Source organism: Oenanthe melanoleuca, chromosome 5 (assembly GCF_029582105.1).
Source record: "Oenanthe melanoleuca isolate GR-GAL-2019-014 chromosome 5, OMel1.0, whole genome shotgun sequence".
Taxonomy (NCBI): domain Eukaryota; kingdom Metazoa; phylum Chordata; class Aves; order Passeriformes; family Muscicapidae; genus Oenanthe; species Oenanthe melanoleuca.
The window spans coordinates 39,955,909-40,083,615 of NC_079339.1; the positions used below are offsets into that span (position 1 = coordinate 39,955,909).

General features: G+C 44.2%; 1 protein-coding gene across 7 annotated transcripts; it reads left to right on the top strand.

Annotated features, from left to right (window-relative positions):
• Positions 1-1,000: 1,000 nt before the first annotated feature.
• ADCK1 (aarF domain containing kinase 1) lies at positions 1,001-73,269 on the top strand. Of its 7 annotated transcripts, none has more exons than XM_056493629.1 (11): positions 1,001-1,094; positions 3,926-4,063; positions 8,376-8,459; positions 28,914-29,117; positions 49,826-49,984; positions 53,697-53,855; positions 57,020-57,136; positions 66,471-66,620; positions 66,851-67,048; positions 70,688-70,881; positions 72,280-73,269. In XM_056493629.1, exons 2-11 carry the CDS (start codon positions 3,938-3,940, stop codon positions 72,449-72,451), a joined length of 1,563 nt encoding a protein of 520 aa, XP_056349604.1. In that variant the 5' UTR covers positions 1,001-1,094; positions 3,926-3,937; the 3' UTR covers positions 72,452-73,269. The 7 variants fall into 7 exon arrangements, with proteins under 7 accessions (XP_056349604.1, XP_056349603.1, XP_056349609.1 ...); XM_056493628.1 differs by having other exon boundaries at positions 1,011-1,094; positions 3,923-4,063; XM_056493630.1 differs by lacking the exon at positions 1,001-1,094 and adding an exon at positions 2,689-2,806.
• Positions 73,270-127,707: the final 54,438 nt, after the last annotated feature.

Consider the following 127,707-nt stretch of genomic DNA (forward strand, 5'->3'; position numbering starts at 1 on the left):
ATATTTAACACACCATTGTCCCACAGCCAGGGAGAAGGTGGTTAAATTACCTTTATAACACTTTTTCACAGGGTTTTGGATGAAAAACCTATTCAGCCAGAAAAAGAGATGCCTAAGTGATCAGACCCAGCCAGCATGGATTTTGGAGGGGCAGGCCTAGCCCGACCAACCTGATTTCCTTTTAGGACTAGGGGACCTGCTTGGTATATGAGGGGAGGGCTCTGGATATTGTCTGCCTGGACTAGGGAAGGCTCTGGAGCACAAGCCCTGTGAGGAGTAGCTGAAGGAGCTGGGCTTGTTTAGCCTGGAGAGGAGGAGGCTCAGGGGAGACCTTATTACTCTCTAGAACTACCTGAAAGGAGGCTGTAGCCAGGTGAGGGTTGGCACCTTCTCCCAGGCAACCAGCAATAGCAGGTTTTTTTTAGCAAAGCTTAGCAAAGAGGACACAAGCTGCGGAAGGGGAGGTTTAGGCTGGACATTAGGAAGAAGTTCTTCACTGAAAGGGTGATTAAACATTGGAATGGGTTGCCTGGGGAGGTGGTGGTGCCACTGTCCCTGGAGGTGTTCAAGAAAAACTGTATGTGGCACTTAGTGCCATGGCCTAATTGACAAGGTAGGGTTAGGTCATAGATTGGACTCAATCTTATTTTCCAACCGACCTGATTCTGTGAAATAGAATGTGAAATTTAATTTAAATGTTAATTTTTTTTTTTAAGAGAGCAGAAGATGGGTTTTCTGGGAGCACCAGTGACAAAGGGGGATTGCATTACCCGGTAGTTACCGAACGGGAGGAGGTTGCAATCCTGCAATCCGGGGTGCAGACTGCGCCCTTCCCCGCAGCAAGGGCTGACGGCCCAGCGCAGCCCAGGAGCCGTCGAAGCGCAGCGCCGTCCCCTGGGCTCCCCCCGCTAGTCCCCCGTGGTCTCGCCCACGGGCCGCCCCTTGAAGTCCCACCGCGCCCCCGCCCCTCCGAGCGGCCGCGCCCGCAGACTACGTTTCCCGGCGTGCCGCGCGGGCCGGGGCCGTACCGTGTGCGAGGCGGAGGGGGGAGCGGCGTGGGGCGCGCGCGAGTTGAAGTGCCGCTGAGGCGGTCGGTAAGTGCCGCTCCGAACGCCGGCGGAGCGTCCCGGCGCTCCCGCCCTCAGGCCCCGCGGCCGCCTTGGCCCTGCGGGGACTCCGCGCCCCAGCGGCGAATGCCGCCCGCAGCTGCGGCCCCGGCGGCGGGGACCCGGTTGTCGCAGGGCTCGGCGAGGCCGGGGCTGTTCGTGGAGGCGGGAGCGGCGCGGGGCGCGGACGCTGCTCCGGGAGAGCCGGCCCGGCCTGAAGGAGAGCCAAGAGCGGCGGCGCCTGCCCCTCTGTCCTTCACGGACTGCTCTCGGGCGCGGCGCGGACGCGGGCTCGGGGCCCGGAGCGGCCTGGCCGCGGCTTTGGGCGGCCCTGGGTCCCCGCTGTCCTCGCCGCCGCTCCCCGGGCCTGGGCAGTGGCCGTAGGGTCACCTTCGGGGCTCCGGCAGGGAGCCGGCCCGTCCCGGCTGCCCCTGGTGGGAACAGAAGCTAGCTGTAAACGCGAGGGACGCTTAGGTGCGCCAAATTGTGTGAAAGTCAAAGAAACCACCTCGCCTAGGTGAAAAAACAGCTGGAGGTGATCTGTCAACGCAGGGCTTAATAACGACATCCCAAGGCTTGTTTCACAGCTGACAGGGCCCTTAAGATATCCCTAGGGGTGTCGTAATGGCTCATTTGCATGGAAAAGGTTCCTCTATACCTTATGCAAAACTTTGAAATACAATTTACTTCAGAGAATTCTATTTCTGTACCTTGTATTGGAGGGGTTTTAATTATTCCCTTTTTATTGCTACAACATGTTAAGCATGAAAGCAGGAACTTTCTTGCTGAAGAATTCAGCTTCACTTCATGTTTATTTGCTTCCTAAAATTCCCATCTTCTGTTCGTGACGTACAGCTGGCGGGTATGGCAATAGATGTGATGTAACAAACTGCAGATTATAGCTTCAGGTAGGAATAAGATGCAAGAACAGATGGACCTGCATCCTGCTTTCAATAAAATGTTCTTTTAGTAATTGAGAAAGTGAAGGAAAAAATAATGAAAAAGAGAGACATCTTTTCCATTAAGAAAATGTCATTGCACCTTTCACTTTTTGAAATTTTACAGAAATGTACAAGAAGCACAAATGGTTTAATTAAAACACTTTGCAAAAAATGACTTTTGAAGATGACAGAGGATACAAGAGATCTCTGTACAAAAAAACATTGGTCCTGATGAAAGAAACCCCAAACTTTCTAGAATTCCAGTGAGGCAGGGGAAGCAGGGCAACTTTTGTATTTGTGAAGTGTGTGTACATTTGGCTGCAGTCAAGAGCCCAGGTTTATTTTCTGTCGAGTTTGACTGTAGGTTCAGAGGAGTCCTGGTCAGCCAGTACTCTTTCTGACAGGAGAAAGAACTGGGTTGCTGCAAGCAGCTCTGACAGGCACCGACAGAATGTGTCTCAGCTTTTCTGCCTCACAATTACCTAGGGTTTGTAAGGAAATAAAAGGAAATAATAAAGTTTAGCTAAGGTTCATGTACAAAGGTCTCTTGTGTTATATTAGCTTATTTTGCTGATTGTGTTCTTGTGAACTGTTTTTGAAAGACTTGACCTGTGTCACTGAATGTGTTTTTTGGTTACAAGGCTTCCAAGAGAAAAGGCACAAGCCAGACTGACCCTGCTAAAGCTTCACAATGAGAAGTAGGCAAGTTTCTCAGTCAAGCCTAGGAGTGGGAGGATTAGTAGACTCCATGTTGATGGGGTAAGAGCCTGCACTGTGTCAAGGGTGCTCTTGAGAGCTTGCAGAGAAGTGACAATACATTTTGATTTGTAGTAGAAGCAGAAGGAATGGTCAATCATACTTTTTGTCCAATACCAGCCATAGGGAAAGGAAAGAAAGAGGTATCTAATTAATTGATTTTTTTTTTTCATATCTGAGTCCTCAACGGTTACATAAAGAAATGGAAAATATATATATTAGCATGTAATGAGTTATATGCTTATGCTACTTTATATTCCATAAACAATGAATGTAGTGATCCGGAGTGCTTAGTGTGGGAAATGTGTTCATTCCCCACCCTTGTCTCACAGGAAAAAAGTGGCTGAGAAGTGTCTTACCCCAGGCCTGTATTGGGCCTGTGACAGAGCTAGGAATAGGCTGTAGATTCCTGCAGATGACTGTTCTGCTGGTAATTCCCTGTTTGGCACTTGAATGGGATAGTGATAATGAGAAAACAAATCTCACTTGGTCCCTCTGATTAGGTTCCTCATCCCCTGCAATCTCTGTGGTTGTCTGGCACCAACTGCTGGAGTGGCATGCAACCTTCTGGGATGGATTGCCTCTTCCTAGACCACTCATCATTGGTGTGGAACTTTCAGAACTAGCCTGGCAGAGTTTCTGACAAGCTTTGGGTGTTCTTGATGTTGCAGGAATTCTTAAAACATGTTTTTGTATATCTTCTGTTGTCCCCTTAAAATCTGCCTACACTGTGATATCTTCAAAAACTTGTGTTGAAGAAATGCCTGTTGATAGGATCAGAATTGACTTTTGTTGATCTCATGCTTTCTTCTCTCTGCACCTGTTGTGTCTCCTTGAAAAGCCTTTGGGATCCTGAAGTAATGTTTCATTGCACAGATGCAAGGCCTAGCAGTGAGTTACTTCTGGATTTGTGGCCTATAGACACTGTTGAGTTAGGAATAGCAATGAGCAACACTCTCAGTTGCTGGGTGATTGCTTGAGCTCTTGGCTGGGGGCAGTGCTAGCAATGTGTCATTAGGAAAGGAACAATTAAAACTTGGATTGTCAGGTCCTCTGGGGCTGTAGGCATCAGATCACTATGTATTCATCAGATGTTACAGTTGCTGTTTTGTGTCTCAGCAGGGTTCATCAGTCATGGCACTAAGGGCCTTGAAATTTGCCTCATTGACAGCAGCTGCTTCTGGCATCTATCTGTATGGAAACAAGTTCCTGGATCCTAATGATTTTGGAGTTGTTCGTGTGGGCCGAGCCATTGCCACAGTAAGTTCTACCCTAGCAATGTGCAGGAAGATTCCTAGATGGGTAAGGGAATTGGAGTCCACAAGAACTCGGAATTTTCTGCATTCCCTGTCTGCATTTTCATTTGGCAGCTGGCTTAGGAAATCAGAATGTCTGTGGGGAGCTCTTCAGGTTCTTTGTGCAGTGGGGAGAAAGGAGGTGAAAGCATGTAAGGAATACAGCTGTTGTTTGCACCTTTTGGAAAGAGAAAAATGGACATATTGAGCTGCAGAGAGCTGTCTTGGCTTGCCTGGATAGGGTGGGATCTTCAGAGCAAGGGCTCATTTTGGGCCCACATTTTCACCAGCCACCCTTCAAGGTCAGTTGCCCTGGTGCAGTGTCCTGCTGCATTTTAAAAGTGATTTAATTCAAACCCTCTTCTCTGCATGTGCCATTTTTACATTTTGTTATAAGTATCCTGGTTGCATTGATAAACAAGGGTAACCATTGCCCTATGACCCTTGGTATAAGATTTGGGGAGAGAAGAACTGGTGTTTTGAGGATCATTCTCAAAGCGAGAGTCAAGTGAGGATGGGTGGTTACATACATCTGAGATTGGAGTGGTTTCCAGATGTGTGAAATGAATGCTATATGTGCCTAGCATCACTGATACTTCTCAGAAAACTGGGAATGGAGACTGCTGCCTTCTCCTTGATGATGTTCATTGATGAATCCATGAACAGCCAGGAACATGGAGAGCAGAGACTCTGGAGGGGGTATCAGTCTCCTTGTACCTCACTTGCGTTATACATCTGTCACTTCAGGCCACAATCTCCATCATTTACAGACCCCCAGTGGTAAGCAGCTGTCTGTCTGCGTTTTCTGTGACTTTTAAGCACTTCGTTAATGAGCTTTACAAGGAGTCAGCTCCTGAGGGCAGATGCAATGAAAAACAAGCTCTGTGGGTTGGCTCAGGTGCCATGTGCGTGCAGCATCATAAACTGTTGTGAAAAATGAATGTTTATTTTGAAAGGGTGAAGGCAGAAATGCAAACTGTAATCTTTCCTTCTTACTTAACAAGTACTAAGCTTCCAGCTCTGTCCCTGACCATAAGGTAGTGCTGCCTGGTAGCAGGGAGAAGCTCTTTCCCTTTTAAAGCACAGGACACTGAGGCATGGAGAGGGAATGCAGCTTCTTATTGCTGGAGGAGAATCTGTTACTCAGGGTGTTTGGGTTCTCCAATGTGTTCTTGAGTTCTGTTTGCTTGACTAGTGTTTCTCAGTCTTTCTAAAGCCACTGTTTTTGTGGTAATCTACTATTTAAGACAAAAATAAGTGAGAAGTTCCAGTGATGAGCCTGTGCAGTTGGTGGGTGTTTTGAGTGATGGTGAGAGATTACTTTCCTGAAGAATAGGAAGTAGGGGAAAGGAAATATTCTTTGCTTTAGATAGTGGCAAATCACATGCCTGACTTTCATGTTCTCTGCCTTCAGGGAGGTCACAGGTCATTGGCTGTGAAGCGCTTCACTGGTCCTGCTCTTAAATGCATTAGAGGGTTCTGCACCCATAGCTGCAAGCAGTGACCCCAAAACCAAGTTACCAGTGCTCAGTCTTCTGTAGGTTGATGGCAGCATGTGTTTAAATCTGTGTGTATACTTTTAAAAAAGAATGTTCTGTCTCTTTCTGAGTTCTCTTTCCTCTGGTATGTATGACTGCATGTGTTTGAGTTGCTTCTGATAGAGTCTTTAGTCTTGCTGCACCAGAGACCTCTGCCTTCCCTGCTCATTGTTGGACAGTTGGAAATCAGCTTTCTTCTGAGCACAGACAGCCTAAATTGCTGTCATTCCTTAGTCATGGACCGGGTGAAGTCAAGAGAGCAGACGTGTTTACTTCTAAGAAGCTCAGCTTTGGGATTATTCTTTTTGCAAATGAAAGATAAATCTCTGTAGCAAGCAAACAAGTGATTTTTGGATATTGGATACTGGTGACATCTACATGGACCTAAAGTATCTGTTCTTCAATCCAGCCCTGCCCTGGCTTTTTACCTGGATGCTTGATTCTGTCATTGAACCATAGCCAGGCTAAAGCAGACTGATGAAGAAACTGCAATTCTTAAGAGCTAGTGAGTTCAGCAGCAGCAGACACAAAACGTTAAGACAAGTTACAGTGAGGCAAACAAAACAAAAGAGAAGCCTAGAGAAAAGAACACATAAGGATCAAGGAACCTGATGTACAACTATGAGACTCTGGACAGATTTCATCTGAGTTTGATTGGAGAGATTTGAGTCTAGTTGTATTTTAAGCATGTTGGTTCAGTAGTTCTTTGCAGACTCCATAAGAAACTTGATGAAGCTCACAAGCAGAACATTTCTTTTTAAGCCTCTGTTTAGGTAACTGACTGTGTATGGTAGACAACTATTCAGGGGGAGCATTGTGTCATGACTTGGTAAGATCTGAGGATAGATTTAGGAGCAGTGGAAGAGTGTACAGGGTTGAGAATTCATTGATACCAAATAGGGTATTTAACACTGGGCAGGATGCAAGCTCAGTTAAAGTAATCTGGCATTTGGAAAGGGAGGGATTGGTTGATTTTGTATATCTTTTTATAACTCTGAGCTTCAGTCTCACATTGTAACATGAATGACAGCACTAGTCTTGGATGAGAAAGAAGTCAGTGGTGTGGGCAGCATCACGCTGCAGAGCGTTTCTGTATTCTGGTAAAATTAGAAACCTGGCAGAGCTGTTGTGCATTTGCCCTATCCTTTGAGAGTATACCAGTTGTTTTGGTTATGTGGAAGGAACATTCTGTGCAGTAGCTAGACACTGGGAGGGATTTGGCAATGTCAGAGTTGCCTATCAGGATCATCATAATATTAATTTAGTGTTTAAGATTACAGTGTAATTAGCAACTGCTTAATTAATTCCCTCTTCCTCTGTAATACAGGCCAATCTGTTAGCTGCTTCTTTTTGAGTTGGAGGTGATAATTACCCTTGTGGACCAGAGATAAAATAAGAACCAACTCAAGCCTTCATGCAAGACTGATTCAAACCTCCCTCCACTTCAAAGTTGTTCTTTGAAGATGCTTTGAAAAATTTTTCTTCTGAGTGGTCTCAACTGTAGCTGTGCAGCTCCTGACTTCACCAGGGGCAAGAGAGCTTGAAAAGCCAGGAAAAAAAAATTGCTGTGTTCAGTTTACAATTTGGAAAACAGGAAACATTGAGAAACCTAAGCTCCACAAGGAGGGAGTGTGTCTGTTTGTTACTGATTCCCAGCTTGGTCCACTCTTGGATGCATTTCTGAGCTTCTGACTCTTTCCCTATTGTCAGTTCTGCTGGCTTTGTCTCAAAACAGGTTTGCTTCCCTTTCCTCCCCATCTTTCATGATACGTTGACTGTACTTTGTGCCCTTCCTGGGCATGTTTATGGTGAAAGGTGGGGTTAGTGTCCTGTGCCAGAATGGAATGCTACCCCTTCAATAGGGAGATTTGAGGAAAACTGACTTTCAGTGAGAGTTTTGCAAATGGTTTTTCATGGTAAGGATCTTGAAGTTCAAATGGCACATTAATGGACAGGCTTCTCTAGGTGTACATTCCCTTCTCTCCCTCCAAACACGACATATATGTTTCTCTCCCATTCACTGATGTTCTGACTGTGGGAAGAGAGGAGCTTTAGTGATAGGATTTATGAAATACCCTAGATCTGTTTTCAGAAATCATTAAGGCACTTAAGAATAAAATTCCAGTGTCTGTGGGAATGTCTAACTAACAGATTTGAGCTGGATCCCATATCCTGGTTTTGTAGTTGGGTATTCGACCCTTTGGCCTTATAGTCCTTTGTGCAGAAGAACATCCCCAAAAGTACTGCTGCTTGTGCTAATCTGAGTTTGTTTTTAGTCACTCTGTTTCCTGCTGAGCCTCTACCCAGAGCAAGCTGGTTAGGAGTTAGCAGTTTGGAACTGTCAAGTGTGGGATAACTGATGGGGCACAAACAGTCTGGATGGCCTCTGTTACTAGCAGCAGACCTTACTGTGGAAGCCCCAGATGGCTGACTGAAGGTGTGAGTCTGCTGTGCAAGGTGCTTTACAGAGGTTAGGAAAATGCTTCGAGCATCTCAAATAGAAGATGGTGTAGGAGTGTCAAGTGTTGCTTACATATAGCTACATATCATTGAGGCCCCTGCACTTCTTTTTATAAGTGTTCATTAAAATTAAAGTATTTTCATTTAATTTATTAATGAGTCTGTTGCTATACTGTGGAGCCCGAACTTTGAAGCCTTGGGTACATGCATGCTCTTAACAGAAGTCTTATTGTTTTGATAACTGCAGAGCTTGCTCAGCATTTCTGGTTTCATTTGCAGACAGCAGTTATCACCTTTGACTACCTCACCTCTCTTCGGAGTGTCCCATACGGATCAGAGGAGTATGAATTCCTCAAATCACAGGTGGGTAATAGCACTGAACTGCATTCCTTGGAAACTGCAAGGCACAGGTGTGTTGCTGTAATGCTGTCAGCTTAATAACTCAATATGCTTTCTACCAAATTGTTAACAACAATATTAGATAATAGGCCCATGTTAGATCAGCATCTTGCAGGACTAGCACTGGCCAGTGAAGAAGGTCCTTTGTCAAAATTAGCCATATGCATCCAGTGCTCACTTAAGTCCAGTAGAGACTCAAGTCCTTGGTGTATGCATTTGGGCTCTGCTGCCAGATCTCTGCTGCCCAGATTGGTTGTGTGATGGTCAGCTGCTGAAAGTGGCCTAGCAGTGCTTTCTGATTCTGCATATTGTTTGGTAATCACCATAACATGAAGGCTGACTGGTTTAAGTAACAGGAGTGTGTTGAAAAGAAGATAATGGAGATGAATCAGACTTGCATATCTCTGAGGAAATTGTGCAAAGAGGTATACATCTCATTGCAAAACACACTGTTGTGTTTTGATATCAGTAATTAACAATAATAACAAAAGCATTTCCAATGAGAAGGAAGACAAGCACCCCCACTGCTCCTCTCAAGTCTTGTGCTGCACCTTTTATTCCAGCTTATAGCCCTATAGTTTGTTGAGCTGTGAATGACACCCAGTTTTAGTTGAGTGCTTGTGATGTATATTAGCCAGGGTTTCTCTGCTATTCCAGTTCAAGGCTTCTTTGGAGTGGGAAATAGAGCTTGTGCCAAATTAGGCCAGTCTGCATAGTGTGTTTGAAGTAAGGTCTTTAGCCTCGTTTTTCTTCTTGGTCCAGGTAGGATTTAGGCCACTGATGTGGCTGGATATAATGCATGGAGTGGTGCTCTCCAGGGATTCTTAGGTTGGAGGGACTGACTATAAAGCTGGAAATAGCCTTGAGTAAGATAGAAATCGGTGACATTGGACTCCAGCATGCTTTAGTGTATCTCTGGCAGAAAACACACATCATCAGTATGGTCTTAGTGTATCTGGAAAGGTTTACAGAATGGCTTCCTTGGGCTTGTTCTCATCCTCTGCAGTCTAAAGATGCTAAGCTGTTCTAATGTAGCTCCCCATCCCCACCCATCCCCAGTGGGTGGTACTGATGCCCTGGCATAAACTGGGTATAGGTGTGTTGGGGTCTGGAGCTTCACTGTCCATCTGCCCAGGTCTCTGTCCTGAACCTTTGAAACCTGGTTTGCAGAAGGACTGCGTGTAGCTCACTTGAGCAACAGCCAAGTTGTGGAGTTATCAGTATTGTGGACAGCTTATAATTTGGCAGAATTTGCAGCAACTGTTGAAAATTCCTCACCTTTTGCCTTGTATCTCCATGGTTTCATTAACCTCTGTTATGCAGGTTTTGATGATCTGTCAATCCACACCCCAAGCAGCCAGAAAGGGCCTTGTTTCCTAGCATTGCACAGATTTGTGGCCACCATGCTTGGCAGCCAGGACTAGTCAACTCCTGCATGTGACAGAGCCAGTGGCAAGCACAGCATGCCAGCCTGGCCGGCACTAGCCTTCAGCTAGGGGCATGAGCAGGAGACAGGAACTTGGCAGAGTCATAGCATGAGTTGGTGAAACTCATTGACCAGTGGAGGCCGGTCCTGCTGTGATAGGTGTTATGGAGTGCCACCACTGAGCTTGGCAGGAACAGCACTTGTGGGTTCTTCAGCAACGTGCCTATAGAACCTGTGCTAGTGGAGCATCAGTTTGGCATGGGAGATGCTTTGGACCTGGGCAATTGCACACCAAACTGTTTATCTCAGTGCAGTTTTAAGTGGATGGCAACCAAATCTTTACCACCTCACAGCTCTTTTAACCTTTGTGGCAGCTGATTTTTTTGGTCTTGTACTACTTCAGAATGACTTGTAAGAAGTTACCTCACTTAAGATCAGTCACTGGATAGGGCCAAGAGGGTATGAATGCTCCACCCAAGTAAATGTTGTGTTTTAACAGTACTTATCCAGATGTTGCTTCTACTAGCTTCTGTCCTGGATAGATGTCTAGTAATCTTAGCCCTTCATTGTGCTCTCTTTGTTTCTGTCCTTCTAATGAGGCCAGCTTAACCTGCTCTATATATACCAAGAGTTTGTAATTTTCTTTTAAGCATGTGTATGAATTAGCTGCTGATTTCCAGATGCAGTTTTGGTGCTGTGCCTAGAAGAGAGACTCTGTGAGGCAGGATATATCTGTATGTGTGTGAGAGTGTGAGATCTGGTGACCATCGGACTGCCAAGAAGTCTGAATCCGATTTTTGTGCCTCTGTCTCCAGTGTTGGGGTACAGGTGCATATATGTCTGTGATGTACTTGCAGCTGGAAGTGGAAAAACACTTTTTCTGTGGATCATCTCCTCGTACTGAGCATACTGGTGATGCTACTCCAGTGCAAATAATGCTTAACTTGTTCTCCATGCATTCCCAGTGAGATATTAAACTGGGGTCTCTAAATTACTGTGGCCTTGCATGAAAGATGGGAAGGTTCGGTGGCAGCACCATTCCCTGAGCCTACTGGGGCCAAACAGGGACATAGTCATTAGGAACAATTAAATGCAAAGCAGATTAAGAAGGAAATGGCTTCCCCAGGGACTTTTAGCCAGGTTCCTGCTTAGCTCCAAGGAATTATCTTCAATTTTACTATGTATTTCTGTCCCTTGTGGACCACTTTGGATGCTAATACTCTAAGCCCCTCAGTTCCCAGCACTTTTTTTATGGCCAGCAGATGGGGAGTGTTTTACTGCTTTCCATGAGGTGGCAGGCAGTATATGGGAATTCACTGTGTGTCCTGAGGTTAGTTTGCCTCTCCCTGGATCTCCTGTCAACTAGGAGATACGAGAACCCACTTTACAGATGGCACACATTGCTGTCCCTCAGCAGCAGCAATTTTTAACTCCTGCCCCTGCCTGAGGCAGAGATGAGCCTGTTTATGTGCTAGGGCTTTTGTCCTTCCCAATGGTTGCTTCATTTCACAACTGATGGCCCAACCACATTGGAAACTCAATCTTTCTCCTAAGTTAGGGGTCCTTTCCTGGAATGTGGGCCCTTTTCCTGCATATGATGGTACTGCCAGTGTACTGATGTCAAAGGCAGTGGTAGCTATGGTTGGCTCCAAGACATCGTATGTCTGTAGGTCTAATATCAGGAGTGTTAGGGGAGGTATGACCTTTCTTCATTTCATGCCTGTTTCATTAAATTATTTTGGACATCTTTGCACATGTAAGCTTGGGCATTTATTTTAAGTTCTACTCCTGCTTGCACTGGGCCAGAGGAAGAAGGAGGGCAGCCTGCTCAGTGCCATTTCCTTACTTATTGTTTTCTCAACAAAACATTTTATTGTATAGAAGGCTTCCATGCATTCCTCTCCCTCAATGATTGTTGGCCCTTCAGAGTGTTTGTCTTCTCAGTACCAAGTCAGCCTACCATGTGACTTTTCCAGTGTTCTTCTCAGTGTAGCATCTGGATGTCTTGGCTGACACTTCCTTATTGCTGGCATCAATTTCTGTTGATCCTACTGTGTTGAGGTATGTTACAATATGCAGTTTGTTTAAAGGCTGTTATCAATGGAATTCTGAGTTGTCAATGTAGTAAGAGGGTTGCAATGGGTCAGTTGTCTTGCAGATTTTGGCACAAGTGGCTACAGTTGAAAATCTGAGCAGAACATCTTTTTGTTGTTTTCCTCTGTAAGACAAAAGGTTACTGCTGTGAGTTTTGGGTTTTTTTTGTAATGAAGAGGAGACAGCAAGGAGAAAAAGGATCTCTGGTCAAGGTATCTCAGAAGACAGTGGAAATCCATTCTTGAATTAACTTAGTTGGCTACAAAATTGCTTTGTCAGGGACAAGCCATTTGGGGAGGTTAATTAAATGTCCTCCTTTTGAGAGCAGAATGAGGATGTTCTCCTCATTCAAACTTATGGTTATTGGGCTGTCAGTACCTGGGCAAATATTTGGAAAGCGTAACCTTGTGCCATCATTATATAGAATGCGATTTCTTGCTCCTTGGAGGCTCTTCCTGGCTTTTCTATGTTTACTTCTCACAGTGAAGTGGGTATTTTCAAAATGAGCTTTGTCTCACAGTGAAGTTGCACAGTTGAAGGATCTTGGGAAAAAGAGGAATGAATGTACATGTGTGTGTGTTTTCAAAAATAATCTACAATTTCTGGGTAGTTCAGACCAATGAAATAGTCTGTGTCTTTGGCCTGCCCTTGTGATTCAGTAACACTATATGCCTTAAATATTAAGTGATGTCCTAAAATAGTTTCTTCCTGATGGAAGTGGACTGCATCTGCAGAGAGAAGTCGTCAGGAACTCTCCATGGCATTCCTTCAAAAAGGCAACTGTGAGTGGGGACTGTGGGCTGTTCACCACAGCCAGTCTGTGCTGTGGTGGATCTACTTGTGCTTCAGCCTCTGGTGAACTGAGGTGACAAACAAATGAACTTTCTTTTGAGATACGAAATAGCCATTAGGTGGCAGTGACTTTCTGTCACCAAACTAAATGGGAACCAGTAATAGAGAGGTGAAGAGCTTCAGAGCCCATCCACAGTCCCTGAGCTGATCATGTTTGGTTGCCCTATTATGTGCTCCCCAGGATATCTCTTCATCTAAAAGGCATGGTCAACACTAATGCAGTCTAAAAAAGCCACTACCAGGGCCAGCTGGTCGCTTGATGACTCTACATTTGAGCACTGCTGTCTACCAAACTTCCTGCCAACACATAAAGCATGAAAGCTTTACACTGAAAACATAACAAGCTGTAAAATAAATCTTGTAATTATAAGACACTTCCTTTTCCTCCTTGTGCTTTGAGTGGTGTCAGCTGAATGCTCTGGCCGTAGCATCTCTAAGTTTTAATTTTGTAGCATTAAAAAGGTCCATTTTTGTGGGATCTTTGGCTATGAAACTAGATGTTCTTCAGTCATCTGCAGTGATTTATTTGGAGAAATGGCCCATCTACTGTGACATTTTTGAAGGAGGAAGGAGAGAAGTGAGGGTAAGAAGGCAGTGCCTCATTTATTGCATTTCTTTTGCTGGCTGTGCATGCTTGTCCCTGAAGTGCTTTGCTCCAGGAGCATAAGTGTGGATTGTCACGCACTCAGCTTGCCTGAGCAGTCTCTCAGCTTCCCAGCAGGAGTGTCACAGTATGCCTGGGGAGCCTTTAGCTGTCTCTCCTCCAGGTGGGGCTGTCCCTTTTCATTTGAATCCCTGAGGACGTCATCACATTGCTTCCGTAGAGCTGCTGAAGAGGTACATAGTAACCAGAGTAGTATCTGAAGAACATCTCATCTGGTAGAGTGGGGAAACCATTGGTAAGGCCTGAGAGAATGCAGGCTTCAAGGAGTTTGCATCATAAGAAACAATATAAAAGGAACAAATAGAGAAATAATCAGGTTTTATTTAGTGTTTGGACTATGCCTTGGGTCCAAGTGTGAAATGAATGCTCAGCAGTGCAAAGTCAAGAGGTATGGCAAGAGATGGTATCTTCCCTGAAGAGCTCATGGTCGTGGTTGATTTGCCTAGGTTTTCACCCTGGATTTGAATGGTGCAAATAGACCCAAACATGGGATTTCTCAGAGGCTGAAGGTTTGTGTAAAGAGGGAAGGAGACAAAATCAGAAATTATTTAGGATGCCACTGTAAGTGACTTAACACTGATCCCATTGACATTGGATCATGCTCTGATTAGGGATGTTTTCTTAGTGAAGGGCTGTGTAGCTTTGGACCACTGACCAGTTTATAGGGTTCACAGAACACAGAAACAGAATATTCTGAGTTGGGAGGGACCCACACAGATAATTGAGTCCAACTTTTAAGGGAATGGCCCATATGGTTGTTGGAGGCCACGTGTAAAATCAGTAGACCTGACAGGTAGCTGGTGTTTAATCTGTTCTAAGAACAGGAAGAAGCTGGCTTGTGAGTAAAAATAATCTTATCTGAGGATAGGAAAAATAGATTCCTTAAAGTTTCATTTGGGGATAGAGACAAATAATTGCAATGTCAGAGTGGACTTCTGAAGTGTTGTTTTGTTTGCCCTTTGAGTCCTTAGCAAGACCTATACTGAGGATTCTGTTCCATTTTCTAAGGTTCTTGTAGTTAGGTTGCAGTGAAATACTATCTTGAAAGACTCCAAATTAGGAGTACAAATTAGATGTAAAACCAGGGGTGAAGAGAATAGGTGGCATGTAGAGGATATTTCAAGTATCAGTCCATATTGGAATTTCAGAGGAGGACTAAATATTGTAGATTTTCTCTGCTAAAGCAGTGACCTTATCACATTCTCCCCAAAGTGGATCTGATAAAAGAATGTGCTGGAGGCCAGCTCACAATTACCTTACCTGTCAAGCAAGTGTCTTCATTTAGCCAGTTAAATCGGTGGTGAGGGAATTGCTGTGGTGGGTGGTGTCTTGCAAACACTCCTCTGAACTTATTTGCAATGTGGGAGGCATCTTAGATGGTTCCAGGCAAATCCTTTTAAAATATGTGGGGGCTACATTGTTTGCATACTTGAGGGAAAGGTGTCTCTGAAAGGAACTTCCATGTTCTTCCATCTCATGTCCCAGGGCACAACTCCATCAGGCCTGAGGAAACCCTGTGGACAAGGAAAAAAGGAAACTATGTTATTCTTGAACTGGAGTATTTGATGATTTAGTTCTAGGAATAAACCAAAAAGTATTGTTCAGGTTTTAAAGCTACCCATTGCTTTATTTACTAGTGTTTAGGTGCCCTGCCTAGAAATGTGCATTTTTGTACATTTGGATAGGCTCATCTGTTTGCCTGTAGACATGTGCCAGTTTGTTCAGGTGGGAGTCCTTACAGTAAAGGAGTTATTTTTGAACAGAGTCAAAGGTTCAAAGATGGATTTGGAAGGGTTAATCCAAGATGATAATCACATTCACTGCTACATTAGTTAAGCCTACTTTTGGTCCTGTAGACCTGGCTTGGGGTGTCTTTATTTTCGTTGGGTTTTTTGTTTACTTGTATCTTTTTTGGCTTGAGAGTTCTATCTCAGTGGCTGCAAGTTCTGCTGATAGTGCACCATTCAGAGCAGCTTACTGCTCCTTCCTCTGCAGTAGCATAATTTTGGCAGCTCTGACACCAGTAACAACTTGTTTTTGTCTGTGTACTGAGCTGACATGACATGGAAGAGGGCCACAGCCAGCAGATAAACAAGGGTCGTCTTTGTAAGCCCTCCACTCTGTTCCGAGCTCCACTTTAACAAATAATTTGCATGTAAGCTTGTACATATATGAACCTGCCCAGTATTTCATGAAATGCCTTCTGCCAAGCTTGAATCCATTTACTATGTTGCTAGTTTTGTTGAATTTAGAGGTAAATTCACTGAAAAGGTCACTAGCAGAATTGCTTTTCAAAAAAACCTGTCTCTTAAAATATCTTTACTGCCTGTGCAGTCTTTGTTTGAAAATGTACTCATTTTGAGTTGCCTGTGAACTCTGTGCAGCCTGTTTGTTATTGTAGGGCTTTTCTGAACACAAGTTGTTTTTTACAGAACTGCTGAAGGGCAGCAGGCTTTGTTTATCCTAGAACTGTTGTGTGAAGAGAAGTAGGGAAGATAAGCTTTTCTCCCTCGGGCCCTTTCCTTTGCATTCGCAGTGAGGCAGCACAGCCGGGCATTTCTTGAGCTCAGCAGGAGCTGTTTCATCTCTGCAATGCCCTGGTGTCACCTGTTATGTCTCTCTACTTCCTCTCCAGGACAACATCCCTGCTTTTATTTCTTGCAGTAAGCTGATGTTTTGCTGTGTCAGTCTGAATTGGGAGTTATTTTGTGCCAATATGCAGAATGGTGATTCTTGACTGGGAAATGTTAAATTTGGCTGATGGCTCCTGAGTGATGGGATTTGAGAAACAGCAAGGCTGTTAGCTGGAACTGCACTTTCTTCACTCTGAGCTGATACTAGTTCAGGACTGTGTGCTTGAAGACAAGAGATGACTTCAATGTGATGCATGTGAGGGGCTCCCAAGAGCAATACCAGTTCTTGCTGCCCTGACTGGCAGGGTTGTATCCTCTGTAACGTTCCTTGACTTCCACTCTTCCCAAAGCAGACTAAATCTGTACCAGAAGCAAGGGTGATGTTTGATTCTTTTAAACTTATGTTTTGATTTTAGGGTAGCAAGTGTTTGGTGATGTGATTAAGTACTGAGTAGAATGCATGCCGAAGCAGCTTCATGCATGCATCTCTCCTGGTGTATCTCCATGTGAATGCATACATCTTCCTACACTGGCCCTACACAGCTAAGCACTCTGTTTACTTCTACTGCCATCCTGGACCAGGCCTGAATCAGCTTCCTGCCTGTTCCAGCTCTGCTCTTACCTCTGCCCACTGATGCCTCAGCCCTGGCTGCCACCTGCCTAGCCTCTGCCCTGCTGGCAGATTGGATATAGGCTTACCCCACCTGGCCTTGCATTCCTTGGTAACTCATGTAGGAAAGACTTGCCACAATCCTAATTTTCTGAGAACAGAGACCCAAGTGCTGGGAGGATACACTGCCGAACCCAGGCAGGACAGCTCTCCAGGCTTTGCACATTTGTGTCAATGGCAGCCAGACCAACAGGCTTCCCCTTCCCAGTCCCCCTCTGGGAGTAGGATTCCCAACTTTGGCAAAAATTAGTCCTCATCTGAGAAGATGAGCTCCACAGTGTGTGTGCCTTAGTTTCATTCCTGTAAATCTCACTCCGGAGACAGTCAGATGTCAAGTTCCACAATATGCTGAAAACCAGTGAGCTCACTGCCCGAGGAGCTCTTGTATTTACAAATAGGCTAGAAACCCACTGTATTTCCTATTAGTATGGATGAAGCAACTAATGCAGGCGTGAATTTTATTTGAAGGATACTAAATTTAAATAAAGAAACAATAAAGAGGTCAAGCTCTGTCCTTTTGCGTAATCTTAGAAATGGTGGGATGTATGTGTAGCTAATAAAAGAAAGTTCCTTTAAATAGTGTTCACTGCTTATAATTATTGGACATATAATATATATATTATAGTGAATTAAAGAAGCTATGTATTGGTAAGACTGTTTACCCACAGGACCCTCATCCCAGTGACAGATGCCCCTCCTTTCACCTGCATTGCTCAACAAATTTCTTCTCAAGAGGGGAAATGAATTCTCAAAAGCAACGTGCCTAGTAATTACCCGCACTGTAATTCTGATGTGCAGTGCTGTCACCCACCATCAGGTGGGAGTGGAAAAGGCACTGCATTTTGTTGATGGTTGAACATTTGTTTTCCTCATCATCTTGACACCAGAGGTAATTGCCATTCCTGAAATATTCTCTTGCTACCATTACAAAGCAAGATGGTTAGGGACAAACTAATTATGAAGAATCTCGTTATGACAGATTAATCGGCCAACAGAGGGGATTTCTTTTTTTTTCTTTCAGGCAACTGAGTAGTAAAATCTAACAGCTCCCATATAAGTACTAGAAACACATGCTTCTCTGTAAACCAACAGATTTTTTCTTAGAGATGGGAGATTTGAAAAACTAGGACCAGAGTACAGAATGGGTTTCCAAGCTTGCTTTTATTGAGCTTTCAGTTTCCCAGCATTATGTGCCAAAATGACTAGAGTGGAGACATTGCCATATGGAGGGGATGTCTTCATCGTTGGTGTTGGACCAATGTCTTCTGTCTCGGTCATGGTTGAGCAGCATCATGAAGGCTTGAAGTGAAGAATTCTGGACTTGTGAATTTTATGGAATTTAGAACAAGACATTAAGTCATTATCTGGACTGCTTTATTGCCACTAAGGGTTTTCTGTGTCAGGGAGGCCAAACTAATGTCCTGGTTGAGTTCCAACTCAACTGTTGCCAGCATGCTTGTGTCCCCCTGAAAGTTGCAGACTACTTGCTCCAAATTACTCTTAAGGTATACTCTCTGGGAGCTGTTGTGATGTGGCCCAAACATGTCTACTTTCCTGTAGTAGAGGGAATTGAGGCACTTTGCCTCTCTGTGTCTGAACCATTCTGTCAATGCTTGGAGGAGGAGGACTGACATTCCTGTATTTCTCACTGCTGTGAGTAATCTACTCAGGGTAACATGGCCTGACCTGGGCTCTCCTTTTGTTCATCTTGGTTTGGTGCTATGTCAGATATTTGTGTTTTGCTTCATTGAATTGCTATCTCATGTTATTTTAAAGCAGCACTCTCATAGTCAATATAGGTTCTCCCTTTTCCCTGTGTTCCTAGCAGCCATAAGGATTCAGTAGACCAAGTACTACCTTTACTGGCACCTACATAAGCGTGTTTTATCCAAATTCTGCTTCCACTGACGCCTGCAGAAACCTGTTGTTTTCAATGAGAAAGCACAGGAGTGGCTGCAAGAAAGGATTGGACCGTCTAATTGCAATTTAACTACTCTCTTGTGTATGAATCAGAAGACACACCAGCTCAGTCTCCCATACTGGTGACATTGATGGGATGCTAATAAACACCAGCTGCCTTTCTTGGTGCGGAGCTGTGTGGTATCAACTAGATGGAAAAGCTGGAGTTATTTATATATTTTTTTTCACTGAAGTCAGCAATTCTGATGGATACCCAGAAGGGAACAGATCTGCTGAGTAATAAAGGGACATTCCTTGTGTTTTTTTTTTCCTTTTTTAACATAGGCAGTTTTATGATCGTAGAACCGCACTTTGCCGTTGGTGATGACTTACTGGCTCTGCAGCCACTTTCTCTGTTGGATGTGGTACTTTGACAGTCACTGCAGTTTTTTGGAATTGACAGCGTAATCCGACGGTTGTTATCTTTCCTGACTTCCTCGTCAATCCAATTTAATCACTCGTAGGTATTTCATGTGTTACTGTCTCTTTCCTCTTCAGGCATCCTGTTCCTGTGGGAAGAGGTCTGTACTTTAAGGGTCAGAGCTTCTCAGATTAAAGAAGGGGGAAGGAATCTGCCTCTGTCAGTTTGGTAAGGGGCTGTATTCTCTTTAGAGACACTGCAGTAAAAATCTGGGGTCTTGTCACCAAGGTGAATGCTGGTGTGTGTCTGCATGGCTGTAAGAGAGGGAGCTGGCTTGCTCTGCTCCCCTGGCTATTGAAGTGACCTGCCAGGACAGAAGTTACATATGTACAAGGGGGAGAAGCTGCTGTTGCACGATTTAATCGGCTGACGTTGACTCAGATAGGTCCTGACTGGAGGTCAGCTGTGACGTGCAGCTGGTAGGGTGGGACTCGACTGTTGGGAAGAGAAGAATGCCAGCCCAGATTCTTCAGCGTTGACAAAGTGGATGTGATGATTTCTCCCCTCCAGCTGCAGCAGCTGCCTCTGTGCTTCCTACTTTCTGCTTACCCACAGTAGGAGAGCAGACTGTGAAGCTACCCTGTCTGGACCCTCAGCTGAACTAGATGAGACTTAGCTGAGCTTTCTCAATGGTGCTTGGGCCATCCATCCTCATAAAACTTACTTTTCAGTGTGCCTTTCAGTCTGTCTTCTGCATGTTGTAGCTTCCTGTGGAGTTCATGGCTTTTCCAGCTCTGTTTTATTGCAGGATGGAGTGTGGGAACTCAGGGAAGAGGCTGTCACATCTCCATTCCTGGAGATCTAGGATTCTTCACTTAGCTTTGAAAGTGTAGCTACATCTGTATGAGCTTCAGTGACAGCTAATTGCTACTGTGGCCTTGTTTAAGCTCTTCCCTCAACCTCTCCATGGCCCAAAACCAGCCCTCACTTCCCATGCTACTGCCTTTCCACAGTCTTCTTACGTGGAAATAGTTGTCTGGGGAGTGTTCTCCCTTCAGGTAATTTTTACTTCACGACATCATCTCTTTGCTGTTCTGTCAATAGCATGCGGTTTCTGCAGAGTGTGTTAGCAGCTCCTGTTTAGGGAACACTTCTGAGTGTTATACATCTTGGTTGATACTGTTGCTTACAACTGAAAACAGCAAATGAAACAGGACTTCCTAGGACTGATGGAAAGGTGTAAGAGCCCCCCCCCCCCCCAGCTAAACACAATGTTTAGTAGATAAGATGATGTCTTTACAGTACTCAGCTTGTTTTCATGGCATCCCATGTGGTTTGATCCCAGCTGAAGTGAATTAATTTTGTTAGCCAGATTTTGAGAGGTGCTGTGCCAAATTTATTATCATTTCACCTGCCTCCGTGGAGCTGCAGGCTCTGTGATCAATGGATTGAAACATGTCCCTCATTTCATTGTGGCTTCTGTGAATGTCTGTGCCTTCTGCAGACACGCTGTTGAATTACTTTCTATCCTCCTTGGGTTCTCTGCAGTGAAGCACAGCACAGATCTATTTGTGTATCAGCTATCAGGACAACAAGGCACTGAATGGACTTTTATGAACCTGCTGTCTTTACAAGTACTATATATTTGTATATACACGGTTCTGATTCTTCTGTCTTGGGCAAATGTGATCTCATCCTCATGTTTAAGTAATCATTCATGATAATGTACATTCCCCACAACAGAGCCTGTGTGAAGGACCTCTTGAACAGTCACAGGGTAAAACAACCTCAAGAGCAGAACCTTGTTCACCGGAGGTAAAGTCTGTGGGTGTAGGGAACTTATGTTGACTCTCAGATTCCTGCTACAGACACAGAAGTTCTACAGCCCAGTTATTTTAGCATGTTATTTTCCCTTTGTCTCTGCCCAGCCCTTCCCTGTGCTCCTTGTTTTCCTGGCTCAGGAGACTTACACAGAACAGTGCATTGTATCACAGAGGTGTCTAGAGGGGAAACAGCTGCTGTCTTCTGATTTTTATCCTGAACTGCCCCACAGATAACTAATTGCAGCTCAGTTGCTTCTATTAGCTATTTACCTAAAATTGAGCTGGCTAATGAAAATGTTTCTAATTAATACGAGGCAGATTAAAACTCATTACAGCAAGGTCGTCAGTAATGAGAGAGAATCAGAGCACAAATGACCGAAGCTTGGAGTAAAATGAAGATGGAACACAAGCAGGCGATTGGTGCTGGTTGTGCATGCACCAGCCAGCAAGGGCAGGGTTCAGCAAGGTGACTGCTGGTGCTTTGCCCTGCAGTTCAGAAACACTGCTTCCTACTCTCCAGAGCAGCTTGGGGAGACTTGAGGCTTGACTGGCCAAAGGGGTGGGCCTCAACCTAGTGTAAAAATATTTCCTGAACCAAGTGGCATCTCACACTTGTGGTTTGTTGCTGGGCCAGCCTTCACTCACCTATACAAACCAAATTGTGAATAGGGGTTTTAGCAGGAAGACTTGGGAGTATGTGTGGCACAGGTAGGATGTCAGCACTTGTATGTGCTTGTATGTGGAAATTCAGGGTCCTGATGGCTCTCTGAGTGTAAGCTTGCATATCTATTCAGCATGAAATGTGTTGGCCTAGGTTTGGAAGAGTCCGTTATGATCTCCAGGGAAGTTTTGCACAAATTATGAAATATGCTTGCTTTAATTTCAGCTACCTCTAGCACTGGTACAAGGCCACAGCACCCACACTAGATTTCAGCTATCTGTAGGCCCATCATCTGTATTCCAGTAGTACCGTGTTTACTGGCCATCCTGCTAGTTGTGTGACTCCTTGTTTCTGTGTTTATGAAACTGAGAAGTTGTCACTTTAGTCAGGAGGATCATCTCCATCCTTAATCCTTTCCAAACTATAAGCTCTCTTTCTTCCTTTCTGTCCCACCTGCAACCAACTGTTGTGCCAGAATTTCTGAAGGATCTTACTAAGTTATTCACAACTCACACAAATAATGAATTATTAGATAGTAAGGTACATTGCACCAGGACTTATTCCAATTCCAAAGGTGTGGTCTATCCATCATCAGCAGTATGATCAGTTATTATTGGTATAAAGAAGCATCTGAATGGCAAATATCTAGTGTGCCTAGGAATGAGCTTTTGTAAAAGGTAAGTAGGAAAGATAATACAAAAAGCAGGCAATAACAATTCCATTTAGAGTTGTGTGATGCTGCCAGTCAGTTAGATTACCAGGCTCCTAGTGTCAGTGAAGGCTGTAGTAGTTTATATTTACTGTATGCTTATTCAGATTAGTTGAAAGAGGTGATAACAGCCCCTTAGACATAACTACACTGTCACTGAAATGGGTTTTATGTTTTGTATTGCTGTTTTTAAAGCACCCAAGTACCCTATTCACATCACCAGTAGCTGTATCCTTCCTAAGCATCTTTACAGATCTTTTGGCGTGGCCACTGATTTCAGTTTCTCACTGTGTTAAATTGAGGTGAACATCTTTTAATTTTTCTCTGGTTTGTGCTGTTCTTGTAGTTATCTAAAGCTGTTTCTACCGTTTTACTAGTCCCATGCATATGGCCCTGTCATTATCGGGGGTGGAAGAGAAAAGGATTATGATCAGATTTCTTTCCTATATTCTCTGACTTATCTTTTCTCCCCACCTAACTGTGTTTTGGGGATACCCCACCGCAGAGGTGATGACATCCTCTTTTCCCTCTGTAGGGAGTCCAAACGGCAGCCTGGCTCTTCCAATCTTCTCCTACTGCAGGCATTTCTGGAAGAGTGCTCTTGTCCAGGATGGCTGACATCAAATATGCTTTGGATGCTTCCACCCACTGTGTGCCACAAGTTTCTTCCCAGCATCCCAAAGGCTTAATATGAAAGGCCATAAGCAGCAGTTCTTTTGTTCTGTGGAAAGAAAGCAAGAGTTCATCATCAATGTCACAAGTCCTTCGAATGGCAGGTAATTTAGTGAATATGTAGGACTCTTGGAAACAGGTTGACCTCAGCAGAAGGTTTAACTAGAATTTGGGAGCTGGGTACACCAAATAGGTTCTCTAGATGTTTTAATAATGCACCCTGTTTGCATTGTCTCATTGTGGCCAGACAGTAGGGTAATTTTTGTCTTGATGCTTTGAGCAATAGTGTTTAAAGCCCTTTAGACATTTTATTACCTATAATGTTCTTATGAGTCTGTAAAATGGAGAATAGCAGTCTTGAGTTTTGTAAAGAGCTTTGTAAAAGCACTTTTAGAGATGAAAAGCTTCATATAAAATCAGGTATGGTTGTTTTATCATAAATATCTAAAACCTTTCTGAATTCCATTAAGCTCTTGGCTTCTTTATCCTCTGACAGTGAGTGTCAGTGGTTAATTCTGTATTGTGCAAAATGGGATGTAAAAAAACCCAACTTAAAAATGGTTGTTTTGTGGAATGCCCTATTATTTGTGGGTTTTTGATAGTTGGAAATAGGTATGGGAGGTTTTTTTTTTTTGTTGTTGCATACAACTTTTCTCTCTTACGCACCAACTCTCTGTAATCTAAACAGTCTTCTAACATTTCAAATCTCTTTTTTAATAAACTCCTCTATATGACAGTCATATTTCCCCTGTCTTTCTCTGTCCTTTTTTTATTTATCTACCTCTTTTTTTTGTGATAGGGTGTCCAGAATCCAGGGTGGCGTTGTGCATTCAATTTCTACAATAGTGTTTTGATATTTTTAATATTTTCATTTTTTTAATTACAGTTAAACAGTTTTTTATTTTTATTTTCCTGACTCACTCTGTGCATTGAGCAGGCTGAGCCGTCCCCAAGAATGTGGTCCAAGTGTTGGATGGTTCCAGTAATGGAGAGCCCAGCAGTGTGTGCAGGGAGGACAGACTACATCTCCCAATATGTGTAACCTTGCAGCCATCTATGCTGCGGGTGAGATCTCCTGCTATATTGATTTTTCACCTGTTGTTGGCAGGACCTTGGCAGTGGTGAATAATATCTCTTACATCTCATGGAATTTTTGTCACTACGCTATTCTCTCCTTTGGCAGATCACTAGCAGGAAAATTAAACTTTGGTGTAAGAACAGGTATAATGGGACACTTTGCTGTTTGTTTTTGACAGTAATGAAGGTCACCTTTTAAAGTAGAGAGCTCTTTTTGCCTTCTGTGCATTACCTGGACCTTTTCCCCTTTTCATCATGTTTCCAGTACTAGTTCATCTTTCCTGGAAGTAACAATGAATGCACGTCCTGAGATAGACAAGGCTTCTGCAGGATCATCTGGTCTAAAGACCTGCTCAGAGCAGGTTGAAGTGAAACTGTGGTGAAAACAGTACTAAATGTGGCAGCTTTATCCTAATTGGAGTGTCTTCAATTGCTGCTGTCTGTAGTGCTGGGTTTCTGAGCTAGAAATGGGATAAAATGAGCAAGTTATGTTCTTGTATCTCCAATAATTACTTAGTTTTCCTTTCATTCTTTGTGAGGATATTTATATTGAAAGCCACTTGAAAGTCCCAGTAAATACCTTTTTTTCTGATACTTCTTTTCTATTGGCTATTGTATTAACAAGCTCACAGTATTTTGGTGGACTGGTGAATAATGATTTTTCCCCTCAAATCCCTGTTGGCTTTTTATCAGTCATATTACATTTAGCTAGATGATTTTTAGTATTCTCTGTAATTATTGTCTCAACTAATTTAGTTGATACAGAATTAAAGCTTGCAGGATCTGTTTCACAGATTAGTCTAGATTTTTCTTAAAAACAGGGCAACATTTATTCCCTTTCAGTCCTTTGCAAGTTAACAGTTTTAACATGAGATTTTCTTTTATCATGGATATTAGCGTCTCAGCTACTTTTTGAATTAATCTCTAATTTTTATGTAATTGAAGTTTTCCAGATGTTTTCTGGAGACACCTTTCTTGAAATACTGTCTTGGAGAGTGTAACTTCATTGTAAGCAGTGATGGCAGGCTGTTCTCTGCATTCCTAGTCATCATTTCACAATTTGCCAGCTGAGAGTATACCCTGGGATATCTTGGGATATCTTTTCTGAGGGATTTCATATGAGCAGTTCCTTCCACCACTTACTTTACTGTCATCGATGGCCTTTCTGAGCACTTTTGCCACTGGATCTGTCACCAGATATCAAATACTGCTGATAGACTTTAGTTTGAGTATTTATTTTCTTCTAAATTAATTCCTTTATTTTTAAGACCAGATTAGCACCTGCCAGTTTATGCCATCTGCACATCTGATATTCTGATGAGCAGTTCTTTGCTGGTAATCTGTGTGATTGAGGGCTCCTTCAAAAGCAACCAAATGACTTGAGAAGCTAGGTCTGCTTATACATCAAGCATAAATTAAAATATATCTCTTTGCAGCTCTGTTTGCTGAGCATGTGCTTCATCCCAGAGATACCTCCTCTCCACACCTAAGAGTTCTTACTTTCACAGTTTTAATAATCAGCATTAATCCCAGTCTTACTGGGATTTAGGTAAAGCAGAGGTGTCTGATAGCCATGTGGGCCAGTGTAGAATTTGTCCTGCTGAAATTTGGAGAAGGAATTTGAGACAGAAGGAGATGCCTCTGTGGACTGAGGAAAGAGCTGTGTACGCAGCATTTGTGAACTGAAGGGTTTTCTGATGGAAGCTTATTCTTGATATTCCTTGGTATATGAAATCCCTCCTTTCTTTGTAGCGTGCTCCTAGGGGTGGTGCATACCTATGTAAATCTATGTGTTGTTTCCAGCTCTTTCCTCTGATAAAAACAGTCTTCAAAGTATTTCTTGGGCAACAAAGAGCATCTTGAAGAAAAGTTCTGAGCTATTCTGGGGATTTCCATTTACCTTGCATTTTCTTCACAGTGGAACAGAAAAGTGGCCACCAGGGCCACCACTACTGGACGCTGTAGTAGGAATGTGATACTCTTACTTTGTCTATTATTAGGGCAATGTAGTCTGTCAGAGAAACAAGTGCTGCATCTGGATTGTGACTTATCTTGGGGAGACCCAAGAACATAATAGAGATAATTAGGAAAGTTTTCTGCTAAAAAACCTGATCTGGTTGATAGGAAAAGAGTCCTTGGAAGCTGCATTCACAGTCCTGCTTCATGCTCACAGTACTTCTGCCTCTAATACAGACTGGAGTTTTGTAAAATGCAGGTATACAGATTTACTTGTTGCTTGGTCATCTTGTCTCTCTAGAAGTGCTGGAGCTGGAAATCCCTGGTCTAGCCAGCCAGCCAGGGCATCTATCTCTTAGGAGTTTAAGCCAAGCTAGTTGTGAGAGCATTGTGGAGGATACCTTGCAGGAGGTTTTGTTCTGTTTTCTTCCTGAAGCCTTCTGTAAGGATCCTCTTTTCCAGGACTGCTGTGTCCATGAGGCCAACCAGCTTCTCAACAGTGTGGATAAATTTGTGAGGGCAAAAATTTCCTCTCACCTTGTGCTAGAGGAAAAAGGGGCTATTGCCGCCACCTTCTCAGCAGTAACCCAGATATGAAGATTACACTCTGTATGTGTGTCTTCAGCCAGTTGCATTTTTAGCTACATGAGTTTTCCAGCCTGTTTTTCCACCTCCCTTGGGAATTCACGTGGTGCAGGTAATGCAGTGGAGCCAGCACCTCTACCCTGAGCTGGCTGCTTGGCCTGACACCCAGCATTGCACTACAGCCCCTGGTTGCTGCTGCCCTGCCCTGTTCATGCTGCAATCTGGAGTCATTTGATGGGCACCTGCTGTGTGTGGGAAATTGCAGGGCCCTGTGCTGGCCTGAACTCAATGCTGGGAGCTCAGTGGGTTTCTTGGAACATATCTCTTAAGATATGTTAAGAGTCCCTGTTTCCTGCCAGTGCCTTTTGCTATGGCTGCCCAACACCTTGAGGTGTGTGGCTGGCTACCACTCTCCTTCACTGATAGCAGGGGTTTTCCTCTGCAGCTGGAAGCAGTGGGTAGAGGGTGACTATTGGAGCTGCAAAAAAGCTGTTTTGCTGTGATGGGCTGTACTCCTGGTGCTGTGACAAACAACCCAGCTGCACTGGCTCCGTCTCTCCCTTCCTCCTTTATCCCATTACTCCCACACTGGTTTTCTTGCTCTCTCATCTTTCGTTGCAGCTTCCTTTCCTTGTTACCTTTTGGCCTGCTTTTGTCCTTGCTGCACATAGGGAAGGAGAGCAGGGAAGGAGCCAGAGCAGAGGCTTCAAAGCTGTTGTGTAAAATGCAGGAGAATGATGTGGGAGACCAGAGGCATACTCATGGGTGTTATTTGCAGCCTGTATACATGCGAGTGTTTTTGAGCTGGCAATATGCCGGGGGAAGCTCACTCACCTAGCACGAGTAACACTTGTCCGTGTGTGCCCACCTAGGAAAATGCATGTGTACGTGCATGTGAGCACATGTGTGTCAAACAGTCGTGTCTCACACTGAGGGCAAGACTTGCACATTTGGCTTTCTCCTCACACTCCCCTAAGCCTGTGTTTCATGCACTTGCAGCTCAGCACTCAGTCTGCTCCCGACACATTCCCAAATGCGAGATGCTCAGCCTGTCCCATGATGTGACACGGCACTGCTTTGTGCAGAGAGCAAAGATGACTACTGAATGGCATTGGGTGTATGTGGTGTTCGTGAATGTTTGTGGTATTGTTCCTTTTTGCCGTGTACTTCAAGGCGTTTGGTGGAGTCCATCACCACAGAATCTTTTGCAGATGAGGGCTGCAGACATAGAATTTGACCTCCAATGACTTCTGACACAGGAGCCAGAGGAATGAGGAGACTTCATGCAGATTGGTGTCAGGCGTTAACAGGATATGGGTGCACAGTTATTTTTTGTTATTGATCTGCTTAGGTTTTATTAATGTATCAGAGTAAACTTATATGAAGCTCATTAAATATTATTCAATATAGCTGTGTCCTTGGCAGGAGGCTTTTCTAGTGACAGTAATAAAGTAAGAATAAATCATTGTCACTGAAGGATGTGGTGGCTAGTGTATTCTTGAGGAGCAAAATGAACCATTGAGAGCTGAAATACAGACCAGGCAAGTGGTTGGCAGTGGGTTTCGTCATTTGGTAGTTGCATTTTGGCCACTGTGAGCACAGCTGGCAAGTCTTCTAACACTTAGTTGCTCAAACAACTGTCACTGCAGACTGTTGGGAATGTAAGCAGTTAGACCCGACTGGACTTGAAAGGATGTAATTTCCACTTGTGCCTGTCAAAGTGAGGTGAGAAAGGTGAAGGACACATACTGTCCTTCTCACTGCCAAGGAGAGATCTGTACTTTTGGTTTTTAAAAGACTCTTCCTTTGAGTTCCTGTGAGTTTCTGGGATGGTATCTGTGATTTTCTTATTTTAATTCACTGCACTCATACTAAGAATCTAACAAATCTAACATAATGGTTGTGCTCGTGATTTTTGTCTTTTGACAAGGAGTTTCCAAACTGTGCATCATAGTGCAGAATCATAGTGACAAACCAATGCTGCCTTATGGCCAGATATTTTATTTTGTGCAAGGATGGACAAAAACTAATGTGCTGTTACTGATCATGGTACCTATATAAACAAAGTGTCGAATCCCTTTTGTATTCTGGAGCATCTTCTTGGGGTCTGGTTCAGACCCTTTAAATCCAGCCAGAGTCCTAATAATGAACTGACACGCTAGATGATGATGTCCAGAATCAAGAAAGGAAATCCTTGATCTGCTTAAATATTGGACAAAAAAAGATAACGTAACAGACAGCAAATGGGCTTGACTGATGTTCTGGTCTCTTTGCAGGTGCACCTTCGCTCTGCTGAGCGCCTCCGGGAGTTGTGCTGCTCCAACCGAGGCACCTTCATCAAGGTGGGCCAGCACCTGGGAGCGCTGGACTACCTCCTGCCTGAGGAGTACACCCGCACCCTCAAGGTGCTGCACAGCCAGGCCCCGCAGAGCAGCAGGCAGGAGATCGAGCAAGTTATCCGGGAGGATCTGGGCAAAGAGGTAGGGGCAGCCATAGCCTGGGTTGGCTTCTCAGGCCTCAGCAAGCCCTGCACAGCTAGAGGAAGGAAAACTGCTGTTTCTCAGTTATAAGAGATACCAAGGGGAGATACTCCTTACTTGTCTGTGGGTGAAAGCAAGTTTTCTCTGTCCATCAATGAGCATTATTAGCAGGCTTTGATGAGGAGAAGATAACAGAGGAGTAAGGGTGTGAAAGGTGCCAGATGGAAATGGCGGGACTCAGCAGAGCAGCATATCTGTATGCCAAGATGAACAGGGTTGCTGGAGGTCAGGATGGGCTGTGCCACACTGAGGAGTGGGAGCTGGAGGTATTGATGTTCAGGACAGAGATATATTGGCAGAGCTCTGTGAGGGATGACTGCTCTCCCCTGGCTGCACTAGACCAATTCCAGCTAGCACTGACAGCCCTTTACTTTCTCGAGCCCCTAATTAACCCCCAAAGAAAATAATAGCATAAATCACTTTTGGTGCTGCAGTCAGGTAACGCAGTAGCTCAGGAGTCAGTGCCATCATTAACCCTCAGCAGCCCACAGCACTAAGATCAGTAGGTCATCAGGCAGGTGACCCTGTTCATTAGATATAAGGGATGTAACTACAGTAAATTACAGAGGGTGTGCTGCTACTTTGCGTCTTGCTCTTTACAAGAAGTCCTCTCACATTCTAGCCCAGGTTGAGGAGAGGCATTTCAAGGATCATAATTGTTGACATGGTAAGGAGGGAGGCAGGAGGCAACAGTGTGCATATGGAAAGTGTGTGTGAGGGGGAGAAAGAAAGTTGAAGAAGGGAAGCAGTATGTACATCTGTTGTTTCTCATATATAGAGGTTTTTGGAGCTGTTTTGGTTGTTCTGGCCTGTCTGACTGTGTGGTAAGGAGGTGTGAGGGAAACATGAGGTAAGTGAAGCATTTGCACCAAGAGGGTATATTATGGGCAGATTTGAACGGGGCGAGTCTGCCTATGTGTAGGTTAAGGGTCTACATATTGTCTAGCCAGGAATGACCATTAATATTTCCCTACAGTTTAATGTCAGGGTTAATGTCAGCCCCCAGTCTGCAACATACTCCCTCTATTAGCATTCCATCCTTATAGCATGGCTGGTACCAGCTGTGTTTCATAGCTCAGTGGATAGATGGAGCAGAGCAGGCTGGCTGCTCCCTGCAGGCCTCTGCCTCCATGTGCTTCCATGTGGTGATCTCCCTTCCACAGAAGCTGTGGAAAGCCACCCCAAAGTTAACTCACATTAAATTATCACACTAGCCACCTCTGGCACAGTTTGTCTGGTGTCTCTTAAAGGCTGAAGTAGGTGCTTGGAGGTGGGACCTTTTCTCTCAAGTGTGTGTTCAGCTGCCACTGATAATCCCTGGTTTCTTTGTGCTTCTTGGGAGCTAGACAAACGCTCCATGCCTCATTGATTCCCAGTGAAGCTGCTTGAACAGAGTCTCCGCAGCAACCTTACATCATAGCATTCACTCCCTTCACATGGGCAGTGCTGGGCAATATTTAATTTTAAAGTTACAGAGAGAGGGAGGGTAAAGAAGGTAGAAATGGGAAGAAAGTGATGTAGAGGAAATGGTAACAAGAGAGCAATGATAAAAGAGATAAATGAAGAGAATAACATGTATAAAAATAAACGACCTTGTAAAACTAGACAGTATTAAAAGCTGATGTAAATGCCCATATTAATAGTTACAAAGTACCAAATCAAGATATTTAAAACCAGAAAGGATTTGGGAACTTAATGCACCAAAGCTGTCATTGCTGGAGTCTAGAGGGTTTAATAGGGTTGCTTCAGGAACAAATTTTATTCCAGTGTAGCTAGATCCTCATTTTTTCTTTAAAATATGATATACTTAGCTGAAATATAGGTGGCAGAGTGGCAAGGTGGAGTATCAGGGCAGAGAAGAATGCAGAGAGGGATCCTGAAATTTTCCCTCCTGGGGCCAACATCACACCTGGGAACTTGCAGATGAATTCAAAAAGAAGAAAAAATGGCAATGAGGGAACCTTTTCAGGGTCCCTAGGCCTGGTCCTGCTGCTCTCAAAGTCAGTGGTAAGACTTCCAGTTCTCTGGTCAGGCCCAAGAGCAGGGATCTTCAGATGAATCTTAAGTGTAGGCAAGAAATAATTACATACAGCTTGGATCAGTGCAGAGTCAATGGGAGAAAGAGCAACTGGAAATACACAGAGATACCTAGGGAGGAATGTGATAAGCTAACAAATTAGGCAAGAGCTTGCAGAAGGGCAGGAAAATCAAAAAAGCTAATTTCATGTACAAAAGTATTATATTTTCAGTAGTTAGAAATAGTCTGCCTTCTGGTGTGACCTGCTCCTGCGAATCTTATCACAAGTTTGGATGTTTGACAAATGTTTTGTGGGAAAACTGGCTTAAATGGAGACCATGCCAATGGGACGGATGTTTGAGCAAAGACAAAGCACTTGTGAGGTGGATTTATGGCAGTTCAACATGACTCTGTTGTCCCCACACAAACTTGATACCCTGCTGATGGAGGGGTCTCCCATTTTAGGCCAGCATCATGACTGGGGACTGGGAGCTGTAGCATGTAGTTCTGATGTAAAAGTGAATGGCATGTGTGCTGATTTGACACAGAAGAAGAAGGATCATATATACTAACTAGTGGGTTGTCCTGTCCAACCTTATTTTAAGTCCAGGGCCAGTTTGTGTACCTATCAGGGATCACTGCAATAAAAATATTCAGTAGTGAGCAAATGCTGGCTTTCTAATCTCAGCAGCAGTGGTTTGGATGAGTGGTGGTGGGAGGTGATCATTCTCTTGAGTGTTATATGCAAGAGGTTGAGGTGGGTGGGGTGGGATTCACAGGGTAACACAAGTAGTACCAGTGGATGAGACTGCACAAAGAAATCTTTGCAATAACTGCTGGAAACAGTCACTAGTGAGATCACAGAGCAAGAATCTTTTGGGGGACAGCGGAGATACTGCCGGTTGGGCTTGTTCTGTATTCCTTGGAACAGTTGGGAAAAGCTGTGTTCATAAGAATGGGTGTTAAGATATGAATGAAAGAGTCTCTCCTACCTCTATTTTTATCTTCCTTGCTTGAACAAGGTTCTGAAAGTGAAAAGGTGTCAAGCGTGGAAAATGAAAGCAAGCTGAATATGTTCTTTCTCTGCAGAACTATTAATGACACAGGGAGAGACAGCTGGTTCAGCTAAGTGCTCTAACTCAACAAAGTTGAAATTTGGACACCACACATTTAGGGAGAAAGACTTAAAAGTACAAAATCTTTGTGCTTAGAAACTAGAAAAGGTGGAAAAAACTTTGACAGGACTGGAATTGGGGACATTTTCATCCTCTGGTAGGTTTGTTGGAAAGGACTGTAATGTGGCTGTGGGATACAGGAGTACTGGGGAGTTGATGCCACTCTGTTCTGATCAAGGGCATTTCATAGCATGCCTTGTCATAGGATGGAGTGGTTGCAGAAGGTCTTGTCAGCTTTTACAACCCCGGTCTTCCAAATATGTGCCTTTCTGTTGCCTGGCTCCACTACTGTCCAGTGCATTCCCTAATATGGGTCTCACTTCTCTGCTGCTGCAGTGCTGTAATAGTTTTGATACTGACATCTCCTTGCTTCACTGTGTACTCTTCTCTACACCAACACACGCTTCTACCTCTTTCTAGTCCCAAAAGACCTCTTCATATTGCACATCCCAGTAGGCCATAGCCTAGTTCTACCCACTCAGCACCACTGTATTACTTCTCTTGTGCACACAAAATGTCACTTTTCACAGACTATTACTCCTCATCTTCCAGCCCATCCTTACACATTGGCATTTTTTAATCATCTTATTGACCTTTTCCCTAAGACTTCTTATTCTCCCTCTTGATATGTTTGTGTGCTCCATGCTCTTAATTAAGGCTCCAGGCCTTAATTCATGTTGGAGGTAATTTTCCTTGGTGGGAGACACTCCTTTCTTCCTCATCTGTCAGAAATATCCTTTTTCTTTCAGAAATATCCCAGTTCCTGCTCCTTTCTGGCAAGTTCCTGTTGGGCAGGTTTTCTAGTCTTTGCTCTTGCCTCTGGTGTGAGGTTGTTTGGTTGGGGATTAGGGCAAGGATGAAGTTAGCACCCCTCAGCTGAGGTCAGTGTGATCCCAGGCAGGGTCTTTTACATGTTGATGGGGTGGCTGTCCAGGTGCTCTGTGTCCAGGCTGTCATTGCTTGGGGGGTGACGGGCTGGTGTAAGGCATGTCACTAGCCGTGGGAGTGAGTGTCTCTCCTTGTCTCTTGACTTACCTTCACATCTAACAGTTACTGAAACTGTTGCAGAGGAGTAGAAATGGTTGTAGCTGAGCAGTCTCAGATGTTAGCAAATGAGGGATGCCAGGAAATCCTGACTGCAGGTATCCATATCCGGATACATACTTAGGCCATTGCTGATGAGTTTGCGGTGCTCCAGGAAAGGCTGAGACAAAACAGGCTCCATAGGGAGAACACACCAGTGATTGAAAGTTTTGCTTACAATGCTTGCTTTGTTCCAGGAAGGGAGAAAGGGGTGGGGAGAGCTCAGATGTTAAGGCTTCTCTGCTGAAGCCAAATCATATGAAGGGCTTAAACAGATAGATAGTCATTTGGAAGGGTGTCATTCTAGCTCTGCTTTGTGGAAATGCAGGTTATGTGAAGCAGTTTCTAATTGCTTGATTACCCAGAACCTCCAAGGAGACTATCCGTTTCATCCACAGTTAATTGCAACTTTTACAGGTTGTTCAAGCACTGTTTTGCCATTTGCAAGAAACCTCCTGGAGCCATACAGAGAAGGAGCTTATTGACTGAGCAGGGCTGGATACTTCAATGGTTTGACTGTGATTTATAAACAAGCACATGTGGTAGAGGAATCTCCTGTGCTGTGATTTGTGAAGGAGGATGCATTTCCATAGTGAGTTTGGAGGATTCAGTCTTGGATTCCTGCTGTTGTACCTGGCACAGCCCAGTGCTGTGCAAGTGAAAAACAGATACTCCTTGTCTGAGAGCTCATTGTCCTTGCAGCAAAACCATGGCTAAGAATACTGCCCTTTGTCAAATGTAAGTGGTAGAGACTGGACAATATAGAATTTTTGTCAATTCTCTAAAGGGGAAAGTAATACCTAAAGATTTTTAGCTTTCTGCATATTTTTCATAGATCTGTATCCCTGTAGATTGCTAATACTGTATTGGTAATACTATTGATTGTAGCTCCTACTGCTTTTCCTACCCTTTCCCCCATAAGCTAACCTCCAAACACATTCCTGAAATACTTATAGTCTTACTTAAGAAGAGGACCACCAACAAGGACGTTTTTGTTTTCCAACCAGAATCTTAGGAGACACAATAAGGATAGAGAAGTTCCTCTCTATCCAATGGGACAAATTCCAATGGCGCAGTACCAGGGAAAAATTACCTAGCCAATGCTCTTCTAATTGGACAATATTTAATAGGTATACTAATCAACTAATCTTATAAAAATTGTAGAATTACTGTATCATATAAGGGTTTTGCCATATTGTGTACCTGAAGGTTTTCAAGTAAAGGTTTGCATTATATTATCATTCTAACATTGTTTGGGAAAGTTTGTTTTATTTCCAGGCAACACTTTAAATTGCTCCTGTCTTGGCTTAGGAGTGGTATTCTCCAGTTTAGTCCTCTAGCTAAAACCAACTGGAGGCAAAAAAGGCAAAGATTACAGGTTGAAATAAGAACAATTTATGGGAAACAGCAATGAAATAAGAAAACAAACAATAACAGTAGCAATGTTAATAACGAAAGGTTTAAGACAAAGAAACTATTTACATGAAAAGCCCCTGACAATAAACAATGCCTGACTGTTCTGTCTACCACTTTAACTTGATTGGAATGAACCCCTTATTGGAAGAGAGTCCCTTTCTCCTGCCCTTGGCAATGGCATGAGGTGGTATCAAGTAACTTTAGGGTCCTGGCCACACCCCTCCTGGTTACTGCAAAAAATTAACCCTGTCCTGATTGGAACTAGGGCACTCCCAAAGTTCTCAAAGTGATTTTTTGGGTTGGGTACATGAAATATTATTCATCTGTTGTCAAAATGTACCCATATACATCTGGGAATATGGTGACTGCAGTGATCTGCAGTGATGCCACATGGCCATTTGACAGGGAGAGACAAAAATTGTATGCCCATGTGTACTGGGAAAGACAGAGAATGAGACCATAGCAAGGTGCTAATCCCCAGTGCAAGAGGCTTCTCTGTCCTCATACTGTTATGAGAGTATGAGAAATAGCAGGAATAGAAAAAATTCTTTTTACTCCTATTTCTGTATGAATTCTTGGTATAGTATGGCAGCCTTTGCTGTGCCAGTGACAGGGAGAAGGAGGGACTTGATTCCCTATCTTCTGGAATTGTTGATGAGCATTTTAAGTTCTGGTGAGACATATGCTTACTTCTGATTTGCAGAATGATTCAAGTAATGCTTAGCTCTGTGAGAGAGGAGCTAGGCCTTCAGTAGGCTGTTGAGTATTACAACTGCATATCCTGTAGCATCCCAAGTTATTCCCAAGGTATTATGAGCCACTTTCTGTAGCTGGTTCCATATGGTGCTCTACAGAAGATTGATTTATTGTGCTAGATCACAAGGTCTTGATGTCATAGTGAAGGTTGCTGCAGGTTCTGTTATGGCTCCAGAAAGCCTTTTCCCAGGCAAGCAGTGTTGTCTAACCCATCCAGGATGCCAGGACATGTGCCTGCTTCATCCAGTGTTGCACAGTCTTGTGGTTGAGTGCTCTGTCCAAAAGCATTGATGTGTGGCACAGTGCACAGTCCCTCTCGTGGTTGCTTGTGGACTGCTGCAGAATGGTTTTGCTGAACACCCATGTCTCCTGCAGCTTGTGAACCTGGTTCTGTCCTGAAACACCATCTCCAGCAATGCTGTGCTGGGGTGGTCTGTGAAGTCCATCACTGTGCATTACATCACTAACAGACTCAGGGCAACCAGATCTAGGTCAGCAAGGCCTCTTTTGCCTGCTGTGGGTGTTGCTGGTCACAGGAAATCGCCTCATTCAGCATTACCCCCCATTACCCACCAATGTGGAAGCTGAGCTGTGGTGGCCTTTACTGTGATAGTGTGAGGGGCTGGAAAGTAGAAGATATGACCCTTCTCCTGCTACTCTGAGTCTCTCACAGTACACCCGGCAGGGCTTCCAAGCAGTCGTCAATAAAAAACACATTTTTATTAAAACTGTAATGACGAATAAAAAACCTTCACATTTCTTTCAATAACTTGGGAAATAAAAAAGAGATTTTTATCTATTATGAAAAGGATTTTGGCCATAAAAAGGTAATTTAAAGAGTCTGAGATGGATGGCGAATAGCATTAATGTCACCCAGAACAAATGGTCCTGCATTACTCATCTGAAAGGCACAAGTGGCTGTCTGTGCCAGTCCCACTGCTGCTGCAGCCTCTGCTGTGCTTGCCCTGCCTTGTCTCTGGTAAGAGGCCTCAGTCACTGACAGATCCCAGTGTGACTACCTCTACACCAAGCTCTCGTGTGGGTGGCAGCTGTCCAGAACTGCTGCTCCAAGAGCCAATGGGAAAGAAAACAGAGAGCTTTATGTGGCTCAGATAGTGAACCTTGCTTTGTTTTTTGTGTCCGTGCTCACTCTGTGTGCAAGCTCCAGTGTTGCTGGCCCTCAAGGTCATGCCAAGCACAGCTTGGTGTCCTTACTGCCTGAGGAGCTTTCAAAGAGGGTACGGCCTCTTTCCATGAGTTCTCTCTCCATTCAGAGCTCCTGGGAGAGTTTGGCTGGGTCCTGCTCATGGCAGCCTCTTCCTGGGTACTGTAGGCCCCATAGTCTAAGAGAGGGAAGATTTTGAGTATAGATTAGAGGATAATCTCCTTCGACTTCTTTGAAATTAGTAAGATTTACAATATAGGAGGTTGGACAGTAGATTTTCTGAAGGATTGTTGTTCTGTAAGGAAGAGAAAAACTACAGATCAGAAAGTGCAATGGGGAATGGCCTGGTAAGGAATAGTTCTGAAGTGCATGCTTAGTGGCATTTTTTGCTTTCAATTTACAAATTCTTTAAGTGCCTGGGGGTTGGTGTATGACATACTTGCATGGAATTTGTTGGCTCAGTGTCTGTGCAGATGGTAAGCTGTGTTCAGTACAGTTTTCTCAGAGTTTTGATTACACCTGAAGTGTTGCTCTGAAGCAAATACATCTTGGCTGACAGTGCACACAACAGCTGTGTCAGGCTGTATTCAGTGTCCACATCCTGCAGAGGTGGTGGATATGCTGCACAGCAGTTCTCAAGCCATTGACAGAAAACAGTTCTCAGCATGTGGGTAACCCTTCCAATTCCAAACAATTACTGGAAATTGCAGTCTGTAACTGGGATTAATAGCCTTATTCTTGCATATGGAGACTTTATTTTTTCAAATGTGTATTTCCTTTGCTCAGCAATCTCCAGGCATTTCTGACACAGCAGGATCTGTGTAGGGGCAGAAGCATTGAGCTGCTATGTTGAGGAACTGGTTTCTGTTTCAAAGCCCACTGCTGATACCTCTGAAATATACTTGACACAGACTGGGTTTACTATGCCTGATTCTTCTCTGTGGGAGTGAAGAATCCTGTCATCTGCCTGCCCACTGATCTTTTAATATCCTACTTGATGCTGCCTAGTTATTATCTCCTAATTTCTTCCAGAATTTTACATCTGCACAGTTCCTTGGCACTTGACCCATCAGAAACATGAAAACATGATGCAGTGAGTCAGGCAACTTTTGGCAATAGACTATTTGTAGATGAAACAAATGACATAAAATGAAATAAGGAGTTACAGGGCTTGACCTTGACATATCTGTATTTTTGTAAGACACAGAATAGTCACATAGAATTTTTACGAATTTATAAAATGTATAGTGATCTAATAAGTTTTGGTTTATGGTACTTCTGCGATCTGTCTGACAGGCAGCTCTTGATTTTATGGAAGAATGCTGAGCCATCAAAAACACTTCAACTCTGCTTGCAAATTTTCTTCCCTGTGAAAAAACTGCTAGGAGCATTGGAAATTCTCCTTATGAGATGCCACGCACTCAACATGATTTTATGTTTTGAGGATTGAGGCAAAAATTGGGATCTAAGATGTCTCAGCGTTCTTTACACCACTAGTGAGCAAAGTGTGTTTGTTCCTTATAGGCAGACCAGCCTGAGGAAATTTTCTCATGTTATATTTGTGGACATTAGGCATGTTTTGAAATTATTTTCTGTAAGCTTTGCAGTATTTAGTTTTACAGGATGTGTAGTTCAGAGCCAAACCTCTGAAGCTGTATTTATTGAAGAAATAAACTCACATGACCTATTGCTTGTACCAGGAGAGCTCAGCTGAAGCAAACCTACAAGTTTCTCCTTTACAAAACTCACATAACCACTGTATCTCAAATTGACAAGTTCTTGGAAAAGGCTCTTCAGCACCTATCCTTCCAAATTTCAAATTATTAGTAGAAAATTTACATTAGTTAGCTCATTTTGGATAATGAATGAAACTGAGCTGGTATCAGTTGTGCATGGAGAACAAAGCCAATTTTCTCAAGCACCTTATTGGATGTAGCTGATTGGTTCAGGTCTATTAACTGCTATGCCCATTTATCAAAAAGGCTAGAAAGAGGCTAGAGCAATTAAAATTGCCAGGGCTTTTTAAGAGGGGTTATAGTAAAGAAGTCTCTGTAACTTTGTAAACTGCTAATGTCTTTGCCCTGGCTGCCAAGAAAAACTTTTAGCCAATGCCTCCTCTCCCGGTCCATCTTTTGTCCTTTGGACCATAACCTAAACTCTTCCTCTTCTTATTTTTTTTTTTTCTGTTTTGTTTGTTTGAAAGAGGTGTGAGGCTGGTTCTTAATGGGATATCCTGGCCGAGGCCTTTGCCCGCCCTTGCAGTCATTAAAACCAGCTCAGGAATTACAGATTTGCTGCCCCAAGATAAACATTTGAGACAGTGGGTAGTTCCCAGTGAGTGACCAGGAAGGAATGGAAACATATGGAGCAGAGTGGTTCTGTGGGCCCTATCTCTAATGACTTTCCAACCATAGCACAGTGATTACAATGTGTTGGACTGAGTGTCTCCAGTGACTTAGTATCTTATACCTGATGAGGGAGAAAGTGCAGCTTGATTACTCTGGCTTATTCTCTCCTGGCTTTGCTCTCCACAGGATATGTTTGAAGTGGATCTCAGTATTTGGCCCCTTTTTGGTGAGGTGAATCCTGGGTTATAATTAGATTCATTTTGAGATTTTACAATAGATGGAATCCACCAAACTGTTTATCTGCATCCACAGAAGCCCAAATATTTTGAGCTACATACCAGTTAGTATTTAGAGGCTTTTTGTCCCATTCCTATTCCAGAGGCTGACTTTGTTGCTCCATTTTTGAGCTGCATCAGCCTGAGGGAAGTTGAATTCTGGCTTTAGAATAATGAGTTGATAGATTGTTTGGAAATGCATGTGAATTAATCAAAATTACCCCCCAGCTTTGTTTCCGTATCCCATTTTTGTCCTGGTAACAACCTCTAGCAGTACACACTGGGGATGACAGAGAGCTTATATCCAAACTGTTTCCTACTGTACCCTGGACTGTCAGCCCTTTCCTTTGCAGTACTTGTCACCCTGCACTGGCAGCAGCAATGCTAGGCCTGTAAGTGTAGTTGATTTATGTTAACTGTTGAAACAATAATGTTTAATCTGTAAAGTGCTAATCTATTTTTTATGTTGATTATGAATAGGCCAGCTGTGCCTACTTTCCTATTCATAGAGTTTAGTGAACAAGCCTGTTTCACAGGCTGGGTTTGGAGAGTAATTTACATGAGAGCAGACATTGCTTTAAGGAAAGTAAATCAGCTGGGTTACAGCAGTGAAGCAGGGATTTGGCAGCCCTGCACTAAGATCTGGGGGCAAGGAAGAAAAACATGGGAGGAAGAGGAGAAAGATAATAAATGAACTGTAGAAGGAGCTGACAGATCAGAGCAGACATGTGAAAAGAGGGGAAATATGGTCAGGAGCAGAAAGGAAAAGTTGATATTCAGAGGAAAGATTGATAAGAAGGAAATGGGACAGATTGTGGCTGGTTTAGCATAGGACTTTTCTCTTTGCATCAGTGCAGAGAGCTCAGGGCTCCATGGTTTGTATGGCTGGTCATTAGGGATGACCTAATGCATGGTGCCAGTGACACTATTGGCAAAGTCAGTTGTGCATTTAATTTGTCATGCAGTTGTCTCTCTTGAGGGACTTTTATTGATCCCTATACATTTTTTCTGAGAGTTGGCTGCAAAGGATACAAACTACAGGGCCCCATCCAGACCTCTTTGCATGTTATTCTACCTCAGCTTCTGCTTAGTCTCTGGACCTTGGTCTCTGTGGTGTGGACTGCTGAACAGCTGTGTCTTTCACATTGACTTACCTCCCATGTGTGCTGGTGTTTCAATATCCCATCAAGGCACAGTTAATATCAGTAACTGGCTTATGAGCTTTACATCTTCGGCAGAACTTTACTACCTTTTAAGCATAATTCTTCTAAAGTAATGACCTTATTATATCCCTTTCTTGATACCAGTTCAGTTCAGGCAGGGCTGCCCACATCTGCCAGACTGCATATACTTCCAGGTCCACCTCAGATCCCTACTCCTACTTCCCTGTTCTATTAATCTGGGGCAGTGTTGTGCTTCAGTAATGCTTCAGGCCTGTTTGTATCTATGTAACTATAACTAAAGTCAGAGGAAAGGATATAACTGGGCAGAATCTCTCTGGGACTGGACTTTCCCCTCTGCATGTTATGATTGTACTGTCCATCCTGGTGACAAACTGCTAGATTGTCTGTTGATGCTTCTATCATTCCTGCTCTTTGTTCCGGGTGATGAAGATCATCAGAGGGCCAGAACACCTTTCCTGTGAGCACAGGATAAGAGGGTTAAGGTTGTTTAGCCTGGAGGAGGACTGGGGAAGACATCATAGCACCTTCCAGTACTGAAAGGGGACCTAGAGGAGAACTGGAGCGGGACTTTTACAAGTGTGTGGTAGTGATAGGACAAAGGGGAATGACTTCAAACTGAAAGGTTTAGGTTAGATAGTAGGAAAAAATTATTTTCTGTGAAGTTGGTGAGGTACTAGAACAGACTGCCCAGAGAAATTGTGTCTGCCCCATTCCTAGAAGTGTTTAAAGTCAGGCTGGATGGGGCATTGACGAGCCTGGTTTAGTGGAAGGTGTCCCTGCCCATGGCAGGGAGCTTGGAACTAGTTGATCTTTAAGGTCCCTTCTAAAACAAACCATTCTATTGATACTATAGAAAAAATGCAGTACTGTCCTGCACGCACACTGCAGGAGCCCTCCACTCCTCCTGCACACCCTGCCTGTGCACACACACAAACATCGTCCTGGTCCTGTTCTTCACTTGCCTCTCTGTGGATGGATTTTGCCTACCATTCCCCATACAAGCTGTGTGCACAAATCCCCTGCTCCATGCTTCCTTTTTGACTCTGTGCTCAACCCTTGGCACAGCTTCACTTCCTGACCAAATCTTTCTACCGGACCTCTTCCAAAGATCCCCTCATCACACTCTGTATAGTCACATAAGACTGCCCATACACATTCCCCCCCAACCCTCCTGTCTTGTCTTATATACTTCTACCAGAGCTGTTCTATGATTTGATGATTATTTACAAATATTCTGCCTTTGCACCAGGCTGCTGGCATCTGTAGGGGTGATACGTCTTTTGGGAATATGCCTTCAGGAATTCAATCAAGGAGGTCTGTGTGTTGGGGACCTCCACATATCTTACTACATGTGTGGCTCAAGAGAAGGGGGAACTTTGAGGGGATGGGGGACAATTGGCTTGTTTTCACCTGTCATTTGTGAGCATTAGTACTTGATGTCTAGTACTAGATTCAGACCTTGAAATGAGATCAATGTTGATGACAAGGTCAAGGCTGCAGGCATGCTTGATAGAAAGTTGGTGATGTTCTCTGTTGTGATGAGAAAGGAGATAGAAAGGATTTTGGTTTGACTGAGAAGATTGGGAACTGTGCTTTAGCTTTGTTGAATGTGAACAGAGATATGACTGTCTGAAAGAAGATGACTGAAAACAGGCTGAAATTGTAGTTTGGCTAGAAGCAGTCTGATGTAGAGTACAGAGCCAGAACTACAAGTCAGCAGAAAGGAAGTGGGAATTTTATGTGAGCTATTATCCAGATGCAGTGGTGGGGGTAGAGGTTGTGAGCAGAGCTTTGTGTAACATCTCCAGAAAGCTGGGAAAGGGATAAGCCAGCTGCTCAGATATACTAAGAGAGCCATTAAAAGAGCAGAAGGCTGAGGAGACTCTTCCCTTTCTTAGGAGCTAGTGGGATGTTCTTGCTATGTTAGCACTTTCAGCTCTATTGCTAAGGAGCTGAAGAGCTGCAAAGAACACAGAAAACCTTGAAGATCTTAATAGAAAGGGGCTACTACTGCTCTATCTCAGCCATGGAATAAGAATCCCTTTGGGCAGATGGGATGCAGCAGAGTTGTCTTCTGCTGTGCTTCCACTGTGCACTGCTGTAACAAATGAGACCCTCCTTTGTTAGCAGGGGGAAAGAAAGAGAAAGAGCACTTTCAATTAAAATACAAAAGGTGGCTGGGAGTAGAGTAGTTGTGCTCTTGAAGGACTGTGATTCCAGTCTTTCTGAACAACTGACAAGCATGGCTCCATTCCCATAGACAGGAGAGATGCAGAGGAAGTAGTATTTCCCCCAAAAAGTCAGAGAGAAAAGAGTGGATTTAATGAAGATTGCTCAACTGGGAGAAAGAAAAAAGAGCAAATTAAACGGAGCATTTGTATGTGCAAGGGAAGAGCAGGGAAGCATCTGCACCGTAGCCTGCACTGTTGGAGTGAATTTTCTTTTTCAGAGTGATGGAATAGAAAGCAAATGGGATTATATATATATATATATATATATATATATATATATATATATACACATCTTGACTTTGCTTTGGCCTGTTCATTTTGCATAGGCTGTAAGATAATTACATTAAGCAAAATAGAGTGCACAGTGACACTGTTTACTGTGTACATAGAGAGACTGTATTTTAGATCTTCCCTTTCCATACAAGCATAGTTGTTGGTGGACTTTTGCTTGACCATTAGGATAAGGAAGTCACAGACAGGCTGGGGTGCAAAAATGGTTTAGGGTATCAGGAAGATGACTAGCCACACAAAATGTTATATTCTGAGATGGAAAGAAGTGAGATGCTGAACAGGTCACAGGTCATTGTGCTAATTAACTGCATCTGGAGGCAGAAAATAATCATTTTCTCAGTGTCCACATCAGTGTTAAAGGTAGGATTAATCCCTTTGTTATCACTTGAGGATTCTGAGGAAAAGTTGATTCAGTCTTGCAAGGTTCTTCCACCTTCCCTCTTCTCTGCAGGGAAGTGAACTGTACTTGGAGCTCAAAATTACTATGTAGCTTCTAAGAGCAAAACCTTTCCCTTGGTAATGGACATTTTTGAGAAATAGAATTTCTTGGAATGTAATTCTGCATATGAGATAATAGACATGGGGGAAAGCTACCTGTATGGAGTACTTTGACCAGGAATAATGTTCACACACATGTGGATGTATTAGAAACTTGTTTGGAGACATCCCAGGTTTGCTGTTTCCTTTCTCTGGTTTCATCGATATGCGTGTGCTACCAAAGATGTTGTGCTTGCCCTGCAGATGATGTCTGGACTCTAATTTCTTACAATTTAGTTTGATATCTGCCTTGCATCAGAAGTCTATTGTGCAGTTTCTCTGCTTCTGCTTTGTGAAACCAGCACCTGGACAAAGAACAGCTGAATGAAACTAAACATGGAAGAGGCTGTGGTAAAATGCTATTGGAAAACCTGTAGAACTCCCAGCTCTTGAAAGCATCTCTGGGTGCTGAGCTGGTCTGTTAATCTTAGCATCCTGTGTCTCTGGAAGGTAGTAGGACATCTGGTAGCTTAATTGGTGCAAAACATTTATCTCCTTGTGCCAGTCAGGAGGATGTTCCTGAGCCACTTATGTTCCAGTCTGGCCATGACAATTCTTGCTTTTGTTAGGCTGAATGTTGTTTGTTCGTGGGAGCCATGGATAAGTGGCTCACCTTTTAGAGAGATGGGAGATGAGGTCCACTTCATGCACAGGGTCTCAGGAGACATACAGCTCTGTCTGTTGGCTTTTTCCCTGCTTGTCTAGCCCAAAGAGTCTACAGAAAAAGGATCCTAGGTGAGCAGAACAGGAAGTTATCAGGATCCTAGGTATCAGGCAATGAATGACTGAGCAAATGTTGGTGTCAGGCTGAGGGAGATCAAAGACTCTTCATTTAGCAGTTCATTTTCTGTAACACTAATGGCTTTGTAACTGAGCAGTGCTGTTGGTAGGATCCCAGAGAAGATTCTCTGGGTTTTGGCAGGTAGTGGGCTGCAGAGTTCCAAAGTGGTATGAGGTAGAAATAACAGGAAAAAGTGAACTTCATACCCCACCTGAGTCACAGTCCTTTTTCTAAAATAAATGCTGATGGTTGATGGACCATTTTGTACAATTGTTGTGAAATGTTAGCAGTGATTAACAAAGTTAGGGGTGATTGGCATGCCAGGAGCAAATGTTTACCATTGGCATGTGAGGCGGCATGTTTGTGGCTGTGTGTAATGACTGTTGTATGTGTATTATACAGACAGGTTTCTAAAAGCAAAGCTAAAAATTTGGTCCATATAAATTCAACAAGGGCAGATTTCTAGCTGTGTTGACTGCCCTAATTCTGCTCACTGAAGTGTGAACACTGTGACATGGTGTGGCCCAGCATCACATGGGATATCAAGGAGAAATAATGTTAGACCTCAGTTCTTCCAAATTCTAGGCAGGCATCTTATTGCATATCTCCCCCTGAAAAGAGCCACCTTACTTTTCCATCCTATGCACCAAAAGATGCAGGGATTTTCTGTAATAAGCCATAGGTAATTGTTTCAGTGTATGAGAATACACACATACCTTTACCTTCATTCATTTGGATGCAGCATATACCCCTCTATATATGTGCATGAATGTGTAAATGTAATATGAACACCAGCAAATCCATTGAAAACAAAACCCCTTCTGTATACATCTACAATATTATTAAAAATACTGTATTAATAAATACATGTTCTTGACAGATGAATTTGGGAACCATCAATTAAGCTTGGCATTCATTAGGTAGGGAGAAGTCCAATCAGATTTCACTGACTCAACAAAGCTGCCTATAAATTGTGGGCTTTTTGTTCTGATGTTTGATGAATTATTCTTCATAATCCACTGTCTACTGCGATAAATCTAATCTTTCAGTTTTTGCTGTCTTAATAATTCTCAGAGCAGCACTCTGACATTTTGTTTTTGTAGAGGGGATAGAAAGGCTGGGACAATGGGAAAAAACCCCCACTTGCTGTCTGAGAAGTATATTGCTCTACACCAAGGTAACATTTTTCTCACATCTAGAACTCTGGTTTTGCAGACTGGGAGGGATCTGTGAGTCCTTGGCAACATGAGCCATTATGTGTATCTTACTGAAAAGATGACCAGCCTAAACTGAGGTTCACATTCCTTAAACCAGGAAGGGCATTCAGATTTCTGAGAGCAGTAGCCTGCTAGTGTTGATAAAGTGAATTCCAAAAGTCCTGATGCCGTCTGTTGTTTGTGATCCTGCATCTCAGTGCTCCCTAAATTTGTCTTGAGCAAACTGCTGACACATGGCCAATATTCATCACAGTGGCTGGGCAGAGCAGATCCACCACGTCTCATGTAGAACAATGTTGCATAGTGTTGGGCTGGGGAAGGACTCCATGACTTAGGCTCCTGCTCCAGAGTACTATGCTAGCAGCCATTCTGGAGAGGGAGGAGAACATACTTCTCTGTGAAGTGGGTAAGTTGAAACCAGGTAGTAATACTCCATCATTTGCTGCAGTAAATGAATATCAAAAGGTTGAGATTAAGAGGCAATATATTTCAAAAGAAATTAGCTAGCAAGACATGCACATTTAATTTTTATGGTTTAGAGATTAAGATATCAGGCTGGAACTTGGGATATCTGGGTCAAATCCCAGCTCTGTCAAAGACTTCCCAGAACATGCTGGGCAGGTCGTGTAAAGTAATACTTTCAGAAAGGACTCAGGATTTGGGAGCTTAAATCCGATTGATTTCCAGTATCTTCCTAAGTGTTTAAAGACAAGATTCACAAAAAATACTGAGGCATCCTGATGCCCAACATTGTGGCATCAGATGGTATGTGCTGCAGACCTTGGGAAGAGCAGCTGTGCTTTGGGAAAGCACTGCAGCATGTGAAGAAGCCTGTAGCTGACATCTGGGAACTCCTGGAAAGCATGAGTTTGTGCATGGTGGCTGCGCATCTCATACCATTGCACTCTGGACTTAACGTGGTCTCTAGGTGCAACCTCAGTACGAATACATACTAGTAAGTGTCTAAGTAAATAGATCCTGTTAGAGCTTTTATATCAGTTCCTTGAGGGATGAATACTAATGCCAACAATCATGCATATTTTGCATATTTAAAATTAAATGAGCTTTATTCTTTAGAATTAAACAGGGCTGTGTTTTCAGCAAGTGAAGTACAGAGCACAGTCATTTGCTGGTGGAGCATGTGCCCGATGGGGACCTGGCTATGCAGAAGGAGGAAGGAGAACCACTGTGTGCAGGGACACTGCTCACCTGTACAGCTGTAAACCTGCAGCTGGCTGTCCTATTCCTTTGAAAGAGCAGCCCTAAAGTTCCTTTTACACCTTTATTAAACCCGTCGGGAAATTATGCTTGTTTCATCTCCTGCCAGGATTACAGGTGGTAACAGCGAGTTTGATGAGGCCATTTGAAACCACCTGTAGCCTGGAGAAAACTTGAGAGTTCCTTAAGTCAGGTGGGCTCCAAGACCTTTGCTTGCTAATTATCCACCCTGGAAATGACAGTTTTTGTTAAGGGTGCTTGTGAGCAATAAGAGCCTGCAGCCTGTTCCAAGAACTCCCTGATTGCATGAAAGGTACACAGCCACCTTCCCTTGGGAAGACCCCACTCCCAGGCAGGCAGTGTGGGAACCAGGCTCACCTCTTCTCTGCTTCCATGTCATTCTTCCTCTTGCTCACTTTTGCCTGTCTGGGACACACAGCCTGCAGCAGAGGCATTAGATAATGAACGAGGGTCATTTGCTAAGTGGGGGGTCCTGGAGCCCAGCCATAATTGTCCTTCTCCTTTATCTCAGCCTCACACCTGCTCATGTAATGGCTCGGCTGTGATCTGCTCCCTCCGCCTTTGCATGCTCTGCTCTTCTCCTCATGGGGTATCCATCAGTTCTTTGGCCCTGTTGCAGTCCCTTGCCTTGCTGTCCTTGTCTGCAGCCTGTGAACGTGCACAGATTTGCCCTGGAATTGTGGAAGGGCCACTGGGCCGGCTCTAACCTGACTTCCATGTCCTAAGTAGCAAGTTTTTAAATTAAACTCTTCTATCCAAAATAACTCCTAGATGCAGCTCTCTTCAATGATGTTTTTCCGAAAACTTAGTCACACGATAATGAGGTATATATTATTCCTGCCAGAGGGAACATGTGCAGCTTTTTTTTCCCCTCCTGCATGCATTCAGTACTGGTGAAAATGGCTGGATTGACAGTGTAAGGCAATTAAGAGGTTTTGAAATCCAGAGCAGATGGAATTTTATCCAATTTATATATGATCTAACTATAAATGTACCTTAGTGGATTCAAGACAGTGAACTCACAATTCCGTGTTTTAACTTTTGGGTGATATTATCCAGTCTTATGACACTCTAACTACTAACCACTTTGTAAAGAGTACATCCCTCTGATACAAGGATGTTGAGAGAGTTGAAGAAAGTCCCAGCTCAACCTCATGTGTCAAGTTCTTTTTGCATTTTTTTCTTCCTTGCAGGATCTTACAGCCCTGCAGGTTCTTGGCCACCTTAAATCTTTACCCCTAACACATCCTGTCTTCAGGCAATATATAAACCTCATATAAAGGTAGAAGTCCCTGTGTCTTGAACACATTTTCTCTTGAGACACAAATGTCAATAGGTTTGAATTATGGACCTGCTGTAATTAAAAACCACATAACTAGTTGTTTTTAAATGCAGTTGTTTTACTTAATTGATTTTGCCGCCAGGACCAAAGAGAATTAATTAAATAAATAAAATGCACCTTCCTAGTGAATTACTGGAGGCAGCTGAGTCTGTGTTGGTATCTAATTACTGCAAATGCTCCAGTTTGTTGCTAGCAATAGTTTTCTGTGGAAGGGGCTGGGGGGAAGGGGTAGGGTGGTGTAGGAGGGGGCTCATGCCTTGGCAGCTGCAGGAGGGAACAAGCTGCTCCTTGTAGTATTTTTCTTCCTTTTCAGCAAAAAGAGTATTCGTTTAAGGCTTTGCATGAAGACTTTGCTTAGAAGGTCTTTATTCATGTTTAATTGCTAGGTTGCTGCAGCTCCCATCTTTAATTACCTTTTAAAAAGCAGGTTATAAAACTGCACTGACATTCTTTCTTTTTTGTTACTGCATAAATTACAGGCTTCTCAACTGCTCACTTGAAATCAGTTGAGCCCACGAGAAGAGTAGGACAGGTTCCCTTTGCTGACTTCTCAGAGCTTATGTTCACCTTGCCCTACAGAGCAGGACAGAAATCCTCAACTAGCATTACATGCACTATGCCTGAAGTCACATATCTGTGTTGGCCCTTCCTGTGAGCTGTGTGGCAGGGCCTGGCTCATCAGCTAGGTCAAAATCACACTACCATGGTCATAATGTTTGCAGAGCCTGTGCTGCCTGGTGCTGCCCAGAGGGACTCTAGCAGGGTGCTATGTTATGCAGGGCAGATGGGCCTTTGCCCTCTCCCAGTGCCTCACCCATGCTACCTTGGATTTTGCTTCCTGGACCTGCTCCTTGTAATCTGTTTCGTCTGCAACTCTACTTGTAGTCTAGTTCTGAGTTTCTCAGCCGGAACTTCTAATAATTTCCTTTCTTGCTTGCCAAGTGCTTTAGTGTCCCTGATTGGTGCTTTTTCTGAGTTGAGAGCTCTGGTTACTTTTATAGAAGGTGTGACAAAGTCCATCACACTAAACATGTTTTCAGGCCAAATTGTCCAGGTTGAAACAGCAATTTTTGTCCCCCTGCCCTGAATGAAGCCCTTAACCACTGCTCCCAGTTGTGTGCTGGCTTTCACCAAGTAAGCTAGCTGCCGTTGCTGTAATGCACAGGAATACACACTGTCAGGTTTCAGGGGTGATGGGTGGTATTAAATATCTGCAAAAGAGATACATGCAAAGGAACAGCTGTTGGCTTCTGCACCCAGGATGCTGACCATAATCACTCCAAACCATTTTCAGGACAGCCTGAAGAAGTCTCTCACATACTGCCTGGTCACACTACAAGTCCAAGATGAAATGTGCTGCTGGGAGTCTGTCACAGGTTTCCATAAGCACAGTATCTCGAGGGTATTTATGAATTTGGGTGGCTTCACTCAGAGGCCAAACAATGACCAGGCTAAGAGAGGGGACAGAAGAAGGATGAAAGGGCTGAGTCTGCCTCGCTTTGGCACCTGAACTCTCTGGCCTGTGGGCAGGGCTTTCCTGAGAATAGCCTCTGTTATCCCAAGCTGATGCCTCTTTCTCTTCTCTCAACAGATAAAAGAGCTCTTTGTGAGTTTTGATGACACTCCCTTGGGAGCAGCATCACTAGCCCAGGTACACAAAGCAGTGCTGCAGGATGGGAGAACGGTGGCAGTGAAAATCCAGCACCCCAAGGTCCAAGCTCAGAGCTCCAAGGATATTTTGCTCATGGAGGTAAAACTACCTGTTGACTTCAATTACAGAACAATTGCCATTGAAACGTGTAGGGACCACATTCACCCATGGTGTAAGCAGGTATAACAACACCAACCTCTGGCTTTGAAACCTCCATAGAGATCAATGCTGTCTTGCAGGATTAATACAGAAAATGGGTGAGGATTGCAGTGCTGGTGATTGTGTGGACGGAGAGACTGAACAACAGGGTAAGAGGGAAGGAGGGCAGAAGGAGAAGACAGGTAAAGATGAATGACATCGTAGTAAATCCATATGAGATTTAAGAAATAGAGAGTCCTGAAGTCTCGTTTCAGCCTGTGTGCCCATTACCTGGTCTCAGTTCTCTTGTAGTCAGGACTGTATGGCCAAGGAAAGTCATTGTCCATGATTAGCATGTTTTTTTCAATTAAATTCTAGTGTGGATTCAACAGTGGACAAGGTTACTATGATTCAATTTTGTTTCTTGATCAGCTCCTATATGCTGAACTGATCATGATAGAAATAAAAACACTGAAATACAGTTGTCTAACAGGGGCAAATACACAAATGAGGGATTCAGCTAGGAAAAAAGTGTCAATGCTTAGCTCCTGCTCCTCTCCTGAATGGTGGGTACTCTTATTTCCCAGTGCAGTGCTGTAGCTTTTCCCAAACTTCTAAGTCTAGTCATGGAAAGGAGGAAATGGAGGAAAAACTACTGTACTGCATTGCAACAGACAAAGATGCCAGCCATATGGTATAAAACATGAAATGGACACAGGGCTGAGGTAGAAGAAGGGAAGGATTAGGCCTTTAAGTGGTAACACTAAAGCTTTTTACTCTCCTGGTAAAGCATATGTGTGTGTATATATGTATCTATGTCTGTATATACAGTGAGTGCACATTAATTGGCAGACAGGTAGGTCCATGGTACTACAGAGGGGAAGCTTAAGCTGAGGAGTTCTGATGAGTGTTTGGAGGGTATTGCTGATACAGTAATACAGTTCTTCATAACAGAAGATCAGAAATGAAAGATTCTGCCAGCAGCCTCTCAGAGTACCATGTAACTAAAGCTTCTCTAGGCAGTTAAAATACACTGCTTTGAGCAATCCTGGCTAGTCTGCATAGAAGCACAGCTGGTTCCAGCTAGGGCACATTAGTTTGCAGCTGGGTATTAATTTGAACTTATAGTGAAAGAAAGTTTTTGGTTCCAAAGAGATGTCCCAGTAAGATGGAATCTGTCTGTTTCAGTGCTGGGTTGAGAACACACAACTGTTTGAACTGGCTTTGGGTCCAGCTGTAGATTTGAAATTGATTCAGATCTCCTCCATGACTCACTGCAGTGATCTGCCTAATGAATTTGTTCCTGTGCACAGCACATCATGTGCACAGCACTTCTTGGGGGGTGTATGACATCCTTTACTGCCTCCCAAAACAAGGTGGCAGACAAAGAGCAGTAATGAAAGAGTATGGGATCAGGGCAATAAGAGGATTCTCTGTGAACGACCCAAAACCTGTATTTATCTTGGGACATTTGCCCTTCTAGTAGTGGATATCACAGAAACATACCTTCTCACACCATGTTGCTGTGATTGCTGATTATACTGGTAAGAGACATTTAAACAAATTATTTTAGAATGATTCCTGTCTTTTCTGGCTTTAAACTATTCCTTCTGGGAAACTTGAAACTAAACCAGTGTATTTTCTTTTAGTAGTTTAGTACTGTCTTGTACAGCACTGTCTTGTACAGACAGTCTAGTTTACCATCCACAGGTTGTGTATATATATATACACACACAGGTATGGGAAGATAGCTCAGACCGTGACACAAGCAGTTTGTTTTTAAAAAGTCTCTCTTGTAGAGTCTTGGCTTACATGCATCATTGTATCCTTGTATGGAGCTGTTTTTGTGTAGACTGCATAGAAAGCCAGATGCACTAATGTTCTTTAAGAATCAGACAGACATTGCAGCTAGGTAAAGAGGCTAATTTACATATTGATGGAGATGGTCTTATTTAGATGGGAAGGAATCTGAACAAGAAAAGGTAGCTGGAATATTCCTAAATTCACTTGAGGTTTCATAGCATCAATGCTGACTCTTTAAAAGTCAGTACAGCATTTGATAAACCCAGAGAGAGATACCTCGCTACTCTCTATATAATCAATAATTATTTCAAGACAATACGTTAGACAGATGTCAGAAAAGGGGTAGGCAAAATACTTGTTAGGATATCCCTGCTGATGGTCAAGTTGGCAAATTGATTGAAAAGAGCATTTGAAGAAACTGAAAAAAATGCATGAATTTTCTCACATCAGGTACCAATGAAATAATCTTGGAGACCCTATGAAGTTTATGTTCATGTTCATGAAGATCACTGGTTACATTTCATTTGGGTGACATAAATTTGAAAGGATTTATGCCTCTAGATATAACAGTAAGAAATACAATTCAATAGTGTCTGGAACCTGGTGATTACATTTTTAAAGGAACATTGAGTTTGCAACTGACATTTAGATAAGAGAAGTTGAGACGGGGTGGAGAACAAATGTTGTCACACAACTGAACAGGAGCAGTGATGGTTCATAAATTTATTTTTGTCATGCATTTCAATGATAGCAGCTTCCTGTGTGTACTTTAAATGTTCCTTCTGCAGTGCAAGAGTTCCCACCTCAGTGGTGGAGATCAAGAAAGGGAAACTGTGCAGTAACACACACTTAAAAGCCTGCAAGATAAATGTGCAGAGCAGGTGAAATAAGACAGCAAAGTGCATTCTATCTTTATGGTTTTTTAACTAATTTTATGACTAAGTTAGTTAAAAATAGCCAAATAAATTATTTTCCTTATGGTGTGGTCCAAATTGTCAGCTGGTGTAAATTTGTGGCTGTGGTGGAAAAGCTGTCACTTTGTTTGAACAGAAAGCATTTTTGGCTGCTGTGCAGATTTGATTATGCCATCCAATTGTGTAATGTTGATTCACTCACCCCTTAAAGGTTGCTTCAATCAAATGTTTCAAGAACTTTTTGCCTGGGATTTTCAAGGTGCTATGTTGCTGAATATCTAATCCCTTTAAGAAGAAGAGCATTCCATGTGGTGGATATATGATACTTGGGAAATACTTTCTCAGTCTTGTAAGGATGGCTTTGCCTGATGTGGAAGAGCAACTTGCCCTCTGATCCCCACCAGAAGTGTTATTTAAAGATCTGTAGCCTACTAACTGTATCCAAACTTCACTGTCTTCTTTGAACTGTCCAGAGGATTTTCTGTGCTTTGCAGTGGAAGCAGTAACATAGAGGTGACAAGTCTTACTTTAGATCTTCCTCGTCTACATTATCTGAGAGCTGTTCAAATGAAGCCAAAGAATGACTTTTAGAATTACAGGACTAAGAAGATAATTGGTCCAGGGCAACATCCTTGGTGAGATCTAGCCATGTGGTCTCTTCTCCAGAACTTTGTTCTCTTACTTCTAGGCAGCAGCCAACTGGCCTCTCTTTGATGTGTGTGCTATCATTTAACTCCTAGATGTGCCTTCTTCTGTGGAAGCGTAGGTCAGAATTTGTCTTATATGACCAAGGCATGACACTGTGTTGGGTTGTGATACTGCAGGAGCCCTAAAAGCACTTTTTTTTTTTTTTAAATCTATAAGTTATATGGAATGATCCTATCAAAACAGCACTATGTGTAGCTGTGTGTCTTTGGAGCCAGGATGCAACTGATTGTCTTTTTTCTTGTTCTCAGGTTCTCCTCTTGGTTGTGAAGCAGATTTTTCCAGATTTTGAGTTCATGTGGCTGGTGGAAGAAGCTAAAAAGAATCTGCCCTTGGAGCTGGATTTCCTCAATGAAGGCAGAAATGCTGAGAAGGTTGCTCATATGCTCAAAAACTTTGACTTCCTGAAGGTAAGAAAACACATATTTCTCTATATATATGTGCATTAATATTCTCCCTTACTGTGTCTTATGCCCCTCATTCACCAAGTGGAGACACCATATGGAGGAAAAATGGAGTTCAGCCCCTCTTGTGTTGTTCATCCTAGACTGCTCTTCTAATACAGACCAGATAATGCTCTGGGACATGCTTTCTCCTTGTTTGTTTCCTACTATATGCCCTCTATTGGGTCAGGAGTGGTGGCTTGGGACCAGCAGTCTCTGGAGCCTGCTACTCATTTTCCCAAGTTTTCTTTCTGAATTTCATTTTGTTTTTGAACTTCAGAGACTGTGAATTTGCCATTCTTTGCTGAGCTATCTGGTACCTTTCCTTGGGCTTTATCTCAGTTGAAGGCAAGAAATGGACTTAGAACAGAAAAACTAGACTGAGACTGATGATGTCAAGTAGTATTGAGGACACCTCATATCTCAGGAAGAAGCATATTCACATAAGTCCTTCCTACTGCAAAAAAGCACATTCTCACTCTGGAATTGGACATTTATCCTTCATACTCATCTGTGGCCAATGTGTTCATGTTACCTTCGTACAGAAACTGAATTGCACCCATGTGTGGTCTTCTGATACTTTTACCCCCCCTCCCCTGCCATGCACTTAGGCCACTGATAAATGTCTCAAGTACAACCAGACATGTACACATGTCATTCTTGGTAAGACATAAGGTCACATGTTCAAAGTCACACATTCAGAAATCTTTTGCTGACATACAAGAGACACAAGCCTCCAGTGTGTGTGCTTTCTGGAAAGACACATAGTGCCGTTGTTGCAGACACTGATGTGACTGTGCCCATGGCACATACAAAAAGGCAGCAAAAGATGCAGCCTGCTGTGGACCTTCCTACATACACACTTCTAAATTGTTGTTTATGCAGAAGTCCCAAGAGAGAATTGACAGAGGTCTGAAATAAGGTGAGTTTTTGTTAGGCTTTACAGGCTGATATATCCATTTTTCCTTGCTTCTTCCGTGTAAGGGCTGCAATTCCATGTTACCTAATGCCAGCTTTGGGGCTCCTTTTGGTGCCCAGTGGCAGCAGTGGCCTTCTGATAGACACAGATAGCTAAAAGCCACCACATGGAGGGCCGAGGCCAATGGTTTTGCTGAGTGGGTGCTTCTCAAAAGTGATGCACCTTAGAGAGTGTTTCCCTTGCAGCTCTAAGTAACATACTGTGAAGGAAATCCCCATGGAGACAGCCAATCACCTCCTTGCTGAGGTAAGGAGCTACCATTATATCAATATGTGTAACAATAACAAGTGACTAGAGTTGGCTGAATAATGGATCCTCCCGTCTGACCTGCCAATTCAGAGATGTGTTCATCACCTAAACGCAGCAGAAAAATTGGGCTCCTATATAATAAATTTTCCTAAACACGAAAGGAAGCTGAGAAGTAGATTTTGTGCTGTGAACCTGTTTGAGCTTTTAAAGCCAGAGATAAATTATTTCCACATAAAAGCATTAGAGCCAAACATCTGTGAGTAATTAAAAAAAATCACTGAAGAATTTGGCTGTGATGAGAGAGGCATCTCTGACAGCATGAATAACGCTTTGCAAGCCCGCTGACTTGCCCATGTAAATCCTGAGACAAGAATGAGTGTCATCAGAAGGGATCTAAGGGATCAGTGAGCTAGATGGGATGGGGAACTGTTAGTTTTGGAGTTAGTAGGCTTTCTCACCGATCTAACTGCAAAGAATGGATATCCAGATAAGCTAGGAAGGCTGTGAGTGTCTGAATCCCTCTTGCTCATAGTGGATCTATGGCATCAAAGTCTAAGCAAGGTTCACATGCAAAGTATACCAGGAGTGTTTAATGGTGGGACTGAGGGACATTGAAATTGCTCAGCAAAGGAGCCTTTCATCTAAAGTGGCACACACGTGGTAAAGAAGAAGTGGTCTCTCTAGGACAGGAACAGGAGGGAAACAGACAGTTTGTAAGGAGCTGGGATATTGTCAGTAGTTAAAAGCAACAAATTCTGCTTGTTCAGGAGCTATGATGAGCTTCAGTGGCCTGGCTGGTCATCCCCTAGTTTTGGTCAATTGATGGACAACACTCTTCTTCCTGTCCTGTCCCAAGGTGCTGGTCCTGAGTCCATGGTTGAGTTGGAAGGGTGAGGATAGGAGGCTGCACAGCTGCCTTACAATTTTCATAGTAAACAGTACTCAAAACAGTAATGGGAGTGGGCAGAACTCCCTTATGTCTTTGCTAAAATGTGCATGTGGGGTTTCACCCATGTGCAAAAGCAGATTTTGGCAGATTGAAGGTTTGGTCAGCACAGTAACATGAGGAATTTTGAAAGGGAATTCAGCAAGATGGCTCTTGACAATAGGGACTTCAGCATGGGAGTAATTTGTGTGTAGAGAGAGGCTGGAAAATGGGGAGCCAGCTTGAGTGACACTTTTGTTACCAGCTCCCTGGATGACACCAGACCTCTTCTCTGGTACCTTGCTCAGCTTGATCTACCACAGCTTGAATGAAAAGTGCTCTGACATTTTACACCCTTTACTGTGTTGTTGGCAATAAGATAGTTAAGGGTCTCCCAGGGTTTCTGTGACAAGTCCCTTATTTGTGACACTCGATTTTTCTCCCAGTTCAATTGCAGATGGCCTAAGTATGCAGGGTTTGTCAGCTCAAAGGCGTTCGTGTTCCAAGGGGCACTGCGGAGATACAATTTATGACGATGGCTTATAATTTTTAAAGCTGCCTAAGTGGACCCTGTGCATAGCAAACAAGATGCAGTTCCTGTCTAAAGGAGCTGAGTGGATGATTCAGAAACTTGCGATAGGTACTAGTTAAACAGCCCAGCTAGAGGAGCTGCAGAGCAGGTAAGAAAGGTATCTCAGACATCACTGGGATTGGGAGGTGGTCAGAATCCTGTAGGGCGTGGTCAGAGCTGTTACATGAGATCAGATCCTACTGTAGTTGAATTGGTGTATTATCCTTGTACACATTACTTCTGTCCTGCAGAAGAGGCTGATAGATTTACCTCCCTTGAGCTCTTCAAAATAGCCAAGTCCTTGTTTCAGCTGCTTCCATTTTTACTCCTTTTCTGGGATTTGTGTGATATAGTCTCCTTCCTTTCCCAAGCTGTTGCCAGACCTAACCCATCTCTTTCTGTTTCAGGTCCCCAGAATCTACTGGGAGCTCTCAACAAGCCGCGTCCTTCTCATGGAGTTTATGGAAGGGGGACAAGTGAATGACAGGGCCTATATGGAGAGGAATGGCATCAATGTCAATGAGGTAGTTTCTCAGCCATCTTTGGATTGGGCATGCTGAGCAATGCAAAACAGATTTTGACCTTGATGCAAAATGGAGGCTGACAGGACAGGATGGGACAGGGCAGAAGAATAAGCACATGCAGATGTGAACAGAGCAATCAATCTGAGAGATCTCTGTTTTTGTGTTCTTCAGAAAAGTACATAATCCCTTTTGAGGAACACTGTCCTAAAGGCTGCAGAGCTAGGGAGATCTTCAAAGAGACACAGTGAAAGATGACTATGTTCTTACATTAAAGACATCCATTATATGTTCCAAGATAGACATTCCTGTTACCCTAAAGGAACAACTTCAGTTTCTGATTTTTTTATCTCATGGACTTTGCTATTAAGAGAGAGATTTGAAAAGTTATGTCTGTGGCAAAACATGGTCAGCTCCATTCATCTGGACAAGTCAACTGGTCCAAAGTGAGAGTTGTTTCTTTGAGTTTATCCTATACTTCTGCTATAGGCAGAGGTGAAATCTAGCCCACACACAGCTAGAAGAGTGAATATTCCTTAAGTCTTGAGATAGTCAGAAGAGCTTGTTTTGATGCATTAACAGAAGGGCTCTTGAGCAATATGTACATTTAGGTTTTGAGGTGGGCTTCCTCACAGATCTCAGACAGCAGATCCCTTTAGAGATTGATGTAGTTAGCATAGTGTAGCTCCCTGGGATTTTCTTTGAATTTTCTCAGACTGCTGGAGATAGCAAAGTTGTAGAGAAACAGCTAATTTCAATTTTTCTAACTTACAGAGGCTTTTGCTTATGATAGGAGCAATATAGGGTGAAATTTTCTACTAATTTTTTTGTTTATCCATGCCTTTGGGAAGGTTGTTTTGTGATGACTTGGCACAATACGTTCTATGCAGCATTGAAATCACTTTCCAGAGTATAAGCTGGTCTCTAAATAATAGCAAAGAAGTAATTCTTAAAAAGTTGTCAACAGACTTCTACTACTGCAGAGTATAAGCCTTAGAGAGTTCCAGCCATCTGTCAGATAGAGGATGTTACTCAGCTCAGTGGTAGAACTGAATTTTCTTTCTTCCTTTCTCTCCCCATCAGCTGAAATTAATGATTAATTTTTACTGTTTGCCAACAAAGCAGAATAGAAAGAAGGGAATACTGAGCCTATCAGAATCATGTGATAGAAAAGAGGTCTGTTATTATGGCCATAGTAAGGTGAGGTAGGGGCAGTGCCCCCCAGACTTCTCCTGCGGCAAGTTGCAGCAGATGGGGATGAATATTGCCTAGGTTAATTATTGGCTGTTACTGTTGTTGCCCTGGGTAAAGGACTGCATGGCATGGTGGGGAGATGAGCAAAAGGCAGCAGACACTGAAAGGAGCATGAGGAGGGGGTGGCAACCCAGGTTTCAAAACTGTGACCTGGCTTATAATATGACAGCAGTCTTGGCTTTCAAGAGATGCATTAGCTCCCTATAAATCACCCGAATATATTTATTTTATCAATCCCTCTACCATTTTACTCCATTTTGTTTTATGGTGTGGAGGAAGAGTAGTCTTCACTAAGCAGGATTTCTCTTTTGTGACAATGCAGCCTTGAAAAGCAAGCTGAGCCTCTCTGCTCTAAATGGAAAGGATCCCTGAGGTGAAAGCTCCCTTCAAACCAGGTTACTGACATTTACTTAATACCGTCTGTAGCAGGATTATCATTAAAGCTGCCCAAAAGCACATTAATCTCTCTGGATCCGTCCAAGTGCTGGATTGTAATGGCATTTAATCAGAGAAGGCTTTGATTTCTAAAGACAAGTGCAAACATTGAAATATCTGCCTGTGGAACAGTTACTTATTCATGTTCAAGTGCACTTGTACACTGTAGTGTAGCTGAGGAGGAACCTGCAACTAGGATATTGACAGTGAAAGGGAAATTTGGAGAGGGGAGTTATCAAGAATGAGCTGGCAGGAATTTTAAGGGAAGACTAGAACATAGCAGGGCTAAGTAGGGGGCATCTGGAAATTGGGCTCTTCCTATTTTAAAACACAGTAACATTTGCAGTCATGGTTGGGAAGGTATATTTGGAAGAAGTGGATAGAGCAGGGAAGAGAGAAAATTAGACTGAGGGGCTCTCACGGGGCTTGTAGCATGCTGTATACAGGAGAAAAGGATGGGCAGCGAGGCTACATAGAGCATGGATTTTTAAATAAGATCCCAAATGGCACAAATGTTCTTTTGCATCCATGCTGATTATACCTGATTCATTTAGAGAGATCTTATTTGTATACAAATCTTAACATTATCTTTGGTCTGCCACATGGGTTCTCCATGTCCTTCCCTGTGAATTCTCTGCCTGTTCTGCAGAGGCTGCTGTATCAGCAGGCTTTAGGACCTGTGAAGTTTCCAGATGTGCTCGTGGCATGTGCTGTATTGCCTCAAACTAGCCAGTCTGCTCAGGTAGCCAAGTGAAAAGTCCCTGTGATCAGCCTGATTTGGATTTGAGTCAAGGAGAAGAAATAATGCCATGTACTTCAGCTCGCTAAGAGCCTGGTCACGAGCCATGGTTGATTCAGAAGTCAGAAAAGTGTTTCGTCAAGCTGAGAATTGAAAGCAAACAGCTAAGGTACTTAAGATGAGCTACTGTGCACAATTATTGCCATCTATTACTCTATCCTACTGTGGCTTTTTGCTTCATTCTGTTACTAAATGGGTTCTGCACTGAAACGGTATCTCTTAGCTCGATAAAGAGCCCAGTACCTTCCTGTAGCTGCCAGCTTTGCAACTTGAAATGTGCTTTCAGTGTGGGATTTACCCTTTTGCCAAGAGTCAGGAGCCGTAGCTGTGTAGCTGCTAAAATTTAAGTGGGATTTCCCAGGGTGGGATCCTTTTGTCATCAGTGGAAACCTCTCATGTCTCAAGTATTTGTGCTTATAACACTCAAGTGTTAGATGAAGCAGAGCATGAAGAACACTGTTTCTGGGGAAAATGGCTATTCTTGCTCTTTGCACTTATTGAGTTAGTCTAAGGAGAGGTTTCTTTACAGATTCTCCTACATTTCATCTTGTCTGAAGCTTAGTGAAATTCACAAGGCAATGATAAGCAGGAATAGTGACCTCCAGTATTTTCAGCTTTTGAACTGTACGCAGACACCAGGTAAAAGAGCTAAATTACACACAGACCTGTTTCTTACTGAAAGTTGATATTGAGTCTCAACAGATGCTTTACATTAAATCCAAGGAAATACAATTTCATTTAAAACCAAGGGAAATGGTCCCCGTGGTCATTTTTGGTCTGACAGATATGCAGGAAACAGTAAAAAAAACAAGGACTAGTCTTTTCTAGCTGTGTCCTTTTGAGAATCTGTGCAAATTTGATGAGTTAGTCCCTCAGTTCCCTGGGTGGATGAGTCAGAGTATTTCTCCCCACTTAGATGCCATGGAAGATGGAGCATTGAGCATGAAAATAATTTCCTGAGTCCCCAACAGAGAGTACAGGGCATGCTAGGACTTCACTCCAGGAGTCCTAAAAACTGTTCCTCTATCTTAATGACATCAAGTGTGTGCAGACATCAGCTTGCTGTGATGCTAGATTACTGCATAGTAATAGTACCGCCTAAGAGAGCACTTTTGATCCTCACAACTGGATCACAGAGGACAGAGTGTGAAATTAGATCTCTTGTATGACCACCCTAATCTACTATGGATAAGAGCCATTTCAAAACAGAGGCAGAGAAGGCTTCAAATTGTGGCTATTCTCCCTCCACACCCTTTGCTAATTTGACACCACTTTAATTGGGCAGAATTGCCCTAGCAGGATTAAGCAAAACCTTAAGACAATGGCTGTAATAACAACAATGAAAGCAAGCAAAAACCCAATACAGTCTTCAATCCAATTAACCTTCGATTAAGGTTCCAAAATCAATGTTATTATTTTGGCCGGAGGAGGTAATATTGAGCCCTGAGAAATGAGCTGCACAACGACCTTTACTTTTAATGAGATCAATAAAAGTTAGTGTCGCCATCTCTTAAAATAATTGGCAAATATTACAGCCAAATTAAGGCCAGAGACTAGTATCTTTTCCAGATCTAAAGAGACAGTCACAGATGGAGGTGGGATGGGAAGGGATGATGCCCTATCAGGCAGTTTCATCTAGGACTTATCAGGGGCAGGCAGTGAGATCATCTCTACAGGACCATGACACAGTATTTTTCTCTTTGCTTTTCTTCTTCACAACAGTTAGAGGCGTAGAGTGAGAACCATTCCAGATTGCTTACAAGTCCAGGAAATCAGTGACTTTCCCCAGATAACCCAGGCTAGTTCGTTACATTGCATTATGTCATGCTACCCATGAGGATGATATATGTGCTTTTTACTGTAGGAATACTCATAAGCTCAAATTTGTATGCATTCTTTCTTTTTTGAGAGGTTTCTTGCTAACTCTTGTGTATTAGTGTTTTTAAAGATATTTGTGATGAACTTTCTAGAATTTTGTTATGTTCATGTTGCTCTGTCAGTGGGTGTGCTGATTTGTTGAGGGGAGAGTAGCCTACAGAGGCAAGGGTGACAGGTTGTCTAGGCTTTCAAAACTGATGGCAGCAACATATTGTGGCTGTGTACTTATACAAGAAGAAATATATTGCTGCTGGTACCTGCACTACAGCTTGAGATCCTCTGAGTTAGGTGACAGAAATGCAGTAGGTGTACTTGTTAAAATATTTGGTACACTGGATATGACTCAGTTAACTAGAAGATGTGGGGATTAGTAGGGAAATTGCAAAGTAGGTAAGAAACTCATAGAGGCAGCGGTGGAGAGAAGTTACTGTAGTGGAGTTTTGTGAGATTTGCTCTTCAAACAGATCTCATTTAACAAATTGGTGACGATCCCAACACAAACAGAACTGTATCAAGGAGATTGTTGATGGCACCAAGCTGGAAGGTATGTCATTGTAGAGGAAGACCAGAGTAGCAATAACACTTGTTGGCTTTGAGGACTGAAGTGGTTGGAAGGGATAAAAAGGAGCAATGTCAAGTGAAAAGTCATGTGCTTGAAAACTAATAAGAAGAGTTTCTTAAATATACTGGGAGTTTGTTGGAGGGAAGTGCCATATTAGAATTAACTTCTGGATATTAGTTGCAGGATGTGTGTCTTTCCTTTGCAGTGCAGCTGCAAAAGCCAAGTGGGCTCCTAGGCCACATCAGGTAAAGGAGCATCTGTAGAAAATGGGGCATATTTTTGCTGTGTTTTATGCTGATTTGTGTCTGACTGGTGGACACATTGGGGTAGTAAATACTGGGGAGGAACAGAACTAGTTAAACTCTAGGATTATGGTAGCTAAGGAAATTATTTAAACTGAATGTAATTTAAGTTAGGCTGGAATTTAGGGGAAACGTTCTGACCATCTAAAGGGTAAATTTTTGGAACAGCTGCCAAAGTCATACTTTCTGTCTTACATATTTCCGGTGAGCTTGATCAGTTTATAGGACTATGTGATGCTGTACAATAACAACCCTCAATGTCTGCAATGCATTCTTATTTTCCTCTGTATTTGTTTGTAACTCACGTAGGATAGTTTGTGACGTGTAACATCCTTGCCAGATAGTGTAAGTACAAAGCACTTCATGCGCTTAGGTTGGTGAAGAGTTATTCCCAAGTCCGGTTGTTATACATGTATCTGTCACTCCATTGTTTGATTGTTGTCAGCAATCTGTTTATTCCTCAGATCTGAGTTTTTTTCAAAATTAAAACGTTGGGCTGAAAATGTGTGGTTTGCCTGACACAGCGTCATAGTCATGTCACCTAATTTGGCAGTGGCAGGTTGGTATTTGCATTGACTGGTAAGGCCACAGGCTCACTTGGTGACTGTAGTCGTCATGTTCTGCTGCAGCACAGACAGGCAAATTTAGCTTCTTTTAAGCAATAACACACCTTCTGACAATAGGCAGGAACATGCCAGACCCAGAGCCTCATGTCATCCTGATGTATCAAGCTAAGCTCTGCTTGCTGATCAGCATAGTTTTTGTTCTTATGTGTTACGCCTAAATTATGCCATTCATGATTACACTCACTTTTGCCTGGTTGTATTTCTTGTAGCACATACAGAACTCCAGGTGCTTCTGCTTCCTTGTTATTCAAACCTCTTAAGTGGTAGACTGTTCCTCCTCTGCCGTTCCTTAGCCAACTTTGGAATCATCAGCTCTTTTAATCTTTTTCCCAAGTAAATGCCTCCTACATCCTGCTCATTTATTTGCTTTCTCTGAACTCCATTGGTGTAGTCTGCATCTCTTGAGTTAATGAGGTGTCTGGAATTGAATGCAGAATTCCAAGACTGATTATTATTTTTTTACAGTGTGCAGCAGAACAATGTTGAGGGACACTGATAATGATAAAGACCTTGTTTTGCTGGATGATAAACAGGGAAAGAACTGATGACCTCTCTGTGTCATAACAAAAAGCCTATGTGTTAACTGTGGTCTTTGCTTCTGTAAATGATTGCAACCTTTTTTCAAATTTGTGATGCACCTTCACCCTTAGGTCTTACATAGCCTAAATGCGTGCTGAATTCCTCCCTTCTCCTGAGCAGAGGTTTTCATAAGTCTGTTTCCTCATTTCACCTGACTGTGTTCTTCCAAAGTGAATTCTGTAGATATTATTATTTCCAGTGGCCTTCTCGATAAGGGTGGAATAAGGGCCCAAAGTGACAAGGCGCAATACTAAAGAATTTATGTATATAAAGGTTTCAGGTTTTTTTCCCCGAACTTTTTCTCAAGAAATGTGAGCTCCCTTTCTCTGAATTATAATGATAGGTTGATATTCACATACTACACTTTAAGACCTAGAGTATAAAGAGTTCCTATATTGTTTAGAATTTGACAGTATTGTTGATTTCTACCTTAATTTATTTTGTATCCTATTTTAGAAGTACGTGAAAATACTTTAGTGTGCACCACAGCACCATGGTAAATTTTTTTCCAAAAGGGAAGACTGTTTATATGCTTGCATCAAAAGTCCCTGTAACATATCTTCTGTATGCTAATGAAATAGTACATAATTACATAATAATAGTAAATAATACATTTATTTGTCTTAGAGAAGTCATAAAGTTTAGTTGAAGATACTGGAGATACTCAAGGTTGCATCTTGGGGAATAGGTAAATATAAGTACAGCAGGGAAGAGAGAGGATGGGGATCTTGCAGTGAACATTGTCTTGTACCCATGACCCAGCCTGTAAGTCTGAGCAGGGCTATGACCCCTCTGTTTTCATGGGAGGATGGGAAGGTGGATCTCAAGCAGCTTTTGTGTTGCATTACGGACTGAAGGAGGCTATGACCATAGATTTATTTAGTCACCTTTCTGCTGATGGGGACTCAGCAGGGAGGACATTCTCTGCATCTGCAGCTTGCAGCCAAATCATAAGATGCTGTTAATGAGGGTGGCACGGATAACCTGGTGAGAGGTGTTTTGGTAGGATATTCAGGTTTGGAAGGGAACCTCAGGAAGGCTTCTATCAAATCTCCTTCTAAGGCAGGGTCAGTTATGAGGTCAGACCAGCTTTCTCAGGGTGTTAGACAGTCTCGTCTGTAAAACCTCTAAGGATGGAGATTGCACAACCACTTCAGCCATGACCAATCAATAGGTTTGCAGAACTGCCAGCCCTTGTCTAGACTTGTGCTCAATAAGTATGAAGCATCATGTTGGGCCCCAGATCGTCCCCAAGTCCTCATTTTCAATAATTCTGTGCTTCTCCATGCCCTTGGAGGACAAGCAGCTGAGACAGCAAGGGCCAAGTGTGGTTAGCCTGGTGTGTGCACCAGTGTCAGTGTTGGTGCTGTGATCAGTCATAATGTCTGAGTCCATTCCTTCTGGTGTATGGGTCCCTGGGAGGCTTTGTGAATGAATGATGTGATGGGCTTAAAACAGACTATTTGGCATGTCCTTGGACTGTCAGCAAGAGCTACTCAGCTCTTATATGAGATCACAGCACCTGGGACTTTGGTCCCATCTAATTTTAGAGCTTGCCAATCAAGGAGACTTGTAAGGGTCACTTCCATGGCTCTGATGATCTTTGCTGATTCAGAAGGGAAACATCACTCCCCTCAGTCAGTACTTAAAATAACACCTGTGTGGTGTTAGGGAAGCTGCACTACAGAAGATCACAGGGCTGTGCTGTTCTGTCTGTATGGGTGATTCATCATGGGACGGGCTAGCATTCACGTGATTCAGAAGTAGTTCCAGGTCCTACTTGAGGGGCAGAGGATTGTTTCACCTGATCCTACCACTGTCCCTGTTAGTGTACTGCTGGAAGGGTTCTTGTTCTTTCTCCTCATTTGTAGTTACTTGGCCACTATTCATAGTGAATGCTCTTCTCAGAGGTGGCCACATTTCAGAGGTGCATAAAGCAAACCCTTTCTTGTCTTTCTGCAGGATGAGCTGTCATTACTATCCATGTTACCTTTTCTACCACCTCTGCTTATGGGGACAGCTGCCAGTTTGCTGCTTACAGAGTGTGTCTGGAGATACGCTTGGAATAATTTATAATGACTGTCCTTTAATTGCTTGTTCAGCATTCTGCTGTGGAGCACTGTGCCTCTCTGGGATGGCAGGGAGGGCTGATGGTGGGATGGCAGGACAAGGCTGCTGTGTTAGTGCATGGCAAGGGATTGATCCCATGCGCTGGGGATGTTTGCTTTCTCCTAGGAGGTTTTTAACTTTAATAACATCTCTTGGTGATAAGGAGCAGTAGTATGGAGGGACACAGCAGTGACAGGATGTTTTTAACAGCTTTTCTGTGCTTCTTTGTCTTCACAGACATTGCAAATCAGATTAGCATGGGTATGAGGAAAGGAAGAGGGAAAGTGGGGGACAGTGTGATGGAGGGAGGGGAGAGGGAACCATGTTCATTCTTGTGGGCAAACTGACCAGCTGAGTCTCTCCCCACCCCTTCTCCACCGTGTCCTGTTGCCATCCATGGATGGAAACACCTGAATCTTCCTCCAAGCAGTCTCACCCACCCCAGCAGCAATTTCCATGGCTTCCCTGTGAATACATGTCTACCACTACCGGCTGTCTCACTTCCCTCCTCATTACCAGAAACCCCATTCCTACCTACATGTACTAGCTCTTTTTTGTGCTAAACAAGTGTCTTTAAATAACCCATGATCTCACAAACAACTTCATGGTGCTCCCTCAATGCCCTGGACCACCCTGTGCCTCCATCAATGTGAAGGGCTGCAGCAGCTCTGGGTGGGGGTATCAGTATGTACAGACCCTTGCTTCCTGGGTTGTCACACAGAGGCTGCCTCCCCTCCCCGGCAGGCACCCTACTGTGGGTGGCAGTGTGTGACCATCTCTTGTCTCCTCACAGATCTCTCGCAACTTGGGGAAGCTCTACAGTGAAATGATCTTTGTCAATGGCTTTGTGCACTGTGACCCACACCCAGGCAACGTGCTAGTGAAGAAGTGCCCAGCCTCTGGCAAGGCTCACATTATCCTCCTGGATCATGGGCTCTACCAGGTATGTAGGTATGAGGGGCTTCCAGGGCCTTGTGAGGCTGCCTTTGGGCATCAGGCTGCAGCCTTGCCCCTCTAAGTACATATGAATACATTTTTCCTATTACTTCCATAACCCTCCAATGATATTTTTTGCCTTTAAAATGGAGGATAGTGCACAGGTAAGGGGTGCAAGACTTCCCCCCCTGTTTCCTGTCCTCTGTGTGCTTCTGGGGACCTTGTCTCCCTTCCCAGGTGCTGAGCGAGTCGTTCCGCATGGACTACTGCCGCCTTTGGCAGGCCCTCATCAAGGCGGATATGAAGAGGGTGCAGAAGTACAGCCGGCGCCTTGGGGCAGGGGATTGGTATCCTCTCTTTGCCTGCATGCTGACTGCCAGATCTTGGGAATCTGTCAACAGGGGCATTGACCAGTCACCAGTCTCTGCCAGCGAGGTAGGTCTTGTGTGTCCTTCCCTAACATGTGCCCTTACTTCTCCTCAGTACCTTTCTTTGTTGAAATCACTTGCACCGATAGTACAGCAGTGCTGGGCAGCCCCTGGCAGCTCTTTCTGCAAATTTCTGCACTGATAGCTGAGCTAGAAAGAGCCAGGACTCCTTCTGCAGTGTGTTTTATAGTGGCTGAATTTAATTTCTCCAGATTCACTTGTCATGGGCTGCTTAAATTTTGGATAATATTTTAATACCTAAGTGTTCACTGTTTCTGGCTGGGGAAACATTTTGTAGATTGTCCTTTTCTTAAAAAATGTTGAATGCAGCTGTGCAAGAAACCATCAGGGAGGCTAGGATAAGGTACAGGAGACATAAAGGTTTGGTGGGAAGACATGAGAAGGATAATGCATTATTACTATTCATGTAAATGACTATCAGCACTGATATAAACTCCTAAAAACCCCTGGAAATTACCTCCCAATCAAAAACCCTATTAACTTGGAGTCAAGGTTGCTTAACTGCAGATCCTGTCAACTCAATCACTACAAATCTAGGAAATTGCCACTTACATTCTTCACCCTTTCATATCCACACATGCTGGGATCCTTCTCATGCCTCCTTGCACACCTGATACACACAATACCCTACCTTAAGAATAGTAGCAGCCCTGCCAACTGTGCTGTTTCTAGAAAAGAACATAAAGTGATGTGATTCAGCCAATGGACAAGTGTCTGTAAGTAGAAGTGTGTTGTATCCTATGGTTTGCTTTTATCTGAACACATCTGTAGTAGAGAGGATGAAATTCATTTAGGTAGCATTATAATACTGTTCTATAAAATTCTCTTCTAAAAATTTCTTCATTTTGATGGATGTGGCAGAATTTGCTGTACTGGTTTGCCATTATCCATAGCAATGAGTAGGTTAGATACCTTGTGTAATGGATCCCCTCCCAATTATCTGAGTTAATTTCCTGCTCATCATAAATAATATAATGACTATCTAACAGATCTGTGCTTGATCTGGTGAGTTCTGGAGCTGATATCTCCAGAAAAAAATTCAGAGGCGCCAAAGCAAATTGGCACAATGCTAAGTCCAATACTACAAGGCCAGTGTTGAATCTGAGTTAGTGAGCAATGTTTATTCCCGACTTGCTTGTGAAGGTTATGCCAGAGGTGTAGCTGCAGCTATGTGGTCCCTTTGTGTGCTAATGGACTTTGTCATTGAGTTGAATTGCGTGTATGGAACCAGCTCTGTTGTCTTTGCCTACATGACACAATTAATGCTGAAACTAGATAATCCTGCAGCAGATAATGGGGAGCTGAGCAGATTTGCTATGGCATTAGGAAATGAGCTGCTGCTTGCCCTTACTTTAGAGGTGAATTTGAAAGATTTTATCAGCAGCAAAAACTGAGTGCTGAGTAGCAGGTACCATCGGTGCAGAGCTCCACAGAGTGTGCCTGAGGATATAGCAACATGACAGTAGCCTGTGAGACAAGGAAGCAACCTTTCTGAAACAAAATCTTATCTGTAGTACTGTACTCAGTCTGGGACATTGCATCTTGAGAAAGGTTTGATGGAGCTGGGGCAAGTCCAGTAGGCATCTACAAGGACTAGTGGCCAAGCAGATGCAACCTGTGAGGTAAGTCTGAGCAAGTTAGGTCAGAAAAAAATCTAGAAAAGGCAGGTCAGGAAGAGTTGCAGCAGCGATTTTCTAGTTTTTTAAAGAGTGCTGCAAGCAGGACAAGCAGTCATGGGTTTAAATTCAACTAAACATGAGAAAAGCCATATCTAGTGGCAAAGCAGTGAAATGCCAGTGCAGATGGTCTGGGGAAGTTTTGATTTGTGTTACTGGAGAGCTTTAGGTACAGACTGGGCAAATGTAAGAGGATTGCCATAGGTGTAGTTGTTCCTGCCTTAAGCCACAGCCAGGCAGCTGATTGCTCAGGGTGGCTGCTAGCCTCATCTCATCTGATTTTATGATGCCTTTTGCTGCATCCTGCAGCAGCCTCAGCAGCTGCAGCCAAGGGACTTTTCTCAGGTCCTGTGGCATAGCTTATTTCTTACTCTGCACATAGGCTGTGCCCTTGACAGAAAATGACAGTTCTGATGACAGATCATGTGGGTGTTTTGTGATGTGGACAAGCAGCTGGAGCTAAAAATAAAATACATAGAAAACAAAACCTATGTCTGGAAAATAATGTAGGCTCTGCGATGATGCTGGTTGGGAAAACGGATAAGAGATAATCAGGGAGGAATTTTCTGCCAATAAATAATGGAATAAAATAGTATTCAGGAGAGCTAAGCATCTTCTTGCTGAAGCCTTGTGTATCTGGTCAGTGATGGAGGAAGGCAGACACAAAGATTTGTTTGTCAGCAGCAAAGCAACCATGGTGGTGTGTGGGTTGTGTACATCTCTGACCATCATGACCTGCACGCGCAGTTTGTGCAGGTCTGTTCCTTTATAATAACTTTGAAGTTCACCAAGAGTATGAGATTCCACATCATTAAATATAGGCCATCCCTCATTCCAGAGGAGAGAAGTCTTTAAGAGCTGTCATTTCCCACAAAGGAATGACACATTTCCCACTTCTGGTAAGAAGTTATTTACTGTCCCCCTGCATGTGTCCTCCTGGATTTTGTAGATTTCAGATGTTCATGGTTTCTATGGATTTCATGTCATTATTCATGTCATAGCCCCTGTAGGAAGAGGAAGGGACATGGTATGCATATAGGATCAGCTCCCAGCTACACTGTGCTACATTTACTGGGATGGTGGGGGAACTCTCAGATCTAAAAATGGGAACAGGCAGGGATGACTGTCTTGCATGTTCTGGTGGCTTGATTTAGGAGAGGAGCTCATCTTGAGTGGCTCAGGCTGTAGCCCCTAAGTTATCACTGGGTTCTTACAGTAGACAATGTGTGTGTTGGAATCTGGTGAATCAGAGAAAATGAAGGATTGCCTTGGACTTACACTCTTTCCTTAGTTATCTGCTACTGGCTGCCGTTATACAGGATATAAATCTAGATCTGACAGAAGAAAATTTGACAATTTTTGATCTTTTGGGTTAACATGATGCTTAACTGCATAATTCTTTCTCACCTCTGCTGAACTGTCTTGAGGACAGAGGACAAACTAGGCATTGGAAACAGCTTCACCAGTATAGCATTGAGCCATCTGTTGCATGGGGCAGCAAAGACCAAGCAGCCTGGTTGTCTTTGCAGTGTGCTTCCACCTTCCTGAGCAATTCTGCTACCTGCAACTCTGCCAGTTCTGGGGCTGATGATGTGAGAAGTCTCCAAGGGCAGTAATGAGATCTGGTTGCTGCAGACTGCCTAGGACCAAGAACCAAGACACCAGTGAGTGGCTGTTCTCTTGAGAGGCTATTTACCCTGCCAGTGAGGGGATAGGTCCTTATCTCACCAAGAGGCAGATGGGATATGGCAAGAGTGATTTGTGCTGTGACTGCTGTGCCCAGTGTCTGCAGGAAAAGCAGGACAGAGCTTTGTCGCTTCTGGCCTAGTGTCATGGTCTGTTAAAACACTGTTTCTTCCTAGCAAATCTCAGCTGCATCTGGAGCTGCATTTCCCATGTACTCTTACCTTCTCTCTCCTTTCTCCCTGACATGACCTGGCTGGCCACAGGACATGGAGATCCGGTCCAACGCTGCTGCTTACTTGCCCCAGATCACCCAGCTCCTCAACAATGTTCCCCGCCAGATGCTGCTTCTGCTGAAGACCAATGACTTGTTAAGGGGGATTGAGTCAGCCCTGCACACACGGGCCAGCGCCAGCTCCTTCCTCAACATGTCTCGCTGCTGCATCAGAGCTGTTTCTACGTGAGTCTCTTACCCTGGCATCAGAGCCAGACAGGAAGCAGCAGGAGCTAACTGTCCCTGTGGTCTGGGAGATGAGGGAGATCCCAGGTACAGCAGGCCTATCAGGGTCCCACTGCAACTGAGCAAGGCAAGCAGGACAGACCCTGAGATGATGGTCAGATCCAATCAAAAGTCCACATGATAAGGCAGCATCTTGGTGATGGGGCAGGTCTAAGAACAAACCAGAAAGTCAATCTGTAGATTATGTCCAGGGGTTGTCAAGGGGGTCTATGGTGACAAGACAGGGCTGAGGTCAAGCAAGGGAGGTCAATGTGTGAGTTGAGGTCCAGACCATGGGGCTTCACAGCAGGGCATGAGCTGGGGACCATTACTCTTCCAGTGTAGCTTAGGCAGGTACTGAAGGTACAGATCTGAGATGAACTGAGGTTCCTGGGCCTATGAGCAGAGGGTTGGGGGTGGTTCCAAGCAAGTCAGGGCCATTAAGGCTTATTAGGGCCCCACTCAGGGGGCCTGACAAGGCTCTGACTTAACCTGTTGACCTATTACTATTAGCTGTGGATCTCTTCCCCTCATTGTGGTCTTACCCCTACTCAGTTACATGTCTCAGCCTCTGCCTGTGCTGTCCTTAAATCCATCAGCCTCTCCAGAGGACAAACCTGTCACCCTGGGGCTGGGGACAGGGATAGAGTTGGAGGCCTTAGGTTAAGGGTTTAGGATTTGTCCCCTCAGAGGAGGGGAAGGGGCTTCTTGCCCATTATAGGCATTACCACTGGGCAGTATTTGTGAGTAGCATAGATCTGAAAGTTTACTGCAGCCTGCTTGAGGGAATTAGGCTGACTAAAGATCAGGCTGATGTTTAAAAGTCAGGAACAGGAATTGTGCAAGTGATTTCATTCCGTGAGTCTTATGAGTCAATGCATTTCTGCCTCAGATTCCTCATCCTTGTAGATGAAATAACAGTTATTTCTTGGGCTGAATTAGCCTCTTCTAAAGAAAGGTGGAAATATACTTTTCCTGGAATCTGTATGTCAGGATTGCTGGACTCTTACAAGTGTGCTACCAGGAAAAGCAATGGGAGTGTGTACCTGTCACTGTGAGCTGAGGTGAAGCTGGGAGAGAAGCAGAGGAATGCCATATCCCAGGATCACTACACACAGTGGGAAGAGAACTGAGTTCTCAAGGGAGCAGGCTGTCTCTTCTGCCAGATTCATTCTAGGAAAGTCAGTCCCCAGCTCCACAGAAGCCCTGCTTAGAGAAAATCCTTACTTCCTGGGGATTCTCCAGATAGGGATATTGTCCACTCCTGGGAGGGTCAGTTGTGCAGAAGATGTAGGACAGGACTCCTTCCTCCTGGGCTGTTTCCTGCTGGATCTAATGCAGCTGTTTCTCTCATTCTAGGTACCAGAGGAGCAAGAGTCATTCACTTTACAGGAGGGCCCAGATCTCACTCACGGAAGCCCTAAGCCTGTGGCAGATCAACTTATATGAATTCTTTCTGTGGCTGAAGGGGTCCCAGCTGGGGAACTGGGTCATTGCTCTCCTGAGACGGATGCATCATTTCACGTACTGACACGAACTGGTGGGAGAGGCCCAGGTGCTCCCTCCCTCCCTTCTGCTCTCCATGGCACATTTGCCTTCCTGACAATTTCTGTCTGGTTTTGGGTCTTACTCTGTATTACATACTGCACTGTCCTTTTCTTTTACAGCATTAGCTTCCTCTGTGGCACAGAGAGATTTGAGTTGGTACCAGAGCCATACTGTTTTGTGGTTTAGGAAAAGTAGGTGTATGATACCTTGAGCCAGGAAAGACAGGAAAGGATACCTTATTTCCTCATTTGTGCAGGTTAAGTTCCACTCAGATTCTAGTGGGATTGTGCTGGAAACAAATGTCTCTTTGATTCTTTCTTAAACAATCTTAAAGAATTTAAGAGAATCCCAGCCCTACCTAGAATGCCCCAAAACATTTCACAGATCCTCAGAGAGAGGTGGTAAGTCCCATTAAAATGCAATAGGGTTTATATTAGTTTGTGCAGTCTCCTTAGTCTGATTTCTGTTTAGGTGTGCAGAAGGTTTCTCAGAGGAGTGAGATCTTGTGAAAAGCTGTCAGTAGGGTTTTCTCTTCCAGCACCAGGGAAAAAGGACTCAAATGGTGAGAGTGGTGGACTGGGAATAAGGTTCATCTCCAGTCCTGTCAGCAAGTGCCTCTTGGGCTTCTCCTGGCCTGTTTCCTTTCAGGTGAAATGGGAGAAAAGGACAGTGATCTTGCCCCTCTTCTGAAATTCAGGAAAGGCAGTAGGAATGACAACTCAGGGCTCTGAAACTGCTTGTAATGTATGTGTACTGTACAATACTTCCACACAACAAAATAAATGTGTTGTATTGAAGACCTTTGGGGGAGGGATGCTTGGCTGTGCACTAGAGTTATGTTTGAGCCTCTAACCTATGTCCTGCTTCCCTTTCTCCACAAGGGAATGATGCCAGACAGTGCCGGCAATTCCTTGTAAGCAAAATGCCCACTTGGTATTTTCTCTATCCAAGAGGTTTGTACCACATCTGAGTCCTCTGCTACTGCATCAGATGTGTGTTGGGATGGGATGGGGTGCAGGAACAGGCATCTTTCTGCTGGGAGGACACCTCACACCCTTCTACCCAACTCCATGCTGAGCCTGCCTCCTCCCTGCCTGTGGGAGTGTGCTGCAGCACATCTGTGAGGTGCCACCATTCCCATGCCCCAGTGAGCATTTCACCTCGTCACTGCCTGTGACGTTTTACTGCTCCAGCCTCAGACAAAAACCTGCCATTTGCTCAGTGGTGCAAGTGACAGGTCTGATGGCTTTGACTCTGCAGTTGTGGGACAGCTACCAGAAAGCCTTACCTAGAGGCCTGCTTTATGTGAGACATATTTGAGATACTGGGAGACATCTCTGCTGCTTGTAAGAACTCCTTTAGCCAGGAAGGGTGGATGGAGGTGACTGCTCACATCATCTCAGCTTTTCTCATAAACTATCTTGGTGAAAGGGGACATGAAGGACAGGATGGGAATGTCCCTCTACTGTCAGAAAGCCTACTAAGCTGAGGGTTATTCAGGTACCAAACCATGCCTGAGAGCAAGCCACAAGAAGGCCATTCACTCTCCCAGTTTCCATACAATTTGTCAACTTGCACAGATGTGAGATCCCATCTTGAAGTGAGTTCATTTGCTTGGGAAGGGAAGCAGGGGACAGAGTGTGGGTAAGTGTGTATATGAGTCCCTGGCAAATCAATCAATCAATGCTGGCTGTGCAGGAAAGGGAAGGAATGTAATCCAGAAAAGATACCTGGCTTGGGTGGGCTTGGGCATGACGAGTTAGGGACTGCAGGTGTGCAGACAGGGGCTGTGTACATGCACAAGCATGTAGACAGAACTGGCTGGCTCAGGACTGCCAAGAAGTGGTGTGTGATTAGCAGAGTTCTGGACAGGGTATTACTGAATGTGGGTTTTGGGTCTCTTCATGTAGTCAATCACCTGATCCTGGCATTAGCTCTCTGAGCCCTTCCTACTTTGGGGGCAGCAGCAGGAGTGATGTGCTCTCTGATCTTTTCTAAGAGCAAAAAAAGAAACCCTGGTAAGACTGAACATCCTTGCAAATCTAGTCCCCAGTCCATGCCATGACAGATCAGAGATTCCCTTGACTTCTGGGTCGTATGATGGCATCAGGGAATGGAGTGGTGGTAATTGCAGGATGAGACTCCTGAGTCGACAAAGAGTCACTGGGGCCCTGGAATATTGGTGCTGCAGCCTGTACATGACTAATCTTTGCTCATATGAGCAGTCTGGCTGAATCAGTGCCTTGCTCAGGTACTTAGAGCTGGTAGGCTGGCCAGCATAGGCGGGACTGACTTGTTCTCATCACAATTAGAGCTCCTCTCAGAAAGTTGGCCTGGTGTGACTTGTTTAAGTCCCAGAGACCCTCTAGTAATGGTCACCAACTGCACGTCCTCACCTTTGTAGCTGCCTCTGAAAATGCCTTTGCCTTTTCATAGGTGAATATACTGACCAGAGCACTGTTTGGGTTTCTCATCTGTTAGTGAAAGCTCATCCCACTTTTAGGCCCTTGTTTCTAGAGAATCCTGTGTTGTGGAGAGGTTCCCAGCTCCAGGTAGCTGTCATTTGGATTGGCTGTCAAGCTCACATGCCATGCATGTTCTTTCACTCCTTCAAAATCCTACCACATGACTGCTAGTTCTGTTACCTGAGGAAGGTCCTGACTCTAAAAGTGGTAGGGAACCAGCAGCCCCTCAGACTGGTTTCTGGCAGTGTCCAGCAGGCAGAGAACAGGGAATATTTGGCAGAGCTTTGTCTATTGTCATTAGTCTCTGCTGGGAGGCTGTGTGTGCAATGTTAGCAGAGGGACTCCTCCATCAGTTGTGCTCAGCTCTCACCCTTCCCACAGTCAATCAATGAAGGTTTGTCTTAAGAAAGAACAAGCAAACACATGGAATTTGACCCTGTAACATTCCTGCCTTGTCTTTTTGCTGAAAGCTCTCAAAGGTGAATGTGTTAACAGGGTTTTGAAAAGACACTTTCTCATCCAAATTTATAGTTGTCAAACATGGGTAAGTTGGATCAGGTCGGTGCACTTTGCCTCTCCTTCCAACCTGCATTTAATGGTGTTTTCACCACCAGCAAACACAGCTTTGCTGCTTTGCTTGCAGGCAGCATGTGGGCTGCTGTTTGCCCAGCTTCAGCTGTGAGCGACCTGAGGTTTTGTGCAGACACTAAATGTTGGCCTTGCAGCCCACCAGCTGTTTCTCAGGACTAACATGGGGATAGAGCTGTGGCCAGAGGTGCAAAACTGATGGGTGTCTTTCAGCTCCTGTAATATGAAGTACTTTGTTGTAACCTTATGGCATCACCAATCCTAATGCTTTCAGTGCTCTCAGATGTGTTGGGAAACCAGTGGACATTTAACCTAGTGTTTATATGTGCCATTATTACATCCACTGGAGGTGCACAGTGGGGCAGTCAGGAAAATGGAGTTGCTGTGCAAAACTTCAAGAATCTTGGATATGAAGTGCACATGCTTTTGCACATCCATCTGAAGAAAAGCCAGGGAGAGCATTAGTCCAGCATAGCCTTTGCCTAGCCCGTCTAGTGAACACTAATGATGCCAAGTGGGTGGCATTTAGATTTGCAGATCAAGGCTTCATGGTGCTGTCTGCCATCTTGCAGGGGCGTACAAACCTCATGCAGTTGCAGTGTAGAAGCTTTGGAATGAATCACACACTACTTCCCACAGTATGTGTGTTATGAACTGTGACTTGTGCACAGCTTGGCCAGTGTCAAAGTCATTCCCCTCAGAATGGTCCCTTCCTTCCAATGCATCACTAGGCAGGGCTCTTCCCCCTGTGCATCCCTGCGTCCCCCTGTACTATTCCCTCCACCCCCATGTATCCAAAGGGATATGGGCAGCTCGCTGGGTCCTGGAGCATGAAAGCAACTGTCACACAGTGGGCTGTGCCAAGATGCCCAGCATTCAAATAGCAGAGAGAGGGATGCTTGGAATGATACAGCCCTCAGGGGAGTCAACACCTTATTCCTTTCATCCCCTGACAACTGAATGGCTAGAAAGAGGGGATGAATGTTTCTTTATCTTTGGCTCCTCTCTAGAAGTGAGAAGCTGGGGCTGGCTTTTGCCCCTGCAGCCTGAGCTCTGTCCATGTCCGTCTCACCCAGGATGTTGCTCGTCTGGGTGATGGCAAGAAGTCTGCAGCTTTCAAATGGCCCAAAGCAAACAAACAGCACTGAGATAAGAGGGGTGCAGGCTGGGGCCATGCACTGTACTGGGAGGGGGAATTTGTGCTGCTGAGCTGAAAGATGAGAGGAATGCTTCAAGGCTCCCAGTCCTCAGGATAAATCCAGATCTGGCTGGGGCTGCTGATTCTCAAGTAACTTGGATAGACATGCTCTAAGGTGAAGCAGGGTGTCTAGAGAAGAAGGTTTTGGTTCTCTTGGTTGAAGATGAATGTTGGAAATCTGTACTGGTTTTGGTGGAAGGCACATGACATGGTCAGGACCTATTGCTCTAGCCTGTAAGGGAGATAGACTTGTTTAGTCCTGGAAGGAAGAACTGAAGGGATAAGTTAATAATGGCTGGAGGCTCTGAAAGGGGATTTGAACCAATCTCCTGGCAGTACCAGATGAGTAAAAAAGGGCTGATGGCCACAAGTCAGAGTTTGCAAAGTTAGGAATGAACTTCACCAGGAGGGTGATGCAAAGCTAGGACATGTCACCCAGAAAGGGTCTCTGTCCTGGCTGGCCAGCAGAGTGGCTCAGCTGGTCTGCTGGCAGGAGTCTTCCCTCACAGCAGGAGAGCAGTCAGATGCCCAGTGGCCCCTCCCAGGCAGCCTGTTGGAGAAGCCATACAGCCATGGCATGGAGCAGGCAGGGAGCTGGCTCACATTGCCATTGAGTCAGTGCTGTAGGATGAGGGTGGATCTGGGTTTCAGCTTTCCCAGCTCTCCTTCTGTGTCACTGCCTGTGTGCAGATATGAGATAACATCTCTGACTAGATCTTGTCTTTGCTCTGAAGTCCAGGCCGGGCTTACCAACTGTTTTTGTTTGGTTCAGTTGTGGAGCTGGGTGTGAGCCTGCATGTGCTGGCAAATGCCAGCCTGGGTAGCTTGCCTTGCAGTTTTTATCAGCCAGCTGTCTCTTGTGTCCTTCTTTCTTGGAACAAAACCTGCATATCACAGTGCCTTTTGGAGAAGAGGCAGGGGGTGCCTTCCCAGGACCCTGTTGTGGCTAACATGCTTTAAACAGGTCTTAAACTGGGAGTACATTGTATGCACGTCCAGCTGAAGGCTTCCTGAGTGGGCTGGAAGACTGCTCAGTGATCTCTGTGTGATGGTCCCATTGAGACAGTTTGAAGTTTCCCTGACAGGGCATTTGGAGCTACACCTGTCCAGGGTAGTGATCAGTACCTCTGTCCCCTGCAGGGAACGTGGCTGTGTGTCCATCCACAGCAGTGCCTGAGGGAGCCCTGGGCAGGATGTTCACCATACTCTTACCCACACACCTGCCAACCCTGTGCAAAACATGGTGACCTTGTCAAATGCTAATAACCTTTTTGGGTTGACTTGTGTGACCCAGAGAGCATCATTCTGTGCCATACTCTCTGTCACTCCAGATCAGCCACAATGCCAGAACTCAGGATGCTCTGTGCACAGCTTCCCCCTTGAGCTGTTGCTGTAACCAGGCCCTCGTGATTCCTGGTGGTCTGGTAAAGACTGTTCACCTAGACTGCATGAACACTGGAATAGGGAGAAGCCTTGGCATTTTGCTGTTATTTCGTTTTACTTTGCTTTCATTTCCGTTTGATTCAGAGTCTTTTTTTGCTGAGGCTACTTTTCTATACTGTGATACACACGAGCATAAAAAACACATAAAAAAAGCTCTGCTAAGAAGGTTACAAGACCTGGGTCTGACCTAGCAGGACAAGTCTGCATGTAGAATGCGCATTAGCTGCTGGTGGTTTGCAGGCTTGCAGCTTCAGGCTCAGCATTGATGTACACAAGCAAGCATCTCCCCAGGGTGGCTGCCCCATGAGCCTTTGCTCTCCTCTCAACCCTCAGCCTAACAGTACATCTAGCTTTAATAAAGCCAAGATGGAAGAGGTTATTAAATGATAGCTAATAAGCAATGTGACATGCATGGAGCATGGTAATACCATATTGCTCTTAAAGAAAATGTGGGAAAAAAAATCATGGGCATTGTTATTGCTGTCTTGTACTTCACCAAGGCTGAACTATCCATCATGCTGATAAGGCTGAAAGGAAAACTTGGCAATATAAGATGCATACATCACAGGGCAGTGAGTCCCATGGCCGCCTGCACTGCACCCACTCTGTGCTGGGACTGCAGTAGTTTCTCTGCATCATCAGATAAACTGGAGCAGGGCGAGCCCGTCACCATAGTCTCTGTGAGCAAAAGGTCAAACAGCAAATAGCTGTTCTGTAGCGGCTAGTTTGGAGACCTTAGCAATGAGATGATGCAGACTGAGGATTTACTTTGAGGTGTCAATGGGCCTAAAATACATTGATGTGAACTGGAGAGAGCACCGGAGGAAGACAAAGGGAGGAAAGCAGACTGATGTGGTGCAGGAGTCAGCTAAGTGTGGTGCCACTGATAACTTTGCACAACAGGCTGAACAATTAATTTTATGGGAGAAGAGTCTTACTCTGGAGCAACCATACTTGGCTGTTCAGTTGTGTTCCCAGGGAATGAGAGTTCCTGAAGCCAGTGAATGTGATGGAGAGCTGTGCAGGCTGTATAAGGTTGCCCTTGCAGGCCTTGCTGGTTGAGGGCTGTTCTCTACAGTTGGCTCTTCAGTCTTCATCCTGCCCAGGTTATGTGGTTGATGGAGCTCCTTCATTTTTGAGACTGCTCCGTGGTCTTAACTCAAGGGAGTTGTGTCTTAGGTCTTCTTCTCATGGTTTCATTTGGTTGCTGCCTTTGCTGTCTCTGCCAAGCAATGGCTGCACAAGAAATTGACCCCTGTAGGAGTCTCCATGGGAGGGCGTGGGGTTGCAAAGCTGCTTGGATGCTCCTATGCCATATGCACTGTCCTTGGCAGCACCCAAATTTTGCTATGGGAGCAGGTGCTCCTATGGCTTCTACTCTGGAGCCTTCTGCAAAGTCTGGGGAGTCCTACCCTGATGACATGAAGGGCACTGAGCGCACTGCATAAACTCTCCACAGCCTGTTTTCTTCTAGGAGGGGGGAAGGATTATTTGCTATATTGTCCTATGGGGAAAAAAAATCACAATTACATGTGTAGTGGGCAGGTGGCAGAGCACAGAACTGGCTGTTATCCTTGGCACTTACCTTCTTCACTTACTCAGGGGCATGCAGATGTTGGAGCACGGCTGCTGAAATGAAATGCTCTTAAACCTGGGACATAAATCATGGACAGGACACAGTGCTGTGTGAAGGCTGCCCCTGGATTTAGCTTGGTCTTGTCACATCAGCACCATAGCAGGGATGGTCTTCTGCACAGAGATCCTGCTGGGCTGGGTCATGATCTGTGTCCATGCAAATGCATCCTATGGCAGTGGCAGCTCAGCAGAGCCAGACACGGCTCTCTGCCTCTTTCCCTTCCTTGTTGCTTTCCCTCTGGGCTGGGCTCCCATACTGCCTTGCCTTAGCTGCAGCCAGCCCCATCTCTGGCCATTGGGAGGAAGTTTCAAGAGAAGATGGAATACCCCCTGGGAGAGAGGTGCTTTGTACTGCAGTGGCACACCTTTGGTAGAGCACAGGAAAGATGTAAAGAAAAGCCTTGGGAACAGCCCAAAGCAATCTGCTCTCAGACAGTGGCACAGTGGTGTTATGTGATGCCAGGGTTATCCCCAGCTTACACCAGGATGATTACCAGGCTCCTCCAGGACATTGTCAGGGCATGAGTGTTGGCAGGGAGCACAATATTGCCAAGTTGCCTTCCGACCTCTCAACTGAGGCATGGGGATGGAGTGGCAGAGGTGGGGGAATAGGGAGAGAGGCTGGCCAAACTGCCCAGCTCTGCAAATCAGCAACACTTTTGTCTCCTTCAGGGCTGCTGGTCATGAAAACTAATGATGTGACAAATGCCAAGGGTTAAGGTTATCCCTAGACAGATCAGGACATGCTATTTGCTTACACTCCCCACCCCCGCCACATCCCTATATCCCTCTTTATTTTCTTGCTCCTATTCTTACAAGCTCCCATCAGGCCAGCAGAGCCACAGCTGCAGCAGACATAGGGACCCCACTGCCATCCACACAGCCTCGGGCCCCTCAGGTATCTGCCAGGATGGGGCACACTGTGACCCACTGGAGCCTGCCTCATGGAGGCCATCAGCCAGTGCAGGACATGCCCCTCTTCCCCGTACAGCAGGGTTTTGGCACTGGCTGCCACTGGGGACACCCAGCTGCTCCCTCACAGGCAGTGACAAAGGCAATTACCTCACTGCTGAGCTCCCCGGCTGGCTGCTGAGACACTTACCTGAAATTAGCTGTGGCCAGTGCGTCGCAGAGGTGAATGCGGTTGTGATTATGAATGCACTTCTTGTTTGTCTTTTCAGTGCCGAAATCCTGTCAGCGAGGAGAAGCGATAATAACATGCTATTAAGTTCTTTCTGGATAATGTAATTCAGGAGTCAGGAGGCAGTTTGGTCATTTATGCCTTTGAAAAGCTCAGAATAATTTTCGGTGTCATTATCTTCCATTTTAAAGAGACCGTTTCAAACATCAATACCAAGAGCTCCTCTCCTCACCACCTCCCCCCTGCTTATGTGGTTTTCTTCCACTTTTTGTTCCTGTTTTCTCTGAGCTTTCAGGGATCTGGGTTTTGTTTCCAGTAATTCATTATCCCTGAAACAGACCACACCCAACCCTCTCTTTCACCCTTTCTCTTTTTTATAGAGGGTTTTGGAGCTCACTGCTATTTTATTCAGCATCTTTAAGTTGTGGTTGGTGAAACACCCTTTGTGAGGCAGGGGAGCCCTGCTCAGGCCTCGGCGGCAGCGAGAGGAGGGTGGATGTGGTGTGGATTCAGGTCTGCAGGACTGCAAGGGTTTGAAGCAGTGTGTGTTCTCCCGGGGCCAGCGAGCAGGTGGGCAGAGCTGCCATGGGAGTGACTGCACTTGGTGGCTCTCTGGGGCACTGCACATGCTGGAGGTGTTGGTTGCATTGGGATGCGCAGGAGCAAGTCCTGCTGCCAAGGCCGTGGCACAGGCAGGATGCTGGGAAGCCCATGCATCCTCATCACCCTGCTCCTGAGCACTTCCTCACCATCTCTCCAGGCAGGGCTGTAGCCAATGACTTATATACAGAGTTTGAGCCTTATGTTTTTTGCTCATGCTTTTGTTAAACATGTGCTTCAGAGTAAGCAGTTAATGGATACTTTTGCCCTGAAATAGCCCCCAGGATAGGGAGCTGAGAGGCTTCTTAGCAGATGCAACTTCAACACCAGCTTACACTGCAGGCATGAAAACAGACAGATGTCTCTGAGTGAATGCAGCAAAAATTATTATCCAGAACTGGGGCAGGAAAACAATCTAGCTCCTCTCCAGCATGTGCAGAGCTGAAGAAGAGAATTTTATTCATTAAGTTAACTGGCAATGATCCCTGAAATGTCAGCCTTGGCCTTAAGTTTGTCTTTAGGTTTGGAAAGCATCCTAGCCTTTGTGCTTTTAAAAGAGGAAGGTGTATGGCTCCTTCCATTTTTTATGTGCTGGCTCTGCCAAAGTTTGGGTGCAAATAGGAGGGATAATGCCCTTCCATTTGCCACCTACTTCCTTCAGAGGGGAAATGGGATCTCCCAAGCAGAGTGCAGAAAATCCGCAGGGAGCATGCAAGAGTCGCATCCATCATTAAGCCTGGTTCGTATTGTTCAGCAGCTTCTGAAGGAGCTGTCAGGCACTCATGTGCCAGCAAAGTCAGCGGTGTAGTCAGGCTGTGACCTGGCATGAGCTTATTTGCAGAGAGTGTGTGGGAAGACTTGCACAGAGAGCAGGCTCATTGGCCTCGCTCTGCCCAGAGGATGCGAGAGCATTAGCAGCACAGTGTGGCTTTGTTACAAAGCTGCCCCAGCATCATTAGTATAGAGGATACAGTCTCCTTGGGACAGATGTAAAGAGGGACGGAATGCTCTTTCCTTTGTGTGAGATGGAGAGGCCTTTTAAACACTTTTGGCAGTCCCAGACACGAATGCAGGGCTGGCCAATGATGCCAGGAAGGGAACCCACATGATAGACTGGGTGCAATGGATGCATCTGCTCCCAGATGCTGTGTCTACTGTCTGGAGAGAGGCCACAGAAATAGAGACCTGCTGCTGATCCAACCATTATGGGCTGTGCCTGCCTCCATTGCCTGCTGACTCCCTGCTCCATGTCCAGCTACAAGTGCTCTTCTGAGTGCAGAGGCAAATTAAATGTTTCCTATGACATGTTATGGGATTCTGCCATGAAGGTTTGCTGGTACTTGGTATTTTAGCTCACACTGGAGTCTCTCACAGTGGGGGTGCTCAGAGAGTCCTCTCTCCCCTCTCCACCTACCTATTTTCATTAGATGTAAAAGACTTAATCTCTGGGATCTGCATGCCTCTCTTGGTTGAAACTGGAGAAGGATTTGAATAGATGCTTCTCAGTAGAAAAGTGATAGAGGTAAAGGCAGCCCAGTCCCTCCTCTCAGAGCAGCTTGATGAGATAAGATGTCTGCCCTTAAAAATTGACTAATAAGGGAAACACAAAGGAAAAAAAAGAAAGAAAAAATGGTGAAAAGTAGAAGAAAATTAATTTCTTTAATGGCTTTTTATATCAGCCAGATGCCTGTTAACTCTGCCAGCAGCCTGACCAGCTTAGCCCCACTCCCATCAAGAAGCTTGTGTCTTCCACTTTGCCTCTCTGCTTGCATTTGTTCCACTTGCAACTGGTTTTCTGAGCCTGATTTCTCCCCAGTTTCTGCTACACTGAAAACCTGTTTCCCATCACTTCATGCCACTGCTGGCTGGTGCTATGGGTACAGTAAACAAAGTACAGAGAGGGGCTGACAGCACGGAGCACACCTTCCCTTTGGTCTCTGCTTTAGCCACAAGGCACATGTTGCCCCATCTTGGCTACATGAAGCTGGTAGGACTGTGCCCACCTGCCCAAAGCAGCCTGCATGGTAGACCCATGTGCCAAGTCATTTCCCTGTTACTTTTCTTGCTGTACCCTTCCTTCTTAGCTCACTCTGCAGTGATTTTTCTCTCATGCTTGTTTTGCCTCTCTAGACTGAAGGAGACCAGTGGTTTGGGCTATATTGTTAAGATGCTGATGTTGCTTATCAATCATCCTTTGTTGTGGTGGGATGTTGGGTGTGGTTTAGATCACTTCAAAGACCAGTAGTTTAGTCTTTAATAGTTGTGTAACTCAGATCTCTGCTCAGCCTGGGCAGGCACAGCAGTCAGGCTGGAGGCATTTTGACAAGGCTATGAGGAAAGCCAGGTCTGCAATGGCATCACCAGGCCAGGAGTTTGTCAAACATCCTGTAGAAGTAGCAGCTCTGGCAGGGAAGTCTTAGAGCGTTGCAAGAACAGGGCTCAGGGAACCCTGTTTGCTCACAGGATGTAGGCTTAGCACAGGCATGATCTTCAGCTCACTTCCATATTTGCTTTAGATAATAACACTATTCAGGTTCCATAAGTCATCTGAAAACTCTACCTGGCTCTTCGCAAGGAGAATTTCTCCTCCTGGTGTAATGGAGGTCACTGCAGTGTGGGAGCAGTCAAGTTATTTCCTGACAGCCAATTCATTCCTGTGCTCCTCTTCCAGCCATCTTCTGTGATTTGAGGCTGTGGAGCTGCTAGTATGAGTGTGCATATGTGTGCTGATTTTTCTCTGTTTTACATGCTGGCTGGAACACTGAACTCCAGCCTGTGCTAGTCCTGCTCCTGGTGTCTGCCTTCTGCACACTCTGCTGGTTGTGCAGTCAGAGACCTTCTAGCACTAGTGCCAAAGGACTGCCACAGGCCCCTGGGTGGCAGCAGGCCATTTGGTTGATGGATTATCCAATCCAAGCATGAGACAGTAATCTTTAGAGGAACAGGCCCAGAGAATGGGGCAGAGTTAATCACTTCGAGCATGGACAACAGTTGGAGAAGGAGGGGGTGAGCAATTCTAAGAGAAAACTGTGGTTTGGAGGGGAAGAGGAAGAAAAGGGAAATTAAAAGCATACAGCAAAAAGTCAAGGGCTCTTGCTTAGTCAGGAGAGACAGAAGATGACTGGGTTTATTACAGCAGAATGGGACTCAGCCTCCACCAGCACCCTCTTTTTGTCATTGATTTCTCACATGTTCAATGGAAAACACCTGCCCACTGATCTCTCCACAGTGGGACGCTGCAGCCTCTGCCCATAAATACACACATGCTGCACAGTTACAAATGGAAGAGGTTGGGGAGCAGAGTGCTGTTTAATCTCTGACCTCATTGCCTGAATTGGGATGTCAATGGGAAGTGCTCAGGCAGGTGTATTAAGCCATTTGGATTCAAACAACAGCTTCTGCTTGAGACTATATTAAAAAATGGGGAATTTAGATTGCAAATGCAACTCTATGTTACTACAATATTCACATAAAGATGTTTTTGAACTCCATACTACATTACTCCAGGGAAGACATTCTGGGCTTCACACCAAACCAGCTGTATGTTGGGCAGAGGGCTTTTTCACTTTTCTGATCTGCAGCTGGGTCAGTGAGTATATTTGCCATTATTTCCAAATCTTAACAGGTTATCTCTAGGCTTCTAACAGCCTACACAGCATCTCTCATTTCACAGAAGGGCTTTGATATATAGGAGTTGAAAGCATTAATGCCTGAGTTAAAAATTGAATAACAAGTGTCAAGAGACAGGATAAGTTTATATTGTCATTGCATGTGCCAGCGGATGATCCCACTACACAGAGTCTTTCAATTTATTTTTCTTTTGTTTGGCCATGGAAGGATTTGAGATGGCACAGAGATTTTGCAAGGTTTGGGACAGAGTCAAGAGACCTAAAGTGAGAGCCTTGTAAGCACCACTGTTCTGTTGTGGGTTTTCATCAATGTCAGTTCAAAGGGAAGTCCACACCAGTTCTGGACTGCAGTCCCTGAGAGCACTTGCAGGCTCTTCACCACCTCTGCTCCAGGGCTGCAGGTATAAAGCAACTGTGTACATTATTCCCAGGCACAAATCTTCTAATTATCTTATGCTGGAAGGACAAATTGCATTCTCTAAACATCTGGCATTACACAGACTAAAGGACAATGTATGGGGAAAAGTAATTTAAAATATTAGCACTAGTTTCAATTAAAAATCACAATTTGTAACATAAGACTGAAATCTTAGTGACCAGATTAGACCAATGCTCCATCTAGTCCAGCCTGCAGCCTCTAAAAGTAGTTCTTTCTGGCTGGTACAGAGGGTGGTGGAAAAGCCACACAAATGGACAGCACTTAAAATTTGCCAAGTGGAGCAGTTTCTTCCTACTTTATACTTCTGTTTATAACAGGTCTAAACTTTTAACAAGAACATTTTTATCTCTTAACATTTATGAATGTATATGTATATATTTATATATATTGTAGTTGTGCCTTAGTGCCTTGAAAGTGTTACAACCAATGCAGGGCAGAGTGACAAACCAGAGTGACAAACCGACTGTGTCTTTCTGGGCCCAGCCGTTCCTTGTGATACAGCAGTGGTAAAGACTGAGTCACAGTCACAGTGGTCACCAAGGTGTCCTGTCCAAGCCTCCCTAGTCATATGAATCACTTGGCTCCATCACATCACCAGATCATCTTAGGCACTTAAGTTGTGTGGGCTGGAGTTGAATCACCAAGACCATATGAGGCATGTCAGTTCCCAAGATCAATCCAGTTGACTGCAGTCCAGCCGACTGCAGTCCAGTCAACTACATGTAAATTCCAGAATGTCTTCAAAAATACAGTAAAGGTATTGTATAAGCCCAGAAGATAATGGGCTAAAATGCATTTCGCAAAAACCAATAGCCAGATAGTCATGGAGCCAACCAAGGACTGCGGGTAAGAACATGCTGTGCAAATGAGCAAAAAAGAGCACTGTGTGGCTGGAGAAAGGGGCCATAAGGAGGCAGGACAGTGCTTTTCTGGGACAAATGTCCTTGTTCTGTGTCCTTGTTCCTTATCTTTGAGATATGCCCAACAGTACAGTGCAAGTGCAGGTATGAGGTCAAGAAGTGGTCGTGGACTGTTGAGCCAAGGTCAGTCCTGTAGGGGAAGATCAAGACCACCAAAGACCCCCAAAAACTTCTGACCCATTTTCAGAAAGAAACGAACTGTGCATTATAACTAATTTGCATAGAAAGGGAAACTTATCTCCAGGGTGGGGAAAATGTATCTACAGAGAAGTACCCCCACAAAGCCCAGATGTGGGCCCCTAGGACCCTGAACACTCTATCAGCCAGATCAATGCTGAAGGCTTCCTCTCTCACCCTACCTCTTTTTCAAAATCTACCTCTGTGTATTTATAAGGGACTAACTTAGACCAATTTCCATGCCAAGTTCATCAGTTGTTTTATAAAGTAATTTGGGCTTGGAGAACCTCTCCTGCCCCTCCCATTCATTGGCCTGGTGTTTGGGATGTTGGGGAGCCAGAGTAAAGATGCTGCTGGTCCCTGTGCAAGAAGGAATCACTCGATGAGAAGAACTGCTGTCTGTCGTGGCTTTTGGAGAAAAAGTCAAAAGCACAGTCTGCAAGGATTTAGTCTGAAGAATTTGAAGGAGGAGGAGGGCCTTGAATTGGAGACAATGGACAAGAGATGAATGTGGAGGACTCTTCATATATAAGCCCCAGATTTTATATAAGGGGTGGAGAGGGGCTGGTCTCTATTGGTTGCCACTGCCTGCTGGGCCTGCAGTGCTGGGGAAATGTGGAGGGACAGGGTCTTGTGGGGACATCTGTAGTTCCAAGCTGAAAGAAGACAAGAAAACTCTTGATGTGATTCAAACAGCCTTGCAGATGCACCACAGCCCACTTTGCAAGGGATCCCCCTTGGGATGATGGCACATCTGCTGTCATGGCCTCTCTGGCTCCTCCTGAAGTTGCCAGCAAGGAGAATATCTGGGGAAAGTGTGGTAGCCCCTGAGCTGCATTTCAGCCTTGGGAGTCCCCAGTCCTGTGGTTACCATGCAATATTGAGTGCATATTTTTTTGTAAATACCTATTTTGCAGTTTTCCTGTGCAAGTGGGATTGCTGAACAGTACTCATTGCTTCAGCCAAGCAATTTTTTAATAGGTACAATACAAGGGAAAAGGAGCATCTTGGTTCCAAGTACTTTTTAAAGGGTCTTAAAACCCCCAACCACAGCACATTCTCTGGTGCAACATGACTCAGTGTCTTTGGCTGACGTCTGTGGTGACATTGCTGATGACTAAAGGTTTTTCCCAAGCAGCAGAAAGTTTAATCCTGATTTACAGCAAGGACTGATATATTAATACCAGCAGTATTTTACTTTTGCTATTGTCAGGGTGTGGCAAGGGGAAGAGTGAGTATGCCGCTTCCTGCTTGGTTGAGGGTAAGAGATACATGCAGTGTACTAGAAGCGGTCCTGCAGTTATGGCTGGGACAAAAAAGGAGGCCAGCCATATTCCACTTAAAATAATCAGGAGATTGCTAAAGATTCTAATCAGGCAGAAATATTTTTCCATCAACTCATTACAAATTATACAGAGTTTGCAGCTCTGGATTCTGGTTGCCCTTTCTCTTGCTGAAGTTAACGAGTGCATCTGCTGAAGACTTTGGTACCTCATTTGGTGTGACATATGACCAATATGAAGAAGGAAGGGAAGAAGGGGCTGGTGGAAGAGCTCAGAGCAGGGAGGATATCCCAAGGAGCAGGGTTGTTTTGTCTGTGGCCTGGAGAAAGGAGAGTATTTGCCTGCTACTTTGTCTGGGAAAAAACACAAGCCAAGGGTGGCTAGTGGAAGTGCTGCTCCTGGAGATGGTGGTGGCTTTTGAATGTGGTAGTGTATCTCATCTTGAACTTCTTTGTGAGCCTTACAATGAGTACAAGTGCTGCGATACTTTGTGTCTTTTTCCTAATTACTTAAGATCAGACAAAGTATCGCAGCATGGATGGAAAAGGATACAAAGGAGGCACTTTCAATCTCAGTTTATTCCAGGGCGATGGTGTGGCCGGAAAGAGGGAGAGCCTCTCTCCGAACCAGGTATTCAGGAGAGGGGAATGGGAGTGGCCTTGGCTGGCTGCCAATGGGATGAGGACACAGGGGGACTAGGATCAGAATACCCGACCCACGGTGGGTACAGGGTCACAGGGGAAGGTCACAGGACCGGAAGGAAGACATGAACTGGGGACTAGCAGGAAGGAGGTTTGCAGGGTATTTCATTTCTTATACCTCATATACCGAATTACAACATCCAAGAAGGGACCTTTATCCTGTCTTGTATGCTGGTTGTGGCACGGGATGGTGTGTGATGACAGCTGAGGACAAATGTGAGAAAGTGTGAGAAAAGCAAAGCAGTGCAGAGACTTTTGGAAGGAGCTGCCTTTTGCGGAGGTCTCTGCCAGCCTGCATTCCTCCTCACCCCGTGTCACTGGGAAGGATTTTGATTGAGTGCATCAATGCATTGCATTACTCAAACAAAAAACATTGCTGCCTGTTGGCTCACCAGCACCTCTGTTTTCCTCCCTAGTCTTCTAAAGAATTTGGCCACGTGAGGAGAAGCTTGCAGCAGAAACATCTCTGGGAGACTCAAAACATAAACCATGTTTTATTAAGCAGTATCTGACACTTTTGATGAGGCTAGTACTAGGTCTTATTGACTGACCAAAGCTACCAAGACCACTGACCCTGAGAGGCTGCTCTTAAATATGGAGCTCTGTGGCAGGCTGTATTTGTTATGAAGATAACCCATACTCTTGTTAATCCCCCTTGTGTCAGCTACTCAATAACCTACCTCACAGATTCCTCTGTATCTGTGAATCTGCTGAGATAAACGTCCTCCTCTCCTGCCATCAGTGACAAAGGTCATCAAGGTGGAAGCAAAGAGCTTCCATGAAGTGATAGGAATCTGTGGCAAAATAGGTTTTGGATATATAAGTTCTGTAAATTCACCACTTGTTTTGATGTCAAGGTGCTAAATAACAACTTTTAGGTTTGCAGACCCTACAAAACAATCTTGACTTTTAAATCTCTTTATCATAGCTACAAGGACTCTCTGGAAACTTGAGGAATGAACAATGTCAGAGGAGCAATATCCAAGATGGAAGGAATATAAGCAAGACTGTGAGGCTGCTATTGAAGAAAAGTTTGTAAATAGATAGGAATTTATGAGGGTAAGCTGGAAATGCACCCTTGAGCTCTATGGCTGACTCTCCCTTCTTGCAGAGTCAGGAAATGAACCTGAGAAGCATCTATTGGATGCTGTTAACATGTTGTGGTGCATCTCTTTGGACTCTATTACCCTCCCAATAGTTTTTGTTGAAGGGTGAATAGCTATATCTAATTGATAGACACGACTGAAGGCCCATTCTTTATCTGTTACACAATTTAATGTCTTCACAACATGAAGACAAAAGCCACATAGGAGTTAAAATTACACTATTCCTCCTATGGTATCTAGATGCTGGCTAGCAGTAAAAGCTCTCAAGGGAAAAAATGCATGGAGTCTGTGGGGGGCATTAAATTAGATTTACTTTCATTTGGATAGAAGAATGTTAAGTACAAAAATTAAAATGCACAAATAATTAGCATCTGAGGTTGCAGGAAGCAATTCATTTAGTAATTCCACTGTGAGCTTGCTGGGCTTAAGGTTCTGGGGTCCGTTCTTAGTTGTTTGCTTCTGGCACTCTTTCAGCTGCTATCTCTATGGTACATTGCTTCACACCTGGATTGACCTGCCTTTATAATGGTGTCCTTGACATCCAGTCAAGGTGGTTTTGAAGCAGAAACAGTCCTATTAAAATGCTGGTGAGAAATCTGGGGCTCTTTTTCTAGTGCTATTAATAGTGGGTTTGTATCCTCCCCTAATGTGGCTTTGCTTTAATGATCCCATCTGAGCCCCTCCAAGGGTTCCTGGATGTGTCTGCCAGAGATCCTTGTTCGTAGTACTGGGTGTGTGTGTTGGAGTGAATGCAGGGAAGGGCCACTCACAGGGCTGCTGTCCAGTCTGAATGTATTGAAGTACCTGAAGACTGATGACCAAACCAGACTTTGTGGTAGCACTGAGGAAAGATTGAGAGAACTGAATTTTTTCAGCCCGGAGAAGAAAAGGCATCAGGGTGACCAACTTCAGCCTTCCAGTACCTGAAGGGAACCTACAAAACAGATGGGGATAGACTTTTGACACGATCATGTAGTGATAGGACAAGGGAGAATGGCTTCAAACTGAAGGAGAGTAGGTTTAGATATTAGGAAAAAATGCATTACTGTGAGGATGATGATCCACTGGAATGGGTTGCCCAGAGAAGTAGTGGATGCTCTATCCCTGGAAGTGTTCAAGGCCAGGTTGGGTGAGTCTCTGAGCGACCTGTCTAGTGGAAGGTGTCCCTGTCCATGGCATGAGAGTTGGGACTAGGTGATCTTTAGGGTCCTTCCCAGCCCAAACCATTCTGTAATTCTATGAATTCCAGCAGGCAGCCTGTGCAGGCTGTGGAAAGGAGCATGATGAGTAATTACACGCTGTGTTACAACACAGCTACACAGGGAGGTTTAATGCCTCTTTCCAGCTATTGCCTGATTGCTGCTGTGTTAAAAGGAGCAAGGATTATCTCTCTATTGGCATTCACTCCCTGCATGTACATTTGTAGCACAGACTTTTGCTTTCAGCTAATTTTGCTGCTACTTTTGCAACCTTCTACCTTCACTGTCATCTCTATCCTTCTTTTCTAAAACTCTGTCACACCTGCAATCCATCCACCACAGCGCCTTGCCACCTGCTTCAGGATTTTAATACCCATTGGGGTGCTAAAAAGCAAACACATTGCTTGGCATGTACAGTTTTTGTAGTAATGGATACAAGTGAAAGCCCTAAAAAAGGCATACTGGCATTTTGTTAATGCACTTGACTCTAGGAAGAAGACCAACCTTGAAGCAAAGGGCCTTATTCAAATGCTTCAAATACATAAAGGTCTTCAGACTCAGAACTTTGGAACAGCTACTACTGCAGATTTTTTTTCTTTTTTTAGTTTGTTGTTTTGAGTTTTGGGTTTGTTTTTTGTTTTATTTTTGGTTTTTTTGTTGTTTTGTTTTTTTTCTGTATGCTTTGGGATGCTAACCAAAAGGGACTTGAAGAAAAAAGTAGGGCTTCACTTTGGATTATAATTTTCTCCCACCAATATACTTTAGTGTTTCCTTTTACTTCTGTATCAGCTGGGAAAAGTGGAGGGGAATTGGAGCAAGTTGGTAGGATAGCCTGGCTTGGTTTCTCCATCTAGATCTTCTGTTTCCTAGTGTATTACAGTCACCTCTTCCAGCATAAGTCACTGACTGAGGGTAATACATGTCCACCAAATAACCTGTGAATGGCAGCCCATCTCAGTGTCCTTGCCCATCAGATGAGCCACCTGTCCAGCCTTTGCCCCAGATGTAGATTCTGTGGAGGGGACTAGTAACCTAGAATTGACCTGCTTACTGGGTTTTAGGGCCCAGACCTGTAAAGAAAGACCAGATGAATATTACAAAAATGAAAGAACAGCCACTGAACAGTTAGCATAGAGCCTGGAGTTTGGCACTGGGCTGGGATGATGGAGGCAGGGGAGAATTATTGCAGTTTTGAACATGGTCAACCCATTTTAGCACAAGTCTAAGAAAGTGACATTGGGTTGGGTTTTTTTTCTTGTGAACTAATGGAGAATGCTAAACCTTAGAGAGGGCCAAGATCATATGGTGCAGAAGTAAACACCTATTTTTGTTACAAAAAGTTTGAACTGTTCATCCTAGCCTTCTAGTCTCCTGGCAACAGTGAAGAACAGACCATGCTGGGACCACTATTTTAATCAACCTAATTGTAGGTCCTCTCTCTCCTCCCCCAGCAATCAGCCTCCTGGGAGATAGAAAACCCTTTTGAGCACGTCACCTAAAGGACTTGGAGGACTTTAGTTTGCCATACTGCAGTTACAGGTTTTGCAGTGCAGTATTCATTTCATATTTCTTGCCTGGAAACAAGGCATTACTTTGGTGGTTTGCATTTTCCCATCTGTTACATTAACATTAATTTGTTGCTTTCACTTCACCAAAAATATTCCTAATATTTGCAAAAAGAAATAACTGTAAATAGAAATACTTTACAGTTCCAGCATGTTTCCCTGACTACCCTTCTTTGTGCCCATGATGTTCAGAAGGCCTTTCTACTTCCCGCTTCTGTCCAGAGAAGTGCTCTCTTGCCTATGCAGATATACAAAACAATAAATATTTTGTGTATAAAGCATACAGTGATAAGAAACATTTACTCTGGTAATGAGGAGCATCAACTATTTTCACTCTTCTTAAATACTTCTAGTACTTTATCCTAACCTTCTCAGCCTCTTCAACTTCTGCAGTCCCTGGTCTGCTTTTCCAGCATGGTCAATGAAAGAAGCCCTGATACTGAAGTGTCATCACACCCTGGGAAATTCTGGCATCTGGGATGATACTGTGAACAAGTTCAGAAGTGTGTGGCTACAGAGAACAACTGGGGTAATGGCTGGTGTGAAAATGCTTCAGTGCAGCATAATTAAATTGCTGCACTTAGTGTAAAGGTACCAGGCTGTCCCTTTGCCTCTTGCTCTCTTTCACTGTATCTATTGGCAGTAAAAGGCAAAATAACAGTTTTTGTATTTTTCTCCTCAGAACTGTATACATAGCACTGGGTTACAAAGCCCATCTGCTCTGCTTTGCTGCCTGGCAGCAATATAACACTGGTCCCAGCGTCAGCTGGCAGGACACATCACAGCTTCCTCTTCTTGCTTTCTCTTCTTCTTCAGAGCACCTGCAAACAATTAGGAAGCCATTTCTGCCCATTTTTTTCCTGGTTACACCTTTCCCCCTCTGTGTTCAAGGGATTGACCTCAAATCTATCCTTATCAGACAGGTGACTTGAAGTGCACGCTTCTTCCAGGGTCACTGCTGGAAAGCCTCCCAGGCATGAAAAGAGATTTCTCTTTCCACAGCTGATCCTGCAGCACCCCTTGTATACATAAAACCTGCCCAAGAAATGGGTAGGACCCACACCAAGCAGAGTGGGTGCTGGTGGTTCATGGTGCCTGTGCCCATGTGGGCATCCTGCTGTGCTGGGAACACTGGATGCCCAGGAATCTCTCCTGCCTTTTTGCAAGTGCCTTTTGAGCTTTCAAGAACCAGGCTGTTTCTTGAGGCAATTTGGCAGGCACTGGGATAGGCTGATGGAATTCTTTCTTTATTCCCCACTCTGTTCTAGTGCTGTAATCCAGCAAAGGCCTATCTATCAGAACTGGGAGCAGCATACAGCCCTCACAGGGTCACTAAATAAAATCCCATGTGCTGCTCATTCATTTGTATCCTTGCTCTCCCTACCCCTTTTTTCTTTTGAAAAAATCCACTGAGTGATTAGATTTGCAAATGAATGGGCAGGGAAGTGACAACAGAAGTGAGCTGGAGCTGAGGAGCACAGGTATAATTACTGTAATTAACTCAAGCAGCAGGGGCACAGCCAGTGTTGGGAGCATCGCTGGGAGCTGCTGTGGGCGAGAGATGGGAGAGGAAGAATGGCCAGCTGCAGAGAGAGCCTGCCCCAGGGCTCCCTGTTCCCACCTTGGGTGCATTGATAAGAAAAGCATAGTTGTGCCCTGTCCCTGTGGCATGTCCACTTAGGCTGCAGGGACTCACATCTCCCCAGATGAGGTGCAGAGGAGCTTATTCTGTCTTGTACCAAAATTACTCAATGTCCTGCTTGGACAACTTAAGGAGATTCTCTCATTTCTTGTAAGTTCCCAGGAGGTGGGGACATCCAGTGTGCAACAGCAGCAGCCCCTTGCCAGATAGACAGAGCAGCAGGGAAGCAAAACCCCTCAGCCACAGCTGAGCCCTTGCAGGAGGAGCTGGGACAACTGAAGAAATTGTCTCAGAAGCTCTTCAGCATCAAAATATGTTACTCATTTACTTTGCTAGATGCTGATCTGTGACTTTGTGGTTCATCTAAGAAATGACCTTACTGATCTTCATTGCTGGCTGACTGAATAAGAAGTATGACCTTCTCAGTTTGGAGAGAATCACCATGGGACCATATGGAGATGTGTGTATGGCATGGGTGATGGTGTTTCATGCACTCCTGATCATAACACCAGAAAAGTTTTATGATCACAAAAGAAGGAAGCAGTGTGTGTCTGTGTCTGCCATATTTCCACTACTTACAGTCCTGTGGTCACTTTTCTCCTCTTGGTAGTAAACACTTCCATAACACGTCATGTTCCTCCAGGAGCACTGCAGGCCCTGATGCTCCCAGCACATGCTCCCTGCTCATTTCCATGAGCACACTCTGCCCTCCAGCAGAGCACTGTGACACGTCTGCCTGCACGACAGGTTCTGCAACAGCTCTAGTTCTTGGCAGAAGGACTTCCCTTTTTGTAAAGAGATGGGGGGCTGACTTCAAATACAGGTGTTAAAAACATTAGTTGCCATTGGTCCTATTCTTGGAGTCTGAGACTGACACTGGTTTTAGGGTCTTATAATCTTTCTAGATGTGACCATAAGTTGTTGGGTGGGTGCATTAGATTTAGGGTGTGAGAAGTTCACACAGGAAGACATAAACAAAACAACCCCCAGAGTCCTATATTTTTGGGATATACACAGATCCAGCATATCCACATCCAGCAAGCCTGGGATGTGAACAGTTTTCCTAGCTGGGGCTATGGAGTGAGGGAGGTGTGTGCATGCAACCGCGGAGGTCTGAGGCTCTGTAGTCACCCCTAGGAACAATTATACAGGCTTGTTGGAAGAGGACTATGGTTTTGTTGCTGAAAGATTAATGTTCCAGGCTCTGCTCCACATAGTGTTGACAGCACATAAATATGTGTCTGGCGTATTTAGAAAAGAGATTTGCTGAAGCTGGGTAGGGAATGGTGTGTGCGTTTTGCTGTACTATAAAAACTTCAAAACTCTCCCATTTCATTGTGGAAAATATCTGATGTGAGGGTTGGGGAATGCAGAGTTCTGTGAACAGCTTCGGTTTAAACTTGCTACTACTGATCAAAAAAGCTAGAGGAAATAGGATTGGAAGGGGCTTTGAGAGATCATCTAGTCTGTCTCCTTGCCCACGGCACATCCAGCTGTACCTCCTTGCCTTTGTCAATATTTTGACTGAGCTCTGAGCAATTTATTCCAGTGCTTCCCTATTCTTAACAGATTAGCCCAAATCTTCCATGCTGAAGTTGAATTTATTGCCTCTTATTCACCATGGGCATGGAAAACTGATTACCTTTTTTTCCTTGTAGCAGCTGTTCAGATATTTGAAAACTGTTATGGTGTGCTTCCCCAGTCATCATTTCTTTATCTGGACATCCTCTTTCTGTTCTGTCTATTCTTGTTGGCCATGGATCCTAAACATTTGACCATTCCCTTTCTCTCCTGGGCTCTCTCCAATTGGTCTCTCTCTCAGAGTGGGACACCTAATACTGGACACAATCCTCCAGGGAAAAATGTACGTCGCAGGTTTGTCAGACTGACATCAGAGTCCCAATATGATACTTGTTTGTCCTGTGGTGGTGAGGGATGTTTTTTACAGCTTTCCAGACTGTAGTGTGCCATAATTTCCAGACTCCTTTTTGCAGAATTGCCACCTAGACAACTCTTCCTTTTTCTGTATTACTGAAGTTGATTATTCCTGCATAAGTCTAATTACATGAATATGTCCTGGTTGAATTTTACCTTGTGTTCTCAGATCATTTGTCCAATTTGGTGTGATTGTCTTGTATTCTATTTTTGTCCTCTAGGTATTCAGTCCCACTCAGCTTGATGTCGTCTGCAGATTTAATAAGTATACTTATTTTTCCATTATCCAGTTTCATTAATGGAAACACTGACTAGTTCTGGACCCTCCAATGAATACCTGTAGGATCCACTCAATACACCTTTCATTTGGCAATGTAATAATGATAACTATTTTAAAGAAGTGTTTTTCTAGCCAAATGTTATTATCCCACAGTATGTTCACCTAGACAATCTTCTCTTGAATATCTTGAGTCACATGTCAAAATGTTGAGACATTGCACTTGCTGCCTCCCAAGCCCTCTGTTGGAAGGGGAAACTAGATCACTGTGACTAGAGATACTCTTGTAAATCCTTACTGCTTGTTATGCTGCTTCTTTAGGAATAATTTCTACTTTAGGTTCAAGGCAGTCCTGTTTAAAGGATACAACTTAGTACTTTAAACAAATGGCTCTCAGCAGCTTCACGTGTACTCATAAAATCCACTTCATGCTTGGATAAATAACTACTACTAGTGGTGTTTATACTGAAGGGAAGGCTGACTCCCAGGAAACTGATGACTGGTCACGTAAAGAAGGATGAAACTAAGAACCAACCCAAGGAAACTTGCCCCTAGATCCTGGCCCAAAAACTAATCCAGGTTACAATGGGCAGCACAATTCTGTTGCAGCATCAGTAGCTTTTCTCAGAGATGCAGGCTCCACCAGGGCTGGCTATGACAACCAAGTGCCCTCAGGCTGTGGATACTCCCAGCTTGGGTCTTCAGCTGTGCTGGGCACTAACAGGCACCATGCTGGGGCAGTGCTTGAAAGAAACGGAGTAAGCATCATCCCACGTTCTCAAAAGATATAACTTGCATCCTAATCCAGAAATGAGGATAGATTGTGTAACCCGGTTGCTCAGAGATGTCCTGGGATGACAGTTTGGGAAGGCACGTTGCTCCAGGCATGTCCCCTCTCATTGTGCACATCCTGCTGGCTTGTGATCCCCTTCACTGTGCCTTGTCCAAGGGGAATGAGGGCACTCTCCACCAGCCTCAGGTGAGGAGTGGCACAGATATCCTGCCTGCTGGCTCTCTGGGCTGAGCCTTGACACAGCTGGGTGTGCTGCCAAGCACCTCAGCCACACACACTAACTGGACTCTGTTCCTCGAATGTTCTGCAAACAGGCATTTAAATGCTCTATGTTCAGCAGACAACTGTCAGGGAATATCAAATTGCAATTGTCTGCCTCTCTTGTTGCTTGGATGGTAAAAAGCGAATACCAATTCCCCCACCACACCAATAGGTAATACCATTTAGATATTTTTAGCAAGCAAATGTGACAAAATTTAGAAGCTACTAAATATAGAAAGTCTCTGTGATTATTTATTTTTTTTTCTGTTTTTGAAATCTTATTGACAAGAAATCTCTCTCATGTACTTTGGAAAGAAATGAAGCAATCAAGAGCAATACTTTTTTTTTCCAGAATGGGGAAAGTTTTTTGTCCTGACCCATTAATTCCCAGCTGTATTCCAATATTACACTGAGTGATATTAGCATGACTGAAGGGACTCTTTCTAAAGTTCTAAAATTAAGGTTTATAGTTTCTCAGCTCTGCCAAGGAAAGACTTACCTGCCATTGCACTGTGCTGTGAATGGGTGAGAACTGGATGAAAAACTCAGGAGAAAGGGAGGAAAAACAGTAAAAGTCACAGCAACCAACATGTTGAATGCTCTCTTAGTCATTCTGGGGTTTGCCCCCTTTCTGCCTGTTCCTTGTCCATATTCGTATCTAAAGCCCTGATGCTGAAGTCAAGTCTATGTGTATATGTGTAGGGTCAAGGAGCATAGATTGGAGTCTTTCAGGGCATTAACCCCTAATTATCTGCTTGAAAAACTCATATTACACTTTTAGAAATCATTTTAAAAATAAGGGCTGATCCAAATTTGTAATAAAATGGTGTGACTCATCAAAATGTCATCAAATTACATTAAAAATGCTTCTTAAAGTGCCTTCAAGCCCAGTAAATATACTGTAAGTTGTAGATGCTACTGGAGCATGTAAAAGTGTCAGCTAAATTGAGGTGCATGTTTACTGGTACAGTAGGTCAGGTGACCAGAGTGGATCTAGTTTCCTTGTGGCTTACACTATTAGAAATTGAGAGTACTTGTGAAGTAGAAAACAGGTGTTCTGCTATAAAAAGGAGAGCATCTGGCCCTCTGTACCAAAGATCTGCTTCCACATGACTTACACTTTTTTTCTCAGATGTTTCTGATGTTGGCATGTTGCTTACTTTACCTAGAGCCCTTAAGACAAGGCTGGGGAGTTATAATTGAAAAGCATAAAGGTTGCTCTTTTTGGAGCTACCTGCTCATAGAAAAGGAAAGTCTAGAGGTGCTTAAATGGAACATGCTTTCCCAGCTTGCTAGAGAAGTGGGAGCTGGATTGAGCCTTGTTTCCCTTTTATCCTGAAAACCTCTTCCCAGATGGGCATAGGCCTAGCAGCAGAAATTTTCCAGTTTTCCACAGGGAAAAGTGGAAAGCAGTGGAGCCTTCTCTTCCCTCTCTGGTGTTCAGCACCCTGACCACAAACAGCCTCTTGGGCCATACTTCTGCCACAGTTTCTTGGTGCAATTCAAGTCAGTGCAGTGAAGGGCCTGCTGCCTGGGAAGATCTACACAGCTCTCTGTAGAGATCCTCTGTAGGATGTAGCCATCCTTTGGCAGTGTGTTGGGGGCTCAGACTTGCAGGGCAAGGAGAGTTTCTTTAAAGATGATCACTGAGCACTTGGGTTTGCACTTGTTCTTAGCAGGTTCAGCTCACTGTCATCTCTGATCTACACCTCAGTGAAGGGGACATCTCTAGAGCATGGGCTCAAACAGAATTAGAAGGTGAGTAGGTATCAGCATAGAGCAGAGCTTGGGGATCCAGCTTACTTGCACAATTGGTGGCTGAAAAGATATTTTTGAGAGAGTTAGAGTTTGAACTTCGTGACACATTCATCGAAGCACTCTTCTGTATGGCTTCTCTGCTGGTGTTGAATTCACATTTCACATCTCTTCATAGAAATTTGGTTTCTCTTCTGTTGTTGGTTTGCCTGTTTCTATGAATCTTCTCAGATAAATCTGTGTCACAGATTTAGCTGGAATTTGTCCACAAATTAAAAAGCTCTGGGGAGGTGGGGGAGGCAGGAGGAATGGCATGCTGCTGCAGGTGCACACAGTATGTATGTGTGAGCCAGCCTCCCTGCAAGCAGGCTGGTGTATTTAGCAGCAAGTCCCAAGCAGACTCTTCCTCACTCTTGCTGTTATTATCCAGAGGGTTCTTACAGCTTGCCTGCTTGGAAGGCCTTGGGGATGGAATCTTCTTCCTTTCACACAACTCTTGCAGGAACTCCTGTCTTGACATAGTTCCACAACCTTCACAAACCCTTTCCTTAGCCAGAGTCTCCTGCCCTTCCCTGCATTGCTTTCATCTCTCTTTTGAAAAACTCCTTGTTCTTTCCCTCTCTGCCCTCTCTTGCCACTCTTCCACTCCTCTTACAAAAAGCTGCCTTGGGGAGCAGCAGAGAGGGTTAAACTTGCAAGATCTCATGACTGGAGAAGCGCTGGTGGCCTCATGCATGGTAAAATGCCTTTTTGGCATGCAGAGCTGTGAGCAGCCACCCTCTCCCTATTCCCCTCCTCGGGCTCTGTGCCAGCGGGCAAGCATTTGCAAAGCAAAATTACAGAGCTCTCTGGGTAATGATCTGCCCATTCGTTCTGTACAGCAGGTGGCTGGAGGCTGAATCCACACCACGCCCTCTCTGCTCCATTCCATGCACATCAGGAAGAGATGGCTATTCCTCCCTTACAGCTGCTTCCAGGGAAGAGGGGCCAGGGGAGTCACCATGGCAGAAGGATGCCATGGGGGTGAATCTCTTTCTGCAAGGAGCCACAGTGGGCTCCAACCAGAAAGGCCAGGCACATGCATGGGCAGAGAGATGGCATCTTCACTCAGATCATACAGCGTGGCTGTGCAAGAGAGCAGCACCGTTTCCCAACCTGCCAATTCTTCTTGGGGCATCAGGGGCAGAGAGTTGGGGCACATCAGGCATGTTCCTTCTGAAACCTCTGTTCCTCTGTCTAAAACCTCTGATCCTATGAGTCATAGACTGGCTGCAGGGGCCCACCAAACTGCTGTCATTACTGGGGAGGAGTTGGGAGGCTGTTTCAACTTTTTTGCAAAGCTCCAGGATAGCCCACAGTGCTCACTTCTGATCCCTACTGCTTACCCTCTTGCATTAAGCTAGGGCTAGTGGGAGGCGTCCCTGACCATGGCAGCAGGATGTTGGGATTAGATTATCTTAAAGGTCCATTTCATCCCCTTAACTTTCTATGGTTTATCTGTATTTCTCCTCTGCCATTTGCTTACTCAAAGAAAGGCTAAGCAGGTGTGTACAGAGTCCACCAGTGGACCACCAGTGAAGAGGCTAATCCTGCTGTGATACATCCATGTGATTTTCCCTCTTCCCATCATACTGCTGCTGAAGGCTTCCTACACCTGTGCCATCCTGTTTTCTCCTCCTGCCCTGCAAAATCCTTCTTGGAGCAATCAGCCTGTAGGATTCCCTTTCACTGTGTTGGGAGGCAGTCTTTTTACATCAAAAGGAGGGAAGGAGTGTCAGGCCACAAAAATGAGCAAAAGACCCCTAAGTATGTCATACTGACTTTATTTTGGTTGCTGGGGAATAAACTCTGAGAATTAGGAAGTTGATACTTTTTTTTTTTTTTTTTTTTTTTTTTTTAAAGGATGGGTGATGTATCCTGTTCTGGATAAGAACTCAACCTGTATCTCTGTACACATTTTATCCTCTGTGACTTTTAGCGCTCTCTCCTTCCAGAAGGAATCCTGTTGGGAGTCTCTTATCTGCATTTATCTTGCAAAATAAATATTTAATAAACAAAGACAAATACAGTTAAGGGCATTCTGAGACATTAACTTATTCCCCTAAGCAATAGAACAAACAAAACAATTTCATTAGCAGTAATATAGCATAATACCCGAGTATCTTGCTTTGGGTGGAAGAGCTGGGCTTGTTCAGGTAAACCAGGATCTCTGGGGACTAGGATGGACCAAATTACATGCACAAGGATAGAGGCTCTTCCATGACACAAAAGTGAAGCTCTCCTTCTTGGGGAATTCAGCTTGGTCTGGCAGTAAAGCCTGCGTAGTCACAGAAGTGACATACAAAGCTGGGAGAGTCACAGATTCCTATTCCTGTTGCAACTCCTGAAGGCAGTCAGAGCATCCAGAGGAGAAGATGTAAATGCTGCTGTCCCGGTGTGGTTGCCTCTGGGGCCCCATGTCATTTCTTACGCTTTTTGGCTTCTGTGTGAAAACAAAACCCAATGAGCAATAACTTCACAACAGCAGACAGAGGAAGACAGAGTGAAATGGGGGATCACAGAAATGTGGATTGTAATGAAAGAGGAAGTGAGGGGAAAAAAAGAAAATATAGAAGGGATGAGCACAGGGGACAGAAATCTGAATTATGACCTCTTCCCAGCCCTGCAGAACTTTAGTTCTTTTCAATGCAATGTGGGTCCTGTAAGAAATTATCTATGATAGAGCACATCTTTATATACAGATTGATACATTAAGTACTTTAAAATTTGTTATAATCTGATAAAATGTTACATGTATTGCAATATTTTCCATGTCTCTTGTAACTTCTCCCCTGTGATCTTAAACAACATTGCAAGCTTTCCATTCATTAAGTTTCCCAGCATCTTTGTAGGGCAGGCTTATCTCTGGACTACAGATAGCAAAATTTAAACTAAAAGTTCAAAATGCTAAACTGAAAAAATGACCCAACATTCCAGGCCCCAGCAATGCTGGTTAATTTGAAGCCTGTACATCAACACAGTCACCCATATAGTTGCACAGGAGGGTCAGTGACTTGTGCAGAGCCACTACAGCATGGAAGAGCTGAGGAAGAGGAGGATCTGCTACCTTGTATTTTTGCTGGCACCTCATGGGAAAGCTCTATGCACTGTCATGGGGCTGACTACAGCACAGATGCAGCCATGTGAGCAGTCCCCAGAGGGAATTGTTAAGTGCTTAGGACACAGCCACTTTGGGCTTTGAAATCTGTGGCTGTGTTGAGGGCAGGCCCCTCATCACCAGGGCCACCCAAACTAGCTCTGGCTCCTCCAGCCCTTCTCCAGTCCATTTCTTTTCTGTCATCTCTGCATCACTCAGCCCAAAAATAAATGCTGCTGCCAGGGCTTGGGCACCTACATGTGCTGCCTTGTTGGTGGCAGCTTTGGCCAGTGCTCATTTTGCTCTTAGCACTGTTACCCTGTGAAGAAAATATTGCAACACTGGTGTAGAGAGGTCTGTCTCCCTCGACACGTGGTGTACCTCCAGCAGATGAAAATTTGGTATTTTCAACACAAGAAAAAGCAAAGCTGGGGATAGGCAATTCAGTCTCTTTAGACCTCTCCCCTATCTTTATTTCTTTTTCAAGAGTGGTGGTTTCTCTGCCTCTCTTTGCTGCTGGACAGGCCTGTCACAGCCTGTTAAGTCAGCAGCATCTCTCAGCACTACCCTGGTGCTCCCTCCTGCCAGCAGCCTGTGTGCGTGTATGCTGGAAGAGGACTGAGGGTACTCGTGCCTGTTCTGGGCATGAGTACCCTCCTGACTAGCTTGGCCAGGATGGGCCAGCAGTGGTGGTTTGGTGGTGACCTCTGTGGGCATCGAGTAGGCTGTTTGCAGTCCTGTTCCTGGGTCACTTCAGAGATTGCCACCTACAGGAACGTGCCCTCTTGCCTGAATTATTCCCTTCATTGCTAAGCTATTGAGACAGCAACAAAGTGGGGCTTGCTGCAGTGTTGCTCCAAGACACAAGAGCTTCCTCCTCCCAGGCAGGTCCTAATGCTGACTCGGGGCTTGGAACATTTCTGTGCCCAAAGAGAGATGACAGGATTGGATTTAGATCTTTGATGCAGCTGCACTAAGCCAGAAACATTGGTCTGGTAAACCAGAGCTGGCACAGGCCTTTAGGGCTATTAAAGCGATGCAATTTTACCAATATCAAATCCTCCTGTAAACTAAACATGTTCCCAGCCCCTGGGAGGATCCACTGTGGAGCCAAGTAAGTCTGGCTCAGAAATGTGTACTCAGTTTGGATCTTGGTTCTTTCCTCTGACTGCTGTGCAATGTACACTCCTGAAAGTGATTCTTCTCAATCCCTTGCACTTGTGCCACTGAATAAGGAACAGGAGATGCTGCCAGAGTTCACACTGAGTGCCACAGGGATCTAAAATAAATACTACCATGTAATAGATTTTTATCCACTGCCTTGCTGTAATCCCCATCTGAATCCCTTCCAAATTGCAGTCAGGCAGCTGTTTGTACAAGTCAAACATTGATTCAGCTGCTCTCAAAAGGGATTCAGGAGGTACAGGCTGGAGGGAGTGCTAGCGAGAGTGCTGGAACAATGGGATTTATTTGTCATGAGCTGAAGGGTTAAACTCTTCCCACAGCACCCAGCACCAGAGTATGTCCCCTTTCCACACACGGGAAGAAGGTACCTGCATGAGGAGGAGGTACCCACAGGAAGGATAATTGCTGAAGCAGTGAGCCTGGCACCTTGAGCAGCTCTCCTGCCCTGCTTGGCAGGGCTTCAAAGGGCAGGGTCACAGTTGTCCATGGCTGGCTTGTAGGGCCTACAGGCTGGGAGACCTCCTTGCAGTGTTAGATAATCATCTGCTCCTCTGGGATCGGAGCAAACCACAGTTTCCTCAGCATCCCAGATAGTGTGTGTGTTGGGCTTTGCTTCCTGGGTTGTATCTGAAATTTCAAATAGTCCTCATTGAAACCCTTGGGAAGGATTACTCTTTTTTCTAAGGTGCTTGGCATCAGGGGCATGGACTGGTGTCCAGCACATGGGGTGCCCCCCAGGTTTCTTTAGCCCATCTCAGCACCTGTCTAAAGGGAAGGACTCCAGAAGAAGTCCTGGTATCCTGGGCAGTAGCTATCAGCACCACCCTGCTCACACTTTCCAGTTTTCCTAATGTATGCACTGTTTTTATTAGGGACAGACCTTTCAAGTCCTCACTGTTCTATTACTACTTAATTTCATGCCCCCTCAATGGGCTTCAGCATTGTTCTTTTCTCCTTGCCCATCACTTCCCTGGATCAGTGGGGTTAAAGCACAGGGCTGTCACAGACGTGGAAAACCTTGGTCCTTGATATTCCGAAAGTTTCAGGTTCATACAGGGGAACTTGTGCTCTAATTGATGCCAGCTCCTCACACCAGCCTTCCAGCTTCCAGAACACGACATTAATGCCTACCAGTCTGGATCAGGACTGTTTTGCTCTGTCAGTGATGACTTCTGCAGAGCTCAGCCTCTTGCAGACTTCTATCCCTATGGCACCCTAGAGAGCACGGGAGAAAATCCAGCAGAGCCACTTGCAGACTGTGTAAGTGTACCTCACTTCCAGAGATGGGGAGAGGCTGGAAAGAAGTGTTGTGATGATTGCAGGTCATAGAAGGTCATTGCAGTACAGACCAATTATTTGCCTGTGATTTGTATAACACTGAGCCCAGAACTGAGTCTTCAGTGAGTACTTTTACAAATCTTCTGTCCTTTCTGCTTGGTCTTACAAGGGTTTTGCTGGTGCTGGATTAGCTATGCAGCCTCTCTAGCAGGTTAAGAGCTTGCTGGAGGCAGTCTCTATAGGTCTCGTGGTTCATGCATGATTTGTGAGCACAAACATCTTGGGAACCATGCTGAACCATGCTGAACCATGCTGAATCGTGCTGAACCATGCTGAACCATGCTGTCTTAGGCACTAGTTTTAGACACTTCAGCCCCTGCTCAGCAGCCATTACTGTTGCCTGCAGCAGGGCAAAATGAACAAGAGGAAAGGATGCAAAATCCATGAGTGACTGCTGAGTGTTGTTTTAGAGATGAGGGCTAGGTAACTGGCAATGATGGTCTACTGGAGGAGGGGTAAGATACTCCCTTGCAGTTGATCACCAACAAACGAATCAGAGTTCAGTCTAACCAAAACAGATCTGAGTAAAATCTCAAGTTCAGCCTAGGAGGAGTGTTAAACTATCAGTGAAATGTATTAAGAGTTTCTGTGTGGAGTATTTAGGCTCATTTCCACAACTGCAGCAAACAAGCAGGATTATGGTGGAAGGCAGAGTGGCTGCAGCTTAGGGGCTGGGGCAACCATGTGTAAGGGAACAAGGAGATTGCTGGCAGCATTTGTCTCCTACTTGACTTGGAACTTTGCAGATCAAGTAAAAATTCACTGAGGAGAGGAAACAATATAATCACCTGATTCACAGAGAATCCTACTGCAACCACACTGGACACAGACTCAGGTCATCTCAGGTTGGGGAGGGAGAAGAATGGAGCTGCCCACTCTCCAGGAGAGTGAGAGCAAGAGGCTTAAGGCTCCTCAATGCTAGAGAAAGTAACGGAGTGCCCTGCAGCTCACAGCCCTGCTTGAAAATGATGGAGGCTGACAGATCTGGGATTAATCTAAAGGTTTCAGCTCTCTGAGCACTGAGTGGAAATTCGCCTGGAAACCACAGCACAGGAGCTCAACATGATGAAAGCACTAACTGGAAGGGGGGAGGCAGAGGCAAGTGTGGGTCAGATAGCTCGCCCCACCTGATTATGCACAAAGGCTAAAGCCTTGTCTCTTGCTCTCTCTGCCATGTGTCTGGGTAGAGAGGGAAGGTATTTAGTGCTAATAAGAGCATTAAGAAATAGGCCACTTTTATTTTGTACGTTAGGCAGGCTCTGCTGCGGGTGCAACTTTGCATTGCTAATTAGATTCAAAGGCAAAGCTATACTCTCAGTGCTCAGCACTCCTGATTGTACCTGCTCATGCAGGCCAGGTCTGGTAGCCTGCACAAATACTGCAAGCTGTGGTTTTCCCTATGCAGGTACTTGTAGGTGCTATGCTGCTTGTGTGGGATGAAAAGGCAGAGTGGGAGGCTGATTAAGAGCTGAAGCCAAGCTGAAGCCTCTGCTGATGCAAACATGGACTTCTCTTGCTCGTTATGTCTAGCAGCATATGGGAAAGGCTACATCCTGCTCTGTCTATAGCTTTACTGTGAGACTAGGACACTGACCTAATCCTGAATGTGGAAGGCCAGGATTTATCTGATTTGGCTAAAACTGTTACTTTAGCCCATAAAGTTATGGGGACATACCAGCTTTTTTCCTGCTGCTCCCAGGTGCAGTTTGCAAGGAAGGATGCATATGTCACCCCTTGCCCTCAGACACCAATAACCTTTAGCTGAGACTGATGAAAGTCTTTTCTCAGTGCAAGAAAATCACAAATTCTGTACATTCTGTACTACGTGAGTCTTCAAGTATTAGCACAGCTGTCACACTTAGCCATGTCTGCACATTCATGCCTTCATATCCAATTCCAATACAACACTGCTATCACCCCTGTTGCTCACATCAAAGGACTGAATGCATCACAGTGCACAGTTTTAACTCCTTTCAGTTTAGCTTGCTTTATAAATACATAACCCACAGTGAGCGGGCAAGTGTAATATATCTCTGTGTATGGTTCTGTTTAGTGCTGTGGATGGGGCTGCTGATCTGATTATTTTAAAGTGACTGGGCTACATCTACTTTAGGTATAAATTGGTACAGCACCACTGGCAACAGTGGTGTTGCCAGTTTATGCTTGGTGAAGATCTAGCCTATAATGTGAATCGATAATAGAAACTTGCTTGTGTTCCTAAAAAGAGGAGATATTTTGAGTGTATAACCAAATTGTCATTCTTATCCAGGCCTCTACATGGTATAATTGTAATTCCAAAATTATAAGTGTTATTAAATAATGTAGCAGTGGAAGGTTAGTTTAAGGTTGGGCTTTTTATCTATTTGAATTGATATTGTTGAACTGAAATCAGTATGGTGATATGTCCCAGCACATAAACTGGATATGTACCAGAGATGAATGAACATAGGCACAGTTTCAGACCAACCAGCCAAATCTGAACACATGTCCTCTTCTAAGAAAGAAGTTTAGGAGAAATAATTTTCAGCTCCATGATCCACACACCCAGTCATTATCACAGACATTATGATGGTCTCTCCCTGCTTTTATTTTAAAAGTGCTCAAAGCCTGAATTGCAATACAGTCGTTGCTAATTCAGAGTAAGTGGGTTACTCTGCAGCTGGTATCTGTTTGCCCATCTGATGTATGAATAGCAATCAATTTGGATTTTTTTCTCTAAACATGGTGTGATAGTGAGTATGAGATCATTGCCAAATCTCCATGAGGAATTATGCTTGGTTTGGCTAGGAGACTGATGCAGATTGGCCACCCTATTAATGGGTGAAGCACACAGTCCTCTCCAGCCTGGGGAGTTGTTTTTCCATGGGCATCTTCCTCTGTATTTAGTGTCAGAAACTATAACAACTTATAGCAAATAGACGAAATAAGCACTCCAGTTCTGAGTCCTGTACTAGATGAATTTCCAATAAATGTATGCTAATACTCATGCTGGATTTCCTTTATTACCTTCTTTTTGTCCTTTTCTATTAGATTTACCCTCCTATAGCCCCTTACCTCTTCTTCAGAGAGACTGACAATATTTGGAGATGATTGCCTTTTTATTCTCCTATTATAGGATTATTATGTATAAGGATAAAATCATAGAATATCCTGAGTTAGAAGAAGCCCATAGGGACCATCAAAGTCCAACTCCTGGCCCTGTACAGGACAGCCCCAAGAATAATACATATACTGAGAGTCTTGTCCAAACACTCCTTGCACTCTGGTAGCCTTGGTGCCATCACCACTTCCTTGGGGAGCCTGTTCCAGTGCTCAACCAGCCCCTGGGTGAAGAACTTCTCCTAATATCCAACCTAAACCTTACCTGGCACAACTTCATGTCAGTCCTTTGGGTCCTGTCACTGGTCACCAGCGAGAAGAGATGAGTGCCTGCATCTCTGCTTCCCCTCATGAGGAAGTTGTAACTGCAGTGAGGTCTCCCCTCAGTCTCCTCTTTCCCAGGCTAAGCAGACCAAGTGACCTCAATCACTCCTCAGAAGGCTTCCCCTCAAGGCCCTTCACCATCTTCTTAGCCTTCCTTTGGATACTCTCTAATAACTTTTTGTTTTTCTTATAGTAGGTGCCCAAAACTGCACACAGCACTTGAGGTGAGGCCCACACTAGTGAAGAGTAGAGCAGTTACTTAATGGTAATATAATTGTTATCACAAACATAGATACACCCAACACAGCTTTACAGCCATTTCAAGCTCTTTTTAACTTTTCTGAAGTTCTAGAATCTCATTCTAGGACTGAGGTGTGGGGAGGAGCCCTTTTCCTGATCAAGTTGACAGCAGGTCTGCTGCTTTGAGGTCTTAGGAGACAAAGCACCAGGTAAGCTCTACAGACTGTTGGGAACATCAGAGAAGTAACTCTGTGAAACAGCACTGTGGTTTGTGTTTATTCTCTCTGGGTGATATCTGCATTAAGGCACTTTGTTTACAGGTGATGACAAAGTTGTTCTCTGCTGCAAGCTGAGCCTGAAGGCAGGAGGCCAGTGTGTGATGGAAAAGATGCAGTTTGTCAGAGCGATACGTTGCCTTTGCTTTCCCACAGCACAGTTTTGAGGAGGAAATTCTTTGGCTTGGTGCGTAAGTACCAGAGGCAGAATCAGTGATGCTGGGAAGAATTTAGGGGTGGGAGGGAGGTAAATGGGCTTGGATGAATCAATAACAAACTTAAATCCTTGATCAAAACATGAAGTGACATGCCTGCCTCCTTCCGCTCCCTGCTGCTGTCTGTTCTTGACTTGGGTAAAGCTCAGGGAAGTTGGGGAGATAACAAATCTTTTTTAGTGAGTGACTTTGCATCTCTACACAATCTCCACATATGGGGATATATTTTGCCAGTCCCTAGGATGATGTAACATGACAAGTGAAGAGACAAAAGATACATGAACCTCATGCAAAAGACCATGTGCAATTTCTGTCTTTGTGGAGTGAGCTGTACTGCAGACAGGCTCTAAAGCAGGGGAATGTTAGAGCTCAGATTTGTCTGGGTTCTGTTTTCTTCTGTGCTTGTTGAACATTGGGTTGGAAAAAAGCTAAGCTGCTGAGACTTGAGTTTTGGTGCTTTCCCTTACCCCACTGCTGCTGTTTCAATACTGGCCCTCCTTGCTTAGTTTCTTCTGTGTGTCTCACCATGGGTGGCTGGAGCACACTGCTGCTTCCCTGCCCTCTGCCAAGCCTGATGCTCCATGGCACGACTTCTGCTCCTGCCACTTCCAGGTGGATATGGAGATAACCAGCAATGTGTTGGCTCTTTCCCAGCCAGTCCCTGCCAGGGAGACTTAGCAGCATTTAAAACAAACATTATCTTTTGCAGTACATGAAGCTGTGATAAGTTGGGATGGTACTCGTGAGAAAAAAAGCAATGTGTGTTGAAAGCAAAAAGGATTGTCACCTCAGATCCCAGCCAGCGTTGTGTCTGCTAGCTGGCATGAGATCACTGCTGAATTTTGAAGACATGTTTTTCCACACAGGTTTGAGAGCTGCTAATGCCATGACTTTGCATCATCAGTGTGGCAGAAATTAATCTGTGACATTGCAATGGAATTAAAACAGAGAAGAAAGTGGTGGAACCTAGCCCAGTATCCCCAACTTTTGAAAGCAGGCTTCAGTTCCTGCAAGGACCTACTTCCAGTGAAAAGTCCCCCAAGCTTATGCCTTTCTCTGAGCCAAAGTTTGGAAAATATTCCACTAAGGCACTTTAATACAGAGGTGCTGCTTACAAAGTGGGTTGCTCCAATATGTAATATGTTGGCATGATTCTGATCACTCTATGCTACAGTCTCTGCACAGTCTGCAGTACAGAAGCTTATGATCTTGTGCTAAAGGTGACAGTTCTGGTTTATGGTCCATTTTATACCACTGTGTGCTGCCCCGAGCCAGGGTTGCAGCCTTGCAATGGTGTAAGTATAGTTGGCAATGCCTTGGGGCATGGGGATGGATTATATAACCCTGGAAGTCTCCCTTCCAGACCTATTTTCTGTTATTGCAATGCACATGAACCTTGGAGGAAAAACTAATCTGCAGTGCCATGGCACTTTTTCCACCAACTCTTCATTTGATGGCTCCTTTCTAGATACAATTTCTTCACCCATTATTTCCCCTTTTCTGAAGCTCTCTAATTCTCCATTAGTGACTCCGTAAGTGCAAAATCACTTCCACGGGAATAACTGGTACCTTTTCCCCTAGCATCAGTTTAGCTGTGTCCCCTGCCCCATGGTGGGGCACCCTGCAGCCAGAAGATGATGCTCCAGAAGCAGTGTCAGCTTTTTTCTGCCACTGAGTTGTTTGTTCCAGCCCCTCTTCCCCAGTTGCTGCCGACAAGGTAGCAATTATGCTCCCATCGATCCCTCCTCTTCAGGAATCACCCTGTGCACACTGGCACACTGTCACAATCAATAGCCCAGCCCTTGTGTAGAGACAGCAAGGGGGCCAAAGAGGCAATTTGCTCACTGGACAGGTTATGATGAAATAATATTGTGTCAGGAGGTGAAGTGGCAGAATGGCTGGCACTAAATATTTCTCTCTGTATTGCCAGAGGGAACACTAGGGCTTGACGAGATTTAGAGTCAGGCTCAATACCTGCTGCTTAGATCCTCTTGAAGATAAAGTGTAACTGAAAGAATGTGGGGAAACGATTGTTTAGGAGACAAAATTGATGTGGGCCCTTAAACCTATCATTTCAAAATCATTCTTACTAGGACTGAGAGGAGGAGATTAAATACCTTTCATTTTTGACCTCTAGATGATAGGAATTAAACACAAACAGGGTCCATTGTGGATAAAACTCATGGCTTCCAACAGCCAAGCTCAAACAATTAGCTTATTGGTAAAAGACAAATATTGCAGGCAAAAAAAGGAATTTCATGCCTTGACAGTCATTGCTGTCATCCCATTTTAGGGGCATATTACAAATTAGGCAATCAAAGGTATCACTGACTCTCAGCCAATTTTTAACAAATTGCAAAGTAGGGGGAATTTCAAGACTTCTCCGAAATATTTCTATTTTATTTTCAGTAGCCCCTTGATGTCATATCTCAAATGAAATGAGCAAGGATCTTTATTCCTGTTACTCCCTAGTTCAAAGCTCATGTCTGATATATGCTAGTCTTCTCTCCTGAGTGAAATGTATTACAATCTTCAGCTTTGCTGGACATAAGCAGAGGACACTGTGGATACTGCTTAGCTCAAGGCCTTGGTGACCATACTACCCATTTGCACCCCCTGTTTTCCTCCCAACATAGATAAAATACTTAGAAATACATACAACTACTTAGAAACACAATACTGATTTCTGTCATGGAATCTGTGTTAATTTGCACAGGATAACTGTGGAGCACTATTAATCTGAAAGCTGCAGAGCCAGCACAAGTCATCCAGGGCCCCTGTGAGCAGCCTGCATTTAGGCTGGCCACAGACTGCTTTTCAACACACAGGGACCTTATCAATGGCATCTCTGTGTTGTGCTGTGCCTGAGAGCTTTGCCCCAGAGAAACCATGGGATGGCTGGAGGCTGCAGGAAACCACAAGGGCTTAAAACTCTTAAAACAGAGATTAGTGTACCCAAGGAAGCCAGTGATAACAAGGTATTCAGTCAAATGTGGGTTAATAGGAAAAGCAGGCTTAGTGTTTAGACATGGGAAACTGCCTGAAGACTGCTGCTGCTCCCACCTACACCTCACACACACTTTGCTACCCCAGATGCATCATTTAGGTCAGATTTTTCAGAAGTGCCCAGTTATTTGGAGTGGTTCATTAGTGCTAACCCAAGTGTGGAGCACCTGCAGATGCCCCTCCATCAGCAGGGCCTAGCATGTCTCTGCACATCTGTTCATGAAGTCAGCCAGCATTTAGGCATCTTGCAGTAATAACAGAGGCTTTCTGCTTTTAGCATCTCTCAGTTTCCACCTCTGTGAAATTGAGGCAGTGCTGCAAAAGATAAAAAGCTCAGTGGGAAGCCCACAGCCCAAAATAACCTTTACACACTGCATGGGAGCAGATAAACTTTGGGTAACTTGGCACTCCTAAGATAACCTGGGTCTTAAGTGCTGTCTCAGGCTGCTCACCCCTGCTAAACCCTTGGAGTTTCCTGCAGCCTCCAACCATCCCATGGTTTATCTGGGGCAGTGCTCTGAAGCACAGCACACTAGAGATGGAGGTCCCTGTGTGTTGAAAAGCAGTCTGTGGCCAGCCTAAATGCAGGCTGCTCACAAGGCCACCGGATGACTTGTGCTGACTCTGCAGCTTGCAGATTAATAGTGCTCCACAGTTATCCTGTGCAAATGCAGTACAGGCCCCTTTGTGAATAAATGGGGGCAGCAGTGTTTGAGCCAGGCCTGGCAAGGTAAGGAGCAATTCCCTGGCAAGCAGAGAGCATCTGGCTTCCCCCCAGCCCTGCAGAGGCAAAGGGCAAGGCGTGACCCACCCTCTCCGTGCTGTACAGCTCCCATCTCTGCCAGATGAATGGTGCTTATTTGTCATCACAGAAAGGAAAACCCAGCCATGTGCAAGTACAACATCTGCTCGGTGGGGCTGCTGCTGCTTGGCACTTGCCAGCACGAGGCTCAGCACTGCTTGCTGGACCCCACCCCACCCTCCCTGGGGGCTTTGCAACAGCGCTGGCTGCAGTGCAAGAAGGGTCAGGGCTGCATGTGCCTCCTGCCAGCAGGCTCAGAACTGCTGCATCAGAGCCTAAAGTGAAGATTTCATGGCTGTATAGGGATGTGAGCAGGGACTGGCAAGCTGAGGCCAGTGGACTCTGCCAGGGCACGTCACCTCCCTGTCCCTAGGGGTTAGGAGGAGCTGGGCAGAGTGGGCTGGTAGCTGATAGGTGCTTGGCTGCATTTCCAAGGGTTTGTCATGAGAATTTGGATGATGTCTCCCTCTTTCTGTGGGGTTTCCTACCTGGAAATGCATTTAACATGACATTTGAAGATTTCTTTACTTTTGTCTGTTGCAGTGCAAATGGATCTGACTCAAATCCTTAAATGCCAACACTTTTTTGGTACTGATTTATCTCTGGGTATGACACTAATGACTCTGCCCCTCCAAGATACTGTGGTTAAGTCAAGCCATGGCATAGCTGCCTTGAGGCCAAAGGGCAAAAGGAACAGGTTCCTGTGCAAGGCAGGAAAGCTCTGTCCCAACCATGGGGCAGCATCAGCCCCCGAGATGCAGGGGGGTTGTGGGGCACAGGTCTCCCCTCGTTGAACTGACTAGTCCATGCCTCTTATCTGTATTTGTGTAGTGATGAGGGCTTTCCACTAGAGAGAGACATGAGTACACACAGAAAACCTGTTTGCTATTTGTATCACACAGTTCACCTGGCCAACATGGTGCAAAAGGGAATGGCTGGAGCTGACCATGAAATGAGCTTTTTTGCCCTGCTGAAATTTTTACTTTTCTGACTGACACTTGTCTTCAAGACAGAGTTTGGCAAAGAAAATACCTTTTGTTTCTTTTCATTCTTGCTTTTAAACAACTCATTTTTATCCTTTGTAATTCTTACAGAAGAGACCAGAATATATTGCAATATTGGACAGTTCTTACATTAAAAAAATAAAGGAACTTGCCAAAAATACTTTTATTAGAAGTGCATTTTTTTGAGAAAAGGTTCAGCTGGTTGCTGTTTATCTGACAAGAAACTGGATATTACCCAGGCAAAATTTGGTAACTCTCATGTACCTTTTTTCTCTATAGACAAAAAGCCAATTCAGTGACCTCTGTGGAAGGACCATGATGATATTGAACACAATACATTTAAGAGCAGAAGTAAAGCACACCTTTTTTAGCTGAAAATCCTAGGGAAATAGAAACGTGGCCAAGGACAATGATGGTAATACTTCTTTATTTATGTGTCATGCTGTAATCCATGTAGGCAGCCAGGCCTGTGCTTTGCACACCAGAGGATGCTGGTCCTCTCAGCTGTTTCTCACCAAAGACCCACACAACCAGCAGAACCAAGCCCTCTGACTGTGGTTTTGGAACAGTGCCCATGTGAAGGGAAGAGCACTGTTGAGTGAGGTATACATCACATCGTGTATTGTTAGATGTATACAGTGTCAGTTGGGCACCTGCAGCTCTGAGTGCAGAGGGTGCATAGCACCTAAAGCTGCTTTGCCTGGGATTTGTGCTGAGCATACAACTCAGGGTGGCAGTGCTGTGAGTCACACCATTTCTTCTATTTTTGGAGCCTGTTTTTGAATGCTCTCCCCTGTGGTAAATGGGTGGTTGGAGAAAACACACACATGCAGGCTTCACATACTGCAAATAGAAAATCTGCATTTAAAGCCCTCCTATTGCTTACTTGCAGATCCTGCCAAACTTCAACCTGCTAGTCTTGATAAACACACTCTCCTGGGGTGTTGCTCACTGGGAACAGATGGTCCCATGGGAAACAGATGGCATCAGAGCTGGGAACTTCCAGGAGCTTTTATGGGAGGTGGGATCCCATCCTTTATTTACCTCAAAGGCCCATCCTAAAGGGACAGTGAGAGTGTTCTCCTCTAGCATGTTTCTCATCCCATGAGAAATCTCCATTCATTGCCATCAGGTGTGAGTGGGTACTTGAAGCAGGGGGTTCCAATGCACAGGCAGTGTCCACCTTTCTGAAGGACACAGAAGAAATCTGAGGAGTGAAGAGGGAAATAGGTAAAACATAGACTCAAAGACTGTGAAGTAATGGCCTTATTCTTCAAGGAGCCTCCCAAATAGCTCTTTGCCTGCAGATAAGGTGTCTTGCACTACCTCAAGTAAGATCATCACACACCTCCATCATGAGTGGAGACTGGGGTGTAAATCCATTGCTTTAGGTCTCTTGTGAGTTAACATGGACCTGAACAAGTCACTTTTCAATTTTCACTCTTGAATTACAGTGCCTGCTTTGCTCTATCTTATAATCTTGGGAAGCAGAAGTACTGGATTTAACTGATCCCTTCACCATCAACAGCCATTCCTGGAAATGAATCACTGCCTCTCAGATTGTTTCCCTGAAGTTTTCGAAAGAACATCTGATATCTTAAAGAGATGTCTTTTCCTTTTGTGTTTATCTAACCTGGAGCTATTATGACTGTAGTGGCTGCTGGATTCATAACACCAGGGGCAGAAAGCCTCTCTGCCCAAGGCACCCCTCTCCTAGTTTTCTGTAGCATTTTCTTGACCCAAGAAAATTGTTAAGCTCCCAGTTCACATTTGTAGTTAATTTTTGCTTTGAAAACTGGCCCTCAGCTAGTGCAGTTTTCTCAAAACCTGCAACCCTTTGTTATACCAAGTTTTTATTTGCTCCAGTTTGAAGCCCAGTCCTTCTGTGGCAGATGAACCCACACAGGGGAATAACTGTAAAGGGATACTATAGTTGGGAAATTCTACCTCATGTTTTGTTGTATATCACTTCCTCTCTCTCTAGTACTGCTCTGGGTCTCCTAACAAATGCCTCTCTCCACTTGTTTATGGACTTTCATTCTATTTCAGAAACTTGGTAAATACAGAAGCCTTTAGACAGAAAATGTAGACTAAAAACTGTTCTAACCAAATGTTTCTTTCCTCTTATTTGAAAGCCCAGTGCACATTAAATGAAACTTATATGCTTCTTGAAGCTGCCTGTGTTATTATTGGAACTGATGCACATTCACTCCAACCAATCTATTTTTGTTTGAACCACTTACTCTGTATGAAACCAAGCATAATAACTACAGTCAATATAGATATATTTGTTTTTATTTAAACTCCTAAGTGTGCTAAAAGCAGAAAAATGCTTTTTTCCCTGAAAACCAATATATATGTATAATAGGCATAAAATGTATGTATCAGTCAGAGCAGGAATGGTGGGTGGTGCAGGAGCCACTCCTGACATTGCTGGGCTGGGCATGGACAGTCACAGGAGAAGGCACTGACCCCATTCTCCTGCACTGTTCTGTTCTTGTGTAGTAATTATGTCGAGACACACTGGACTGGCATCATCACCAGTCCTTTATTAACAACTTTACATGCCTTCTTTCAGTGAACTCCTCATTGGGCAGGCAAGGCTGTCTCCACTGCTCAGTAATCAGTACAGCTGTAATTCATTGGAAGATTGCCTTCTGCACTATCCCTACAAACCTATCTTCCCACATCTTGCACTCAGGGGCAGTCAGAGGGGCATACAATGTGTGGAGAGGGGACTGGGGAGAAGGAAGTAGAGAAGAGAGTCTTGGCAGAGCAAAAACTTCCGTGTTTTACAGCTCTTCCTACAGCTCACAGATCATCAACTGTGTTTTCCTATCCTCACACCCATCTTTTCTGCTAGAGAGGTCACCTCTTCTTGTGACAGCTTTAAGACAACTCTTCCACAGAGATTCAAAATCTTCAGTTTAGTTATTCTGTTCCCATGCTCCTGGGCAGTCAGTGCTCATTACCAGAACCTCATTAAACACACTGAGTTGAATGGCTTGTTTCCAATCACATGGAGTTATATCTTAGCATGCCACTGGACCTGTTCTGAACTCCACAAAAGAAAGATCTCAGACCATTAGGGGAATGTAGCCCATTAGTTGGTATGCAGAGCTGATTGATCCAGGAGCATCTATTCCAGCAAGACCCCAGCACCTCCCAGTTAATCCATTTAGCACTGTGTTTGCATGTTTGCTGAGGCATTCAAAGGGGCTTTATGGAAAGAAGGATTTCTCTATAATGAATGGAAACAAACAAGATCAAAAGACAGAGATAAGCAAACAGACAGGATTTCAAACCTAACCTGTGTTTAAACTGAGTAGCTGTCAATATTAATAACATAAAAGCAGCAGTGAAGTGTGGCTGACATGCACCAGGTAGAGAATGCTTAGAGACATCTGAAAATCCCATCAGAAATTGCAAAGGCAAATGTAATTAGCATGTCTGGAATTGTCTTAACTCATTGGATTCATATTGTCTTAGAAGCTGGCAAGGATCCTCTGCACATAGCTTGTTGCAGGCAGGACTCTCTCCTTTTCCAGTCCTTTTATCCCTTTTTGGAAGTCTATGAATGGAGGTAGGGGGTGATGCTAATACAGGATGTTCCTGCCTGTGGCATAAAGCACTTTCTCAGTCTATTCAGGATTCAAGATTTGTTGAAACTGCAGACCCTACTTGTCCTGCATGCTGGAAGAATTCAGTTTTGCTCTGACTAAAGATGCAGGTCAGAGGACATAGGCATTATCTGAACGGTGTGGAGGCTCTAGCTGGGCTTGCTGATGCTGATGTAGGCTGGGAGAGCAAAGTTGTGTGGGGGAAAGAGCAGAGAGGCCAGTGTGAGATACTGAAATGGGTAATGGCTCAAACAGTTTTAAAATCACTGAGGAACTTTGCCCATTGTACCAAACTGTGCAAAGAAACAACTGCTGATCTATGACCACTGAAGCCCACCCCCAAATATGCCTCCTGATGGGAATCTGGAACATGAGTTAAGCCACCTGATGGGACAAATAAACAAGGCTAGGGAGGAGAATATGTCCACAAGGAAAGCCAAACTCAGCAGCTGTGCTGAAAATGAGCTCTGGCTAGATTTGGCAATGGGAGGCCATAGCCCACCAATGTATTTCCTGGGACTGGGTCTGCATACTCTTCTTCCCTCAGCTGAGGCTACAAGCCAGATCAGAAGACCCTGTGGAGAATCCTCTCTTGTACCAATGGGCTAATTTTTAAAACTGCCTGTCCTGTCCCTGGAAAGGTCCCATTCACATGGGGCATTCACGTTAGAGGCAGCTGTCATGCTTTAAAAGGTGTCATAAACCATCAAAGACCCCCAAAGTGCCCCCAGCCTCATTTCTGAGGCATTCCACCAGAAGACTGTACATGATCCAAAGTGTTGCAACAGATCCAGAGTTGGTTGCAAAAGACAATATAAAACTCCTGCTTGCAAGGTAAGTACAGGGGCATTCCCACATGTATCTGAACTACAGTAATCCATGGAACTCTGTGTTTTGTGGGACCCCCACCACTGAGAAGACTGGACAAGAGGACCAAAGGGATGCCACTGGGTCCACAGAGTAGTGGTATCTTTTACTTAATCTGTCTCTCTCATTCTCTTTCTCCCCTTCCACCCCTTTTCTGGTTCTTTCTATCTGTCTTTCTACCCCACATTTACTGTTAAATAAAATCCTTACTATTGACTTTAGCATGTGGTCATGTTGCTCTTTAATTTGGGCAGAGACATCTCTGTAATAATTTCAAAAATTGGATCTTAACAGCAAATGATGCCTTTAGTCAAAACCAAGGGATGATTGAATTGACTGTGGATGTGCACTGGCTTTGTAGGACCAGACCCAAATGCAGATACTGTACAATGAGGAGTACAAAACCAACAGGTAGCGGGACAGATTGGAGAAATCAGGTATGAAGGCAATGCAGGAGCTGAAACTGCAGTTTAATGTATCTACAAGTGCACATGTAGCAGGCAGTGGCTGATGACAACATAGGGATTTGGGAGCTCCACAGTAAATTTCCAAAGCCATTTGCTCAGCAGATTAGTGTATAACCCAGGAAATCAATAGCCAAAAAGTGTGGTTTATGTTGAAGCTGGCAAAGAGGTACAAAATCACAGTAAGTAAATGCAGAATGACTACACTCTCATGTCTGAATAAACACATCTGGCGGAACTGTGGAAGGGCTACAGTGCACTCAGCTACATTTTTTTGATGGGACTTTGGCAATGGAAGGAGAGCCTCTGGTGGAATATTTGGCAGGATTTGAAGCAGTGGTGGTGGGAGTACCTTGTGAACTCAGTGTGCAGAGCAGGCTGCTTTTAGTGTCAATCAGGGCACTGGCCCTATACAGGGTGGGTCAGCACCACAAGTGTCAGCTGTAAAGAGACATGATTTGATTTAATGAACTCATCCAGGCAACTAAAGGGCTAATATGATTCCTAAAATACAAACACTACAGGGAAATCTATTAACTGTGACTGAAATAAAAGCTAGCTGGAAATGAATCACAGACCCAGCTGTCACAGAGCAGTGGTTCCTGGCTGCTAAGTCATCAGCACAGTACACAGAACACAAGTGAATGGGCATTGCTAACCCCAAGACTCCTGACTAGTTCTGAAGAATATCTGCTATTTCTAGTTGGGTTTATGTGTCAGTGCTGACACCATTTCTTTCCACAGCTGGTAAAGAAAAGGAGTGACAGCACTGCAACAACAAGCCAGGTGGAGAAGCAAGGTGAGTGAATAGCACAGTTTGGAGGAGAAGGGAGAATAAAGCTGAAGTTGATTAGGGGCTGAGGAGGTCATATAAACAGATACAGAGCATTGCTTGATTTCTAAATGAATCCCAGCTGTAGGAATGCTATTCTTGAGCCAACAGGTTGCTGCTGGAGCCTAGATCCATGGTCAAGGAGGGCTGGTGAGAGTAGTGGGCAAAACCAGATTTTCTGTCAAATACCTGTCTGGAGGTCAAGACAAGCTCTGGATGAGTAAGGCTGGACAGAATGATGCTGGAGTCCAAGCAAGAAAATGGGATGATAGCAAGAGACTACAGACCATCTTTCCAGGTGATGTCTTGGTTTGAATTGTCTATGGCCACACTGGTATATCAAGTGAAATGTCAAAGTGAACTGCTGTTCTTGCTTCCCTGGGGGAGTGGTCAGAACTGAAATAACTCAGCAGCCCTGAGCGGGCTGGTGGATTTGTTTTTATTTCAAAACATAATGATATTATTTCTCTCCTCCTACTGGCCTTTTTTTCCCAAGTGTTTAGAATTTGTATTTGTGCTATAACTAGGTCAGGGAACCTAAGTAGGTCAGGGTGACCCTCTAAATGTGGCAGATCTAGAAGCAAAGCTGGAGAGGGAAGACCTGACTGTGTGTATAAACAAAAGGTGGCAAGCTGAGCCTAGTGGGAGGGATGATCCTTCAGGAAAGTGGTGAGAGCTGAGAAATACCTGTGTGGGAACTGAAAAAGGAAAGTGAGGTGTGGGGCAGGGAACAGGGTCTGAGAGAGCAAGAGGTTTGAGCATGGAGGACAAGCTAATGGAAGAGTAGGGAAGAGAATGGGATTATAGCTGTAGATGTAAGGAGAGCAGAGAAAGGGTGAAAGGGTTAGAGAGGATCTAAGGCTGAGGAGGGAAAGAGCAAGAGATGTACAGGTGGGAGCAGCTTAGAAGGACTGGGCATGGGGTTGCATGGAGGACAGAAGGTGGCAAAACAGGGGGAAAAGGCTTAAATAGTGAAGTGTATCTGAGAGTGAAAGAGTGTGAACGGCACAACAGGGATTATGTTTTTAACTAGAGAGTGGAAAATGAGAGATCAGGGAGAGAAGAATGTGATATTCATGTAGTGTGAAGCTGCCAATCTCAGCAAAGGTGTGGTGAAGCTGCCATTGTGTCTTTTCCCTCCTCTCTGGTAAGGGTCAGCATGATGAAGGCAAAATTACAGAAAAGAAGAGACCTGTGACTGTGCTTGTGCTTCTCAATTGCACCTCATTTTGCAGGGCATTGCTGACTTTGATGTCAAAGCTCTGACTCCCATCCAAGGCTTGGTGTTCTTCCGCTGGAGTCATCAAAATTTGCTCCCCTCAAAAGCAAAGATGATGAAGTTGCAGCAATGGGAAGAGACGTTTACATCAAAGACAGAAACCCCCAGTGTTTGAAAGTTAATCATTTTTATGTGTCTAATTTTGTGTCTTAGTTACCTAATGCCTTGTGTGTTTGGGGTTGCCAGGTTGAAAATGATGCACGTGACCCTTTGGGACCCCTCAAATTATTGTTCCATGAAACTGCAGAGACTTCATTTCCCCATCTCCTTCTTTTGTCACATTATCAAATCTGTGCCTCCATGCAGGCTGTGTCTGCTGTGGGAGGGCATTCTGGGTCTGCTTCACACACTTGGGGATACTTCTTTCTGAACTGAGTAGGACACTGCATTGCACAGTACCTTGTGGTCTCTTGGGCAGCTATGTCTGTGTTCAGCCCAGCTCCCACAGCTCTTCTCATAATGGTCATGCTGCCCCATTACAGAGTGTGTAGTGTTGCTCAGAGGACAGAGTGGCAGCCTGCAGGGGGAATTGTCCTGTTGTATTGTCATTGTCAGCCCTGGCTGTAAGATCTACTGGGTAGTGTTGGCAGTGGGGCAACCAGAGCTGTCATCTGAGGCTTGTGTACAGAGATCTGCTGTACCTGAGCCCTTGTCAATGGTCCTTACTCCCGTAGTTGCCCTATTAATACTGAAAGTAATTTTAGTTTTCTTCTTCCAAGGAGGTTGTTAGTCCTGACCTAGCTGCTGCTCAAGTTTTATGGGGTTTAGCTTTTTCTATTTGTTTTGGATAGCTATTACATGGCACCCTACTGAAATTTGCTTTTAGGGCTAAGAGCAGTGAGTTTGGAAGAGAAAGAAGAAGACAAAAAAGACATATTTGTGAAGGAGGAGGTGAGTCTCCTAGTGATACCAGCCTGGTGAGCATTCCCTTTTTGATTAGCAGAGGTGGTGGCAGTAAAGGGGGTGTGCAGCTTTGGTTCTAGCAGCCAAATCCACTGATTAGCTTTGGGCCATTGACAGTTCTGGGAGTATTAGATCTTTAAAGTTATCTCTGCATAGGCACTGCAAACAGATGTAATCAGTTGGAATCATTGGGCAGTGGTTAGATAGACCTGATAGGGATACAGTGTTATGTTGCTGAGATATTAATAAGAAATGTTAGAGATAATTGTTATGTACTAGCACATAGCTCCTCCAAGAACAGGGCAAGAAAGGCTTTAGGATATTGACTTTAAGTTTTTTTGTTGACTGTTTTTTTTTAAAAAACCAAAATAGCTATATGAATGCAAGAGCTGACAGGGCAGCAGCATTTACTCTTCAGTGGCAGTAGAGCAGAGTGCCTATGGACACTCTGCAATATTCCCATAGGAATAGATGGTAAATTTGAGTTCTTACACAGAATAGTTGGATGCCTCATCTGGAAATGTTCTTTAGGGTGAATTAAGCCTTTGGATAATCCTAACTTGATGTAATTCCAAAGGTGTGATTTGATGACACTTTATAGTGGTCAGCTAAAGAGTATTAAGCAAAAACTTAAAAAAATTGAGAAACATAAAAACATGTTTGGTTGTTTTTTCCCCCAGGTTATTTCAGAGTTTCTCTTCATGGTGAAATTTTTCCTTAGTACTTCAATTTACTAGAAAAAATGGAGTACAGTTATTAACTCCCTTTGGGCTATAATTTATAGCCATTTGATCTTTTTCTTTACTCCAAATACTACTTCTGACCATGAACACTTATATTACTTTTAAAAAATGCAAAACAAATATGAACTTATTTTGATGGTGAAATGGGCCTTGCAAGAAAATATTATAGTTAGAATATTTCCAAATATTTTATTTGATGAAACACCATGGAATTATGTGGAAATTAGACTGCAATATGGAAAGCTGAGCTGTCCAAGTGAAGAAGGGAATTAATGTCACAAGTTGGTAATTGAGTTTTTTGAATACAAAAACAAATTTTGCAAAATCAGTAGCAACTTTTCAGAGCTGTGATGACAGCATCTGATTTGTTATTATTACCCCAAATATTATTATTATTATTGTCACAGTTAAGCTTTACCCATCTGCTTTCTTCTGTGAGCACATTAAGAACAAAGGCCACTCTGGGACTGCACCAAAACAGTGTAGCAATGTGCATTAGGAGGAGAAATCACCACAGAGAAAAGGCAAACACCTGGGATTAGTGATGAGCAGAGTCACTGGAATCCACTGTGGTACTGATACCTCTTGAAAAGGAGCCCCAAGAGTTGAACAATTACAGAATACTGTTATGCCTTGCCTGGCTGTTATGAAATCATAGATGGGGCTGGTATCCAGTTGCTTCAGGTCTCCACTTGAATGAGTTTCTTCCTCTCTCACATCACCACTGGTTTTTTTTATGTGCTCCTCTCTTAGTACCTTCAAAAGTACCTCCCTGCCTTGCCCCCCAGTGTCACTTCCATAACAGCTCAGCTCTGTGCTGCTTCCCAGGCATTTTCCTCATACCTTGCTGGTAGGAGGAAAGCCTCCTTTCTTAAGGAGGCATTATGGTTTACAGGACCCCTACATTTCCCCTGCAGAGACAATGTTGTGTCACTCCTAGCCTCAAAATGCAGCAGGTGGAGGATCTACAGACTAGTTAAGATCATAGAATGGTTTGGATCAGAAGGGACCTCAAAGATCATCGCATTCCAACCCCCTGCCATGGGCAGAGGTGCCTTCCAATAAATCAGGTTGCCCAAAGTCCTGTCCCACCTCGCCTTGAACACTTCCAGTCATGGGGCATCCACAACTTCTCTGGGCAATATGCCCCAGTGCCTCATTTCCTTTTGAAAGCCTGAGAGTTAAAAGCTTTTTAGGGAGAGATATGAAAGAAACCTGTTACACATGTGGGGAGAAATCTGATTGCATATATTTGCTGGAAGCATCTGCAAATTAAAGAAGGAAGGTAAGGGTGTGTTTAGCAGAAGTTTGCATAGCAAGTAAGATGTGAAGGTGCAGATAAATAGTTATTAAACTATTGACACTACCTGTAGCACTACTAAAATCTTTAATCTGTTACCAAGTCCTATGTTAAATTACAAAGATAACTCCGTGGTTGCATTTTATGAGTTCTAGACATTAAATATAGTCTTGATGTCAGCTTTTGCCCTGGACTAGTAGTATGCCCAAGAGAAGGCTATAGAGGCATATTTGCCTTAGAAAAGATGTTGAAAAGGCCTTTCATAACTTTTCAGGTAGGTTTTGTGTTGCTTTCCTCTTCCCTTAATCTTTGATACTGGATTCTTTAAAATGTATCCAATTCTGCCTACAGATAAACTACATGCAAGTTGTGGCAGTAGCACTGGCACACACATTCCTACAGAGGGTCTTATGGTATGCTGGGAACCTGATCTTCACTGTGCCACTAGGGCAGAAAGATTCTGTGTTCTGGGCCTTGACCTGCAGCTCTGGAGATCTGCATTTAATTTTCAGTTCTGCCACATACTTCCCAAGTGACCTTGTGCGAGTCATTTTTTCTCTCAGCATTTAATTATCACCCTTTTGCAGATGAGAAGTTGACACTTCTCTGCCTTCCAGAGAGTAATGTGAGGATAAATTCATCAACCTTCATGTTCTGCTGTGAACAATGGGAGTTCACTGAGGCAAAGCAAAGTCCAATGAGGAGATGAGGCAGCATAGGGAACCAAAGCAAGGATGAAGCCCATTTTAGCTAGCTGGAGAGCTGTCCTGTATGACGTCTTGCAGGGATTTACATCAATCCTCTGAGTGTGCAGTGCTATGACCTCAGTATCCTAGCTTTCATTATAGTGACAAACTGAAGGGTGGGGGAACACGAGGTTCCTAGGTCTCCTTTAGTAAGCAGTCATCAGATGGCTCATTCACTTATGTCACTTTTTTGTGCTGCTCCTGCCTTTTCATTTCTGTAGCTAGTCTGAGTCAAGCATGGAAAATGGTCATTTACTGAGATTACAGAATGTGGGTTGTATCACAAATAGGAGGAAAAGGTGCAAAGCATAAAAATGCTCTCAGAGAGAAAATGTTCCATGCCAGTCTGTGTTGTCATTGTGATTTATTGTTCTAGAACAGCTGAACATTTCTATTCTCACTGCCAAAGGACTTGAACTGTATGGGACATATCCAGCGTTCCCTAAGGAGATGGCTTTCATTTTTACAGGTGACAGCTGTGGGTCTGGATCACATGAATGTATATCTTGACCTTGAAGTTATTAAAAAATAGGCATAATTCAGAGGAGTAGAATTGCTTCTGAGATGTTGGAGTCAGCAGCCTACATATCTCTTGACTGTGGTTAGTCACTAAGTGCTTACCATAGACGCTTAACAGTCCAAACAGTGCCTCCCTTGTCTGGTTTTGGTTGGAAACTTCCAGGCAGAGGACTAGCTGCCCCTTCCTTTAGCTGCTTCTGCAAGTAGTTCAAACTTGTTAACTGGTGTTTTGCAGCTGTTGCTCTACCAGTGTTCAGAAGGGTGGATTTCAAGTGCCTTTCTCATCTTACTCCTTCAAGAGCAGGTGAGCATTGAGCATCCTTCTGTGCAGCCAGAGCATGAACTCAACCTAGAAGTCATTTGGCCAAGTTACATATGGCAGTTGGCCTCTTTTCACATATGGATGAAGGCAATTGCTTGCCCTCAGTATAGCAAAATAATTTCATACTGCTCTGGTCTAATTTTTGGTTTATTCTCCACAGCTTTTCTTAAAGCTAAATGGAGCTTCAGGTTTTTAGCACTTTGGAATGTCACTTTACAAGACAGACCTCTTCTCTGTTAATGGAGGTTACTGACTGTGTGGATGGAAAACATTTATAAAAACTAGACTTCATTATACTTTTCAGGTACTGAAAATCTACCTTTCCTACCTGCTGCTTGATATTAAAAAAAAAAAAAAAAGTGCATTGGTAATTGATTGAACTTCAGAATGAAGTTCTCTTGTTGTTTTGGAGCTTCCAAGAAATACAGATAGTCTGTTTGGATGTGTGCATTTTGGGATCTTTTGGAAGCCTTCTGCCTGTGAATCTCTCAGTTTTTTATAAGATGATACTGTATCTTGGCTAGCAGGGTCCAAGATGCCAAGTAAAAAAGAGAATAGAGACTTGGGGGACCAGATTTGTGAATATTCAAATGGCTAATGGTAATCTCTTTCAGTTTGAATAAGGTGCTTGTACATCTTTAGGATGTAAGATCTAGCTGGGGAGGCAAGTTCATGAGGTAGGGTTTGTTTTTTGTTTGAGTTTTTTGCTTGTTTAGTTTTTGTTTGGTTTTGCTTTGTTTGTTTGCTTGGATTTTTGTGTGTGTGTGTGTGGAGGGGGGGCTTGGTTTCCTTTCTATCCCAATGGCATTTTAAAAATCTTCTTCCCAGCATTTCTAACGTTATGAAGAATTCCAGGAAAATCGAGCAGCCTGTGAGAAGTAGATGCTGCCTTTGCTGCATCTTCATCCTGGCTTCTCTGGAGTAATGTTGTAGTGGTATAAAACATGTTCCCTGTTAGGAAAAAATGTGCTGTAAAGAAGGAAGTCTAAGTAAATATACAATAAAGAGATGTATAAAAGTGTCTTCAAGAGACAATTCATGGCTCTGTTAGTATCACAAGGAGATTTTTGTGGGGGTTTTTAAAGGCCTTTGCTGTAGTACAGGGAATGACTGTAATGCCAAACTTTAAACCCCATGCTGAAAACAAACAGCCAGCATGTTCTCAGCCTTTTCAGCATCTGTTAAATAGGGCAGTATAAAGAGCTGTGCTGTGGATATTAGAGGCTTGGCACAATCCTAGTATAGCTGTCACTGGGAAGAGGTATTTCTAAGATGTGCTATGGAGCAAATGTGGTACTGCTGCTAATAGTGGAGCAGCCCCAGCAAACTGCCTTTGGAACTCACGTGAGATATGATAATACAACAAGACCTTTCATCAAAAAATTGCAGGGTGGGGAATGAACAAAACCTTCCTCTTCCTCTTCCTGCACTGTGTCAGGTCATAGGGGTGGGTGCAGCTGATACTTAGGCACACGTAACAGAACTTGGCAACAGGAAGTGAAGTCACATGCTTAGCAGAAACTTCAAGGGCACACTCAGGAGACAGAATGTAATTACTCAGTTTGGATTTTAGCCATGACAGTGAGTTAACCCTCAGAGCAAGTATGGTTTTATTTACCTCTCTTCCCCATCTTGAGAGTTCCAAAGATTAGAGGGAGGCACTTAGAACCCTTTATTTTATTTTTTTTATAAGGTTTTCTTATTACTTGCATTCTTATAATATCTGAGCCTTAAAAACATGAATTAATTTAGTCTAATATTTATCTGTGACTCTAAGAAGTATTTTCCCAGCTATCTTTTCACACCTAGAAATGGTCCCTGAGAGAATTATAAGGTTGGGGCAGTTTGGTTTGTTCCTTGCATTGGGGGTTACAGTTTTTGTTGCTGTCCTTTTTCACAAGGGAAGGGCATCAATATCCAGGTTAGAAAACAATGGGTAATTTAATGAGCCCTAAAAGACCTAGTGGAAAACAGGGCATTTCCCCTCACTGCTGTCCTTACTCATGATGAGCACAGAACAAGGGGCCAATCACTGTATATTTCATGAACAAAATATCAAGTTTGTTCCTGTATAGTGTATTGTATGTTAGGCAGCTGGTGTGTCCCCTCTTCCTTCTGGCTGACAGTAGGATTCTCTGATCAGGTAAGGTTTCCTGTTATGTGAGCCCTACCAGTGGAGTGCACATGGAATGTGTGTTTCCTTTCATGAAAATGTTGCTTTTGATGAAAGAGATACTGTGCTGGTTTGGGCTGGAGTAAATTTTCTCC

Coding starts and splice junctions, on each gene's coding strand:
- ADCK1 (XM_056493629.1), top strand. CDS start 3,938: ATGGCACTAAGGGCCTTGAAATTTGCCTCATTGACAGCAGCTGCTTCT. Junction 8,460..28,913: donor ATGAATTCCTCAAATCACAG/GTGGGTAATAGC, acceptor GTCTCTTTGCAG/GTGCACCTTCGCTCTGCTGA. Junction 49,985..53,696: donor AGGATATTTTGCTCATGGAG/GTAAAACTACCT, acceptor TCTTGTTCTCAG/GTTCTCCTCTTGGTTGTGAA.